This window comes from Nipponia nippon, unplaced genomic scaffold (genome assembly GCF_047370975.1).
Source record: "Nipponia nippon isolate SJK-2023a ecotype South Korea unplaced genomic scaffold, ASM4737097v1 scaffold_4, whole genome shotgun sequence".
Lineage (NCBI taxonomy): Eukaryota > Metazoa > Chordata > Aves > Pelecaniformes > Threskiornithidae > Nipponia > Nipponia nippon.
The window spans coordinates 2278617-2422795 of NW_028262358.1; the positions used below are offsets into that span (position 1 = coordinate 2278617).

At 40.7% G+C, this 144179-nt stretch overlaps 4 protein-coding genes across 13 annotated transcripts in view; 1 reads left to right on the top strand and 3 right to left on the bottom strand.

Moving 5' to 3' along the window:
* Positions 1-1661: 1661 nt before the first annotated feature.
* On the top strand, positions 1662-20634 carry CFAP36 (cilia and flagella associated protein 36). 2 transcript variants are annotated; one of them, XM_087773891.1, is made up of 10 exons: positions 1662-1885; positions 6856-6920; positions 7846-7947; positions 8852-8966; positions 9943-10030; positions 10992-11043; positions 12945-13065; positions 17636-17805; positions 18250-18405; positions 19686-20634. In XM_087773891.1, exons 1-10 carry the CDS (start codon positions 1771-1773, stop codon positions 19770-19772), a joined length of 1071 nt encoding a protein of 356 aa, XP_087630017.1. In that variant the 5' UTR covers positions 1662-1770; the 3' UTR covers positions 19773-20634. The 2 variants fall into 2 exon arrangements, with proteins under 2 accessions (XP_087630017.1, XP_087630018.1); XM_087773892.1 differs by lacking the exon at positions 1662-1885 and adding an exon at positions 3889-3916.
* A 1020-nt stretch (positions 20635-21654) lies between these two features.
* On the bottom strand, positions 21655-51788 carry PPP4R3B (protein phosphatase 4 regulatory subunit 3B). 3 transcript variants are annotated; one of them, XM_087773875.1, is made up of 16 exons: positions 46198-46474; positions 45013-45068; positions 38637-38735; positions 36410-37030; positions 32937-33014; positions 31954-32070; positions 30644-30760; positions 30104-30235; positions 29495-29597; positions 28605-28646; positions 27733-27891; positions 26875-27044; positions 25538-25677; positions 24882-25066; positions 24224-24348; positions 21655-23407 (listed from the first exon to the last, which is right to left on the bottom strand). In XM_087773875.1, the coding sequence occupies exons 1-16, from the start codon at positions 46337-46339 to the stop codon at positions 23312-23314; spliced, it is 2382 nt and encodes a 793-aa protein (XP_087630001.1). In that variant the 5' UTR covers positions 46340-46474; the 3' UTR covers positions 21655-23311. The 3 variants fall into 3 exon arrangements, with proteins under 3 accessions (XP_087630001.1, XP_087630000.1, XP_087630002.1); XM_087773874.1 differs by having other exon boundaries at positions 24224-24426; XM_087773876.1 differs by lacking the exons at positions 45013-45068; positions 46198-46474 and adding an exon at positions 51767-51788 and having other exon boundaries at positions 24224-24426.
* On the bottom strand, positions 38717-71063 carry PNPT1 (polyribonucleotide nucleotidyltransferase 1). Of its 5 annotated transcripts, XR_015708041.1 has the most exons (31): positions 70859-71063; positions 69641-69701; positions 69268-69342; positions 68317-68422; positions 67244-67293; positions 66688-66751; positions 66553-66600; positions 65710-65823; positions 65263-65449; positions 64690-64741; positions 64307-64364; positions 64055-64151; positions 63856-63958; positions 62697-62767; positions 61150-61186; positions 60335-60401; positions 60144-60233; positions 59223-59276; positions 59011-59117; positions 58254-58325; positions 58093-58156; positions 57169-57252; positions 56606-56689; positions 54450-54556; positions 54310-54365; positions 53663-53741; positions 53183-53230; positions 52647-52805; positions 51767-51850; positions 47023-47137; positions 46698-46877 (listed from the first exon to the last, which is right to left on the bottom strand). XR_015708041.1 is itself a non-coding variant. In XM_087773878.1 (29 exons), exons 1-28 carry the CDS (start codon positions 71041-71043, stop codon positions 52650-52652), a joined length of 2373 nt encoding a protein of 790 aa, XP_087630004.1. In that variant the 5' UTR covers positions 71044-71063; the 3' UTR covers positions 51647-51850; positions 52647-52649. The 5 variants fall into 5 exon arrangements, 3 of the variants coding, with proteins under 3 accessions (XP_087630004.1, XP_087630003.1, XP_087630005.1); XR_015708042.1 differs by lacking the exons at positions 46698-46877; positions 47023-47137 and adding an exon at positions 38717-38735; XM_087773878.1 differs by lacking the exons at positions 46698-46877; positions 47023-47137 and having other exon boundaries at positions 51647-51850; positions 54310-54362.
* A 25007-nt stretch (positions 71064-96070) lies between these two features.
* EFEMP1 (EGF-like fibulin extracellular matrix protein 1) overlaps positions 96071-144179 on the bottom strand; it is a 49587-nt gene continuing 1478 nt past the window's right edge. For all 3 annotated transcript variants that reach the window (XM_087773887.1, XM_087773888.1, XM_087773889.1), the window contains 9 exons: positions 141900-141948; positions 141461-141721; positions 109077-109199; positions 105299-105418; positions 102779-102898; positions 101232-101351; positions 99610-99733; positions 99289-99484; positions 96071-97292 (listed from right to left, as the gene is read on the bottom strand). In XM_087773887.1, the coding sequence (XP_087630013.1) occupies positions 97134-97292; positions 99289-99484; positions 99610-99733; positions 101232-101351; positions 102779-102898; positions 105299-105418; positions 109077-109199; positions 141461-141721; positions 141900-141948 (1272 nt within the window). In that variant the 3' untranslated portion in view covers positions 96071-97133. The remainder of the gene's footprint in view (positions 97293-99288; positions 99485-99609; positions 99734-101231; positions 101352-102778; positions 102899-105298; positions 105419-109076; positions 109200-141460; positions 141722-141899; positions 141949-144179) is intronic.

The window sequence follows — 144179 nt, forward strand, 5'->3', positions numbered from 1 at the left end:
GGGAAGGGATCCCTTGCTCACGGGCCGTGCGCAACGGGCACGATGCTTGGTGCGGGCGCTAAGAGAAGAAGAGATTACTGTGGTGCGGAGACTTGTGGTGCAAAACGCTGCTCACAAAGCAACTTATTTTCTAAAGCCATTCATGGTGCAACACAGAAGTGAGCTTTAGAGAAAGCAGAACAGATTTCGGAAAAATAACCAAGATGTAAGCATTGTTTTTTGCCAGTGCAAGCAGAGCTAGCGTAACCTGACATAACACAGAGTGGTGCTGGCAGCTACCGAGCAAGCTTAAAACGATGCTGCTCCTATATAATTCATAGCCAATTGAGTATGCAAGAGGTGACTATACTTTACAATCACGTAAGCCTGAATTAGTAATGAAATGTGAACAATCAAATCTGAGGTAGCTGTTCTACAGTAGGCAAGTAAAACCTTCATCCTCCTGATAGACCACAAAACTGCCTGGAGAAATGGAAGCACTGATGGTGTAAAGGGAGTTACAGTGATCTGCAAAAGGAAAAAATGAAGGCTTTCCAGTGCAGGGTCTTATTAAAATGATTAAATTAAGCACAGCTAATCAGGTGTTTCTCTGCAGCGAAGAAAGCATGGAATTATTACCTTTGAGATGAAAATAAATTAGTATGCAGTCAGCATTGAATCTTTATGGAGGTAATATCTCATTAATGTCTACAAGTTTTTCTTGAGCAACAAGAAGAATAGAGCCTGGGGTAACTAACGGAATGACCACTGTACCGCTTTTCCTCACTTGCATTAAAAAACCCCTCTAACAGGGCTAGAGTTAAAAGAGGATAAATGGATTTAAGAGGGTTTTGGTTGGGATTGTTTTTAACTTACCAGTTACACGCACAAGTACAGCAAGCAGTCACCCAACATTAGGAGGGAAAGAAATTTCAACATTAGGAAAAACTTCTCAGTCTTTCAGCAGTGTAACAGGGGAGGACAATGAGAGCATTACATTGATTTTAGTGGAGAAAAGGAATGTGTCCACAAATACCAGCCCTAAGGAAGAATAGCCAAGCAATTAAGTTTTAATGTAAATCTTCTTACGTAGTGCCTTGTAAATTATTTCCTAATTCTTACACCTTAGGGTGTTTACAGACTTACTAAGTTACAAAGTCTGCTGAGGTACCCGTGTTCCCATGAAGGCCTGATGAGCGGTTGAACATTTTAGGTGCGTGTACCTGGAACGAGAGCGCCAGGTCCAACAGCTAACGAGGAACATCGGCGCCACTGTTTGCTACGCAACGCCACAGCACTCTCTGCCTGATAAAATATGGGTTAATCAGATCTTTCCATCATCCAGGATCATCCTCGTCTTTGGTGGTACCTAAACCAAATATGTAAACCAAACCTTCAGCGTACTGTGAAGTTGTGACTGACGGAACGACGAGATAAGGGGGATCTCTGGAGGGCCCAGGGCCTCGTCCCGCCACACCCCCATCGTCTCTGAAGTCAGGGAGGCCGCGGCCTGGCCGGGCAGCCCGGGCTGCGCTCGGCCGTTCTCACCTCCAGGCTGCCCGGTAAGGAGCGCTGCGATTAGCTCCTAGTCCCTAAGGCTCTCCGCACCGCCGGGCACAGGCGCACCGGGCAGCCCCTAACCGCGGGCCGACCTCCGCCGCAACGGCCGTTAACGGCCGCCGGCACGGAGCGCGGGCGGGCGGCGCCGGGCCCACGTGACGCCGTGACGCCGATTGCTATAGCGACGGGCGGGCGCGCCAACCGCCGCGGCGCCGCTCGCCGTCCTCGGCCATGGCGGCGGAGGAGGAAGGCGACGTGGAGTGGGTGGTGGACACCATCGCCGGGTTCCTGCGGGGGCCCGCCTGGTCCATCCCCATCCTGGAGTTCATGGAGCAGAAGTGCGAGGGTGAGCGGCGCGGCGGGGCCGGGCCGGGCCGGGCCGGCCTCCCCTCCCCTCAGGGCGCCTTGGGGGCCGTCCCCCCCTCAGCTCACATCCGCCCGGCCGGCGGGACGGGGCGGGGCGGGACGGGGCTGGCGGCCTCAGCGCGGGCACAGGCGGGGTCCGAGAGGCTCCGGGGGCGGGGGGGACACGCCAGGCCCCGCCGCGGGCGCTGGCAGGTCGGGCCGGGGGTCCTGAGGGGCCCCGCAGGCGCCCTCCGGCAGCGCTCCCCGCCGGAGGCGCGTCAGGCTTGGCATCGCCGCCGTCTGCACCGGTTCTGCGGAGGGGGTGCTGCGCCCTGGGAAAGTCGGTCTGGGCAAGCCCTTTTTCAAGACGCGGCAATTTGCGTTCATTAGCTCATACAGGGGATTACGGCGTGAGCTTACAGCGTGACACCCAAGCGAGTTCTTCATTCTGCTGCGGTAATACCCTGACGTGGCAAGAAAGCAGTTGGAGGCCTTTAATACGTTTCCATAGCTAGATGTTTTCCCTTAGGAAACCGGACAGTGCAATTAAAATAGCTGTCTGGCCAGTGGGACAGACGAGTAGGAGGCCCGAAGTTAAATTCCTGCAATTTTATGAACATTGGCAGTTAAGAGATGAGAAACCATTAGTACCTCTCAAAAAATGATAGCCAGGACTAAAAAGTCAGCAGTTATCACTTATGTTTTGTAGGCAGTCCTGTGCATGAGTTTAGCTTGGCAGCAACTCTAGTTAAACTTCCTTTTCTTCCTCAAGAAACAGCTGCAGGAATCATGGAAAAATTCAGGGAACATCCTAGGTAAACTGGAAGTATGGGCAGTGAGAGGGAGAACTGGGACAGACCTGTAGCTCTGTGCACAGGTGCCTGAGGAGACCTGTATAGCTGTACCTATGTAGTGAGGAAAGGCGGCTTTCTGCAGTAGAGATTTGGCTAAATTAGTTCCACTACTTACAGAACAAATTTTCTGCTGCCAAGAACACCTGGATCTTTATGGTAGCAAAATAAGTACAATTTGGGCAAGTCTGAAAGCATTGCTTAAGTCCTTTAGAAAAAGGGATTTGTGATTATTGGAGGGGAAAAAAAAAAAGCGTGTCTGAGAACATGATGGCTCATGATCCTACCCAGCCTGCAGACATTCACACATGAGAAGTATTAAAGCATGGTGCCGAAGCCTAATTTAGGATCACTTTCTGTGGCTACTATGAATAAAATCTGTTCCTTTAGTATCACCCGACAGGACGTAGGATTCGTTAATCATTTTACCTGTAAAATACTGAAGTCATCTTCCAAATACATTTTATTTCTAGGGACATAGTAACGTCAAGCTCAAAGTAGAATGGTTCTTATTATTAAAGTATTCTACCCGCTTGCGCTTACTCCTTCCTCCCCTCCATCCTGCTGTGGGCTCCAGAACAGCTCTGGTAATGGCTGGCCTCAGCAGGGCCGGCCGTGTCTTTTGTTGTGCAGTCATTCTTGTTAGGGTCCGTTCAGAATTTTTATTTCATATTCAGTGAAACAGACGCACCTTTGATTCAATTCAGATCACAGCTTCTAAACAAGTTGCTTCTCAGTTATCCTGAACTGTTTCTACCCTTCCCAAGGTTTTCATGAGGCAAGATCACCGTAAGTACGTACGCCTTTCCCTAGTATACAGGGAAATGAGAAAGGTAAAGCTGCTGGACTCCTTACAGCTAGAAAGCAATAGAGAAATCTAGGCTGGAAATTTTCTCTTGGAAAGTCTGCCTAAACTTGAGGTCGGTCAAGCATTTTGATTATCATGCAAAGGGTCCAGGTTTAAGGATCGGGGGAAATTGATTATCCCTCTCGGGAGCAATGATCTCTCTTTAGAAGGTTGAGGGGAATTTACTGGCAGTAAGAAGATTTATGGAACCTCTGTACATTTCCATGCAGCGTGAGGCAGCCTTACATAATGGTCGCTTCCCGCCGGTGCGTTTCCACATAGGAAATCGGAGGAAGAAAGTAGAGAAACCACTTGCAGCAAATGATCTTCCAAGGTATCATTTGTGCTACAGAGTGCTGTTGGACAACTCTCAGAAGCTATTGAGAAACAAGAAAAGGCTAAAGAAGCGTTACTGCAATGCTCGGGTTGCTAAGAAGCGCAGTTAAAGAAATGCGAAGTTTTAGTTGCAGATATCTGGGCTATTTACTTTTCCTTTCTAGAAGTGTGCTGTGCTGATTCCATTGCTGTTCTTGTTACTGAGATAACTTGTCAGGACAGAATTCTTTTTGTTCCTAAAACATTTAGTCTTTGGGCTGAACAAGCAAATTAGCAACATTTTGATTAACTGACAATAATTTGTGATTCCTCAAAAACAGAATCTGAGTTTTGGTAATTGGTGCATAAGGAATTTATTTTGGAACTGGAGTCACTTAGGCCAAGTCCTTGCACTTCAATTTACAAACGATCCTAATGGTTTTCTATCTGTTTTTAATTGTTTGCTTTTTCTCTCTCCCTTTTTCTGGGGACTTGATTAATTTCTCATGGCTTGATTAATTTCCTTGTATGTGGCTGTGAAACTGAAGTTAAATGCATGGGTGTGTGTATAAGGCGAGAGGCTTCGGTTTTATTCAGATGTTCCAAGGTATTAATTGGAACATCACTTGGTATATCGATAAGCTTGATAATAGTTCTGAGCGCCGGGAGATAAAGGCAAGGTACAAAAGGAATAAACAGATATTGTTGCCTGTGACTCCCTTCCCTCCCAGCATGGAGCCGCCTCAGCACTCAATGAGGACTGGGGGAGAAAGAGAAGAGTTCCCTCAGGCTTGCTTACCGGCTCTTGTCCGCGAGGTGAAATGAGTCAGCGGCTCAGCCTGGCAGGGAGGACTCAAACTTGACTTAACTCTCATCCCGTTTGAGGGGTCCTAGTGAAGATTTTCAATTTTAACAGGAAAACGATGAGTTTGTCTCCCAGGATATCCTGGTTCCCTGGCTTATCTTGATACAATAGTTCTTCAGATTTTTGTTCCTCTCGGGCAACCAAAGACTGTGCCAAAATCTTAAGGAAAATGACTACATGATTTAGGAGCCCTGACTCAAGAAAATCCAAGGTCTCCATTCAAAGTACTCCTTAATGCCACTTAACTCGGAGGAGATGCTGACTGCAGCTTGCTTTACTTGGCACTTACCTTCATCCTCTTTTTGTTCAGAGCCTGAGAACAGAGAGCAGTTTGTGCAGGCTTTCCACTCTGCTTTCCGTGTTGTCCTGCAGCTGTGGGAGGAGGAGGAGGAGGACCTGGAAGCATCCCCTTGGCAGTGTGCGGCTAGCTGTTGGCATGGACACTGACGGAGGAGTGACATCCCTGTGTCACCCCTCCTTCGGGTGCCCAGGGCGGGAAGGAACAGTAGGAGGTAGAAGGGAACGGAGACATTAAGAGAAAGGTTGGGGTCTGCAAGAGTTATAAGGGAGATCCCCAGAGGGGAGGAGATGCAGAAGACAATAGAGGCAGTTAAGTGCTTCACCCGCTTGGGTTTGGTAATATGGTGGTTGCCGTAGGAGCTGAATTTTTTTAGAGTAGGCTTTATAATATTTTTTTTTTGACCATTTGAATTTATACCTAGATATTTTTAAAGCTTGTCTTCTTTCTTTTAAATCCCTTCATTAAAAAATTTCCCTTGTGCAAAAATGAAACAAAAGCAAATGTTGGTTTTCCAGATTATGTAATTTAAACAGCAAGTTTCCCTTGGTTATTTAGAGCACCTGAACTGGTTGATTAGATTTCTATCATTGCATTGCCCTAAGTTGTTAGAAAGTGATACAAGTACTTTCTGGTTTAGGTACAGCCATCTTGCGTCACACCTTATCAGGGTTCAGAGTGACATGGCCTCAGGGCTGTCACAGCTGGGAAATGATGCTTTCTAAAAGTAACTCTAAATTTGCGTGAAAGTTATACTAATTCTATGCGCATCGGTACCATCTTCCATCTGAGATGTCATATCTGTATACGAAGAATAAATCACACTCCTTCACCAATTTAAGGAGAATTCCCATTCTTCAAATGACTTCAAAGCATGCACATGGGAAGTGACTTGTCCAACATATAGTGGCTAATCTTGAAGGGGATTGAGGAAGGCTTATTTCTAAGCCTCTGCCTTAATTGCTAGGTTTTACATTACCTCTGTTCATTGTTGACATGATAAAAATGTAAATTAAAAAACCCCCAAACCCTAGTTTTCAGTTTCTCTTATTTTCTGCTTCTTCTATCTATTCTTGCAGTGTAGGGATCATTAGCTTGATATCTCCAGTCAAGAGTTCTTAATACGAACTTATATTAAGATGATTAATATGGCCCATACTATACAGATGCCCATTTTGTCTAAATCAGGATATATATAATTAAAAAATAACTTACCTGCAGCAGATTTCCTCTTTGGGGTTATCTGTTTTTATGCAGGCAGGGTCTCATTTTCCTGCATCACCTTGGCTTCTGGCTAAATGAATGGCATTTAAAAAAATTTGGTTTAAGTCATTAGTACTTTCTCCACGTAAATATGGGGGGGGGGGGGGGGGAGAGAGAGGGGGGAGAGAGAGAGAGAGAGAGAGAGAGAGAAATTTCCTGCTTTATGTATGTCATCTGCCATCTTAGAACAACCTTACACAAGTTCATATGGTAGTTCTTATATTAAATCTTACTTTTTAGTGTACGTATCTGCTGAATCCTCAACTTGCTTAGAAGTCTGTTTCTATTATGAAGATATGTTTTCCCGGTATTAAATGATGAAATTTAATTACATTAAGTTACCAAAAGTACATGCTTAGCCTGAATGCATGGAAAAATACATTATTACTATCAATCATGGCCTATATTTTCATATGATTAATATGTTACCTTGTAAAGCTTAATCTTTCTCTTTAAGGCCTAAGTTAATTTGTGGTATGTACACTAACTCCAAAATGTGTGTTGTGTTTGTTTTGTTTGTTTGTTTTCACAGTTTTTGATGATGAAGAAGAAAGCAAGTTGTCTTACACAGAAATTTATCAGGAGTACCAAGCTCTGGTAAGCATTATTCACCATTTGTGGTAGATTTCTAAGAAACAGAATTTAAAATGTTAAAGTAGTATTTAGATGAACTTCTAATTGTGTTATTTTTGTTATTTAGAATTTTCTACTATTGCCTAAGTGTTATTTAGAAATCCTTTAAGTCATAGTTCTCAAATGCATTTTTATGGTTGAACACCAGATACATAGAAAAGAAACTTTAACACACGGTCATATCTCTTATGCTGTTACATATTTTTCATTAAAATGAATATATCCACTAGCTAGAATACTGTTCTTAGCAGCTTTATAACGTTCATATTTTCTGTCAAGTTAAAAGGACAAACAGCATGATGTCTGAGAACACGTATAACTTGTATTTTGTTCACTAACGAGTCTGGTAAATCTTTTGAATTATTTTTCAATTATCAGAAAAAAATTACAGGAGATTTTTGGAGCATGTTTAAAATGCCTATAAACCAATGCACGCAGACTTCTAGCATATTATTTTGTAACAAGGCTTGGTAATACTTGATGTTAAAAAGCATCAATTGAATAAATACAGACCAACATCCATTTTTGCTCTGACCCTGAAGGGTTTCAGGCACACAGACTGGCAAAACGCCTTTTGCCTACAGGGCAAAAAATGATGAGGAATACTAGCCAGGAGTCTGGGGAAAAGGTAGAGAAGTGAGATTCTTGGGAACTGGAGAAGCTAAATTAAGTAGTAATCAAATTTAGCAATAAAAATGTTTATTTTGAACAGTTCATGAAAGTAAATAAAGCCTGACATATCAGAAAAATCAGTTTTACTATTGTAATGATTTTCCTTTGAGTTTAAAGAAATACAATGTCAGCAGAAAAGAATACACAATTATGAAAAAAATTCATATGATTCTTAGGGAAAAACCTCTTAGAAAGTAAGGCTTACACTTTTTTGCAGGTTGAAAAATTATTAGAAGACTATCTTAAAGAAGTTGGAATTAATGAAGAGAAATTTCAAGAAGCTTTTTCATCTCCTCTTGCAAAGACACACACTTCACAGGTAATTCTTGCTTTGTTTAGGAATATATAGATTTAATTTGTAGTGTTTTATTTTCACTAATATAGCAGGGTGGAGATGAAACTCTGAAAAGTTTTCTTGTTAAAACTGTGATTTTTCTAAGACGTAATGTGTTTGTTCATATTATGAACTTTGACCAGAAAAATGCGCATGACAGATATTTGTATGGTGTCAGACACCTTTTGAGATGCATCTTCTACGCTTTGTATTTTCTAAAACAAACCTCTAAGCTTACGGTGTTCCTGCCACCTTTATTTGCATATTTGTCAGCTCTGTGTTAGTCTTCTGTCCATTTACAGTAGCAGACAAACTTAAGATTAAAACAATAGACATATTCCATAAAATGAAAGACGTTTTCCTCTGATTTTATAATAAAAGGGTAAAATCTGTAAGACAAACATTGGCCTTGAGAAGACAAGGCATGGTTAGGCAGCCTTTCGCCTGCTCAAAGCTATCTCTCAGAATTGTCTCGGGTATATTGGGCAGAGGAGTGGGAGCTTCTGCTGCCAGTTTAAATTGGGCTGTGTTGACATATCTCCTCCTAGATGTGTAACCAGCTTCTTCAGAGCGCACGTTCCTCACTGACGCTTACGCGTTTGTTCAGGAAGTCGAATGAAGTGCAGCTCTAAACTTACAGTGGGAAACCCTCCAGGTTTTGTGATAATATTATTGTAGGCACGTTGATCTAAAGACATAAACCATCAAATTCTTTTCTTGACTACTAGCTCAACTTGTATGGCTGGAAAAACAGACAGATAGGAGAATTAAATATCATTATTAAAAACACGCTCCACATAATTTACATCTCAATATAATTTCAAGCAGACTGAGATGGTTACGATTTCTCTAGAGTTTTTAATTTTGTGCATATGTTCCCTCCCCACAGGCCATTTTGCAAACAGTGTTGGCAGCAGAAGATTTTAGACTATTTAAAAAAATGATGGTACAGAAAAATATTGAAATGCAATTGCAAGCTATTACAATCATTAAAGAAAGAAATGGTAAGAAGCGGTAAATGTGGGGTTTCACTTCTCATCATCTTTTTAGTGTTCTTTTGATGACTCTGTAATCCGTTCATAAATGAGTACTGAATACTGCTTCAATTCCAGTTCAAGTTAATGGAAAACATTCAGTTGATTTTACTGGGACAAGGATTTCAATACTTCGGCTTGTATTCTCAGCGACAGCTGTCTGTATTCCTTTTTAAATTAACAGATTTTTCAGTTCCATTTGTCTAAATTTTTCTCTGGAACCCGACTTAGTTTTTTGTTAAAGAATTTTGGTGACAATTTTGAGTGTTGAAGCAATTATATCAGTTCATCAACAATGACAATATTGATAGTTTGTATTATGCTACTTGCACAGCAGTGATGCTGTACTATCTGCCGTGCTTACTTTGCAATTCACACTGTACAGCTGCATATGAAAAATCCATATAGAAAGCAGAAGGTATGCTAATACAGGCATGCTTTTCAAGAAGAGAAAATCATTTACACCCAACTTTGCTGCTCTGTTGATGTTTCTGAAAGGATTTTCATCTACCCACTCCTTTCTTCCCTGTCTGTAGTTTTACTGTTTTGTTTTGTCGTCTTACTGCATGCATGTTTTTTTCAGAGACTAATTTTTCAATTTCAACTTTCATATAACAGCTAAATTTGAAAATGGTTCAGTTCGCCATGGCTGAACTGCAGTCTATAGGAAATGCCATATAATGGTCCATGCAGAGTATGGCTTCTGCTTTACCCTTAGATGTCAAAACTTCAGTAACTTGCCTTTTTGCTACTAGCAACTTGATGCCCAGGATAGAGAATCTTTCTGGAAACAGTTACAGAGAAGAAGAATTAGATGGGTTGTTTGTTTGTTTGGTTTGTTTTGTTTTGGTTTTCCTTTCTTCTCTCTACCTGAAGAATGATGCCAAATAGAGTACAAAATAATTTTCCTTAGAGTAATGCATGAATTGTGCCATGTTTTTTGTAGGTGTGTTGCCTGACTGTTTGACAGAGGGTTCCGATGTATTCAGTGAAATTGAACAAGAAGAAATGAAAATACTGAGGGAGGTTCTAAGGTAAAAAATGAATCAGTCCTACTTAGTACATTATTTTAAAATTAAAAAAAAAAAAAAAAGTATGTAGGACCTAGCTCTTCCAGCCCTTTCCAGGAAACTGCGTTCATCTTACAGATGACATGAATGTTCTTGTCAAAATCCTACCTAAGAGAAAATGAATGGTGCTAGACAGTGGGTGTGATCAGGAATATTTAAAGACTGAGAGATAACTGCACTGCCATGATGAGCTGTCTTGGTGATGCATCGAATGATGTGCAACTTTAAGAGCCCTGTCTTTTCCATTCTCCCCTGAATCTCCAAGTAGACCTAAAGTTAGACCTGGGTTAGATGTCTCTGGACAGCAGGAGGACACTAGCAGTAATCCATTCAGGGAACACCCTACACGTTAAAGCCTTGGAAAGGCAAATTCTGCTTTTGCAGTAGGCTTTATTCCTTTCTACAGCTTCCTTCTTAGTTGTGTCCAATGACTGTTGCTATGATCTAAGAAGATGTGTGAGGACTGATACAACTTCTATAGATTCTCCTGCACTCCCAATTCACATATATATAAACATAATCTTAGACAAATAATAGCCGATGAATCCATTCATGTTATATTAAATTATGCTGTTTTCCCTCTGTATTCTGGAAATACTTCCGTTCCTGTCTTTAAACAAGCAAATGAAACTAGGGATGTTTCATCCCTAGTTTCAACTAGGGAAGCCCTGGAAATTCTTACACAATTATTTTTGCACAAGGAAAGATAGACTGAGGACGGTGGGTTCTGTGTGTTTATTGTAATTATTTATTTCTATTAAGAGTGCATTTTCATTTAAGTCATGGAAGTATTTTGGATACTAACAAATTTGTATTATCTTGTAATTGTTTTGATAGTCCTCAAATATTTAAGCAGTACTAAATTTCCCTAAGAGTCACTAACACTAAAGAAACGTTGAGTATTTACTTGTATTTTGTGTTACAGAAAATCTAAGGAAGAATATGAAATAGAGCAAGAAAGAAAGAGGACTGAAGAAGTGAGTATCTTACCTTTCCAGATGAGTTATGTTGATGATTAAGAAATACTCTGATATTCCTGTCCTGGGTGTCAACCGTATCACTTTAAGGCAACGTGTACCGTCCTAAGCAAACAAAAGGTCTGTCAGGAAGGTCTTACTGACACTTCTTTTTGAAAACTCTCTTCTGTTGTTCACGTTTTTCCTGATGGTATCATTGACACTAGTGCTATACACGATACCGTTAACCACCAGCCATTTGGTGGAGCTCATATGATAAGTGTATTCCCTCTTCAGTATCTGAATTCTGAAATCCTGGTAACGGATGTCAACCTTTCAGATCCAGAGAACATCTGAATTACTAATATTGTCAAGATCAAAGACACTTCAAAGTATAAGCTTCTTAGAGATTACAGCATTCATAATCCTTCAGGAATTGTAAGCATCACTTCGTAGACAGTATAGTTATTCATTAAGTCTGCATGATACTGCCAGAACCTAATCACCAGGAACCAGAAATCCTCTCCAAGTTAGACCACCACTTGGTCTCCATCAGAGTAAACCATGTAGAAAGGTAACTGAATGTAAACGGGGACTGGCTAAATTGCCAATCATTCAGCAACTGAGAAACAAATTGAAATCGGCTACAGTGGAATCGTGGCAATAAACCTCCCCTTCACTGGGAAAACGTATAAAAATAGCTGGAATTGTAGGCGGTTTCAAAAGGGAGCAGAATCGCTCTTCTATTCTTTTCTGTCATTAGGAAATCAAGCATACTACATTTGAAAAGAGAAAGCACTCTCTCTTCAGCCTGAACTGACAAAGGAAACCGCCTGGAGACCAAATGCAGCTACTACAGAGGTCGACACTTCATTTCCAATCCCAGTCCCCAGTTCAAACCCATGATAGGTGCAGATGATAGCTGTGCTATTGAATGCAAGTCCAAAACAGTTGGGATATTTTACCAAATTAAACGTCTCCCCCAGTGTGACACTGTAGAAAAGTGATGACAAAACTCTTCTTTCCCACATTACAATGATAGATTCCAGGAAACACATCACCTGTTCTACTGGATTTCTTAGAAAACCTGGAAACTCAAGCTTTGGCTCATTTTAAGAATTCAAGTTATATTGAGATGCAGGCTTATCCAAATCTTTATAGACCAGCCAGGAATATCAATATTCTTGATAAACAAGCCACATTACAGAGGCCCCAGTCAAGTTCACCGGGACAGAGAAGGTGATAGTTATTGTTCAACAATATGTTTTTGTTAGAGAATGTTTTAATACAAAATAATTTAATATTTTGATGAATGCTGGGGGGTTCTGACATGAATTAGATGATTGATGAGCAGCGTAGACATTTTCTGGGCAAATCCCAGCTGGTTTTATTATTTTGAGAGGTGGGTTGCGTTGTCAAGATTTCCCAGACAAGCGTAGAAGTGAAACAATAATGTCAGAGATTATCCAGACCTGTTGTTTCCATTCAGCTGATTATTTCTCTGTTTCTGTGGTAACCTCGGTATATGTTCCTGGTTCTCGTATTGTATTTTTCTGGTGGACAGAGGTCTGCTTGAAAGTCACAGGCAAAGTGTGGCAAAAAAACTCTACATTATCTCTTTGTAGCTGGGAAACAAATCCCAATTTACCTAATATTCTAAATTCTGATTGTTGATTAGGGAACAGGTTTTGAACGAAAATAAAAAATGCTGACTTATGGCTATAAGCCAGTAAGAACCTTCCTGTTAGTCAAAGAAAATAAGTAGTTTGCTTTTGTTCACTTTGACAATGCAGTATGGAGTGTAGACAACACAATTTTAACAGAAAGTTCTTTTGAGAGCTTTCTTTGTGTTGACAGTTTAATGCCTGAAGTACAGTGCCAGGAAATGTAATGCTTTGTTTTGTTTGTTTGTTTAATTTAAGGCACGTGATAAACTTAAATCAGCAGATGTTACCTACAGTCTTCCAGGAGAGTCGAGAGAAGCTGTTAAGGAATCCACTGAGGGAGCTGATGATTCTGAAGAAACTCCAAAATTGCCATTAGGTAATTTTATAGGAAAGTGCAATGCTGAGCGTGCAATATGATACTGTTTTCAAATTATCAGAGTCCGCTTATATCAGGACTTTAAGAACTTGGCTGGATAAGGCTGTGAATAAACCACCGTAGCTTTGAAGTTAGCCCTCCTTTGAGCAGGGTATTTGCACTAGGTGGCCTGCAGAAATGCCGTCCAACCCGAGCTGCTTTATTATTCAGTGATGTTATAAGTCAGCTCCAATGGGAGGAGAAGTACGGGAGTCTAACAGCAGTTTTCATCTTTCAATTTACTGTGCTTCTGCTGCCGTTACTGTTAAGAACAATATGGTCCCTGTAAGCAACTATGAATCATTTACTTAAAAAGTTATGCTTTCTCTCCCTGTGTGTGACCATTATAGATTTAATTTATAATTGCATAACATTTCTCGATAGCAATCAAATATTTCTGAAGGAACCAACCTTAAACTTAGAATTCATTCAAGCCAAATTGTCAGACACCAAACAGAATCTTTTTGCCTTTGGTTCAGATTTTTCTTACTCATTTTAATCTTTTCAATTTTACATTTTTGTTTTTGAGTGGGATTGTGACCCTTACCAACTGATAATACCAAGGAGAGCTCTTTTAAGTAGTCTTGAATTTTACCCAAGTTATGTAGTGAAAATTGGCGGAATTGTTTTGTAGAGGATTATTTACTGGAGAGCATGACCACACCAGTGCTTTTACAGGGAGGAGAAAAAAAGGAATCACCAAGAGCACCTCCATCACAACCGGTATGTTTGTGTTGCAGCTAAAGCACAGGGTGCTGACCTGTTCAGGAAAGCAGGAAAATTCTTAGGTGATAAAAAGCATATCTATGTCTGTGTATATATATGCACACACACGTATAGGTACGTATGTATATATACACACACGTATCTATGTATATAGGTATACATAGGTGATCTTCGAAACCAGGTTGCGTTTCCATGGGATTTGCTTTCTTATGAGTTTGTGAAAAAAAATTTGTAACTTCCTATGCTAAGTCACTTCCAAGAATATAATTCCAACTTCGGGAAGTAACGGTTTGTGCTGTCTTTAGTTACATTTTTCCTGTGTCTGGTACTTGTCTTTGTATGCATTCACACTGCAAGTTCTCATATCACAGACACTTGAGCTGGATGCTTTTAGCCTTGGCGGCAGTACCTTTGGGGCACACTCGCTCCTTGCTTTTTCATTTGATGGCTGTTAACAGATGAAGCGGTTGTAGGACCCTCTCTTAAACTGAGTTAGTGTCTTTGACATCAGGAAACTTAAAAAAAATTGTGTCACTGACCTTTTAAATACTGCCCCCCCGCCCCGTTTTATCCCTTCTGTCCTTCTGCTGAGGTTTTGTTACATGTATTTGAACTCTTCTTTCTCCCTTCCGCCCTTGGAAGCACACAGGAGGCCTGCAGGTGTACTTGCACTCACTTCTTCTCCCAGCCTGCTTTTACTCTTATTTTTGCATAGCCGTGCCACCTTGTAATGGCACCACTAAATTATGTCTGCCCTGCAGTGGCTGTTTCCCTGTTTCAGGAGGAAGCAAATATTCTGTCTGCAGGACTAAATCCCGTGCTTGAGAGGGACACATTGTGGAGCTCAGGAGTCAAGACTTCTCAGCACTGTGTGCAGCCCTTCTGGGCTGTCCAAGTGCCTGCTCAGCTGGTGCTGAGCATTCCCGTGCTCTTCAGAAGCCAAAGAAGGGACACGTCTACAAAAAGTTTAGCGCCTTGGAAATCATCTTCATCCTTATAGAATTGGCATCTTGTGGCAGCATAGCTGTCCCAAGAGGCTACTGAGAAAGCTTGTCACAGTTTATCCTCTGGTATCAGCTTTCAGAAAAGTGGTTTTGGGTAGTGGTGGCAAAAATCAAGAAGAATCGGTACTGGGAATCATCTTCTTCCAGACCCCTTTCTCACACAGAACTGAGGACCGGCCTCCAGACCACTCTGTCATTGCCTGCTTCCAAAACACAGGCTCCCAACTAAAGGTTCATCTAGGATAACGGGATCATATCCTCTGCTTGACTTGCTTCCTCTTGGTGCCAGATACAACTCTGGACCTAGGGCGTATCGGCTGCCTCGGCAACACGGCCCTAGCATGAACCAGTTCTCGGAGGCAGGAAAAGGAAGAACTTGTTTTCCTTTGGTCTTCCTTTGGTTTTCCTTCCCTCCAGTCTGGCATACGTTTCTCTTCCTTCAGATACACAGCGGTTTCATTGTCTTTTGCTATTTCCCCTTCACCCTGAGACCCAAGATCTCAGTTTGTGGACCCCTTAAAGTTTTCCACTTTAACGGTAGCTGCCTTCATTTTCTTAATTTCACTTTGGTGAGCCTCTTACAAATAGTTTACAAATAGAGCTTGCAAACTCATTCCTCCTGTACTTTGACCACCCAAGTTGTTGCACTAGGGAGAGATCAGAAGGGGGAATTTCATTGTCAAGGTCATGCTCGGCACCTCGGAGCGCAAGCGGCCTTTCCAGCACTCTTGGAGAACGCCTCCCTTTCCCGATACCTGCAGGGCAGCTGCTTCAAAAGCCACACTCGTGTTCGCACCGAGCTGCGTGTATCATGCGGATAAGAAGCATGCAGCATCTCCTGGAGCGGTCCTGTGTGCTTGCATTTTGAGAAGATTCTGGAGTAATTGTCCACATGGAAAAGAGTGTTGCTTAGTCACCCGCAGCGTGAACGTACATATAGACAAGTCCTCAAAGGAGGAAAAGCGTTACGTACCAGTAACTGTAATTCTTTGAGGTGCGTTGTCTGTTTGTACGTTCGCTATCCGCCCTCCTTCCCTTCTCAGTATCTTTTCAGGTTCGTGGGTTAAGTGACACTGAGGGTCCTATGATCACATCTGCAGGTACTGCTAGGACACAAGCGCCTCCAGCTCGAGTGTCTGCGCTATGGACAGCCACAGCGTAAATGTACATACGCACACCCCATTGCAAAGAACTGCTTCCTGGTAAGTAGCTTTCCTAAGCGTCGCGTTGGCGAGGGGGCAGGTATTTGGCATGCAGTGTGTGCTTTTTGCCTTTTTTTCTCCACCGCCGGCTTTTTAATAGGACAGCTATAGCGTGAGGATTTTTTCTAGCGATTTTAACTCTGACCTCTCACAGTGCCTCTAAGACCTTTTATCCATCACAAAAAGACATTCTTTGGAGCATCGAGACTTCCAGCAGTCCTATTTCAGTGAAATGCAAATTCTTCAACTTGACCTTTGTTTTACATTTCTGTCCTGGTTTGTTTTCCACACGTTGAATAACATTTCCTCTCTTTTGCTCTTCTCCCTACCTTTTCACAATTATGTGTCTTGTCATTTTCTGTACTAAAGAAAGCAGCAGTGTTGAAGAGCTGAATGTATATTACTTGCTTTAACTTAAACGATTGAGTGGCGTTTACCCTGCACCAGCTTCAGTGGAGCCAGCTTTGCCATCTCTCCGGCAGAGACCAAGGAGAGGACTCCTACCTTAATGCTCGTGCAAATTATTTCCCGGCATTACAGCAAAAAGCCATAGTCCAGCACTGTAGAATTATAATCTGAATTACATTGTTACACATATCAACTCGGATATTACGGATAGACTCAAACTGGCTGAACACAGTAAAATTTGTATTTCACTACCTGTATTCTTGCATCTTTATGGATATTTTCAGGCATATTTTAAAACAGTCAAAAGCCTCTTCATTTTTAATGAAAGTACAGCAAGAGCAGCAACTTACCTTACTCGGGAGTAGCTGTAGGTCAAGTCAAGAGAATCTTAGTAAAGTTCTGAGCACATACCCTGCTCGCAGTCCGGTGCCCGGAGAGGCTTTGACTCCGACGTCAGTAACCGCGATGCCATCTCAGACACCGCGGAGCTGAGCGGGATGCAAGGCAAAACCAGCCTCGGTACCTGCAGAGATACGGAGGGCACAGCTGGGATCAGTACAGGCTTACTTCCCTGTGTCAGCACAGGCGGCATTTGCCCAAGACAGAAAGCGAGAGGCGAACAGGGGGTCGTGCCGAACTGGCATCTTGCATCCCGCAGGTGGATGCGAGCGACCGAGCTGCGTCGCTGTAACGCTTTGCACCTCTTGAGCTTCGCTTCCCCCCTCTCCCGTATGAGTTCACTTCAACGCAGTATTTTCCGATTCTTTTCTCCGAAGCCGCAAGCTGACCCTGTACGCTTGTGCTTAGGGCGGGCCGAAGCGCGCCTGACAGGCTGCTGGTTACTGGCTCGGCTCGCCAAGGCAGAAACAGAAAGTACGATCGCAATGGGAACTGACTGTCGGAACGCTGCATATGAAACGACATTCCAAGCATTTGACAATTTATAATTCATTGCAGTAGAGGTACTTACGATGTAAAGCATTATCTAACTGCTGTCATAATACAAATAGAATATCTATGCTTTTTAAAAGAAAGTTTTATTAAGAAAAAAGGGAAAAAAAAATCACATTTCTCCCCAAGTTTTCCATTTCATCAGAAGAGACATCTGGATATTGGAAGAACACCGATTTATTTTTTATTTGATATATTTCTATTCTTTCTAATTGTTTTCTATGTAAAATTGCTGCTTAGAGGAATCTCGGAAATCTGCGAGGAAAGACTTAAAACCGGTACGCCCATTACAAAAAGGAGCAGAAAGCTTCCCTCAGCCGTCTGGTACCCAAGGGAAAGACGACATGAAGAAGAAGTCAGCTGGAAAAGGTTCAGAAAGTGCAGCGCAAAAAGCTGGGATGAAAGGACCTGTAAGTGTAAAACAGACAAACGAGAAAAACCCCAAGCGTAGAACTAGAAGGCAAAGAGACAGGATTACATTTAGAATATATATTTAAGACAGTATTACGTTTAAATAGATATTTTCTGTTCTTGTAATCAGGTGGTTTTGATTTGGGTTTGTTTGTTTGTTTGTTTTAAAACCAGCATGCAAACACTGTGTTATGGTATTTACCAGTTTAATTTGCATGAAGCTCAGATCATCATTCTAGCTTGAGAACAGAACTCAGTATTCAGCCTTTGCCCCGTGATAATTTCTCAGTAGACAGCTCTGGCTTGAACATTCAACTTGGACTTTTTTTTTTTCAGCTAGTAATTTTGGAGGCAAACGTGATGTAAATGCTTTTATCTCACAAACACATAACGTGCATACCAAAAGGTAATCTCAAAATGTATTCTAAACAAAAAATTTCCAGAATTTATCAGAACTTGAAGAAGAGCAGCTGAAGCAACGAGAAGACTACCTAAAGAAAAAACGAGATATGCTGATGGCTCTAAAGAACGAGTCACGACATAACGCCCTGTTGCCGACGAACGCTGACCGGAAAGAAGAGGAATCGTCTCCTACAGAGGTGAAGGACTGAAACATTTTAATCACCCTGACCACTTTATAAAAACCACAGGTTATTTCAGTGAAGATGGAAGTGTTGCTGCTGAACATTGTAGCAGGGTAAAAGCAACAAGTGGGGGAAGTCAGGAGTGGGTATTTTCAAGGTACTGCTTTTACAGAAGCTTATAGGCTAGAAGTTTTAGTGATCGTTCGCGTTATTTTGCTTCACTATCATCACATCCTCAGGATTAATTAAGTTTATGAACGGCTAAAATGCCGGTTTTCTCCTCATCTGTGACCTACTCTTCAGGCTGCCTTAAATCCCTGGGATATTTTTTTCCCCCCAGCTGAAGTGGGAAAAACATTTTTCTTTTGCAAAGGCTTATTTTACAGAGGTAACAAATTTGCTCTGTTCTTGTGATCCCTTTTGAGAGTTTTGTGCCTATTTCAAATTAAGAAATCCTTGATTTCTATCCATCAGCCGCTGGAATAGAAGCGACATGATGAAAATACTTGGGAAAAAAGAAGTAAATCTTATCAGGGAAAGAAAGTACGGACAGAAAAAACCCAGCATCCTATGGGAGGATAAAGTCCTACCAATATAGAAAAGTCCTACCAATATAGAGGTCTTTATCAGGAAAAAAACAACTTTTTTTTTGTTAATCATTGTTCTGGTTAATATGACTTAATGCATTTACCACAAATAGGTTTGATCTGCATTTATATAAAAAGAAATGCTTGAAAACTCTCAACACAAGTGAGGAAACTAGTAACAGACCTTAAAACCCACACAAAACAATAGGGTAACAGTTCTGTTAAAAAAAAAAAAAATCACTACTCTTCATTACAGAGGAGCAGCTACTTAAGACCAGAGACCTTTATCGCCTCAGGTAGTTTTCAGAGTTGCCGAGCATTTTATTATGCTCAGAACAGGCCCAAAATACTGGGGAACTTCCAAAACAAGTAAGCAGCACCCGTCGAATTTGAGGTTAGGCCTCTCGGACAGGCTGGTGCAGTGCAGCGGGGAAAAGGCAGCTGGAGGTAAAGAGCCAGTCGGCCACATCCTGCCATCCGCTTCTCAAGAAATGGAATAATGGTATTTTTTTAAACCATTCTGGATAGCGAGTGAGTTTGAAGGACTGCTGCTGTAGCCTCGGGTTCGCAAGCGATGTTACTTGGCCGCTCCCGTTAGCGACCCCGCGTGTCAGCGACCTGCTCCGGCTCACGCGTTTGGGCGGGAGTCGGGGTGCTCACCAGGGAAGCCGGGCAGCTTACTGCAGCGTTCTTGTGCTTTGTTTTTAGGAAATTTCAGAAGAGAAGCAAAGGCTACTACAGAAGAGGAAAATGCTGGCAGAAAAACTAAAAGAAGAAGTTATTAATAAGCGGTAATTTTAAGGAGCTCATTGCAGAACCCAAGAGCATCAGTATGTTTTTAGAATAAATTCTATAAATAATAATTGAACGGATTTGTTTTCCAATATTACACTTAATTTTATAGCACTTTCAGACAAGCAACTCAGTACTTTATATGTATTTAAAATGACACTGATACACACTAAAAACACTGATTTCCCAGCACGCTGGCAACTCGCTTTCACTGGAACGCGTTCACAGCGAGGCCATTAAACATCGCAGCAGCACACGGATGGTTGCAGCTACTGGCCTCAGCCGCTTGGTATTATGTAGAACAAAAGCCGATACGGAGATCTGTTAAAATAATTCCTATGTGAACAGCTCTGAATGAGTTAGAAACTTCAACTTTTTTATTTTTAAAATTATAGAACTTTGTTCCTTTTATTAGAATATTATAAACAAGTTACTATTTTTCAGCTATGCAACAGAATAAAGTAATTTCACAAGGAAGGACAACTACGACCATCTTACTTTAGAGAAACATAATGCAGCTTGAAGTCGAGACATTCACGTTATTAACTCTGGCTGACATCGTTTTACATCCTTCTGGGGCAGCCGGCCAGTCCTTGGGTCCAATTTTGCTGTAAATGCAACTCTAAGTAAAAATAATTGCTTTAGTTGCAAAGCTAGGGGCGGCACGAGCAGTTCAGTTTGAAAACAGACATCTTTTAAAAATCTTATTTACTGGTTTGGCTTTGAGAGACAAAGCAGGGAAGAGAGGCTGTCGTTTGCACAATGTCATTGCGTAGCTGACCGCAACAGTAGCTCACATTAAAAGAAACAACCCAACCGCTTCAAGTTTCATGTAACTTTTTATTAAAATAGCATTTATAACTGATACACGTTGGCAGATGTTCTTTTCTTTTCCAAAAAGAGCGGTAGTGGAAAGACCCCAGGCAGGAGAACACGGCCGCCCACGGGCGGAACCCAGGCAGCGCCGACCAGGTCAGACTGGGAAACAGCATCGATGGGGCGACAGCCCCGACAAAAGCCCGTTAAAGAGTGCTGCGTGTCACCTTCTACAGGGATTTTGTTTTTGTTTTTTCCCCCAAACGGGACATGTAATGCCACTTTACACAGTCTTTTTCTAGTAACTATAAAAATTCATGACACTCCTGGTTTTGCTGTAAAAAAAACCAAAAAACCCAAAACAACCAAAAAAACACCCCTCCTCATGTTGGTCGGAATGTATTTTTAAAGCTCCTGACAGTACTTCAGGGAAGAGGTGGGGTGGTGGGGATCAGAGTAAGCACTAACAGGCTTCAGTCGGAGACCCTCGGAGCGCTCGCTTTGGGTGGCTGTTAAAGAAAATCAGGACAACTCGGGTCCACACACCAGGCGACGTAGGTTTTCAGCCTCAGGTTAGCAAAGGCACGTGCTGCTCAAGTGGAGTGTACGGCGTGTACAGCACTGGAGGAAGCGAATCATTACCGACGGAGAGAAGAGACTCATCGGGAAGAAAACCAGACAATCGTCAGCGGGAGAGCGAGCACACGGCGACGAGGCTGCAGCCACGCTTTACCAGCAACCGCTTCCTCGGATCCTCGGCGCTGGGAGCCGACGGGGCGTTTTCTCGCGCAGGTGAAGAACAAGGAGGCCCGTTTTCGGGTCCCTGCAGCCCGCAGAGGGCAACGCCATCGTCCCCAGGTCCACGCACGGGAACTGTCATCCATCGGAACACCTGCGTCTAGCTTACGCGTCGGGAAGAACTCGCGCCTTCCCTTTGGGATTTCATCTAGTGGTATCGAGTTACTCTTTGAACTGCACGGATAACTCATCTTAAAAAAGATTCTAAAATGGCCACATTTAAAATTCTGGGTTAACTTACCGTGTCCAACAAACCAAACAAAAGCAATAGTTATGGAATTACAGGGTCACATTTTAATTCCTGAATTGTACAGTTCAGCATTAATATCACCACATGTATACAAATGGTGTAAAACAAGTACAGTGGTATTTTTAATACAAAATAAACTTCTGTTTTATGGAAAAAACTATACTTCATATCTACACAGACAGCCCATCTTTTTCCAAACAATAGCTAAAATTAAAATTAACTACAAAAAAATCTCCAAAACAGAGAAACTGCTTCAGTTTAAACTATTCCAGGAGAAATGGACCCATAACACATATTACAAGAGTGATCTATGTGGTGGATTGCAGCTGCTTTCATCTTTTGACACTTCTGACACATTAATTGTCGTCGGGAAATTTCCTCTCGCTTCATCATGATCTCAGATCACATATGGGCAAACTAACATTAAAATATTTACAGTTCGCTTGCTGCTCTTGAAAATAAAACCGGGACTGTTTGCCTCTATCAACTCGCCCTCAACTCACCTATTTCTGTCGCAGTTTGCTTACCTACTACGTGGAATGTGCTTTTATTTTTTAAAAAAAGCAGCTTTCGTATTGCGCCCAGCTTCAGGTGCTGCTTGTTGATTCTGCCTCAAAGACCAGTGTTCTGTTAGTAATAATTCCGTCTTGGTCCAAAGTGACTTTGGTGTTAAAACGCCGCTAAATTCATCGCTACGAAAAACCTGTTAGTGTTTCTTACTACCACCTCAATTACGCAATTTAAACTTGCAAACAGGAAACCGGCTTGCTGCTCCGAGAGGAGACGGCTCGTTTAGCAACACGGACAGCGATTCAAACTCGCCGTCTTCCGCCACGCGAAGCCGACGGCCGTTGGGGCGCGCCGGCTCCAGCGCCGCTTTGACACCAGCGGCTCCCCGGAGACATTTTGGAAGCGACCGTTCCTTGGCATAGGAATTACTGGATGTCTCACCGAAAAAACAAGCAAAACCATCCATTTTGAATCCAGCTTCCATTTTCTCCTCTTGAAAAAATACAAATTAAAACTTATTTTTAACTGCTTTTAAACAACTCAACATGCACTATAACGGCAGCGTCCCTCCCGCCAACCATGAGAAATGCGACTTAACTGGTAAGAAATGGTCCCAAAATCTGGATTGTTCTTATGCAAACAGAGTTAGTTCTCCCGTCCATTTTTTTTTTAAAAGAGGCATTGCTAAAAGAACACAACTGACAGCACCATTACAAAATTAAGATTACTGGGTTCAAAATTTAAGCTTGCAATTTTTTTCCTAGTTCTGTTAAACACTGGGGAAACCCTGCAATATTTTTAAAAAAAGTGTTTACCATACCTTTCCCTCCCCCTGCCCTCCCGACACCTGAGACTTTCCTTGCTGAGAAGCCATCATCCAGGTTCTGTGAATACTAACCCACTTTTTTTTTTTTAAATTTTTCTTTTTTTTGACAGCCTGAATGGCAGACTCCTTACGTACTAGAAAGATATTCAGTTCCTTGGAAGCTTTGTGTTTACAGAACTAACCCTTTCTAGCTGATACACTGAGTTTCTTTTGCTACTCCTTGTATTGTCTTATATACCCATGGGAGAAAGCTTTCTGAATCAGATTCTTTTTAGCTCTTGAAACGGTTGCAGCATTTGAAACCCCATAATAAGAGTTTTTATTCCAAAGTTTTGGTTTCATTTATGAACCCAGACGAGGTCTTTTCCTTGGAGATGTCTCCTCCTCTTCATCATCATCTTCATCATCAGGATAATCCACTAGGCCAACTAGACTTCCCTGTCAATTTAAAAAACAAGAGAGGAAAAGAAAATCTCACATTGAAAAAAATGCCCAGGAACGTGCAATTTTAGTACATGACCCCCAGCCAACCTGTCGGGGACACACGAGCCCGCAGAAGGCTTCTTGGTAATAACGTCTTTTGCATTCAAAGGCCCACTGTCTTGAGAATGGTTTTGAGCCTCAAGGTTAAAAAGGTACTGGACCTTCCCTGCTCCTCTGGATCCGGCCTCAGAATTATTTAAAAGTCACTTTATAAGCTCCCAGCTGGACACTCACAAAACGTAACGGAAACACCGCACATCCATTTGGCTGGCAAGTCTTACGTGTGCGTAAGGCAATTTTTGCCACGCTTCTGTAGCCTCTCGGGAGCTTGCAGGCTAAAGATGAAACTAATGCACGACTGCGTAAGACCTAACGGAGGTATCACTTACTGTGTTTCGTCTGCTTAAAAACACTGATGGGGGGGCACTAACGTAATTCAGAAAAACCAATCTCGTATGTACATCGCACGCCCAGAGCAGCGACCGGACAGTTAGAACCGAGGAGCGGAAGCCGTTACATTAGGCAGAAGATGCGAGATTAAGCTGTGCCCACCAGCCTCCCGACAGACTCCAGTCCCACCTAATACTTCCTTAAACCTGCCCCCAAACTAGGAAGGGTTTAACTAGACAGGGCTTTGGATGAATTTGTACCTAAGTAAGACACCCTGCCTAGAGGCTACTGCTAACCTTACCACATTACAGCCGGTAAAGGCTCATGACACTGCTGCGCTGTCCTAAGCGAGGACAGCAGCTTTTGTACAAGTTCCCCCACCTTCGTGGCCGTCACCGCTGTGGTCAGGGTCACGTTCTTTGAAGAGGAGCCGTTGGAGCTTGCTGGTGACGTCTGAGCTGCCACGGATTTACTGTTTGCACCGTTTGCACCGTTGGCTGCGCTGGCTGAGTGGGAAAAAGTGAATTTGAATCCCCCAGCTGAAGTCCTTTTTGGAAGATTCTCTTTGTCTTCACTCTCCTTAGCTGAGGGACAAACATTTTCACGCTTAAGTATCAGCTGTACACCGTGGAGTACAACCCACATCACCGCATCGTCACAGGGCAAAAGCTGCCTTTTTTTTTTTTTTAAACTCAGTTTAAATCAGCAGCTCGGCTACTGACCTCATCCCAAGCACGCGGCACGCAACCTGAGAGCGGCACAGACGCCGGGGACATCGCTCACGCGGCGCACACAAGTACATGCACAGTTTTGCTTCTGAATGTCATTTAAACTAGATGCACGCCTGGAGCAATTGAACTCCTTATTTTAATCCTAAACTAGCTTGCAAAGACGTGTTAGGAATTCGTTACTTAATTACATGGAATACCCTTACTCCAGCTTAAGATACAGAGCAGAAGCGACTGGTTTGTGTACCCGCCGCGCCACACATCTGCCACAGAGCACTTCCAGTGCTGCCAAGCTGAAATTGGGTAAATACCTTTTTTAGTTTCCATAAATTTTTCATAGCTATCTGGAAAATCATCCTCCTGTTTTGACTTCTCAACTGGAGGCACAACAGCTTCGCCTTCTTCCTCTTCGTCTTCATTGAACCACATTTCTTCATCCTCCTCCAAGGCTCTTGCATCTCTGCGAAATCTGTTGCTACGCAATATAGATGGGACGCTGTAGGAGACACATGACAAGTGATTCACGTTCCGCCTGCTGCTTCAGGCTCAGCCAGCGATCAGAAACGGCTTCTGAGGCTTTAAAGCGAATTCAGTGCGTTTGAGAAGGCAGGCCAGCTCCCTCCCTGTTCCACCGCCGGCGTGAGCTTCCCCAAAACCCCAGCTGGCGTAAGGGAGACTGAATCCTGACTCTCGATGACAGAAGATTCTGCCCTTCAGAAGCTGAGAGTTTTCCGAACGCGACATTTAATATACCGACAAATCTGACTGTGCGACAGTAGGCCGCGAGGGAAGTCAGATGGGGGTTCACTCCGATTGAAGTTTTCACCAAGAATGAAAACCAAACCCAACCCCAGCCTTCTGCTTTTTCTGCCCTCCCTCCCGGAAAGGAGAAAACCCAGCCAGCAGTAAGAAGATACTCCGTAACAGCATTCAATGAAAGTCTCAGAACACGTAAACTGGGCCCTACCTGTTCAGTTTCTGGTTTTGTCGGTCTTTTTCTTGCTCGTATTTCGTCTTCAGTCCCTTGAATGTCTGAACATATTCGATAGATTCAAGTGCATTATAAAAGTTTTCAACTATATGTGCAATAAGGGACTTAATATCTTCCTGCGTAAGAAAAAAAACAGGGTTTCAGTCTCAAATATTAACATGCAGAAGTTCCGAAAGCTTCAAAGTTTAGTTTTAAAAGTGACTGATTCCTTGTCCAGAGTCAAAACATTATTGTAAAGAACAAACGTGAAGAAATCAGATTTTTCCTTAATAAAAAAGCTGAAATCTAGAAATAATTATTAGATTTCCCATATAAATGGGCAATATACTCCCTACTGTCCCAACTGCATTTGCGATAGCTTGATTAAACCACGATGCTTGCTACCTAGGGTTAAGCCTTCTTGAGAAAACGAGGAGCTGAGCTGCGCGCTGCTCTCCCCACGAGTTTCAGCTCCCTTTCCAGCCCTCAGTCGCTACAGCAGCGCACGTGGGATGAGGCACCCTCTGGTCAGCCTCCCTCTAGCAAGTCTCACCATATCGGGCAAATCTTAACCTTCCTACCACGCTGGCAAAAGTCACCTCTCCTTGCTGGAAAAAACAGCAGCTCTGATATCGTACAACTACAAACTGCCCTTCCTTTTCACAGGCCACAAAGATGCCCGGAGAAGACTCCCACACGTCAAAGCCTTCGCAGCGAGCTGCTCGGGAGCTGCTGCAAGTCCTTGTTTCCCGCCCCAGCAATACAACCACCTTGCTTGTCCTCTCTGTCCTGTCCACGTACGCCTTGCTTCCCCAAACGCTGCTGGTGGAAGAGCTACCGATTCAAAGCTGGCGCTGGCCAAGAAAGCACGCGCGTAGGATTTTAAAGGACAACGATCATTCGCATTTATAGTCAAATCAGTCTCGTTTCTACCCACTAATACCTAGATTTACACACATAAAACTTATTTCACTTAATTCCTCATTTCGAAGTTTAGTCCAGAAACACTGTCAACCACTTAGAAGAACTTCATCTACAGGACGCTATCTTTTAAACACAGACTTACACGTAAACAGGGCCTACGCATACTCTCTGAAGGGACGATCGAGTAAAACGGCACGAAGCAGCTTACAGGCTCCCTTCTCTTGGGACATTTATCTATGGGATTTTTAGTTTGTGATTTTAGGTAGTAATTTAAGTATTTATTGATAAAATAAATCTTTTATTTATAAGTGAAGTGATTTTCAGTAGTATTTCAAGGGAAAGATTTGCATTTTGTATTTCTACCCGAGATGCCACATACGGGCAAGAGGTGAAGCGGCTGCTTAGCTTACCACTCTGATGAATTCAAACAGCTCAATCACAGCGGAGTTGAGCAGATTGTACCTAGTTCCGTTATCCAACAGAGCATTTATAACTGGTTCAAACAGATTCCCCTTGGTGATATAACGGTTATAAAATTCATCTTTTAGGCCAATTATCCTCCTCATAAAGCGAAGAGCACCTATGCGAAGAAAGAAATTCAGGAATTTAGGAACGACACGCCAGGGCTCCAATCTGCTTCTCTTGGAAAGAGCTGAAAAAACCCGACGTTACCGAGAGGAAGATGCACCCCCAAACCGAGAGCATTAAAAAGCACTTTCTGAAAGTTCAGAAGAAACGTTTGCCGACAGGTAACCTTTCTTTCATTCTTTGACTTGCCTGGGTATTTGAATGCGATCAGGGTCCATTAATTTCTTTTAGAAATACAGCAGCAATAAACTTTAGCACATGTGAAGTTAAATTATTAGCTCATTCCTGTGCTTCTCTGCATTCGCTTCCCAGAACCAGCCCCTATTCTTTAAATACCACGGGTCACAAAATTTCATTCACGCTCCACAGGGAGCACTAGATTTACGACATTATTAAGAAATGACAGTATTTCCATTTAAATAAGACAGCTGATCACAAACGATCCTTACGGTCGTAAAGGATCATTGCGGACTTCAAAAGAAGTAACAATTCTCCCACCGTAAACTGCATCGGTCTACATTAACAGACGTGCTACCTTTTTGTCATGATTACTTAACAGCTAGTCAGTAATAAATAGGAAATTAACAGGAATTTTGAATTTAAGTACACACTGTTACTCCTACGCATCCCACACAGTACGTACAAAGCCTTGAAGAAGGAAATAACAGCTCCATACTCACACAAGGCCAGAAACGTGTGTTTTGAATTCATCAAGACCAGTACTCTTCTTAGCAAATCTTTGTTCATAATGTAATTCTTGATGTGATACGTGTGGTGTTCCACACAAAAAGTAAGCAGCTCCAAAATTAAGGCAAGTAGTTGTGCCGTTTGATAATTATCTACAAGAAAAATTAATGCCTTAAGTTATACTGAAAAATTAAAAAAAAAAAAAAGTACTGTCATGCACCAAATCATCAGCAAACTCAGTTACCGTGACAGCTCCTGACACGTTTCCAGCAGCACACTAGATTGCTTTAGGAAGCAGGACTTTGGTCAGAACAAAACACCGCACACAAATTTGGCTTCCCCCCTCCGAGTCACAAGAATCCCCCTGAATTGGCAGGGGGACTTCTGCCAGGATCAGCAAGTTACTGGTTACGGCAATCCAGATTAACGGCATGTTGTTAAGAGAAGAAAGCCAGTCAACCTAATTAGCAATGTCTTTTCATAATGCTCAAAAAAGAAGCCTGCACAGATAAAAATCCAAGCTGTAAAAGCTCAGCTATGTCTCTTTAGTACATATTCTACTAACATTAATTTAAACTTCCAGTAGCAAGGTAGACTAGGGGAAAAAAGTAAAACCCAGTAACTCAAAAGCAGATGAAAATGTTCCTTCAGCTTCCTGTCATGTCAAATAAAGCAAAGCACCTACATGTACTTCAACAAAAAGTATTTTAAAAAAATATGGACATATCTAATTGGGGGTTTTTTGTTTGGTTGGTTTTGGGTTTTTTGGTTTGTTTTTTGTGGGTTTGTTTTTTTTTTTTTAAATAAAAATGCCACACACAGCATAAAAGACAAGTTTCAAAACTCAAGGTCAATTAAAACTTACCAGGACAAATTGTATTACTCTTAGTGGACCCAACTACTGCATCTGAGAAACAGAAAATAAAAACAGAAATCAGGAAAAGGTTTTCAAAGCACTGTAAATATTTAAAAGACTGGAACAAACAATCAATTCTACCAGCTGTTCAAACTTTTCATCAAATCAAAAGTTTCTGTAAGCTATAGGGAAATAAACATACAGCAAGAATGCATGCCAGATGCTATTTCACATTCAATTTACATTGCAAAGTTTCAAACTCAGCTACGTCCAAATACATAATCTAATACTTCTATTATTCCTACCTAGACTAAAAGAAAGCGCCCATTCTAAATTTTTCAAATAGTATTATAAAACGAGTACTACTGATACCCTACAAGTTTCATTTTCATATAAAAGGCATAAAACATTTATTTTGTGACTTAACGCTCAATATGAGAAGATGGGCAAGATGAAAGAAATGTTTTTATCAAATATGTAGTGCTTTGATTTAATCTTTTGAAAGAGTACTCAGCAAAAAGCCTGACTCAAGAGGCTGTAATGATGTTAAATTTCTGTTTGTAAAGCCCTGGAGACAAAGCAGTGAGCGTTATTTGTGTGCGCCAAACGGAGATTTCCAATTCATTTACTGCTACCAGGAAAAGTACAAAGCATTTCTACACTACAGCCAAGTGCAAACTAGTCTTTGGAGTTCATCACCTGAGCAGATACGTACTTTACGAAGCAGAGCATACAGACACGTTATTGTTCCAAGCTGCAATAAAGGGCTATTAAAACTTCTGCCCACAGAACCCCTGTTGCTGAGGGAACACCACCCCAGGCTTATCGCTGCTACCAGGATCACAGTCCCCTGAAAACACTGCAAGATGTAAAGCAAGGGGCGGGGAGAGTAACATTACCTTTTTCACATTTATCTTCTGATGTATTCGCCAGAAGTGGTGCAGTAAGAACATGCATACAATGGTTGTAGAAGAAATTGAGAAATTCACTTTTTTCTGTTTTCTAAAACAAATACAACTGTATTAAATACTCGCATTTGTATACTTCCTTTTAAATAAGAGAGTAGCAACATACAAGACAGCCTACAACTAATTCTATCAACTCCCTCAGGTCTGCCTGTATCTTTTTGGTTGGTCCTTTAACGTTATCTTCACTCAAATAAGATCTATTTCTTTATTTTGGGAAAAGATCTGGGACACATCAAACCAACCCAGCTATCACCAAAAAACCCCCACCAGGGATGCAAATACGCTATTTCACTGAAGCACAGGACTGCTTAGTTTAATACACACTTGCACAATACCACGTACACATACCCTTGATTATCAGAAGTTAATGGAAATTTTAGCTTATTTTTTAGCTTAAAATCAGTATCAACCATACACAACACTGTCAAAAAAGACTAAAAATACCTTTTGTCATCCTCAGAACACAATAACAGCAATAAATACCAGGCTTTTAATTTTGCTGAGACAGTAAAGCGTCTTTACCCCTTTGTATTTTCTTACATTAGCTGTGGCCAACATATTCTCTGGATCGATCAGAGTACGCAAGAGCCCCATTAACTGAACAGCTCCCCCGAGTTCAGGATCAGTATCGCAGATCATCTGCTCAATGACCACATTGATGAGGAGGATATCCTGCAAAAAACCCAAACAAACCAACCAAAAAATCATGAGAGACAGTTTCAGTAGTGGAACGATTTCCCTAGTTTCTGTATGAGGTTTCCTTTTTCTTTTTTTTTTTTTGTGTAAATTTAAGTGAAACAGAAAAACCGAGAGCTGCGTTTAGACACTGGAGTTCTGTCAAGCACAACCCTCCTCGCCTAAAATCATGGTTCGGCAGACCTACAATCTTGTTACCGTCAACACATGGAACACAAAAATTTCTGGGCAGGTTTGTATCTTAAATCTACTTTTTCCTACGTATCCAGTATCTTCACTTTTGGGCTAACTGTATCCCAAATTCTGGAGAGGTTTGTTTTGCTGGTTTTTTTTCCTGTTTGCTCTAAAACTAGTACATTCAAACTCCAAAACACTTTTACTTACATCATCACTCTGCTGGGCCTCTTGCATTACAAATTCTCGGACCATGGATGGACTAAATTCTACTAGATAAGAAAATATATCTGTAGCAGCAGATCTAACTTGCAGATCATCCATTCCCTAATTAAAAAAAAAAAAAAAATCAATTTATTAGAGTAAATCAAGTTTGGTATTTATTAAATCAAGTTTGGTATTTATTATCAAGTAAAGCTGCAAAGAACAGGGAGTTACAAGTTTTGAGAACATTTTATTACACAGGTTTTTATGGGAGACAGTAGTGCAGTTACAGAAAAAAAAAATGAAACAGCAAAATCTTTTCCCCACTATTTCCCTCCTTTAGAAAGAATGCAAGGATTTCTGTGAATCTGACAGCCCTAATTTAGGCAGGAAACATTTATATCGTGCTACTTGCTAGAATATCGAAGACACTAATATTCTGTACCTGTTATCCACAGTTTATTGATTTCGTACAAAAGGACCAACCGTAAAAGTTAATTTGTACGTAAGTTTCTGTACTCACTTATAGGCAACAAGAATTAGTAATTTTCCTTAAGGTATGTGATTTTCTCTCATAACTGTACAATTTCTAAGCCTAAAATATTAACGTAACAGGAAATATCTGGACTGGTCTAGCCCTGGAAAAAGAGTGTTAAGATTAGGATTCATCTAATCACTGAACACCTATATGACCTTTATGTTTTCATAACAGTCAATGCCCTTTGGCGAGTTCACAGGTTGTTACTCTAAAATATGAAACCCCTTAAATTTATAGTTTCTGAGTAACAACAGCACCGACCTATGAATTGCAATGGTCAGGCAGCAACAGCTGCTTCAACCAAAGGAGTGAAAAAAATTATGTTTTCACATTGCTGATTAAAATAGATTAATCTGCTTTATACCTCTGAAAAGACAGGATTACGCGATCTTTCGGATAGCAACAAGCTAACGGTTCAAGATTATCTAAAAATACTTCTTTGGCGCTGTTCCAACAGCGGCAACAACAGAAACAAAAAAAATCAAGCTGCCACATGAAAACATCTCTTTCAGTTTTTACACTACATTGTCAAAAGGACTGCAGTCACCACAGACTTCTCCATCGCGCAAAGTAAGAATAGTAGCGGCAATAAAGTTAGGCTGCTTCAGAAAACCGTGGACATCCTTTGGATTCTGAACGTTACGATAAACTTCCACTTCCAGCAGAGCAAAGCTGCCCAATCAAACTTACACAAGGGTGCTTAGCAGAGCTGAAAAACTGGTTAAATGGCTGTGGTTTTTTTTTTCTTCTATTAAAATCAGCTTTAGTTTTCACTTACCATCACGATTTCGAGAGCTGGAAGAATTCCCAACTTTGCCAAAGTTTTGAAAAATGCATCTCTGTTCTGAGGTTGTAACGTCTGAGAAAACGCGCAGAATTCCTTGAAAAAGTTAACCTATTGCATAGGAAAAAATAAGTTAAGGTGTATTTGATTTGGAAAACTCTCTGAAAGTAGGAAACTGTTACAATTTGTATCAGAGTTTGTGTACTGACTGGTGTGTGCCTTCCTAGAAAATGGTATTATTGTATTCCTTTCTCCTCCGACCTTCAAAAACATCAACAAAGGAAAGGAAAAGAAAGTAAAAACAAACAAACAAATTTAAGAGGTTGAAATTTACTTCAGAGAGAGATACAGTCACCTTGCAGCTATTTTATCGCATCGAGCCTATGAAGGATTTATACTCCTGTCTGGCCTGCCTTTGCTTTGAAAGAACAAAGATGCTTCCCTTGCTGAAAGCAAGATTTTAACAAGGCAATTTAAGCTGATAAACATATTCAAGGATAAATAATGTTTGCTATATAATGTTTAATATATAACATAAATAACGTTTGAGAGAGACATATACAGATATAGGTATATAAAAAGGGACTACTGGTAATCCTCAGTCATAGGACTTAAAAGATCTTTTCGAATGAGTAAAGTACAGTGAAAAAAGCAGTGTTTATATGACAAACGTAAGTGACGCGGTATGGTGAAGAGTACCTAGAAGAAAGTAAACCTTTGCGTCTAGGATGTCAGCTTAGTGCTAGTACTTTCTCAGCAATAAAATAATTATTTAGAACAAATAAATCAGAGCTTACCTTGCAAGAAACATTCTTCTAGTGAGTACATAAATGAAGACTGAGCTACACTAGAAATGATTCTAGGGTTACAGAAATACCTCACTGCAAAACTAGCAGAACTAGCAGAACAGTTTCAATATTTCTACTTAATCTCTGTAGTTTAAAGCATTCAAAGAACTACCAAGGCCACTGACTTACCAATTCACATCGTTTGTCATCATCTGTAGCTTCATCTGTTAATTGTGCAAAAACTTCAGACAAAAATTTCTCGTCTTCCTGCGTAACACATGAGAGTATGATTTACACAATGCATCTTACAAGTTAAAACATCGATCTTTATTGGATCCCACACTGTCCCGCTAGACACTTTCTAGTCAAACTTAATTTAAGCTTAACTATAATGCTTAATTACAAACAAAAAACCATGCATTAGTAGATTTGGTAGATAAGTTTTGGGTTTGTTTTTCTTCTCCACACCTACGTTACTTTATCACAAAGAAGGGCAATGCAAGAGTACACATTCGGGAGGATCATTTCCAGGGTATTGTTTCAGTACTCATTCTGTGCAGCAGAAGCAGGTCCAGGAGACCAGAACCATACGTTAAGCTGAGCACAGCTGAGGACTACTAAAACTGCCTTCTGAACAGTCTCTAAAGAACATGTCGTGTCCTTTCCTTCTCTGCCACGCCACCCCCTGTGGCTCACAGCTCTGCCCTACCCCGCATACTCACTGTGGCATTTGCCACACACTCCCATGCATCACGATTACAGAGAATGACAGCCTTTGTTCCAGGCCCCCTCCCCGCACCGTGCGCGTAACCTTCCAGGGAGGCAGCCTATACACTCCTACACTGGAAATGGCCAAGTTTTACCATGCTGCATCTATGCAGTGAATGGCCGTTAACATCACGCGTGTATCGGTTACCCGATTTCGGACCTGCAGCATTGCAGACAGGTTTTCAGTCCGCCTATGCAAGGGTAACGTGTTAATCTAGCCACGAGTTTGCTGCAGCCACGTCCCCGTTAACCTTACTCTCAATAAAACAAGCTCCCCAACTGCAGTTCAGCTCTTCCGCTCTGGGAAACTTTGAGTATTATTTGCTTTTCATAGTCAGATCCTCTACTACCAAAAGACATTTAAGTATATATAGGACAACATTTCACTTCTTGTTAAGTGTTTCAGTTATACCACTGCTTAATACTCAAGAGGCACAAGAAAACCAGGGTGAGCATCATCATCCCTCAACTGCTGGGGCACTTTCTGCCCTCTCCATGCATTGATTTCTCTGCACTCCTTCACGTGGAACATAGTCTCGGCATTCTCAAATCAAATGTGTCCGTTACCTTTTAAATACAATATAAATCTCAAAGGAAATAGTAACATTATGCCACAGCATTACAGAATTATGCATCACTGTACTGATTCAACTCTATAAAAACTTTTACTTACGCATTGAACAAACACGAACAGAATAGCAGCATTCCAATAAATATATATATATAAACACTACATTGCTTAATGTAGAGGGTGCTTGCTTCTCTATTTCTCTGTCTGCTGTTGCTAAAATGTATGTTCTTTATTAGACTAACATAATACAGAATTTTTGCAGTTACAGGAATGCCAGCCAAAGGCTCAAATAAATTTTTTCCTGAAAATTTTAAGACATGGGGAAAGAAGTGCTGTACAAACAAACGATACCTGGAATCAGCATCAGAGAGCGCGCAACATACACAGACGTAGTAGTTTATTCTAAGCTTTGCTGGCTTTAACAGCTTAATTAAGCCTGTTTAAAAAAAAAAACCAACCCAACCACGTACCACAATCAACAACAGACAGGCCAGAAAATCCCCACTAGAGAACACTTGGCAACAGAAAGCTCCCTTGCTTGCATAAGGCTGCCGCCCAGAGTAGTCCTGACGTCCGAAAGCACAGGGTGGATCTAGGTTTGTTTTCCACGCTCGCTCCGTTTCCCACGTGGCTGCCCTTCATCTACAGCAGCGCTGCGATCTACTGCTTGGCGGCATGCAGAAAGGAGCTTTACTGCCGTCGCAAACACAATCTGTTACTCCTGGGAACTGCATTCTCCTAGGGAGCTTTGCCAGTGTATTTAGGGTAACAAGGCTTCGAATTTGCTCGCCAAACCCAAAGGAGCTTTAGAGTTCTTGTGCCACAAGAAAAAGCTGATTTACACCAGGGGACTGCAAAAACAGTCCTGAACCTGAGGCCCATCCTACCATGTCATTTTCCTCAAGCACGCTATCAATAACATCACTTCCATGTGTGCTTTCTTCTTAGTCTGTAATTCTCAAGGCAGGTCAAATGATGTAGGCGTCAACATTGTTTGTAACTCAACAGGCATGTCTCAGTTACAGTCTTTAAAACAGACGGGCAAACCTGCGCGCCACGTACTCTCTACTACGGCAAAGACGGCAGTGACTGCGAGTAGCAAAGAACTGCCAGAGGATTTCAGAACCTTCTTCAAAGAGTACCAGAGGTAACAGGAAATAATTGTTTTCTGTTAAGGCACAATAAATTATTCAGTACAGTAAAGCTTAAATGAAAAAACCCAAACTTTACAGAGTGAAAAATCTCTAAATGGAAACAGGACTGTGGCCTCAGGAGAGTAATACTGAATTTATTTTTAGTTTTTGAAAACTAATATATGCAATAGAATAAAAAGGGAAACCTTTATTTAACACAAAGTCATTAATTTTGCAAATGGGATTTACTTTTTAGTTTCTTTCTACTATTCAAACAGCCCAAAAGCTTATTCGTGCAAGTCTCGGCAATCTTTAGTTTTGATTTTTTTTTCCAGTCCTCTATTGCACTCTTGCGAAACCTGCCTTATCGCAATGTTATTTCTCCAGTGCCCCTCTCTTTCCACGATTTTAACTACCCTCCTCTTCTCCACACATCTTCCTACTTCACAGAGACCATCCACGCTCAACCCCAACAGGTTGGTCACCTTCTATTCTACACCAGTGTACCGTTTTTATAAGGACACGGGTCAGAAACAGGATAAAACCACTTTGGTACCCACTACTTTGCACAACGAAGTATGAACTGAGAATACCCAAAACGTCACAGCTCTTGACCAAGGCTCCTTCCACGGTCCAGCCTGGCTGTCACACCCAACTACTTTTAAGCCTGCTTCTGCCTACGAAGCATGCAGTAAGTTTTTTGATATAGTAACCTGTTGGTTATTTATTATTACTTTTGGATATCAGTATGAAGGAAAAAACCCAAACTACTTACTTTATACTACAACATGAACATTTGAAATTAGTACCACAAAGTAACAGTAGTATAACAGGAATAGTTCTGAACATGCTCTTTAGAATCACAGATTCAGAATTTGTTGTAAACACATCACATGTCCCTGATATGTAACACAAAAAGTTGCTCGTTCCCTAAATACCTATACAAAAACAGCTCAAAACATATATGTTGCTTGTGAATCAAGGAGAAGAACCTTTAGCTGTTTACAACCCATTAAAAAATATTAATATACTCACCTGAAATTTACTATAAGGGGAAGCATTCAAAACATTATGCAAATGAAAGCGTGTATGATTAACTTACACAGCATTAAAGAGTTGTAATCAATTTTGAAACTACAGCTAAAGACATCTATACGTAATCCATCTATACCATATTGAAAACCACTTACCTGCAACATACTGACAATCTCAACTTTGTTGAAGAAAATAAAGGAAGTGAGAGTAGAAAGAAAATTCTCTTCAAAAACAGATGGTGTCGGCAAGATGATGTCCTGAATATACTGTACCCTGTAAGTCTGGTGGATTTTTTGCCTGAGTTCAGAGTCTGTTATAGGAATAACCTCCTTAAATTTTGCTGTTTTGGTCAAGAACTCCCTGTGCCGTTTTGGCTGAGCCAAAGAAGGATCATACTCAAGGCATCCAACAACATCCATAATACACTCATCCGAAAACATCACCTCAAACAGAGTTGCTTTGTTGAGGAACAAAATTCCTCTAATAATTTCATACAAATGATGTAAGCCTTCGGTGTTCTCTAAATTCTCGCAGACTTGGAAAAGCTGTAGTAGTTTTTTAATATAGCCTTCATTCTCCAAGGCCAGCGCTAGCTTTTCTCTACGGATGGGCGAGGAGAGAACCGAGGTAACTAGGTCAGCAATCTCTTCAAGTTTGTTGAGTTCACAAGTAGGAAGGTCGATCAGGGGACTCGTTTCAGGCATTTCTTCTATGTGTTCCTCTTCTGACTCAATAAGGTCCTGCGTGACTTCCACTGAAGGATCCTTACCTTGAACCTAAGAAGAGAGCACGCACAATTACTGTCTCATCCCAAAACATACACACCAATAATCGAGTCAATAAGGAAACAACATGTGCGTAAGCACTTTTGTACCTTCAGTTGCCTGGAAAACATCTAGCTGTGCAGAGGAGTAGTTTCTGCTGCCTTTAAGTTCTACAAAGTCACTACCGTTATCCTCAATAGTACATTTGTCAAAAAATCCACATCAAACAAAACCAAACCCTAACAGCGTCTGTGCAATCAAGAAGTCTGAAGCACCCTGGGGACAAGCACAAAATCTAAAAAGAGGAGAAAGGCATAACACCACCTTCTTTCAGTGCCTCAAACAGAAGGGTATGAAGCCTTCAACTCATAGTAAGAGCCCACAGCTATAGCAACATTAAGTGAAACATAACAAAGAGACCAAGAACAAAGGCAGGAAAATGTCACGAATACCAAAACTGAACAAGAAAAGAGGGAAGCCATTGTGTCCCACTCTGCGCTTTCCTTCTGCTTTGTCCGTCCCTCTAACTCCCTTCCCCAGTCTTCTCATACATCCTATGCTTTTCGTTCCCCCCACTGACCCCGTTCTAGAATTCATAACCTCCTGTTAACTCCCTCACGAAGGATCACACATTACACAGGAGTCTCAAAGGACAAAGTGGGAAGAGTTTTGGAGTCTGATTAAAGAGCCTAAGGCCAATGGTTTACATCGTCTGATCACGTGAAGACCTCTCTCAGACTGGTCATCAGCTCAGCCCCAACGTAAAACCCGGACTATTGATCAGACGCATATACTCGCAGTTCCTCGGATCGGTTCCTTTCAACAACAGTACTTCAGAACTGGCTGAGCAGACATCATACCCCAAAACATGCTAAGGTTAAGGATGCATCTATATCGCCTAGCTTGTTCAAAGGAAACTGCTGGGAAATCAGAGTTCTCCGTTTCTTTAGTTAACAGCTTTACATTGCATCATCTCAAAATCCGAGAAGGTTATGATAAATTCCAACATGAAAGCCCAGGTTTCTTCTTTTAAATACACATAGGTGCAACTCCATTGACTTGTCACTTCCAGAGTTGAAAGTATAAGATCTAAACTGTTTCATAATAAAACAATGAAGATCGAAACATCCGTAAGACACAGACAGTCAATGAGACTTAGGTCTTGAAAAGATCACTGACATTTTTGAGCTCATACAGCAATGCCACCTCTTTGTCTCTCACAGTGAAATATCTAGCTCCTTACGCATTAAAACACGTTTTCAGTTCCACCCCAACAAGCCACCTTCCTAAGGCTGCCTGGGAGAAGGACAATTAAAACACAGCACTCTGCCATTCCCCTTTTTAATAAAAAAACAAACAAATAAAAAACCCCTAAAATGCCTAGCACCCGAGTTCCATCATTACACTGATTTTTCAAAAGAGTAAAATCCAATTATGAAAACAACAACTAGCATTCTAAATAGTGGCAACTTAAGATCTTACACAGAAAAGCCACAGAAAATAATGACGAGTATGTGCTTATTTTACAAGTAGGTTTAAAAATTACAGCACAAATACATGAAGTCGCAGAAGACACTAAAACATCTGGAAGAAACAGAATATTTAAAGTTAACTGTACCTGGCAGATTTTTTCCCAAATTTCATCACAGCCAGCTTTTTCTTGAAAACTCAGTGCTAAATCATAGTTTTCTGCTTCTGACCAAACAATCAGGGTGTCCTGTTTAAGACAAAAACAAAAAAATAATTGTTTCTGAAACAGGTCTATGCTGTGTATTAATCTGTATTCCATTAAGTCATATGTCTAAAGAAGAAATAATTTTGAAGTTACACTTGTCAAAAAAGAACATAAAGACACTAAAGTATTAAATTACCTGTTCTGCCAGAAGGCACATCACCTTGCTTTTTTGCTATCTTATGACCATTACCTTACATGTTACCTATTTAAATATAGAAACACTTATAATGGCATTTTTCTGCACCATACTTCTGAGCCAACAGCCTTGAAAAGGGAATGCACACATTGTAGGAGATTAAGGAAACCTGCAGTATAGCAATTTAAGTCTTTTCGTATTTAACAAAGTAGAAACACAAAACCAAGGTTACAGTGCCTCCTCCGCAGAAAGGGTTTAATACAGCCTTAGCAATGTGAGAAGTAATGCCTAACCAATGTTAAATATTCTTTTCTGAAGTAAAAGACATACAGCCTGAATAAGAGAAAACTCCTAAGATCTTACTAACGTTACAAACATCTTGCCAACAGGTATTTTCATTTGAGCAAGTTTTTTTTCCCTCTATTACTATTGCCTCTATCAATTCAATTTGTGCACTTGCACAGTGTACCTGGAAGATTCGCTGGAATTTCTGAGTAGACTAAAAAGGGGTTTTTATGAGGTTTTATTAGGACACTGGCTGCTGTACCGTAAGGAATGTAAGCCTCTGCTTCAACACTCAAATATATAGTTCAGCATCCTACAGTAAACTCATCTTCACGTTAAAATCTTCAAACTGAATGGCTCTCTGCCAACTCTGCAGTACATTTGATGAGCTCCAGCAAAATGGTTCAACATTCTGCCAAGTTTGTTGACTTCCCGAACTGCTACCACACCTTTTTTTTTTTTTTTTTTTTAACACCAGCAAGCCCTTGCTTAATAGTCCAATACAGTAATTTACTTCCCACATTTACAAAGGTCAACATTCATCACACAACTTATCAAGGCTTGGAATCTTTACCTTATGCATCACTTTTATTGTAAACAAAACATTCCAAGTGATATCTGTAAGCTTAGCAACCAAACTCGAACAAATACCTGACCGGCATACAGACACCTGATGTACCGTAGGAAACTTCAGGGGCAACGGGAAACAGACACTGGCACTGTCCCCTCACATCTTTACCCCAAGAGTAGTTCTCAGTTCCCTTTGTGCGCCAAATGACAGGAAACAACGACGGAGCTGATTAATTACTACCTGTAAGGTGCTCGCTATGCTAAAAGGCTGATCCATGACATGGTATCGTACAACTATCCGGTCACCATCCTTCATGTATCCGCCAAAGACAGAGGGACAAAAACAATTAATACCAAGTGATCATCACCACTCCTGAACCTAATGTCAGACAGCACTCCTGAATCGTTTTCCATCAAAACCATGTCAGTTTAGATGGCTTAAACAGACCTTTGTTAAGGCAGTTATCTGGGCTTACACAGGTCACGGAGCGCTCCTAAGTATTTCCACGGGCAGATGTGAGGGGACTAACGTTTGGGACAGGACTGCTGACAAGCAGCTGGCGTGGGACAGTAGGTAAACTCTTCCATCAGCACAGCTATCTGAAAAACACACGTCTGTTTCAACAAACAACTTACCAGCTGCTACAATTACCGCTCTGCAACATGAATGAAAATCAGCGTCGCTGATATGGCATTAATTCTTCAGTTCATTTCTACAGTAATCTTAATCTCTCGATATCCATATGTAGTTGCGTGTTTTGAGGGTTTTGTCTTTGCTTTATTTCCTTTTCAAGAAAAACCTTTAGCATAACACCTTTGTCTTACAGCAACACTGTTGACAAACGCCTACCAACAGATCAGCTTCCTTCTCCCAGAACATAATCACAGGCCACACTAAGAACAGCAGCATTCGCGCAAGCTCAATTTTTTTTTCCCCCTTTCTCATTTTTACATATTCCTTTAAAGAAACAAAGTTTTCCCGTTCTGGGAAGAACTGAGTTCATTGCACTATAGTTTTAGTGTTGTTTGTGAGAGTTGTTTGTTTATGCTACAGTGCCCTACATTACACTTGCACTTTTGTCCTGCAGTCACAAATATTACTAGGTAGTCTCCCCGCTTTCCAGCTCTGATTCACGTGCGCAAATGGTGCAGCTTCATACAGCGGAGCCAGTTTTTGCGTACAGCTGTCCACCCTCATCTCCGGCTCCCGGACAGCTGAATCTCTATGTTTACAGCGTGCCATTTTAGAGGGAGCAGTTGAACTGGCCTTCGAGGGAAAAATAATAATTGTCAACTGTAGGCACTGAAAAGTCTGATCAGCTCCCTGATCCAGTTCTCTTTTAGAGATTAATAAAAAAAAAAAAATAAGAGTTCTTAAGTATTATTTTATGGCTGTTACAGAACTCAAAACCTATGTTCTGCAACCTTACTGACGCCCTGACGCTCAGACTCAATGCACTTCGAGGTGAGCTGAGACTCAGAGGTGCCTCAATGAACAAAGAGGGACACGTACATGAAGAGGCCCTATTCATAGCTGAGAATGCTTCCAACAAGAGATATAGTGCAGCAACTTAAATGACTGCATGCATCCATAGAGACTGCACTCAAAAATTCGGTGAGAACTCTCGAGTTACTGAATGGTACTCATTTCAATCTGTACTGCCCACACAAAGCACAAGTTATGTAAGTTTCTCCAAAAATATTTCTGAAAGACTAAAAGATAGTTTCATCAGAAAATAATTGTCCGATACCAACATAAAATCTACTCATCTGGCATACGCTCCCTACACGACCTAGGACAACCCAGAAGACCACAGACCGACATCTTCCAGGCCTAGCTGCTGCGAGGGACTACCCGTCCCACCCGCAACGCTGCTCCGTCGACGAGCAACAGCAACGTTCCTTAATTCACTCGAACACAATATAAAGACAAACAAAAGAAGAGATCAATTCAGAACAACAATTTAAACTAAGAGAGTAGTCGAAACCCCTCTTCAGCGCTGGTACTGGTTTGCACCACGTCTGCTGCTCCGCCTCTCCATGCTCCTGCACTGGCCCCTCAACACAAGCGTGCTGTACAGTGAACCAGGTGGGGGAACGCATCTCGATAAAAATTAATCCAGCAAAAAGAGGTATTTCAACTGAATCAGTTCCTACACCTAACCTGTCACGCAGTAACATGAATACTCGTACTGGCATGAAAGAGGACCGAAGCAGCCCCCTGGCAACTCTCAGGCTGGCTTTAACAGCACCCCTGCAAACGTGTTCAATCCTGGCCTCGAGTAACTCTGATTTTGCCTCAAGCAAATTGCTCTGTTGTCACATGAGCAATGGCAACTCTGTGCAAAAGACAGTATTTGCGCACATTCTTCATCCCAGATCTGAAAATGGATAAAGTGCACCTAAAGGGGAGTTAACATCAGAAGGCAGCGTTCGCAGTAAGGGTTCCTGTAGCAGTTTAAAGTCTTACAGCCGTGCAACTGGAAATTACCACCCTCGTAAGTGAGCTGGAGGAACAAAGCACATGAAGGGATCCATCTGATTTCTCATTGAAGACACGCTCTCCTGCCAGTTTTGCCAGGGAACAGTAACCTCCAGCAGAGGGTGGAACAACAAACGGGTGTGGTAACAACTTTTTAAACCGCTCCTGCTGGAGCCTCCACAGAGCAGATCTGACCCTGCCCCTTGGCCAATATGGGGCGTCCACGGGAGGTAAGTAACTCTCAAAGCCTATGCCCCAAAATCCAGGGGGATCTAGAGCTCTTCAGGCTCTCATGTTCTTTGCACACGTGGAATCGGAAATTCTTTTATGTGCATGCTTAGCAGCCTGGCACCTATGTCCAATCCAAGTCCCATTTCTCTTGAGAAGATGATCGTGATTACAGCATGCCTAACGCCTCGACCGAATTGAATTCTGCACGAAAGCTAGTGACCACAAACACGATTCACGAAGGCAGATAACAGGCCTGCCCTGTTTACGGTTAGTCAATAGTTATAGTACTATTTAGCACAAACAGCGTAACATTGGGAATTACAGATGGATGCAAAGCAACTAAAAATCAGGGTGGGTTTGTTTTCTGCAGAACGATGGTATGCAAGTCACAATTTAAGTGACCGCTATCCTGTAAGTCCATTCAAGTAATTTCTATGAAGACAGATGTGTAGGCAGGGCCTGCATCCTTGCCATCAAGCTGCACCATCTTGCGGCTTTCCCCAAACCCAAGACGATCAACACCTTAATGAAAATCTGCAGTTCAACTCTGGCAAGTGGAAAAGAGCGCTCTCTTCCACACTGCCATCCACCTGCAACCATCTGCACCCGGCAGAGCAGTACAGCCTCCGAGTCTTCAGGCTACCGAGGTACCAGACTTCCACGTTCAAGTAAGGACACCGAGGGAAGACCACCTCTCTCCATCTTGGGTTAACCGAAACATTTTGCCTAAATCTTTCCACAATTTTAAAAAGGATCTGTTCCTGAGACACCCAGGTTTGAATACTACGGTCTTTTAGAGGTGTGACTGAAACCTCACAAACTGAGGAGCATGGGAATGGTCTGCTTTAAGCATTAAGGTCTGCTTTTTGCTACTCAGAAGGAAGCACGTAGAACTTGAGGCCAAAGCTCTGTCAACTAAAAGCTGTATGATTTCAGAGGTTAGACAAACCTAGAACCTGTCTCTGGAAATCATCAATCGTTATTCCTCTTCACAAAAACAAAAAACAACCCCAAAACAAAACTTCTTCAAAAGAGTGAACAGCGAAGCAGACGCTTTCAGCCACGAGGACACAAAAGCATCAGAATCAGTAATAAAAGCCAACCAAAATAAACCTCAGCCCGAGTTTTTCAAAACTACAACCTACAAAGACTTCCAGAGAAAAATGACAACAAAAGCTACTTAAGTCACTGGAAATTTTGCTACCGATTAAGTAAAGAAGGCTTTCAAATAATCAGTTGCATGAAGTTTCAGAAAACAGGCTGCAAAAGGAAGCAATTTAGAACTTCACAGCAACATAATCTGCATTCGTATTTCATTACGTCTTAGTTTCCTCTACTAAACAGGAAGCAGTTCAAGGCTCTTGACTCTCCGAACCCTGCAGAGCTCCAAACAGACAGTTCTCCTCCCTCAGCATGGCCCGCCCAAGGAAAGCCTGCGACTGTCATCCACCTGACTAAAACCACCAATATCGAACGAGTGAAAAGTGGAAACCACAGAAAACAGAGCCTTCTGAAAAGCTAGGCCCGAGCTCTGACTCGCTCCTAAGCTAACGTCAGCCAACCCGTACTCAAGAGCTAACAAAGTCTCTTTCCTCAAATCCTCATAACATAACTTGTCGCCTTTCCACTGGGGGGGGGGGGGGGGGGGGCGCGGTCAAAACAAACAAAATCCTTAAAGATTTGTCTCTTCATGATTTAGTAAGAATAAAATTACTGTTTTCTAGTGCTGAAACACTTCTAGATATCATAAAGGTGAAGAGCAGTATAAAACACTGAACAAAAGGAACTTGTTCTACCTACTGTAGAACAAAGGAACTGGCAGAAGAAAGCCCAGAAATAACCATGAGAACAACGCAGGCAGACACCAAAAATTAATGCAGAAAAAGGAAAATGAAACAAAAACGATAAAAGCAATGGAGATTTAGGAAGCTAATTTTTTTAGTGGATTAAACAAAACTGACCTATTGACATAGCTCCCAACTGTTTTACTTCTTTGTTTTGCAGAAGGCTTACCCCCAGGAAAGGCAACCGTGCCAGTAAGTCTCACGTCACTTAGGTGAGCAGAAGTTTCCAAGGCTTAAAACAAAAACTAAACAGCAACAATAAAAGAAGCCCCACAAAGACAAATTCCTCCGTCTTATTTCCAGAAAAAGATCTCAAAAAGTAAATACACTGTAACAGAGCTGGCCAATGTTTTGCCTTCCTAATTTGGCAATTATTTCATACAGCCTAAGACAGGAGATAGAAGTTACACATATATGTTTCTCACTATTTTTCCTGTAATGAGTTCAATATTTATTCAAATTGCATGTATTCTCTTCAAAGTCTGAAGTCCAAAAGGGTTTTTTAGGAGACCAACATTTTAATTTCTAGAATGCGAAGTATTATAGCACCTACAGGCTTCTAAGTCAGTTTTTCACCTCTATGAAAAACACCATCAACAAGCGCATATCATGCCGCTTTGCCTTTTTTCTGAAAAACGCAATTAGTTTCAGCACAAAACAATTCCTCAGCATCAGTCATCACAAAAAATAAAGCCTAGCAGTAATACTTGCCTGCTGTTTTTGATATGCAGTATTTGGATTTATCTTCGATTCTAACAGCAGCGAACCTGAAAAAGGTATGAAGAGATAGTTACTGAGTTTAACAAAATAAACACCTCCGCGCATCTGACAACCACTGCCCATGTGCCAGCCAACATCTGCTCAACTTAATCCGTATCTTCCAGAAAGTCCAGGAGAACCATCCCCTTTAAACATAATTCCTTAAAATAAACCAGGTAAGACAAAATTCAACACAAATATTTATAAAGTGTATTTTTCTCTTCTAATTTAGACCGAAATTCTCTGTAGCACTGTTTTTTCTCCTGAAACCTGGTGTGACAGCTAGCTTGTTTAAAGGCCGTTTAGCAAACCTATACAGATGTGCACCAGGTAACGTGCTGCCCGGCATAAAAATGTTTTTGCCCACAGAAGCCACGTGGGCCATTTGCTTTTATTTCCTTCAACTGTCCTTCAGAAGTGAATCATCTAGATACTATAAACCCAGGGACTTTATCTTGTGTATGTAAGTAGTGTATGTATCCTGGCAACAGCTCCAGGGTAATTTATACCAGTCTTAGGTGGTTTATTTAGCACATTAGCACCTGTCGGCTGACAAAGTGGCAAGCGTGTACCCTCCCCCCTCCAAAGGAGACCCTTAGGTGAGTTTAAAGCACAATAAAACATGAGGAACACCAGACAACTCGCATACAATCAGTGAATTTTAGGGGAAAACAAACAAGCAAACAAGCAACTTTTTATAGCAGCAAGAAGAGGAGGAGAAGAGCACTTCCAAAGCGAGCAAAATTATTCTGAAAGCGAACAAGATGTCGTCACTCGTAACAACTTCATCTCTATTCAGCCAAAGGAGATGCAACCGGCTAGGGTAGCTGGCAGGGGGAAACTCCAGGGCCACGGCGGTGAACGCTGCTGCGGCTCAGCGGGGGCAGGAAACTTTGAGCGGAGCCGCAAGCCAAAGGAAAGAAAGGGGAAAAAAAAAATAACACTCCTCCGGGTCTGCCCTGGCAAACGCGGGGAGCGAGGCCACCGGCAGCCAGCCCGGCGGCGGCGGGTGTCAGCGCCGGCGAGCGAGGCAGCCGGGGGCGCCGGAGCCGGGCGGCGGGGAGAGAGGGGAGGAGGCCCGGGCCCGGGCGGCGGCGGGCGGCCTAGGCCTCCGCGCAGCCCCGGCCACGCTCTCACCGTCCGACTCGGCGCGCACCAGCAGCGACATCCCCTTGAGCCGCTCCACGTAGGTGGAGGAGACGTGCCCGGTGCCCCTGTCGTCCCATTGCCGATCCTCGTTGAGGGTGTAGACCTTCACCCGCCGACGGGTGTCCGACATGGTGCAGGCCCGGCCTCGGGCCTCCGCGCCGGCCCCTGGCCCAGGCCCGGGCCCGCTCCGCCTCCGGGGGGGCGATGGACCGAGGGCGGGTGGAGGGAGGAAGCGGGGCCGCCGGGCCGCTCAGGGGCACCGCGGGGCCTTTAACGCGCCGCTTTTCATGGCTCCCCGACGGCGAGAGAGCGACGCCGCGCCCCGGCTCGGGCCCTCGCTGGCGCCGCTCCGCCGCCTCAGCAGCTACCGCAGCGCCGCCGCCATCTTGTAACCCGACTCTCGCCGCCTTTCTCTTCCTCCCAGCCCGGCCACGGGCTCCCCTCGCAGGGGCTACGGCGGCCGGCAGCTGCCGCCGCGCCGCCGAGGGGACGGCGGCCGCGGGCGGGACGGGACGGGGCGGGGCGGGACGGGGAAGGGCAGGGCCCGCCCGCGGCCCCTGACGCTCCCGGGCGGTTCTCTGACAGGAACGGGGAAGGCGGGAGCCGGGTAGTCACATGCGTGTTTGTCCGCGGGTTTGCATTTCTCAGCCCCATCATGCCTACAGCTTCTGGTCGACATGCGAACAATTTCACCCATTAAAAAAAAAAAAAAACCAAAAACCCCACACCCCAAACACCTTAAAACCCCTATTTTCTTCTTACTATTCTATCCTAAAAGCATCTCCCTTCACACAGGTGGAAAGGACTACGTACCTGCCTATGGCCACCGCCATGACACAAAAATGATGGACAAGATCCACATCCACACCAGGGTAAGCTTTAGGACCAGCCCGCGTCCTAATAACACAGCCTGCAGCACACACAGGGCCTAGAGTTGAAGTTTTGGAAGAGAAGGTTTCTCTCACATCACAAAATAGCAGCAAGGTTATTCTGTGGCATCACCTTTCGCCACTCTAACCCTTTACCGCAGCAGGGCACGCAGGAACGCCTACACCATAATACGCATTTTGTTGCACGTTCCCGTGCTTTGTATGGCTGTACGGAAGGCTCAAACGCTAAACTAAAGTTGAAGCTGTTCCGTGAAGCGTCTCAATGAGAGAAACATGCTTAATTCGTCCTTACAAACACTGTGCAATGTAAGACAGGCCACTTACCAGGCACTGTAGAGCCTGTAAATCTTTATTTTCCATACCGAAAACCAGCTACACATTTCCTCTGTACTAAGAATAATAGTAAAAAAATAATTACATTTCAGCTTTTGCTTGGGCATAGGGGAAAAGGACACAAAAGCGTGCAAGAAGTCAAGCTGTGTGAAACAGCGGGGACTTTGGGGAGGAGGGGAAGCTTGAAAGTGTCTCAGAACAAAATCTTTCAGGCTAGGAGGGGCAAGGGAGATGGGAGGGCAGGTGCTCCCCAGGCCAGGGTGTGTCTCATTCCCAGACAAAGCAAGGCTTTTCTAGCTCTTGCCTAATGGCAAAAGAAGTTACACCGGTACAGCTCTTACTTACAAGACTGGCATTTCCATCGTCTTAAGTTCAATCTTGTTCCAGATGAAGGGAAAGAAAAAGTTTACTACAGAATACACCACTATAAGTAACTATGTGCAACTTTTCCATATGTTAGAAAAACATTCTCTAGGCAGATTCAGAAAATTTACATCTACGTAACATTTAAGTCTCAGGTTTTGCTCTGACCACCTTTGTAACAGACCTCCTTAAGATTCAGCACACTATGTGACAGCCACTGATCATTGCTTGGTGCAGTTTTCAATCAATCAGCTGCATTGGTGTAGCTGAAAAGTCTTTTTTATGTTCCTTAAGAGGCAGCCTCATGCTGCTCATTGAACATCTGCAAAACAACCCACCTCTAAAAAACGTTAAGAGAAGCACCCTTAATGGGGTTCTGTGGAACTAGGGTTCAAGCCCAGTCAAGCCCTTATTTTCATCTTTAACAGGGGACACTGAAGACACACAATCATCAGTTTTCTTTCCAGAAGATGGCAACTGTAAGGTACACCTCTGAGAACTATCATACACACTTATCTTTAGCTGTATACAGTATAGGAACACACTTTAGGATACGTGCATCATATCCTTATGGATAAGTCAGTCAGTAACTGTACAAAGGCCCACGTTACGTTAGTGGTTTCACCAACCATGGTTTGAGAGGCACAGTTTACAGTTGGGTTCCACACAAGCCTTCCCTGCTACATGTCGGTGGCCTGTTCCACGTTACATGGCCTGATTCCCTCAAGATTTTACACATCGGGCACACTTCTGCCTCAGTGAAAGCTCAGTAAAAAGAAAACACAGAAAAAGAAACACAAAACCCAATGGCCACAGCATACTGCTGCTTCGAGACATCTGCCACTCACAAACCCTCTCCCCTCTGCAAGACTTCTACACATGCTCTTTCGGTCTTCACATCAAGTGCGTAAAACTAAGTATGACCTCTCCTACTCAAGATTAAATGCAGCATTTCTCCAGATATGCAGAATAGCACAAAACCACAGCAGAATACTCTGGAGCAAATTCTTACCTATCATGGTGAACAGCTACAGAAGGAGTAGGAGATACACGAGCCAAAATTGGCATGAAAAACTATTTCTCTGCTTAAGCTGTGAAATAAATCAGTGACCTCTCCAGGCATGAAATCAACGACCTCTGTGGAAAAACGCCACTCCAGAACACACCCGGACTGCATTCCCTCAGACACGGGGCTCCTTTTCACACAGAATGGCATCCAGGACTCCGCAGCCTGGGGTATTAGAAACTGCAGCGTGATCTTGTCATTGCTACCAATAAAAAGGAAGTCAATTCTGGGGGGCTTTGCCTGAAGACGATACACGAGACTTGCCCCAACAGTTCTTGCATATCTGATTTAAAACCAAGGTAAACACAAGACCAGGAAAGCAACACATCTGAATCTCTACATCGTAAGATTCACAGAAAGCAAAGCAGTGCTTTTTCATCGTGGCATTGCACCTGCCAGTAGCTCATCCCTCCCCATTATCACAAAGCAGCAAGCTATAGCTGTTAGATACAGTTCTCTGTTCTTCATCAAAGAATTTTGTTAGGGTAGGCTGCAGACAGAGCAAGTCATCAAGTGTCACACCATGGAACAGCAGGGAGCTCTAATTTTTTTGTTATTTTCAGAAGCAAGACACACAACTCCTTCCTAAATCGCTTAAAATTTCTTGGAGTGAAATTAAGAGACTGTGTCATTCCCTCTAGCATGTAATCCCACAAGTACAATTAGGCCAGCTCTTATGCTTTTATTCTAGTACTTGTAATATTTATTGCTGGCGTTTAAAGATACCCCAGCTCCTGACGCTGTGCGGCTGTGTGAAAATTTCAGCCTTGTCAAATAAACACATTTCTGGCCCTCTTGACCCGGTGTAATGCTGCAACCACCCAGCTTCACTTTCCAAAGCAATTCCTTTCAATGGCTCCATTTACGATGGGTCGTTACAGAAGCTAATTATCCAGGGCAGTAAAGACAAAAATCACTATTTCAAACAAAACTGCTGCTGCAACAGGGCTGAGCTCGCTCTCCCAAGCGGTATTAACCTACCTGCTCTCTGATCATAGCTGATACCACCCGAGAGTCAAGTATCTCCCGCCACAGTCGAACCTGCCGCTACTGAGGGCTCTCGGGTGAACCCGGGATGTCTGAAGCCAGCCTGCCTTCCCCTCCAGGAAGGTTCAGACTAGCACACGCTTACTCAATTCTTGGCTCCCATCGAGCTTCTCTCCTCAGGTAAGAGCGGCTGGTTTGTGCTCCTCCCAGACAGTTCCCAAGCGTATTTTTTTCCCGCCCCTTCCCATAGGGCCTAAAACTTGTTACAAGTGCAGAAAGCCAGGCTGACCGTACAGGTTCTGCCACGGGAACATAAAAGTCTTTTCCCTATTCTATCACCTAACAAACAGAAAATCCCCCAGCACTCCAACAGTTGATTTACTGAGACCACCACCTATCACACAAATCATTAATACTCCTGTTACTGCAGGCAAGAAAATACCTTTACAGGAAAGAATGGTATTCTTTTGGCTCCTAAATCATCGATTCTCATAGATTCAAATGCAAGCATCCTACTGGTAACGTGCTAACTAAAAAAAAAAACCACCCCAAAACCCCCCACAACAACTTCTAAAGTTAGTATTTTACATAGTATTTTAGTAACTAGAGCATCCATCTGTTCTACTTCAAAAAGTAGCCTTACAGAAATTATTCTACAGTAAGAGAAGCTCAACCTTGGAAAACCACTTAGATTGAGGAGGTCAATTTCTGACAACAGTTATGAGAAATGTAGACATTTGCGCTTCTGTTTGGGGACTTTAACATTTGCCTACCTTATTTCATTAACACTATCCAGGATATGTAACAAACCAGATATCAGTCAATCAAGTTAAATCATAGTAAGCAAGGACATTAGAATTCTTACTAAGAAATAACAGAATACAGTCCTCAAAGAAGAGGAAAAGCTTGCTAAGGAAACCTTTTTCAATCTTACGTGATGAAAGACAGACAGACAACTACAAGGAAGTGGGCCAGTCATTTCTTTCTTTCTTTAATATTTTAACTTAGAATAGAAAAAAAAAAAGCAATTTTTACTGTACATTCAAATTCCTCCTCTCCCCAGTGCTTTTTCTTTCAGGAAGTTCAGAGCCCCCTTGCCATCAGGTGGGAAGCTCTTTTTAGGTCTACACACAAATTGGTGAACATCAGAAGGGACACCTCTGATTTTCCAAGTCTGTACCTCACAGCAGAAAAACCAGTAGTTCTTGTGAGCCCCTGGGAAACGTTTTGAAGTCGAAAAGAGACCAGTGAACCCCCTGATGGAACAATCAGTAGAGGAATTCTGACACTCTTAATGAGGATGTTTTAGGGGGAAGATTAATCGCATCGATTGTTTACTCCAAAAGAATTATTTTAATCTTAATGTTTTAATTATGTATTTTAAAATTCAGTGTTAACAAACCCAGATAACAAACAATGATGTTTCAGCCAGGTTCCTTGTTTTGTGCCCCTTCTGCTCAGGTATTTTAGCCAGTCTGAACCCTATGAGAGTTATTGATGTATTTATGTGAAACAGTGTCAATCATGTTAAAGGTGATACTTCTAAGTCTATGTTTTGCTCAACATTTCCATCTTGTACACTGAAAAGCCAGTAAAACTTTGGCCAAGTGTGCCTCTCAACCAAGCATACAGGATAATTCCTTCTCCCAGGAAATAACTGTTAAATACCTGCTCCTCATCTTTACATTTTTATTTTGAGATGATAGCGAGAAGAATCTTAAGCACTGAAATGTAATCTGCTCTTCAGTCTATACAACTCCATGTTCTTAGATTCTCATCTCACCCTTGCTACATGAGATAAGAGCATTGGTTGTTTCCGTTTTTATTTTTAAAGAGTTTTTAACCAATTTGAAGACTTTGAAGTTCTACATCACCTTTAAACATAAATAGTGTCTATTTTAAAAATATGATTCTCTACCATCCACCTGCAGATTCTTGCGAAGACATCTACAGACTCTAGCAAAGGTCGCTTGTATTTCCACAAGCTATCACGCCTTTTCTCCTGAAAGAGATAGAAAATACTCTATAACCAACTAATTGTATCAAGGCACGAAACATTCAAAAACATTTCTTAAAAAATTTCTTCAGTGAATATTAATTCACTTCTAGTGTTGTGAATCATTCCTAGAAGATTGCCACAGATTGCCGTAAGTTATCTTTGGTGCACTGCATTTCCATTTGCCAATCTCATTGTGTAACTGCTCTTGATTTTACAATCAGACATCTTCCTGGTCTAGCAGCTTCCCAAGGAAAAAAAAAAAACGTGCACAACAGTTTTGGGAAAAGTTCAGGCATAAGTCTATTGACAGTCAAATACATGCTGGGAAAGTAGTTCTAGGGAAGAGCTTTGGGCATTCCATTCATTGACTGAGATTGACTGAGAAGTCTCCACTAATTGACACAAAACTTTCAAGAAAGCAGCTTATTTTTTCTTCTCTTCCCCTATCCTGCTTTTTTTTTTCCTTTAAAAAAAACGGTGGCAAGGTAGGGAAGAGGGAATGCTTACAGAGATGATGTAGATTAACAAATAAAGTTTGTTTTGGAGAAAGTGGGCTGTCTAGGATGCCCGAAACTGTCAGGGCATTTGAACCAATTTGACAATATCAAGCTCTTTACAAGTGCAGCACGTGAAAGGGTAGTTGCTAACTTACGACACGTGGCAACATAACTGGCAAGCAGTATTTGCACACCACTGAAGGCTAACTGTACGATATAAAAACCAGACTGATAAAATTCTTTACAATAGTTGTAAAGAAAGCGCAGTACTGAGTCATCTTAAGTTGCTCCTGTGGCCTTACCTGTCACTGGGATGAAGTAGATGACTGTGAAATGGTACCTCCCAGGACAATACTGTTTTTGTCGGTTAGGGTTTTAAGCACAGTTGTGGCTGGTGACTGTAGAATTTTACGTGAAAGCCTCATTCTACCATCAGTTGGATCACGTCCAAAGTATTTAACCTGTTAAGAAAACAAACCACTTTAAACACTGACCAACTTAAAGAGCTGGAAATAGCATTTTCCTTAAAAGGTGGAGGGGTTTGGGGTTTTTTTTGTTTGGTTGGTTGGTTTTCCCCCCTCCTATTTGATGCTAGAAAAGCCATAAACAATAGGCACTGTTTAGCCTATATTACTCTGTCAAATTAACATGGTGCCTAGACAGCAAGAGTATGACACTAAATAGATCTAATTTGAAATGACCAGGCCTTTATCCAGTACAGAAAAGGAATCTGATATGGCAAAATATTTTCTTCATAAACACAAAATAAAAAATTCACTCAAATTCTAAAATATGAACAGCAGTTTATTAGCATTTTAAACTAAAAAAAAAAAATTACCTGAATTTCTTGTCCAACTTCTAATCCCAGGGCACTAGGATGTTTAATCTAGAACACAGCGTTTTTCAGAAAAAAATATTTCAGTGTGATTAATTTTTAAGGTTCTTTACAAAAGTTCCTTCTTTTAGGGATTCTTTATGCTACACTTCAGACAATCATAGTGGCTCAACACTACCTTACGAACAACAGGTTTCTAAATGTTACATAGAAAAGGTTATTGCAGATCTAAAGAACTTGGTGATGTGCATAAAAGCATAAACAGTAGGATTGTAGCAGGCATACAGTTAGATCGTTTGCAGCTTTAATTACAGGGGAAGCAGAGGTTAAACAAAAAGGTGCTGCTAATCTAACACAGCTTTTAATGTGAAAACGGACTCTAGCTGTAACACACTGTTGTTCTAATGCAGACTATGTTTAGTGAGAATCAATTAAAAACAAACATAAGCTTCTATAGTTTATACTTGTTGAAGCATGTATTACCTTTCTTTGATCAAGTTGTGAATTATGAAGTAACACTGGTGTCATGTTTGGATACAATTTTATCATCACTCCAGAATCTCTGCCCCAGAAAACAGCATGGTTATTTCAAGATACATTGACAGAAATCTGTTTGCATTTTACTCTGCATATTGACCTCAGAGCAAGCATTAGTAAACTTTTCATAAACAAGATTTTACTCCTCCCTTTTTAAAAATCTTATACCAACCATAACACGTCCAGTCATTTTTCCTTATTTGAAAGTGGATGGAAATTACTTATTTCAGGACAGTATATTTCAGTAATAAGTACATTCAAAAAGTGCATGTAATTTCAATCCAATATTTGTCTTGCAGAAAAGTAAAAAGCAAATTCCTACCATCTGTCTCAGATAGAAAGATGAAAAAAGGCCTTAAGTTTTACAGTTTATAAAGACATTCTAGTAACTAATCAAGCAGCAAAAATTAACAGCCTTATTAAGAAACAGAATAGTATTTTCAACATAAAATATCAGGAACAATGCAGGTGCCAATGTCGCCAGCGTAAGTTTGGCATCCTTTAAAAATCAATTATTTTACATCATATTTAGGTATCAGGAATATAGCTACCTAAAACTAATTTCTACTTCAACTCCAGAGCACTTTTCATACCTTATTTCAGTTATCGTGGCTGTATAAACTGCACCAAATTCTAAATTAACTTCCTGCTGTGGGGGGGGGAAAAGAAAACAGTAAGACACACGTTCACAAAACGCAAACTGAAAAAGCTAACAACGGAAGTTTGTCCTTACATCATCTTTGCAGATTTCACGGATAAATTCTCTTGCTTCATGCATAGCACTAGGTGTGGGGGCAAACACAGAATACGTCTCTTCATCCAGCTGACTTACAGTTACACCTTGGAAATAAATTTCATGGGAGGATTTAAGTGAACATTGCTACTGTTTCAGCAAGCAGAAAACCTACATTCAGTAAAGACTTGCATAGGGCAAAATTATTTTGCACAGACTCATTAAGATCCGAGAGACCTAATCATTTCAAATATTTTTCTTCAGATTAGGCACTGGACAGCTTTACATGCAACTGAATGGAAACCACGTTACAGGCATGCTTGCCAAATACCTGGACAAACTTGTGCTCCATATCGGACCGCTCACATTTGCAAAATTATTATTATAAACCTTTTATGACAGGAAAAACACTCTTGAAGTAATTTTGTTTTTATGAATAAATCTCAGTTTCTATGAATGAATTTTGTAAGAGATTTTTAATAAAACTATAGCCTTGATTACTAGCTGATGGAAATTAAAGCCTTTCAGAGCCAGAACACAGTAAGATTTCATGATAAAATTCTTTGCACCTCTAGACTAGTTTTCTAGCCAACAGGCTGCATAGGCTTACAACCAATGGGAAGTATGATTTTTTTTTTCCTCCTTTTCTCCACCCCAATCCCCTTTGAAGCGCTAATCAAGCTAGCTAGAGCATTAAGAGAGTTCCAAGTCCAAAGCAGCTGAGGCAGAACATCTACTTGATACACTATAGACATCAGCCTTTTTTAAATGTTAGCTTTCTAATAGTGAGCAAGTTTTACTATATTAAGCAATAAAGGAAAGAATTCGTGTTTACGAAGTGCTCATAAAATAAATCTGACGTATTTAATAATATCACAGCAGAAACTCACCTTTGCTACCATGGCTGGCTATTGGTTGACTATTACCTTCATCACGCTGGAGAGATGGCAAGGGTGCGCTATGTCTAGTTTCACTCCTTTGAGTCATTTGAAGAGAGGTTTTTAATAGTGTAGCCTCTCAGAGATACTTAACACTTCGCAAATTCCATTCATTCACTTCTGAGGGCAACCGCAACGTCAAGCTATAGGCCTAATTCTAAGTGACCTGTCCGTCTGCATTTATCTCAACCAAAGCATCAATTGCCCTCTTTAGGAAACGGTAGTGAAAAAGGCATCAACTTTGAATTTGGCACTTAAGGCCAGGCAGGACAAACCACCGTGTAAACAAATAAAATGAATTTATTCCAAGAAACATAACAAGGTCAGGAAACTTTTGTCACACTACTTGCTACCAGTTTAAGCCCCAGCACAGGTCACTCCTACAATGGGATAGCGAGTTGGATTTCTAACACGTGCCAGCACGTTAACGGTGTATACAGCTCTTCACAGAATCCTAGGAAAACGGTTGACGAGCACTGTAGCAAAGAGCCCAATCTCCCCTCTTAACCACAGCAAAAAAGCTTTAGTTTTTAGGAAGAGAAGCTACATAGATTTGATCTACACTTCAGCATATTCACGATCAAACTTGCTTGACTTCACATCTTTCATTCAACACTATCTGCAATACTGTCCCTATATGAACACTTAATTGCCTCTTCTATAAGCCCTGAAAAACACCATCACACATGCACCAAACTTCGGGGAATTCCTGCTGCAAGACAAACCGCAAGCACTTTCACAGAGAGAACCTACACAACTAAGTGTAGCTGAGGAGCTTCACCTAGCTCTTCAACACGCGTGTATCTCTTATCAAGATATAGTACAGACCGAGTTTGTACTCAGCATTGGAGCAGCTAAACATACAAGCCTGAAAACAAAGGCAAACACCGTTCTGCAGTCTGCAGCATAAATCACAAATTTAGAAGTACCCTTTTCTCTTAACAGTTCTTCCTGTCTACTTATTCGGCTGTTGCTGCTGAAGCACAAATGCCAGTTTTATGGAGGTGATCTACAGAACAATTTGGGAAGTTTAAGTTTAGCTACTTATAGTTTCTGAAAGGGCATAAAGATAGCATTAAGATTCAGGAATAGCTGTGCTAGTAATACCTGTGCTACCAAGATCTGCTAATTAAAACTCCACACTGGTAATTTTCATATAGAGAAGAGATGCTAATAACACATTAGGATAAATTATCACAGGAAGCAAGAACGTCTTACCGGTCTGTGCTTGAAGTTTTTTCAAATTATAGGCCCCAGGACCAACGAATCTTAACCTTTTTGATAATGGAACGTGGATAGTTTCTGAAAGGACATTTAAAACACTTTGAAATGCTAAATACGATAATCTTGAAAGCTATCACAAAGACATTCATTTAGGTTTTAATCTTCCATAGCTACTCGTATTGTTTGCTGAACATTGAGGTAATTACATTTAAGAATTGAAATAAATGAAAACATAGAATACAAATACTTCGATGAGTGTAAATTACCTTAAGCCATACCAATACTGACATCTATATCCATTCTGATTTTGTGACAGTTTCACATAACCCCAGTTTAATTCTGCTTTCTGGTCTACAGTGAAATAGTACGGTGCTGCCTCACAGGGCAATAAAACCCAAAAATTCACCTCAAAAAACCCAAAGAAAAAATAACCCCAAGAGGCAGGGGCAGAAACGTATAACAAACATTCATTAAAACAGCCGTTTTGAGCAGCAGCTTATTGTTAAAAAGATAATTACAAGAGACATGCATTCTTATCAACATATAACTAACATTACCTACAACTGGTCCACTTTCTTTTCTGTTAGGTCTGGGTTTCGCCAGCGTTTGGTTCATAATTTGTAAAATCTCCCTCTTTGCAGCTGTGGGGATTAGCAGGGGGGAAAGCAGGAGGAAGGAAAAAAATAGAGAGTTTTGTATAAGACTAAAATAAGTTTATGCTGTTTTTGTTATAAAGTAGATAAACACCTGTTCATAAAATCTGCCTCCTGCCTAGCTTGAGAATTTATCATGGTAACTTAACACATTTCAGGGAGTGCATGTTTGTTGCAGCACAACATCCTGCTCTGTGCATACAAGACCTATGCCTTCAGCACATTTATTGATTTTACGCGGCCTAGAACATTACATACAGGTTTTAATACAGCATGACAAGAATTCTATAAACTGATACGGCTTAGTAATATTGTACTTGCATCAGTCAAATCCAAAATACCGCATGTAAATATTTTATAATATATTCCTCCGCCCTGATGTTGCTCTTCTGTATACGTTCCCTCCCTCCTCGCTTTGCTATGCCACTGATTTTATTGCAATTTTTCAAAACAAGTTACCCATTGCACTAAAGTTAGTATCACACCATTTTTGTTCTGTTGTAATAAAAAGTAACCTCCAGGAGCAGCAGACACTTTCACTGACACTATGTACAATAATAGGAAACTTAAGTCTGGTGGGAAGGGCCTGGCTTTTTGGAGACTGAATGCTCCCCTCTGATATTAAAAGCTACTTATTTTGTATGAAGTGCCTATATTGAAATATAACAGACAACAGCCAAACCAGACCAGTTTTTTGAAGACAGCAGCTTTTTTCCACAATGAGAAAAAAAATTAATAAATTTATTATTTAGTTCCATAAAACTTAGAATTTAATACAATTTATCATTTAATAGCATAAAATGAGTGCAAATACAAATATGGACCTACCTGTAGCTTGCTGAATAGCTTCCATTACAATTTTTATTGGTATTCCTGGCAGTTTTAGATCAACCTAATATGAAAAGAGTTAAGTTGCACCAATATGTAAAGAAGGCTTTTTTAGATACATTCTGAGAGTTCCATTTTAGGGAGATTTAACGTTACAATACCTGCAAGGCAGTTATTCCTTTATTAGTACCTGCCATCTTGAAATCCATATCACCGTAGTAATCTTCAATTCCCTACCAGCATAGACAGAAAGAAAGCAAATTGGAGTAACTTTATCCCAGCATCAAGTCTTGTTGTACACAAAAAGTACATTCTATGTTTCAATAAGCCGCAAAGTAGTTCTGCAGACTTGGAATTACTTCTGACTCACGTGTTTTACTTCAGCCGTATTTTGCTGTTCAGGATTAACACTGTTCCTTTCTCTCGTTATAAATTAAAGAGCTGTTGTGGACTAGTTTCCGAACAACAGATCCATGGTTGATTTTGCACTATCAGTGGCTGCCACAGGAAGAAGTAGCAGCTGCACGATAATGTGCATTTCCCCCCCCCCCCCAGCAACTTTGCCAAGCACTCATTCTCCATCCAATATATTGTGCTTTTCAGTAAATTAAAGTATTCAAGAATTAATAATCTCTTTCTCCCAAGAGAAAAGACAAAATTCATTGGAAAGAGAGAGCTTATGAGAGCCTAAAAGAAAAAACTGACTAATTACAAAAAAATAAGAAGTATGACTGGATATTTCAAAGTCATTTTTTTTGTTTCTTTTGTTTTTAAATAAGGGAGGAGTTTGGGAGAAAACTATTCAATATTTCCAGTAGCATATGTTCCAGAATTAACTGGGCAAAACATCACAAAAGAAGGCATAGAGGATATTTTACAGAATTAAGCGGCAATAAAAACAACGCTAGAAACACTCACCAGGATGTCTGTCAGCAGACGATAGTCCTCAATATCTCCTTTTTCCTGACTGCATTTGGTAATGAGACCTATTGCTACACCTGCCACTGCACTTGATACTGGAACTCCTAATCATGGTAAATAAAAATACATTTTTATAACCTTTGGTCATTTCCAAATCTTATAACACATTATCATATGTCGTTTATCCTTATAAGGGCCATATTTTGTACCTGCATCCATTAACGCCAAACTTCCACCACATGCAGAAGCCATTGAAGAGGACCCTGCAGAGTTAGAATACAGGGGAAAAAAAAGTATTAAACACTGGTCAGAAGTACCTGAAACAAAACTTGCAAGTGATATGCTTCAATGACAGTCTGAAACTTAACTCGCTGCTAGCTAGAAAACACCGTGCAGCAACGCACATACTACACTAAATAATTGCAATTAGAAATCTTCTGTAGCAGAATATTTTTAACAAGCAATGGGTAATATAGTTTGAATCTTTCATGATACCGATACCAAAAAAGCTCAACAAGCATCATGATTAATATTAAATATTCTAGACAAGGAATCTGTGGGTTTCGCAGGAAGCTGCAAATGGGACTCCTTCCCTTTCTCCACCAACTCCTTCTCCCAGCCAGCTCAAACTGCAGTACTAGGAAATACGAGGCGGCCTCAGGGAGCTTCTGGCCACACAGGGGAATCTGCAGAAAGGTGAAACAGATAGCCCTCTCCCAAACTGGGGAGATGGGAAAGAACAAATACAGACAGCCAGAAGTTACCTCTAAGTCAATGATGGTACCAGCTGTGATTAAACACCAAAGAATCACATTTAATGCATGCTGATTTATTTTCCTCACTCTGTAGCATAAAAATGCCCCCAAATACCGTTTTATTAAACTCAGAACTTATGTTTACATGTCATACTAATACTGTGCTGTTATAAAAATTGAAACAAAAGTCCATTGTTTGTGACCATATGCATCCTTTTTACTTGAAGTACTTCAGGTAATAGAGCTATCAAGATTAAGAAGGTTAAAAATGAAATCTACTACCTAAAATGCCTACAACTCAAGTTTGTCAAACGTGGGCTTTAAGGACCAAATTTAGTCTCTAGCACTAGGTTAAAAATAAGAAAGTCATAATACCATTTGACTCTAAGACTTCAGAAGTAATTCGTATTGTGAATGGGAAATCCTGGGGAATAATTGGTTTCAAAGCTCTTTCTGCAAGTGCACCTGTTTGGAAAAAAAAAAACAAACACCAAGTGATCCATAAATAAAAACAATTAGACAAAATATTAAAACTTACAGCAGGGACTTCTCTAGTCAGAACTTACCATGTCCAAGTTCTCTTCTGTTCATACCAGTAACTTTGCCAATCTCATTAGTTGCATAAGGAGGAAACTATGAAGTAAAAGAACGTGTATATAGAAATTAACTAATATTTTTTCTCCATGTTAAAACATACACTTAGAAAAAAATTCTTTGAAGAATTTTTCATGCACCTCAAGGTAAAACAATTAAAAAAATAATCTAACTACCACATGACTTCTATTAGTCACTTAGTTTGCAAACCAGGACCAGTTTAGATAGTATTTAGTAAGTGTTTTACTTCCACAGAACAAGAGAGAATAAAGCAGTTGCAAGGTAGTTAAAAAACAACACAAGCTTAGTCCAATTGAACTTGTCAAACAACATATCAGAGATCTTGTTTCTGTCATACAGATAATGGAACAAGATACACCTGTTGCCAGTATGAAATACTTTGGGCAAGTTCCAAAGGCTGAGAGATCCAAGATGTAAAAGCACCTATTTACTATTAGTGTAGTATGTCAACTGAACATATTAATAAGAGTTTACTAAAAATAATAGAGCAGGTTAATCCTGCTTTCAGCAATAGCCCATTCTTAAGGAAGTAACCTAATGTTAAGATATTAAAAAGGCAATTTACAAATTATCTAGTGCTTTTTTAGGAAACCAGCACTTGTTTCATAAATCGCAGTATACATTCACATACGAATTAGAATTAATAAATTCTAGCAAAGCTAGAGATAATTTATATCCTTGGAAGTGATCAATTTCACCTTTAAAAACAAGACATGAAGCCCTTCTGTGAATCATGCAGAAAGGTGTGACACAGTAAGACTCTCACCTCATAATGCAGCATGAAGTTTTTATCTTTTATTCCACTATTAATTAAAAAAGACCATGTCAAAACAGAGCAACCAAACATGTCTTACATACAACAGGTAACACATAAGATTATATTCAGTCATGCTTACAAATAGACTCAGCAAAAACAATCAATAGGTTTGCTGATCACCCATATTTTTCCTAAAGTTTTCTATGTCGTCAACAAATTAAAAAGCATAGCCTACAAAGAAAAAAACCTCATGTGTTATTCATCATCATTAAAATGGTTTCCCTAGCTGTTTAGAATAGAATAGGCCCTATCAGTTCCTTACGCTGGTTTCGGTGTGTTTGAAGGAAGAAAAAAATAAAATTCAAACTTCAAGAACATCAGCATTTTACTGTACACGTTGCAGTGAGGACTGGAAAACTTAAGCGCTCAGAAGGAAAACTGAAAATCTCTGTAACCACAAAATAGCTCTTGATTAAATTAAAAAAAAAAAAAACACAACATAAATCTGTGCTCAAAAAAGTTACCAAAGCACCACAAGACTTGACCCTTAGCAATAAATACAAAAAAGCTAATCTATAAAGAAAGTTGCTTCAAGTCAAGACTTGCCTGTAGTTTCATATAGAGGCAATCTCTCATTCGTGAAGCCACCTAATGACAGCTAATTAAAACCATTATTCAACACAAACTAATTCCAAGAATACCAAAGTTACAGAACATAGACAAACACCTCTAGATCAAAAAATTTAACTAAAGCAAAGCTGACACTAAAATGTAAAAGCTCCCACATTGGTGGGATGAGATCACTGAACTGCAGCTTTAACGGGAAGGAGTTTCCCCTTCCCAACAAGAGAGCCCTCAGCAATAAAATGTTAACGGCACAAGGGCTTGCATGCTACATCGTAAGTTAAATTTTCCTTACTCCACTAAAAAAAGAACACAAATGTTTTCACCCTCTGAACATTTTTATTTTGAGACAAAACAAGAACATTTAGATAGGCTGATTCAGTTGAGGGAATCCCCCCCCCTCAATGATCTGCTTTTTAATTTTTTTTTCTATTTGAACCGAACTTGACAAACAGAACAGCACTTCATGGGCTCCATGCATCCAACTCATCAAGCAAAACTTCAAAAACTGTGAGAAATGCATTAAATGAGTAGAATACATATCAAGTTCCAAGTGTGACGATGAATATTTGGAACAGAGGGAATCAACTTTCATCAATCGTTTTATTTAAAGAGACTTGATAAATGGACGCAGTTTTACAGACTCAAGAGTAATTAGCTATTTTCTTTCTCTCAAAACCAGACTGGACATTACTTGTAATACTCCCCAATTTCAAATGTGGGCCTATGGAATTAACGTCATCTTAACAAAAAACAACTGCCGAGATCTCTTGAAAATAGGCCGCTTCAAAGTCTGATGTTACACATTTTCCAGTCCTAATGAATACATATATATATATATATATGTCAAAGTTCAAGGAACTTTTATCAAATGTGCTTAAATGTTCGCTTTCTTCTATTACCACTGACAAAACACCAGAAGATATACCTACCTCACTGCTGTTGAGATAAGATCTGATTTTACGCTTGATTCTATAGAGTCAAATGTAACTGTACAGAGAACCTAGAATAAAACAGAGGGTAAATAAACTGCTCTTAAACACTTCCATGTTTCACAACTTCTACTGGTTATGAGGAATCAAAAAGAATGATTTCAGCAACAGATATGATGCCATCCCCTACCACTTCTGCAAACTTTTTTTTCCCTTCATCGCACGAACTTATTATCTGTAAAGATTATACAATCTTACAAGCAATCACATTTAAAAATACTAATTTAACACTGAGGAGTAAACCACTGTTTGCAACTACCCATGTACCCTGTAATACGTCAGATCAATGGCTGACAGTCTTCTAGGAAAATGAGCTATAAAAATATAGGAGATGAAATCTTGAGTACAATCTTAATTCAATCCAGCCAACATCTGACACTTCTGGCAAAGAAGAGGAAAAAAAAAAATCTCACTAATGTTATTTTTTTGTACAATTTCCCTATTTAGTCCAGGCTACATATGAAGTTCCTTTTAAAAGATTTCTCACGAGATGCACAATTTAGCACTGCCCTACATACCAATGACCCATTAACCGAGTCACCCGTTTTTCTAAATATGAACAGGATTACATTTTACATGAAAAGCTCTTGTTTCAACAAATATCTTTAACATAAAAGTCTACATAGAGGGATGAAAAAGATATGATTTTGGACTTATCTTATTAACAAGCAATTTTACTTCAAGCCATCCTGAACTGGAAAGCTTTCTTCTCAAACCACCTCCCTCCAAGACAAAACCCACCCAACCAAAAATGCCCCAAATCTGCCAACCTTAACTGAACAAGGAGAATCCTTACAGCTTCTAACTTTGGTTACTGGACATTCTTCAGAAAGTCTGAAGACACAATAATGCTTCCCAGACTCTTTCTGAGCACATATCCTTAGAACGTTATCCTAATGTCTGTACTGTTCATGCAGCAAGGAGCCAAGCTTTGTCTACTGTCTTAATGGACTCACACATTTTAATTAAATCTAAACTCTTTTCTAGTTATTACTATTTGAATGTGACGAAAAAGGAAACTTCGCATTTAAATGAAAGATACAAATCTTTCAGCTTTTGATAAATTAAATTTACGATTTCTGATGTTTAAAGATACTACCTGTGTTTGACCTCTCTGAAATAAGGCTGATCCATGAAGCATTTTAAACATGTTCACTTCACATTTAATATCTCTGAGGGCAGTCAAATCTCTCCCGTCACACCTAAAGTTGCAAGCAGAAATTATGAGATCAATGGAACTATAGTCTTGGATACAAAGTTGACAGAAATATTATTCACTAGGAGTTTGATATACTTACCTTCTATATTCATTCAGAACAAGATTTCTAAAAATATCCTTTGAAACCACATTGAAAGATTCCATGATTTCATAAGGCTCAGCCTCTGGAAATTTTTCTGGGTATAACAAAACAAATTGCATCCAAAGTTGGAAAATGAATTTTAGAGAACTTTTAGTAAAATAGCTTGGCCAAAAAGAGCACACTGTAACTCTAAGTAGTGCTAGCTCCATTTAAGCATTCTCTAAATATTAAGCAAGCAGAAGATAATACCTTTCAGCTGTTCTTCTGTTTCAAGCCTTATTTTGTTAATTGCTTCATCTCTAGAAATCTAGAACACAGGATTTGCAACCAGTTAACTCTACGGGGCAGAATAACAAAGAGAGGTTTGGGTTGTTGGGTTTTTGTTTGGTTTAAAATTCTGTAAAACTGAAGGAATAAGGACTAGGATTGTCACACCAATTCAAAAATCAATAATGTACTGCAAACAAATATTCTGGTAGGTAAGAATTTACAGAACAATTTATTATTACTACTGCAAATATATGCAGAGGAGGAGAAGAGTTTTTATTAACATTAAAGAAACTAAATCTTACTACAGTTCCATTATGATATTAATTAAAAATAATTATAGCATGTTTGAGTTGATTACTTACTTTATCATGGCTAGAATCTGTGAACACCGCATAGATCTTGTTAAAAGCAAGTCTTTCGGAAGAAAAGAAAGAATTTTTGAAAACACAGCTTAAAAAACACTTACATAATTACTTTCTTTGGAGGACTAAACGTTTGTTTTCTTTAGCAGTATGAAAGCCCCGGACTGACATTTATAAACATTACTAGCTCCAGCTGTCCTTCCTGCCTGCTCTCCTGCCACCTCTCGGAAATTAGTTATCACTTCCACAGCAAAGCTCATACAAGCCAACATATCCTGACACCTTTTGTCACCATTCCACACGACTGGCATATTAACTTACAACACTTTCACTGGGTTTTCAGGATATTTGCTTTGCCCTGTCCTTCTCACTAAGTACAAAACAAGAAAGCTGAAGGCCTTGTTTGTAAGTTTCTATGGAAAACGCAGCAGGTAATTCTGAACCTTCAAAACATGCTATTTTGTTAAACAAAATCCCCAATCTGATCGGAGCTCATCAAATTAAATCATTGTCAAATAAGCATTTTGAGTCACTGTGATATCTAGATATCAAAATTATTTGCTCTGAACTTACTTCTTTACACATTCCACAATCTCCTCAGGAGCAACAAATAACTTCTGAACAGTTCTCTTGACAACACCTCGTTCTTTCACTAGTTGTTGAATTCCCTGAATTATTTGCTGGGTATGCTTCACCCCGACTTTGATGGCGTGACAGAAGTCTTGTTGCAATATATTCTCGGCAGTTGCTTCCAACATAACTATCAATGGAAAGTTAAAAATTTAGTAAATTACTATTTTATTGTTCAATAGCAATCTAACTCAACTGAGGAAATACAGAGTAACATTAAACCGCCTAAATACAATCGAACTTATTTTACCTAACCAGAAGTTACCTATCACTGTTGTTTATTCCTACTATTGTGTAAAAATACAAATTTCAAAGATTAGGAAATACCTGCAAAGAGGCACCTACTTGATTTTCAAACACACATCAGATATTAATAATTAACCTACTTACCAACTTGATTTTGAGGAGCTCCAGCAACAACTAAATTTAAAGCACTAGAAGACATCTGTTTTCGAGTTGGATTGATAATAGTTTCTCCATCAACAAGTCCTACCCTCACTGCACCTACAAAGAAACTCCAGAAATTATTATAAGAAAGAAAGTTCTTTAAGGCATCATTTTACCTGGAAAATTATACATCTAGAAACAATAATTAAAGCTATGGATTCATTTTAAAATATTAGCATGTTAGCTATATATTAAGAACAAATCTGTAAGGCAAAATTCTCTATTCTTGAATTTCTTTTGGGTAGTATTACTGGGTAGGGCATACAATGCCAAGTAGCATTATACACAAGGCTGTAAGTCTATTGTGGTTTTTTTTTTGTTGTTGTTGGTTTTTTTTTTTTTAGTCATTTGAGCACATTTTCCAGAAAAAAGGCAGGTGAAAGGAAAATACAGCTAAATATTTGTTCTTGGCTAGATCATTTCTCTTCCCAAAAAATATTCACAAGGAAATAAAGCTCTTCTTGAGTTCCTGGAGAAAAAGTGTTCTTATCCAGCTATTTTCTAAATGATGCTTTTCAAGACTAAGTTTCTCTGAAGAAAAAACCAAGTTATTTGTCTCTATATTATACTATTTCTGGATTATAAGTCCTTCAGAAATTATACTTAGTCCAGGAAAAATAATGCTTTGAAGTGCAGTAAGCCTGTCCATTGTAGAATTATTTTCAATACTTGAAACAAAAGATAACGGACTTTAGAGTCAGATTCTTGTTAAAAAAGAAAGCATGAACTCTGGTCTAAGTCTTCCATTATGTTCAAATCATTCGTCATTTCAAAATATTTACTTACCAATAGGACCATTCCATGGGATATCAGATAATGCAAGTGCTGCAGAAGCTAGAATGAAGACAGAAAAATCTGTATTAGAAAAAAATGGATCACATTAAATCACCCTCAAGCAGTAATTTTTAACAGTCCTCTTACCTCCATTAATTGCCAGAACATCAGGATCATTCACACCATCTACTGCTAAAAGATTACAAAGGATCTGGCATAAGATAAAAGACAATAAATAATTTTGACCTATACATTTTTATTAGCTGTCAATACAAAGCTAAGGACAATGAAACAAAACATTCCACATATTTATACAAGCCTATACTGCAAATTAAAATTGTTCAGCTATTTAAACTACAAAGCTCACAAAAAATTCCACTAATGTATAATATTGTATCATATAACATATACTGTTAGCCTTTCTTTCCTCTGTTGTACAGAGGATATTTGAACTTTGTTCCTGTATCTCTACAACAAAATTTGGAAACTAGCATGTAATACAAATAATTTAAGACAAGGAGATGACAAACTAAAAAGCAGCATTACACTATTAGACTGTTTTTCAAAGTGTAAACCTCTCCTGGATGCTAATGAAAACTGCTTTTCTTAAAACAGTGCCTATATCATGTGAAATTTTAATGGGACATACCCAAGTTTTCCATTCTGAAGGCAGCTATAGTTAAGGACAGTGAGCGTGACCTACCTGTGTATCATAAAAGTAGCCTACTGGAAAGAGTGGTCTGATTGACCTATCTGCAAAAGAAATATTCAAAGTCTAAGTAGTATTTGGGTTTCAGTAGTTAGTATTTGGTTTGTCATGTAATAACCCCACAAGAAACTGACAGAACAGTTCAAGTGAAAGACCCAAACAAACAAAAAACCAGGAGAAAAGGCAGAGAACCCAGAAGGAAATTTAGCATGACATACAATCAACTCTAAAATTTCAATAGCACTCAGAGTAAAACAAGAGGTATTTGGGTGAGCATACCCACTGTCAGGTAACACGAGGTAAAAACATTGAAAAAAAAGTCTTCTACGCTTTAGGATGCAAATCATCTATTAAATAGCATTTCACCAGAAGTACCTTCAATGAAGGGACATAGTCCTCAAACAAAGAAAAGCAACAAAAGCATGCATGTTCAAAATGCTGCGTTATTTCCGTGATGCGTAGATTTCCTATTAATTTTGTTTCGGTCTGAAGTGTATAGGACTGTGTAACAGCCCAGGCCTTATAGGCTGTTCCCTCTCCTCATTCTTTTCATTGCTGTCTTAAGATATAAAACTGATGTCAAATACATCAGCGTAAGTGTTGAATTTCAAGGTGTTATCTTATTCACGAATGGGGATAACCATGATGGAGATGACTTCTCAAGCAGGATCAAGAGGGAAACAACGAGTATACACCAATCAGTAAGTCTGCCTCTTTGTATTTCAGAGTTTAGCTTGGTTGCCTCTTCCACCTCTCCAGAGAGATGTGTGACTGCAGAGGTAACATCTCTGCAATTAGGACGAGATCTTGGATACAATAATAAAGGTGACAACAAGATTTCTCAAGATCCAGGCTATGTATAAAAGGAATATGCACACAGCCCCACTTGTATACTGTTTTAAAAATCAGTACTGATAAACAAGAAACTACAAGTTTGTTTTCTTCTGACATTACTGCAGAAACAATCGACTCTGCAAACAGCAGTTATAAATTACTATCTTTTCAAACATTCATGAGAATATTACAAAATATTTAAAATACATTGTAAATAAAATGTTTCAGCCTACCTATTACTCTACTTGTAAGAATTTCTTTATCAGTGGAACCAAGTTCTCTTCTTAGATAGTTTGTAGGAATTCTTCCTGCTGCAGCAGCTTTCTGACGATAGTCGACCTTTTAAAAACAAAACGGAGATTCCTAAAGACAACAGATTACTGGTTTCAGAGCCACAGAATCAGTCAGGTTGGAAAGGGACCCCTCAGAAGGTCCGTAGCCCAATTTCCTGCTCAGAGCAAGGTCAACTCTGACTTCAGATCACATTACTCAAGGCTCTGTCCTGACACCCAAATGGACCCTCCCATTCCAGTTCATACATGGACTACCCAGCCAGTCAGCCCCCAGCCTGAGCTGCTGCAGGGCACCAGCGCACCTCAAGTTCAGGACTTTGTGTTTGCTCTTGTAGAATTTCATAGGGTTCCTGTTGGCCCCTTCCTCCAGCCCCTGGTCCCTCCCCTCCGGATGGCAGCCCTGCTTCTGAGTGTATCATCTGCACGCCCCTAGTCTGGCATCATCTGCGAACATGATGAGCAGGAATTCCAGGTCACCCATACAAGTATGAGACAGGCTGCGACCCAGGACAGACCCCCTGAAGAACTCACTATTATTCAGCCTCAAGGTAGAACATGAATCATTAACCCTTAATAACCACAATGCTTCGAGCCTCATAATCCAAACAGTTTTCCACAGATCTAAAATATAATGTCTGAACATGGATGTTGTGGCAGACAAAGTTCACAAGGCTTCTGTGGAAAGCCTTGCTAAAGGCAAGGTAGACAACATCCACTGCTCGTCCCTCATCCATAGGTCTAGTCTTTTTATCAGACTGCTATTCTGAAGTCCAAGGTCTGTAGCCTGCTACTTGCATTCCTCCTTCCCCCCAGCACCCTGAACTCCACTAATTATCGATTACTACTGCTAAGGCTGATTATCACAAAACTAATTTTGTCGTTAGTACTTACCACTAATGGCATAAACTGAGATGCAGAAGGCTTAGTTTTACTGACTGCTGTGACCATTACTGCTGTGTCACCTAGCTGGATTAAGAAAAGAAAAAAAATTGAAATTACCTGCAACCAAAATACCGTCTGAAGTCCTAAACTTATTCTCAAACTAAAACTCCAGAATATTCTTTGCAGAAAACAACCACATAAATCCATGCTTCACACCATTATTTTTGCTTTTCAAACAATTTTTTTCCCCCCTACAAAACACAGCTGTACATTCATTAGGGATTACATTGCCAGTTGAGGCTCTATATCCTTTTAATACGCTCTGATGTCCTAACAATGACAGAAATTTTGAAGTTGAACAAATTTTAACTTTTTTTTTTACCTGGACAACAGCAGATCCATCAGCAAACCTAGCAAGTTTTCCAGAAGACAGTTCCATCTTTCTATTAGAAAGAAATAATGTTATCACAGTGAATTCAAATAAATTTTCCAGTAATGTCTGCATTCATCTACAGCATCTACTGTACACAATGTTGGCTACACTTCATATTAGACATAAAAATCCTCACTAGATATGGAAATTTAAACTCTCTGACAAAAAGTGACCAAATCCCTTTACTTTAATGTGCTTTTATTAGAATCATAGAATAGTTTAGGTTGGAAAAGACCTTTAAGATCATCAAGTCCAACCGTTAACCTAGCACTGCCAAGGCCACCACTAAACCATGTCCCTAAGCACCACATCTCCCCAGCTTTTAAATACCTCCAGGGATGGGGACTCAACCACTTCCCTGGGCAGCCTGTTCCAATGCCTGACTACCCTTTCGGTGAAGAAGTTTTTCCCAATATCCAATCTAAACCTGCCCTGGCGCAGCTTGAGGCCGTTCCCTCTTGTCCTATTGCTTGTTACTGGGGAGAAGAGACCGACCCCGCCTGGCTCCAGCCTCCTTTCAGGCAGTTGTAGAGAGTGATAAGGTCTCCCCGCAGCCTCCTTTTCTCCAGGCTGAGCACCCCCAGCTCCCTCAGCTGCTCCTCATAAGACCTGTGCTCCAGCCCCTGCCCCAGCTTCTTTGCCCCTTTTGCCTCAGATATCCTGCTTCTTTCACCTAGAAGCAAAGCCTCACAGTCACATCAGATGTCACCTAAAGGCACATCTACGGCTTTGCTGGCACTGGAAGATGAACCACCCACCTGTTCAAGCTGGGTTTTAGAGCCTTGCCACTAGAAAACACAAGCACAGCCCTGCTGTACCCCGACAAGAAAAGGGGAGCTGCCTGCACACCCACGAAACACCGTTTCCCCCCACAGCTGCAGGATATGCCCTTTTCCGTGCGGGAAAGAGAAGTAAATACACCTGCCCTTCACCCCCTGTGAAGAAGGAACGGCACGCAGGGATGTCAGCGGCAATTTCTCCTCACGGTTGCTTAACCCACCGCCCCGGACAGCGCTCTCCGCTGACTCCGGGGCCGTGGGGTCTGCCGGCCCCCTGCCCAGCGCCAGTACCGAAAGCCACTCCTCAGCCCCGGCTCAGGGAGCGGGGAACACCCGGAACGCCTCCCCGCCGCTCCCCCGCTCCCTCAGGGCGCGGAGAGCCCCTCACCTGCCCCCCACCTCCACCGTCACCGTCCGGCAGGGCCCGGGCTCCGCTGCGGCGCCGCGGGTGGGCGCCAGCCGCAGCACGCAGCCGTCCGGTAGCAGCAGCCGCCGCCGCCATCGCGCCGCGGCCCCGCCGCCAACGGCCAAACCGCCGAGCGCGACGCGGCGACAGCTCGTGGTGGCGGCCATCGCGCCGGTGGGCAGGAAGAGGCAACCCCCAACGGCAGCCGCCACCCGATTGGCTGCCGGAGGCGGTGCGGGGGCGGGCTGCCGCGCAGTAAGCTCGAAGCGGATTGGCTCTCGTACCGGCGGTTTGGTTTCGATTCGGCAGCGCGAGCGCGTGCCTGCGCCCCCTGGCGGAGCCCCGCCGGCCACGGCAGCCGAGGAGGGTCAGGCGGCGGAGAGCGCGCGAACGCGGCGGCTCCGGGGCCCCCGGCGGAGCTCTGCGGAGAATCCCGAGGTAAACAGTGGCAGAAAAAGCTCCGTGGCGGCCCCTGGGTACGAGACGGCTTCAGAGCCGGCTCAGACTAAAATTTGGGGGCCATCAGCCCAAACAGGAGCCCAGAGCGAGGGAGAGGACTGCTGCACTAGGGCTGCTGCCTCCTTCCCGCCGTTGGTGCCTCAGGAGAGTTTGTGGCAGCTTCGCGCCCGGGAAGCCTCGTCTGGCTGCCCCCGGCTCAGCAGCCACCCCCTTCGGCCCGGTATCGCTGCTGAGCGACAGCAGCTGCAAGGCCTGGTGTGGAAAAGTTATTACGTGTTACGCAGTCAGTCAAAAATTCAGGGCCCTTCCTTTAGAAGCATGGCTGAATGAGTCAGTCCTGGCTTAAACTCACACTTGAAAGGAAAAATACATACATTTGGAATTCTTTTGCCCAAAAGACCTTGTTCTGTGCCTCTTGTTTTCAAAACTATAATACACCCACAACACCCACCCACCCCCATTTCAAAATGAAGAATTGTAATTAAGCCCCCTGAATCATTTTAGTAATTAGTCTTACATCTGTATTAACCATAGATCCCGTAGCAGGGTCTGGCAGCTGGAGCATGGCAACAGTGCTGAGAGACTCGCACCAAGCCTCAAGGTCACGCTCATCTCAAGTAACTGAAGGGATCGCTCCACCACACCGTTCCACGCTTCTCTCCTCAGTTAAGGCAAGAACAGTGATCCTTAGCACTCTTAAGCTAGCAATGTCAAAATACTTTTCAAAGTGCAAGAGGAGGGTTACAACAGTTGTTATTGCTTATTACAAAGGCTTGCCAGTTAAAATATTTGTTGTGCTGTTACATGGTCAGAGTGCAACAGAAAATTATGTTTACAGGACAGTGGTTTTGTTCATACATTAATTATTCCTCAGATTATTGCTCGGTTGTATAATGCAAAAGTGATTAGTAATTATTATTTATGTCTGTGAGCATGAATGAACAGTAACATGGAGATCTGATCACCCCAACACTGAGATCCATGCAGGATTAAATTAATACAAACTGTCACAATTCATCTTAAACTCATCTGTCATCTGGAGTTAACAATTTAAATTTAGGGCTTATTTAATAAAAAAAATTAATGCCATTTATTACTAGTTCGATTCCAATGCTATTTTGATATTGCTTGTTGTTTACTAATCTTTTCTGTTTACTTAACTGGATTTTTCTGTTAAAGCTGCATTTATAGAAAACAGATTCATTGGCTGCAAGAACAGTCCAAGTAATAATTTTTCTTCTGTGCCAACACGTTTCTTATCTTTTTGGCAAGACACAGAAGACAGAAATAAGACGAATGATCCAGAAACTTAGGATTTGGCCTGGGCAAAAGGACCGTTAGCTTTACCCAGATTCAGAATTCATCGGTGCAGTTTTATTTGGTACAAAAATATATTAGGTGGCAAAGGAAGAGTGTTCACCATGTTTGCCTGAATTCACATTTACTTTGCTGCTGACAAACAGAGGATTGTTTGGAAAGATTTTTATGTCATTATTACTCATTACTGTTCTCTAGCTCATGGCAAATAACTGTTCACAGCTCTATACTGTTATGAAAGTGATTTCTTAAAGGAGTGGTTGGAAGCATTCATGTAATACAAGAGACAAGAGCAACACAAATCTTGTCTTCTGTTAAGCACAGAAGGTGGTTACTTAGGGCTTTTAAAGCTTAAATTCAATTGGGGAAGCCAACCAACGTACTTAAAGCAGAGAATTACATGATAGAAGCGACAAGCAGAGAAGAGACAGCAGGGCAGCATTTCATTGAGAACGAACACAAGTGATACATGTATGTTGAGGTTGAACAGACTGATGTTGCAGCATAATAAAGGTATAGAGGAATATGTAAGGACAACTTAAAAGTGATCTAGAAGTAAAGATCGTTCTAACAGGCACTGTCCATTCACCACAAAGGACAACATGACACATAATTAGTGTGAAAAGTGTTTTCCTTGAACACTTTTGCTGTCAGCAGTAACCAGCACACAATAAACACTTTTGCATTAGCTCCAAGTATCTGACAATTTGTCTCAATAATTTTGATATAAAAGAAACCGTGACATTCTGTCCTCCTGACTTCTGTCTTCAGCAATAGCACACAGTCATAACTTCTATTCTGACATTGTTCTGACACCTTAGAGAAATGCCGTAACTTTTAAACTCTTGAGAAGCAGCCATGCAAAATATATGCTTCAACTTTAAAAAAGCCATTCATCCACATAACTTGTACCAAAGAATGAATTCTATAGCTGAGATTATGTATGGTTGTAAAAAAAGTCCAGAATAAACATAAAAAAATGTTTTTCAGATGATTCTTTTAAAAATAATGAATAACCTTGTTACTTTTTCCATTTGAACATGCATTGGAAGAGTTAAACAGTTCACAAACAGCAGAGAGCATTGGAAATAGATCTTTTGACTTAAACCAAAATTATTAGATAGCTTTTTCCACACTCACCAAAATGAGAAGCCTTAAGCGTATGCGCTTCATAACTGTCACAGGCTAACATGTTATGGCCATACCCCTGTAACAGAAAAAGGATACAAGAACTCAGATTTAGTTCAAGACACTAGGCAGCAGACCAAATTCATGTTTAACCTCATGAAAAAGCAAAAATATTATTCATTTGTTCAGCAAGATTTGCACTTTATCTCTGTCTTTGCTAAATTTTTTCTCTGGTATTTTTTTCCACCCAGACCCATATTCAGTTTAATGATATATAATAATAATAATAGTAGTAACCACCACCCAAGAACACACGTCACTGATTTCTCCATTCACATTTCCCCCTTCTAGTTTGGAATTAGGATAAGAGACATGTTTTCCTTCCAAACTTCTGCTTATGCGCAGCTGATGCCAGTAAACCGGGAATAAACCTGTTTTGCAGTGGAACTTCAAAGCTATGGCTCATGAACCACCCACCAACATTTCAGGAGGCAAAAGATACTGAAAAGGTGTTTTTACAGTCCTGTTTAGCACAGATGCTTGATCTTTTCATACTATACAACACCACACTCCGCACATGCTGACGAGATTGCTTTCTACAATTAACCTCCACAAATACTTTTATTCAGGTCTCACCTGGGGAGGTCACACTTTACTGACTATATTTCCCATTATTGTCTTCTAAAAGAAGACCAAGCATGGCAAATTGATGGTCTATGCACCATGCTCTGAAGACCAGCACATTCGGGCTCCTCATCAAGAGGAAAAACAAGCTCAGAGCCAAGGGACCTCTGCTGTGAACGCCCTACCCACAGATGTTCAGCAATCATAAATAAGGGCTAATCTCAGCTCTGGTGACAGCACACGTGGAGATAGATTTCTCTTTGCTATTTTATTGAAAATGTATCCATCCAAAGTCCTAAGGGCATGGTGAAAATACTAATTAAGATTTGTGTACATTCTCCTTGGAACAATGTCTAGGACTAAAGCCCCTCCCAAAATCTTTCTCCACCCAGAAATCAGAGATTACCCAAGCAGCCTGTTCTCTCCCAGTAGCCTTGAGGGTGGGTTAGCCAGGCTACCCTCCTAGCGAACCCCACAGAGAGGGAGCCTGGAGGTCAAAATCTCTTTCTATGGTGGAGGTTGTTCCTATCATGCTGCAATATGAGGCATGTCCCCCCCAGAACAGCTCCCCTGACCACCACCAGACTCTTTTCCTACATTTCAGTCTCAGTAGCTGCGACTGCCACCATTTACCCCATTTCTTGCCCCGTTCAGAAGGGCACCCACAGTACACGTTCTGCTTCTGCAGGCTATGGCTTTGTGCTTACCTGGCAAAGTTATTCCAGTTGAAAGCAAGATGAATCAATTGGAAATGAAAAAAACAAAACCAAAACAACCCCAAAGCAAACAATAACAACAAAAAAATCAAGACCAGTGTGGATATCTGCAGCTTATTTAGCATAAAAAGCTTGAGCCTGCCAAGAATTTCTAGAGTCCATCCTTAGTACCCCTTTTTTGTAAAGTAGGATTTCAGAGTAGAGATTTCTTTGTTGTATTTGAAAGTTTAACCTCCATAATAATGTACAAAGGCAAATTTCTTAAAGAATATTACATTACTTCTTCAGAAAGCTCTCCTATAACCATTTCAAAGTCTCCCAAGTCATACAAAGCCTGCGAGTTTCTCCTGGGAGACATTTACTCAGAGGAGCTCCATTAAGAAAAATGCTGAATTCGCCAGAGCTTTCTGCTCTTTGAAACACCCAAACAGCTTGGATGTGTACGTGTAAGTGTCTGTGGAAATCACGGAGTAAACGTATCGACTTGACTTCAATAGTTTTAATATGCTTTGGATCATTAGTCAAACTTACAGGAGACTGGCAGTAGTTTTTGAGCCTTTTCTAGCAGCCTCTGCCACACCAAAATAAAGATGTTTAATATCTGTAATGACATTATTCCATCTTCTTATGCTACATGAGTCTTACCGATATTTATCCCATGGTTGTTATTAAAAGTAAGCATTTCTTTCAGCAGCAGCTTAAGCAGCTCCCTTTTGGCCTGTACATCTATGCCCCATCCTCTCCAGCTCACTAGGTTTGCTGGTACAACTTGTGGGCTAGCAGCAGAAAACTCATCTACATTAAAGTTTCCCAAGTTCCATGGGGGAATTAGTTACAATCCATTTAGACTTAAGCCACTTATTTATTTTGGCCAGGATACATTTGTAGTTGATCTCCTAATTCTATCCATAGCCTGCCCCTCATCCTGCAGCTAAATAAGTATCTCATTTAAAGTGCTGCCTCCCTAGTAGAGAGAAAAGCATTTAAACAAAACAAAAGTCACAGACACTTGTAAAAAAGTGATGCGTGCATATTTTAAGCGAATGGTAAGCATACAACCAAATTCCATGGCAAGAGGCAGCTACCATCTTGCATACACTCTTCCACTAGATAGCTTCTTATAGCTCTGCTTTCTCCTGAGCTTAAGTTTATACACTACTTTGTATTATAAGATTAAATTGAGCTCCTTACATAGTTTTAGCGTGAAGTTATATGCACTTATTATTTTATTTAATTTTTTAAGTGGAACCCATTGTGCAAACCTGGCTATATGAAAGCAACTCATAGGGAATGACAAAATTGTACTTACCTTAAAATAAAAAAAATACCCCAACGGTAATTTATTTTCCCCCTTTTTTGCCCTTATTACAGATGAGGACAACGCTGGTAAAGAAATTGTGCCTGTTACTGTTCCAGTAAAGCTTCCCAGTAGTACTCCAGCCATACCACCATGCCCAGGTACGACACCTCAACCTGCTGATTTCATTACAAGCTACAAAGACCAATTATTGAACTTGACTGGGACCAGCATTAAATAGCCCTAGGAGCCTGTTCATATGCTACACCTGAGCAAGTAACTTTTTTTAAACTAGTAAACTTGTTTTAGCAAGATAAATAGCTCTCATCCTAACTTTCTAAAGAAGCCTTAGGAGTATACATTGAAATAGAGATTTTAAAGCAACTTCTTTTCTCTTTTACCTGATCTTCTCCCCCTATTCTTGTCATGTTTAGCTCTATGTTAATTTCCTGTTGTATCTCTTGTAATAGCTTTCAGATGCTGCTAGATTTCCTTAGCTTGCATTAGCTATAGTGATTACTTGAGTAAATTTCCCTGTTTTCTCCAGAAAACTCATTTAGATGAACTTAGTAATCAAACCTCCTGTGGCAGGTGGGTGTAATCTTTTATTTGAATGAGGGATTTTGGAGCAGAAATAGGAAGGTGGGCTGATTGCATTAAACAAACTACCCAGCCACACCCATCTGACTCCTGGCTTGCATTACCCTGGTGGGGCACCTGTGTCTCATCCTATTTCAGGGCAGCACCAGTAGTCTTTCCTTCTTTCCTCTCCTGGTTACCAGTAGGCTGTGTGCTGCTCTGCTCCCTGAGCAGGAAGGAGGTGTGATGCAGTAGCACTGTGTGTGCCTTGTTTATGGGAACAGAGGATGGATTCAAACAGAGGATGCAGGTAGCTAAATTCAAGCCTGTCATCCTCCCAAGTGTTGCTGGCCTGCTGAGTAAGTTGGAGATGTCTGCCACCAAGTATCTCTGTTAGGTGAGTGTTTGAACCTGTAAGAAATGGTTGCACTTGCAAATCCTCTTTTTGTGAACCAGTGCTGTGATTTCTGAAGAAGCAGGGCATATTTTTTTTTTTTATTGAGTCCTGAGGACCCTATAAAGTGTAAGCAAGGCAGAGGATTGAACAATTACCAGGGAAAGTATATTTTTTCTTTTTTTCTCTAGGAAAGCTATTTGTGTGTGGGAGTAATCAAACTCTGTGTGTGTGTATATAGCCTGTATCTTTGCATATAGTCTTATCATACCCACAGTGTAATAGACACGTATAGCCTGTCATACTTTTTTATCCTTTTGGTAATAAACTTCCAAGACATTTGAGTTATGATTTTTATTACTGTGAAATGTAAAATTAGTGAGAGACTTCAGCAAAACAGTTGCTATTGTTTCCCAGTTGTGGTAGAAAACAAAACACACAAAACAACAAAGAGAAGGACAGGCTCCTCGCTTGAACAAGTGGAGTGCAACTCCTTCGTGTTTACCTGGGCTTTCCTTTGTCCTGTCTATTGTATTAAGTTGAGAATAAAATGGTCTTATGTTCAGCAACCTGTTTTCAACCAAGGTATACTGCTGGTGTATGGGATGGGATGTGTCTCCGATGAGACAGCTTTAAGTTATGCTTTATGTGAAAAAACTTGGACAACTGCGTCTCTTGCAGTTTTCTGGCAGATTAAAAATGGGCCGGGCAGGTGCATAGGGTGGGAGCAGTCTTTAAAACTGAGGGTCTCTAGTGAAAACTCGTGTATTTAGGTGCAGGGACTTTGTAGCTGTGCATAGGCTTTGACTGGAACATGTTAATGTGACCTTACAGGAGCAGTTGTGTAGGATGATGGGGAGTACCTGTGTGCTGCTAATAGAAATTGTTATCTATGCTGATAGAAAAGCCTCTGTATTACTTGAATTACAAACCAAGTAATTTCCTTCTTCCCGGGAACTTTAATGGCCTAGGCCAATTACTGAAGCAGTGCTGTAACTGTTTCTGGGAGTTGTGGATTTGGGTCCTTTGGCAGCTGAAGCCACCTCAATTCATTTAATCTGATGCTTAGATTTAGAAGTCCAGGTTCTTCTAAAATCACATGCTGCAAGATTGCGTTAATGCATATTTCCATCCCCTGCTTAAAGGAAAATTATTCCCTGTAACAAAGTCTGTTCTCTCAAAGGAGTAACCGTCATGTTTTATGCCACTTTCTGTTGAGCTCCTTTCTCTTTCCCCAGCTCCCCTGGAAACAGAAGCATTTCCCATCAGTGTTTGGGGCAGGTGGTAGTACTGTATAGGGGTCCTGTTTTCTTTCTACAATCCTCCAATGCTTAGTACTGCACGGGGTACCACTCCTGTGTTCTGCTGGTCACCTGCAGGTGTGGCTTGGTGTGGAGGAAGGTGGGTCACCTCTGCATGAGCAGGATGAGTCTGGAGATGGCTATTTTGAGTACGGTTGAGGAGGGATTAATAAGAATTGAACAGAGTTTGCTGTAGTTGAATAGCAAAACCTAGATGTACATAAGAGATGTAGAAACTATTTGTGCTTAACCTTAAAGTGGTGGGTAAAATGTAATCACTGCATGTGTATTTACTTACTGAGTACATACATAGGCCCATTTGGTGTAGCGTTTGAGATCCTGCAAATATTTCTTTTATGTATTCATATAGTATCTTTGAAGTAAATGCCCTTTTTGAAATGGTAAATAAGCTTTGGAGGTGGGTATTGAGCTGGGGCTGAGGCTTGTGCTGGGGAGCTGGGGGATGCTCGTGGGGTTTCACAGAGGAAAGGAATGAGTAGATGGACCCGAAATGCTTGTTCCTTGTTTGTTGTATTGTCATAAATGAGGGCACTTGGGTTAGAAAAAGGAGGAATGTCATAAAGTGCTACATTATAATACTTGTAAATGTAGCAATTTGTAAAAGCAGGGTGAGTACCACTAGGAGTGAGTGTGGGAGAGTGGTCCCCTTAACTGAGGCCGTGGCTGGTGAGGTTGGAGAAACAATACTGAGGGAGAGTCTCTTATTAACGAGCTCCCTGCAAGCAAGAATAGAGAGCATCTCCCAAAGCAGTGCAGCCATGGCCTTGTAGATCTCTGGCAGTGCCATTGTTCATGTTTGGAAGTCATCTCCTCTTGTTATCCCAAATCCTGGCTGAGAGGATGCCTTGCAGAGCTTAGTAAAAGGCTTTAAAAGTTACCTCTTCTGGCAATGAAGTTTCTTTTTCCTTAAGATGCATCACTTAATCGTCTTTGGCCTCTCTAGAAAACCAGAGGGATTTCTACATCTGTACAGTGAGAGTTACTGTTTTTGAGCCTTTTACTGGATAACGTTTCCCGCAGAGCAGCGTGAAACATCACATTTTCACCTTGGAGACGATGCTTTGTGCTGCGTGTCTTTGGTGGAGTCTTTTTGGAAGACCCTTGGGGGGTCTCATCATGCCCTGACCTTTCCGTAGTGAAGAAATTGAGGCTACTCTGCCCACGTTTGCAGCGAGCTCCCTGGACAGAGGGAGACCCTAAAACGAGTTGTTTCGTGCATCTTTATTTAATCTCCTGCCTTACGATGGCGCTGGTTAGCTGGCCAAGGGAGATGCTTCTCCTGTTGCAGTCCAAGCTGGGTTCCAGCTGTTTTACGGCGATGCCCGCAGAGCGCAGCTTCTGCCCACACAACTCCTCCACGGCTTGCTTGGAAACTTCAGAATGTTTTTCATTACATATTACTTTCATTACATATTACATTGTTTTTCATTACATATTACTTCATAGCTTTGAATCCTTGAGATAAATCCCCAGCTTACCTCTTCAGTGTGATCAAACAAAATATGGGCAATATAAAACTTGCAAGGATGAATGAGTGGCACAGAAAATATTTTTTTTATTTGAAGTGAGGCGGTAAATCGACACAAATGGTAAATTTTACAAGAGACGGTGCTCTCCCCTTTGTGTGTGTGCAACAAGAGTGAAGAGTGGTTAAAGAGCCACTAAGTCCATGGTTTAAAAAGGAGGACCTAGAGCTGTGATTTTAAGCCTTTTCAGGCATTTACATGAACTCTGAGCATTCCATGCTGTATTCTTAACAAAACAGCTAGAGTTTAACAAAAATAAATGCAAAAGCACTCTGCCTGCATGGGATAATTTTTAGATACCTGTGTTCAAAACTGAATTAGCACCACTTCTAACACTACGAATGACTCTTGTGACCTGTATCTTCAGTTAGTTTAAGTTTCTTGAGGACATGGTATAGTGATGGACTTCGCAGTGATAGGTAACGGTTGGACTCGATGATCTTAAGGGTCTTTTCCAACCTCAACGATTCTATGAAAAAGAAGTGTAAGTGAACATCATGTGTAATGCACAAAGCTTCCAGATGTGTGTGCTCACTTACTGTCAATTCAGTTTTTGGGTGCCCAGGCTAAAATGGTTTGTAGTCTGGCAACCTCTCCCCAAAAACCCCATCTGAGGGCTGAGCGCTGCTCAGGGCTCCTCTCTGTACCAACCTATGAGGCCATGCAGACCTTTGGCTGTCTAATTTTATCATCATTCCTATCGTAATCATTTAAATACCAAGGAATACAAATAGGTCTGAAATGACCCGAGGGCCTGAATTACTTACCCAGGGATGAAAACTGAGAAAATGGCAGTTGCAGATGGAGAGTGGGTGTCCTTTTGGGAAGGTGGTTCCCAAAACAAGGCAAAGACCCTTGTTTGGGTAAGTAGCTGTCTGATCCAGCATGTAAAGCAAAGAAAATGCATGTAAAATAAGATAAATGTATTTTTTATGCAGTTTAAAAAACAAAACCAGTTATTGTCTGGGATTTTCCTGTGTGGTAACCCATAAGCTAGTGGGACTGCACTCACTATTGCCTTAAATCTTTGACAAATTTTAAAGGAATTATAACTCTAAGGCCTGATGTATTTTCTGTTAGGGAGAAACATGAGCTGTCTCTTGCTGTTGTGTGAGGATGCATTTGCCTGATTAAAATCTCTTTGGCCACTGCTCCACTTGAGAGTGTGGCTGCAGGTTCGGGGTCTGCCCCTGTCCTGTGGCACCTTGCAGGACTGTTGCCTGTTTTGGGGCGAGACAATGGTGAAAGGCTTAGTGTTGGGGATTAGCGCACCAAATGGATGAGTAAGAGGTGGTAAATAAACAAGATGATGAGATGGTGGAAGGCAGCAATAAGGATTGATGATATAGCTCAAGTTGGCAATGGAGCAGGGGGTGAAGATGAGTGATTTGAAGGTGAAGTGTGATTGATCTCTGTTGCAGCCGGTGATGGCACAAAAACAATCAAAAAGGTAAATTTGGAACTCTTCAAATCCTTTGTTGAAAAGCCAGTCATGATTTTTTTTAGCTGTGGATGTGACATTTTGAAATAGCTATTTAATGATTACTTTGGCTTTCATGTTAGACATGATTTCTTTTAACTGGGTGTTTTAATTTTAAAAAGCACTTTCAAGTAAGAGGATAAAAAGACAAGACAGTGATTAATGGGGCCTCTCTAACCAAGAGCAAAGCTCTGGAAGCCTTGAAGTTGCTGGTGGTGCCATGCAGCAAAGCCCCGGTAGTCTCTGAGAAGGGCAATGTAAAAATGGGGGGGGGGGGGGAAAGGAGATGATTGCTTGCCTACAATTTGCCAATAATTAAATCGTCTTAGCCACTGAATCCTTCTAGTTTTTGCTGTCTTATGAAATTCAAGGAAAAAGTCTTCAAAACTTCATCAAAAGTTGGATATTGACAAAATCTGAACTTGCAGCAGTGCTGTGAGTGAGGTGGACAGCACACTTGAAATAAAGCAGCAGCCTTAAAGCTCACAGTCCTATGGATTGTATCCCTTCCCTCTCTTTCCCCCTTGGCACAGTGATTTGCATTTTTCTCTTCAATTTCAAAGTAAAACTATAAATAAGAGTTGGGAACAGTGTGGATGTGGTGATTGATATGGGTTTGTTGGCTGTTCTTGCCCACTCACCTTATAAAGGAGGTCGAAGCTTAAATTAAGAGCTAATGATCAAGCAGTTTCTCAACCTGTGCAGTGTCCTTCATCTGTTTCCAGTGTGTTGGCTCCATCCTCTCGCTGTGATAGATGTCACCCAGCAGGGCTGGGTCAAGGCCTTTGTATGGAGCTTTCCAATTTTACCATGAACACAAATATGATAGACTCAAAATAAACTTATTTCTTCAAAATGACTCCTTGGAATCCATAAATGTTTACATTAAATATTTGGGTTTTTTTTTTTGCTTAGGAGAAAAGAACAAAACCTGTTTTCTTTTGGGGGACATAAGAGCTACACCTTGATATAGGTCCTCCTGATCAGAGGAGATAGCACGTATTCCTATAAAATGAAGGATGACAAAAAAGCAATAAAAAATCATATTTTTATCAGCCTTAAACTTATAGTCAGGACCCAGTTATAAATCCCATCAGCACTTACTATAGTTATACTAGCATGTTGCTGCATTGTTGAAAGAAAGGTTAGCAAAGGAATTAAGTATGTGGCGTTTAATTCATAGGGTTACTTACACAAGTTGCAACTAGCTTGAAAAATGCCAGCATTGTTAGTAAAAGTAGTAAGAGAATAGTGATATATGTTAATAGTCATAAGGGTATCTGCCATCTAAAACTAAGTATAGTCAACAGTGTTTTGGGACCTGAAATGTGTAGAAGAACATATACAATTTTTAATAGGTTAACAGCAGCTGCAAAAGTCAAAGTAGTAGAAAGTAGAGGAAGGGGGAATACTTCAGCTCAGGGTGGCAGGCATTTGCTCCGTAGCTGATAACAGTTCAGTGATTCAACTTCAATCTCTGATTTATCTCATTAACTTTGTACTGCGTGTTTGGCCTTGAGTTTTTTTCAGGTGTTGCCCTGTCCTAAGAACATCCCAACCCCCCAGATTTTACCTTTATAAGTTATTCAAGAGTGGCTGTAAAGAGCATCTAAAGGAAAACCAGGAGTTTCTCCATGGTACACTCTTGAGTTTTTTGACTCTACATCACTGGCCTGATCTTTATCAACAGCTCTTGGCATATTATTCCCAGGACAGGTGATGCTCTATCCCTCTGCCTTTGGCTTTGGAGGTTACACCCCAGTTCTGGAAAAAAACCCCTATTATTAAATGATTTTTAGTTGTTACTGCTGTTTGCAAGATACTAAAATGATTGTGGGTGTACAGGCATGTATAAACACACCAACTCAGGGTAGCAATATCCAGTGATTCATGTTAGCTATGTACTCTTGTTTACTTAATCTTTTCTCAGTGATTTTTTTTTTTTTCTTTAGGATTGCACCTATTTTTTCCAATTTCGATCAGTTGTCGGGTATTTCTACTTGCAAAATCCTCAAACAGATGTAATTCTGCCCCTGTCATGATCGACAAACAAGCTGTCATCTGGAAATCTCTCATATTTTCTTCCTGAACCTGCTTTTGTCTGATACTTTCACTTTTGAGAGAAGTAGTTGTAGAAGTATGCTAATAAAAACTTTATCCTTCTTTATCAAAAGCTCATGCCATGTAGACCCATCTCCTGGTTGTGTAGTTTATAGCCTGGCTGTTACCGTAACCCGCTTGCATCACGCATGCGAGCTTCTCTGCAGGAGTAATGATGGGAGCTTCAGGTTTTGTGGCCAAGTGTGCAAAAGGAAATGTAAAAAATCCAGGTTACCCCTGCAATCTTGCCTTTGTGGGTAGCTGTTGTGTTATAGGCTTTAATTGCATGGCTTCAAAATGTTTCTCAAATGTGCTATAATCGGCACTTTCTAAAACCTTGGTTGTATGTTTCTCTTTTTTGAGCTGTTTTACTTTCTGCAGACTGCTGAGGCTATGACGCCTGCCTGGCAGTAGTGCATGGTCAGCTGTACTTGCACAGCAATTTCTATGTATAACAGTGATACAGTGCAAGGCGCGGATGGGCACCAGCAAACGCAGCCTCTGAGGAGGCTGTGCAGATAAAATGATGCAAAGACAATCTTCTCCTCCCTCTGCTTTGTGCTCTGAATAGGAGTTTGACTCGCCATGCCACAAAATTTTGAGGCTAGGGCTGATTTTTTGACCTTGGGGAGGATTTAAAGCCTCCATGAGGTTGTGAGCCTCTCACCCTGAGCGGCTGAGCTGGAATAAAACCGAAATTCTTGGCTGATTCTGCGAGGTTTGGGGATTGTTGGCCTCTGCAGCGGGATCCCTGGCCAGGGCTGGCCCCGAACGCCAGTGGCTCCTGTGCCTTGCTTACATACAGGAGGGAATATTCTTTTGAGGATTGCAGTAGAATGCTGCTAAGGGTGCATTTGTGACAATTTGGGGTCTCTGTTCAGCACCTGCCTTTACTGGGTGGGTGTTAGGTAATGCTTCCCGGAGGGGATTTCTCTTCTGTGACCAGGCAGCTGGCGATGGCACCTCCTAGCCTGACCCTTGTAGCTTGGCAGGACATGTGCTGCCATCCTGAAGTGCCTGAGGGGGGCCGGGGGCTGGTGGGGAGCCCGCCTGTGTGTCCCCGACTTGTGTTGCTGATGGAGGAAGGATGGGACGGGGCACCCTGTGTGCCTGGTTGTGCTGGTTTTGGCTGGGATAGAGTGTGGTCTCGATGCTGAGCAAATGTCAGAGCAAAGGCTTGCACAGATTTATTCTTGTTCAGGGAAATGTGCAAATCTTGGTTAGAAAATTAGGAGCACAAATGTTTGTGAGAGGGGGAAATGAAGTATTAGTGCTCACACTTGCCCCATAACTGTGCCTCCAAATTGAGTTAATTATGGATACGCTTCCTCAGCCCTCCTGTTGCCCACAGATTTTCCTGTACGAAATGAAAACATGCATTTTGTTCCTATCGTGCTGAGATAGGTGGAGTGAAACCTGCCCTAAGTAATACTGTGGAGGAAAGTTTCAGTTGTGGTTTGTTGTGATGAGCTTCACCATATAACATTAAACTCGGTTGTCACAATTAAGTTTGTTTTAGATTTTTGTGCTTTCATTGGATATTTTATTCAGTTGATTTACTTAAGGGGAGTTCGTGAATATGGAATTTTAATGTTCCTGGTTTTTGCTAACCTTCTAAAAGAACTTCAGCAGGTGTCTTGATTTCTGAGAGCTTCGCAAATGCAAGGAACAGCACTTTATTTCATGATAAAGACACTGGAGATGTTAGCGAGTAAACTAATGATCTGTGTAATTATAGTACAGGTTGACAGGCAAATGTTTTGCAAACTATTCCTCACCAGTTGCTGTAAAGCCAGTGCTTTCTGCCTTCCTGGTCCAGAGACCTGAGCATAGACTCTTTTCATGGAGGAATTGATTACAGTTGCAAAATTTTCTTGTAAAATTTTTTTCCTTGTAAATATATTCTTTCCACCAATCCAGTGCTGATTCAGTTATAAACGTTTTTGCATTTAGAGGAAACTTTTTCCATGTTACGGGTAGACAACAGCCTTTCTCGCAGATCCCAGACCTGGTCTGATACAAACTGATTGTATAGGCAAAATCTGTGCATAACTGTTGGCATCTTCATGATTTCTGGTCTCCAAACTTTGTTGTCTCTGGATTGTGGCAAACAGATGGTATTCAAGTTTTATTTAAATATCTGACTACATTGGAAACGAGGCAAAATGAATTCAGCCATCACTAATAAGAATAATGCCAAACCCTCAGGAAGTTTCTTTCCTCCCCTGCTTTTCCATAGTCTTGTTTATAACTTTGTTACACAGTTGTTTCATCTGAATGGTTTAACCAATGGCTTTGAAGATTCACCTGCGAAATTTTTTTGGTGGTTTGAGCTGAATCACAATGATTATGGTTACTGTGCACATGTGTCCCTTTAGATCTGTCCATCTTGTTAGTGCATACGGAAATGTACAGCAATTGGATTTAATGCAGGAAAACACATCTCCATAAAATAGAGTTACTATTCTGGCTATGTAAATGCAGCATTTTAATTGCATTTATAACTTGAGCCCAACCAGTTGTGTATTAGTAACTGTTTTCCTCGCAGCAGTAACCAGCAACAACCGCAGGCATCGAGCTTTATATTTAATCTAATTTTTGGAAAAATTGTTTAGCAATTAACGCTAATAGCTGGCTGATACTTGCATAGCATCCAAGTTCAACTGTACATTTGCCTTTCACAGAGCAGACTTGCAAACAAGATCTGGCACCCAAACAGGCCTGTGCTAGACTGAAATTATTCATGTGTAGTTGGATAAGTAAACAAATAAGGAATTTGGAGACTTTTTAGATTATTGAATTTTTTTTCATTTGGTATCTGCCTTTTTAAGTTGAAGCTGCCCAGGGTGGTCTTGAAACTAAGCTTTTAGGCTTAAAAGCTCATTTATTTGTTTCTAACATACGTTATTGGTACTCGTAATAAACTAATGGGATTTAATAAACCCAGAACAGTCTCAAAAGGGGGAAGCTATTCTTCAGTATGATGGACATACCTAAGCAAACAGGTTCTATACACTTTGCTATCAGGTTGGTGCCCCTGCAGAGTCGGGCTATATGGCACTGATGGCTCAGTTCTGCTTTTCAGTGAAATATTATTTCCTTGAATTATGCCTTTGACGCTTCAAAGTCCCAGAAAAGGTGTATGGGCACTTAAATGGGAATGAATGCCTTTGCAAGGGTGACATGAGGTGAAAAGGGGAAGTGGCAGTACATGGGCTGTGCCGGCTCCTGAGCTGCAGAGCATAGCAAATGCTCAAAATATCAGATGTGTAAGTTCAAATTGCCTCAAGGCAGCTTAATCTTATACGGGAAGAATTGGCATAGTGCATAAACCAAGCAGAAATGGGCCTTGGCAGCAGTGGAGGAGCAGCAGCGTCTCCGGGACAAGTTGTTCTGAACAGTTTATCGCTCGTGTGAGCTCACACTTGCTGCGTTGCTGACCTGGGGAACATGTCTCCTGGTTTGATCTCAGCCTGATATCGCCCTCGGCAGAGCAAACCTGTGCTTTATTCAAAACTGAACTGGCCTTTCAGGGAAATCCTCGATGGCTGCTTTCTGCTTGGGCTTTGCGGTGGTAGGGAGGGCTGTGGCACCACCCCTGGGGTGGTGGAGGCAGGTGGCAGAAGCAGTCTTAGAGCTGGAAGGGGGAAGAAAACAGTTTAATGAAAATAATGCTTTCTCAAATATAGGTCATTCTCTGCTTTTTGTCTATTCTCCCCCCTCCCGATCGGGATGGGGCGGGCTGGTTTCGCAGTGGTCTGTGCATCCCAGCGTTCAAATCAACTTGGGCGGTTTGGTGCCTCAGGACTCATTTCTGCTTCGTGATTGCTTCATGCTGGGACATTGCGGTGGGGTTATTTGGGGGAGAATTAAAAGCTGCTTTGTTGTTCTTCTGGATGGTTTTTGGCGCTGAGAAAACCTGTAGCTCTTGCAAAACGTTCAGCATCCCCGAACTTAAACACTATCGTAACATCAGACCTCACTGGATTTTGGCTTGAGGCTTGCATCCGGAAGTATTAAAACACTTGTGTTAGACAGGAATGTTATCCTCGATATAAATTTCCATATAAAAACCTCTACTTGTTGTTTCTCCATATATTCCCCCTGTTTGTCTCACCCTTATTTCTTTTTATTGCTGTTTCTGCTTGGCAAACACCACTGCGGTCCTAGCTGCGTGTCAGCCTTTGAGGGAACTTCTGCAGGGCAATGCAGGTTTTAAAAAAGTAATTTTTCAGGCTTCCTATGGGCTCTCTAGGGCTTTTTGCCTCCTTGTCTATGCCTGGTGAAGGAAATGTGTGAGCAGCGGGATGGGGCTTTGGGTTGGGGGTGATATGGGGGGGAACCCCACAGACTTCTCCCAGTGCCTGGGTGGCCACAGCTATGGCTTTTCCCTCTGCGATGGGGCACCCTGTCCCTGCCTGGTCTCCCCTGCACTCTCCCAGTCCCGCTGCAGCAGGCGGGATGGCATTTACACCTTTAAAACCTCCTCAGCTCTGTACTGGCGAAGGGCTGTGTGGTTGTTGGCTCCAGCCTCGGCGCTTCAGGGCATGATTTCAACCATGTCTATGGAGACCAATTTTCAACATCAAAACAAACCAGTGTAAGTGGAATTTATATTACCTTTTAAAAATGCAAGTCAACAGAGCTGAGGACTCTGCTTCGAGGAAGCCTCTTGGGTTTGTTCAGGGAATTACTACAAATATTTTACATCCTTTTTGAGACTTCAGGCAACCTCAGGAAGTGTCTGCTGAGGACAGCTGTTGAAATACCCCATGTTGCATAGCTGATTGGGGGATTTTTGGGCCTGTGGTGTGAGAAAGCACCCCCCTGTCACCAAATATCCTACAGTTCTTGCAAGCACTGTCTAATTTTCAGAGCCAGGCTGATCTTTCTAAACATCTAGACAGTATTTTTTTCCCCCCTGAAGCACAAAATTTTCAGCTTGGGTGATAGTGGTCAAGAGCAATCAGAGCAAAAGCCTTGATCCCAAGTGCCTGAGTGTGTGCAAATTTGGGTAAGCCTGAAGGCAAAGAAATAGTCTACTATCCAGAGATGGAAAATTTCCCTGCAGCAATGTCACAGCAGTGGAAGGGTTGAATTCAGATAACAAAAGGCTGCCCAAAGCCCATTGAAGAGGCAGGTTAATGATGGGTGAGAGTGGGCTGGGGGTGCTTCACCCTCTTCCAAAATTTGCCTTCAGCACTCAGTGCTCAGACTGAATATCTTGGAAACTCGGTAATAGATGCTTAAAGCTAGAATCTGGAAGTTCTACAAATGGGTTTTGTTTTTTTTTCCAAGCTGGTTAGAGCTGATGCCGTCTCCCACAGTACAGGGAAGAGAAAGACATACCGAGCTACTGGACTTAACATTTGAAAATAGCCTGGCTTAGGGATTTTGTCCTAGGTACAAGCATCAAATTATGTCAAGATGAATAGTGACTTAACTGCTAACTTTATGATAGGAGAAGGCTGTGCCAACAAGCTGCCAGCTTAGAGATGTTTTAATTATCTTGGTACCTTGCAGGCAGTCTGATTTAGTGGGATGTTGGTACTGGCTGGATCCTTGTTTCTTCACGTATTGGCGCTGCACATATGTATCGTGCATCGGTAATGTGTATGTGTGCATAACCTTTCAGGAGAGCTTTACTTTCATCTTTGATTACTGGGATGTGAATGTGGTGCCTCTCTAGCTTTCCTTTACACTTGTATGCATGCAGCCTTTGTGCAAAGTGCAAGTTGAAGCTTCACAAGAATGTCACCATGGCCTCTTAATTTCTGCCAACTCCAGAAATGGGGGGGGGGGAATTCCTGAACTGAGCAAGGAAACATTCCTGAAAAATGTTTACTTGTGATGGAACTGGGCAGCTTTCAACTTGGTATGATGGAAACTGTAACAGCCAGCAATGCCTCTACTGTATAGCAGGGGGAACAAAGGGTTGTTGAAGGGGCAGCTTCCTTATAGAATTGGGAAGCCAAACCCTAGCCAGTTTGCTTAGAGATGGAGCGGGCTCTCAAAATGTGATGCCCTTGCAAAGGTTTCACTGTGGTTTCAGTCAGATGTTTCCCAGCACTAGTGGGGAAAATGATGCACGAGTCTGGCTTGCAGTGAGACATAAGCATATGTCAGCTTGATCTGCTCTGTGTTTGCAGAAAACAGAAGAAACTGCGGCCTTTTGTGATCTATTAGAAGAAACTACTGCTTGATCGTCCATGAAATTTTAGTGCTTTATTGGAGATGTTCACTGTATAATTTAGGTCTTCCCTCTTCAGCATACCAGAGCAAAGGCAGAAATCTTCTGACCCCATTAAAGTTTCATGTTACTATTTTGATCCTCGTGATTTGGGTTTTAGTACAAAATCACCAGCCTCGCAGTGAGTGCTTGGCGTGTTGCTTCATGTTTTCCACTGCCTACCTACCTTTGCCAGTTCTTAAAGCTCTCATGAAACAAAACAGCCCTACGAAATATTGGGGGGTAGTCTTTAGACCGACCCTGGGTTGCAAAATTGTCTGGAACCTGGTTCGTTATGGGAAGAGAAAGCAGGAAACGCAAACTCAGGCTTTGAATCACTTCAAGGGGTCAATTCATGTCCAGTAAGTGTGTCCAGAAATGGCTTTCCTAGAAACACCATTATTTCCAGTGATCTGGCTCCTGCTGCCTTCCCCCAGGCAGTGCCTTTATACTGGGCAGAAGTTAAATTTTTCTCCCTTGAGGCTGATTTTTTTTTTTTGCAAGCATTTGCTGCTCATGGAGTTTGCTTTAATGCTTTTGTGGCTACCGCTGAGCTGGGTGTGACGGCTGATCACCAAACCTGGCATGGCAGTTCACCATGAACTGACTACAGCAACCACACAAAAAAACCTTACTAATGCAAACGATGGATGTAGCATCAAAATACTTTGTACAGGCTACCTCCCTTTTTTTCTTTTTGGTGTGACTTTCAGTTTTTAGGCATTTGGCATCGTAACAGATTGTGCTGATGATGGAGCTTCTGGCAAGGGTGTGTAACAGCTTCGGAGCTGCTAATAACAAGCTGCAAATGCTTCGCCTGTGCCCGCAGGTGCCAGGGGAAGAGCTCCTGTCCAGGACAGCCACATATTTAATGGGTCTTGGGAGGCTTTTCTGTAACCTTGTGCAGTTATTTTTCAGACTGATCTGAGCTTTAACATTCCCAACATCCTGCCATAAGAAGGGGTTGGGGGGACGGGACCCAAACTGCATGCTGTGTTCAAGATGTAGTGGATTTACACAACCGTGTAAATGTTCAGCTTTGTTCTCTGCCTCTGTCCCCAATTATTCCTGATGCCGGATTTGCTTTCTGAAGCTGTGGTTTCCTCCAAATGGTCTATCATAACCGTGACACTGTCCTCCTGAGAGGCGGTGGTCAGTTCAGAGGCCTTTGCTGTTCAAATAAAGCTGGGATAACTTTCCCCCATGTGCATCACTTTATATTTATCCCCTTTGGTTTTATTTAGCATTTTTTGCTCAATATTTGGAGCACTGTAAAGGCTGTTCTCCAGAGGATGCTCATCTTTACCTGAACAACTGGATATCGTTAGCCAAATTTGCTCTTCCCCCTCTTCTATCCCCTTCTTACTTCAAGACGAGTCCTTTGATACGTTGCCTATAAGAACACTCTGGCACGGTGGTACTGCCAAATTCCTCCTCCAGGAACATGACAGAGTTTAGCTTCATTTTTCTGCTGTGGCATTATCTTTTTTTGCTCGTTCCCCTAATGTGTGGGTCATGCCTTGGCCCCAGCAGCCTCCTGGGAGGTTGCTTCTGCTGTAACTGGAAGAGGCTTGATTTGCTAGTCCGGGCGTTTGCAAGTTGCTCCTTTGGCCTGCCTTGTTTTTATGTGTGACCTTCCAGATCTCGGGAATATTTCTGTTTTCCTTGTTCGTATACAACCTCAGCTTCTCAGAGGATGACTTATTGATTTTAATAATGCCTTTTACCCTGCTGTTTTGGTATGTTGGCTTCCCCTCTGCAGCCCTTACTCTGAGCTTCCAAAATCTGTTTGTTTTCCTAGTTTCCATGCCGCCTGCAAGAATTTTGCTCTTTTGACTTCCCACTTGGGTGTTTGTTGTATATATTCTGTATAGGAAACATTCCTATATGTTGCACACAGATACTCCAGAAACACTCAAAGTGCAAGAAGAAAATGTGACCCTCAAGAGGAGGTGGTCACAGGTTCAGATGTTTCTGGAGTGGCATCGGCAGGATTTAGACCTTGAGGTGTCTGTGTAACTGTCATGATTGTGGTTTCAGAGTTTAACAGCATAAATATGTTACTTTTGTCAACCCAGCTGGCAGGCTGCTAAATTTGAAAGCCTTTCTGTATGCTTGTTCGGGTGTACGGATGGGGATGATGCATGCCTTTGCATAGGGAGTTTTTGTAGACCAGAACTGCAGAGGCTTTAGGGGGTATCCTCCAGGGGAGGAGGGGGAGAAAAAAAAGTTTTGCTAAAGCTGTGCAATAAAGTGCACCAGAATGGGTGTTTGCAGAGCAGGAGCTGCTGAAGTGCTTAGCTGAGGGCTGCACCTTTCACTTTCAAAGGTCTGATCCGAAGCATGTTAGTGGGAATGTTTCCCCTATTTGAATATATATGTACTGTGTGGCTATGTAGAAATTACAAAAATATTAACATTTAAAAATATTAATTATCCAGATGTATTTCTGGAGGGAGCAGAGATGCAGAGCGCTGACATCCCTTCTGGGACTGTTCGTATTCTGGATCAGAAAGTGAAATAATTTCTCTCTCAAGTGAGAGCAAAAGCAGCGTGTGACTGACAGTGTGACTGTGTTTACAAACAAAGCCTGGAGCTCACCTTTGCCCAGTGTTTTGATCTGCAGGAAGCATTGCTGGGTGTCTTGGCCGCACAGCCCCTAATCCAGGATCAAGGTGTCTTCTGAGATACCGGAGAATAAATAAGGGGAAGCCTTTAATATGACTTTGTTATGTTGTTGTGACACAATGTTTGCAGCTTTTTCTGCTGAGCGAATATACACGAGAAATGGGAGGCTTTAAAGAGAGTTAACTTTGGGATTGCTTACTTTAAAAAAAAAATTACTTGTTCAATGTACATAATCTATATCAATATAAAATCAGACTGTATTTTTTCCCTTGCAAAAATGACAAAAGCTGTTGTACTGTCCTTCAAATTTGCTTTGGCAACTATAAGCCAACTCCGTTTTATTAAACAGCTCTCTTTCCTCCTAATATATACAGAAATGTTTGCAGTATAAACATCTTAACTAGACATCTGCTTTTCCCCAGATATAAAACACAGTTAACTTTTTGCCCTGTTTCTGTTCACTGGGGCTGATAACTTTTTCTGCTGGCCAGATGAAATAAATTGGGTTTTGTACCAGATGCAGCACAGTTCAGTTTTGCATTACGCAGGTGTTCCCCCAGCTGGGAAGTGTGGAAACGTGCCATTTTGCTGAGATGATGGTGAGGTTTAGAAATGTGAGGGCGTTAAAAATAATTCTCTGTGTTAACAGTGGGCTTTGTCCCTGGTGGGCTCCATATGCCGAACAGCTGACTGGGGCAGCAGCTGTTCTATATTTTAATAGGAGAGTTATAAAGTTAGAAACATGGATGATCATTCAAAACATAAGCAACTCTTTGCAGTCATGGAAACGGGATTCAACAATAAACTTGCATTTGTGAGCCTTCCAAACAAAATAATCCCACTGCACTGTGTTCAGGTGGTCTTGGGGAAGTGAATGAACTTGCATTTCTATTTCCTTAAGTTCTGTTTACTCAAAGTCTTTTTTTTTTTTTTACTTTTTTTCTCCCCGTTTTCTGTTTCTGAGAAGATATTAAACTTTGCATGTGATCCTGATTTAGATTCTTCTCCAGCAGTGAGATTTACATGAGAATCTTTCCTGGAGCATGTTATTGATAATGGTCATGCCGGTAGGATATAGCAAAGGCTGAGCAAACACTTTGCTCTCATAATTTCTTGAGATTTCAGTGTCCCTTTTAACACAAGTAGCTATTCAAACTCTTGTTGTATGTTTGGTGCAGCTCCGTATCCTTTGCAAGGAACACATGAAATCCTGCTTTCCTGGAGAATCGGGTGAACCTGTGGGTTTCCCTCCTAACAAGACGCAGGTTTTCTGGTGCAGCACGAGGTACAAAAGCTCTCCTTGCTCAGGCTCTGAACCATCTTTTCATTTTGATTACGGGCTTCTTTCGGACTCTCACGCTCGATCATGTACCGCACCCCTATCCAAAACAATACCAACCACCCCCTTCCAATTTCTGCGCAGCCCTGCTGTAGTCCCTGGCTTGCTCTGCCTGCCTGCTTGTGTTTTGGTTTGGAGGGGCTGCTGTTATTTCAGCTCCCCGTTTCCATAAAAGCTCTGTGATTAATGTTGTGCGTGGAGAGCGGTGCCCACACCCAGCAACTGCGTTTAGGTCTCAACCAACCTGTAGCAATGTCATGGCAAGCAGCTGGATCTGCGCTCCTGAGCTGTGGGATAACCTCTGACTTGGCCAGTTTGGGCCGTAAGTGGTCTTATATAGACCTGGATATTGCAAACAGACGGGGAGCGGGGTGGTTGGCAGGACAGTTTGTGCGAAAATGAAATGGTTTAAGCCAAGTCTATGAGCACGATGAGATGTGGAGGAACAAGCGGGCTGAATATTGCTTGGGCACGTGTACAAGCTACAGCTGCCTCTGCTGTTCATGTCATTTGCTAAGTATACACATGTTATTTTTCTCTATATGTAATGATCAATTTTGGGTCATTGTCAGATAAGCAGGTTTAAAAGGAAGATGTAAAAGTGCTGGTGATGAAACTGGTGTAAATATTGGCAGAGCATGAAGGTGGAGTAAATCTTTGGGGCAGAGCCTGGCAGCTTGGGGATGTTGGGGATGATTTGTGGCTGCTTAATTTACTGCAGGGACCAGCCTGATGCCCTGCAAGTCCCAGGACTGAAGGAGGCAAAGCCACTGCAGCCTCCTCTGGGCACCTATCAAGAGAAAAATGTTCACGTTAAGCCTAGAAACAACAACAAAATCGATTGTTTCTTGGAATGGGCAATGCTGAATTACACAGTTTGGGAAGTTAAAAGTTGGTGAAAAGAACAGTGCTGATGCTGGGGGTAGAGGAGGATGCTTGAGGGCCAGCGCAGCTCGTTTGTGAGGACAGACTAGATAGTGTGTCAACTCACGGTTTCTCTCTAAAGTATGGAGGTGAGTATGTGCTGCTTGCCACAAGAACTGCAGGGAGGAGGAGGTCAGAGGCATTTTGCTCAGTACGTGTGCAGTATGAGGAGCCGCTTTTCAAACCAAGCGGATTTGTAGTGATGATGAATGGGGAGGAATCCCTCTGGGGAGAGGAAGGAGGGTGCATCCTACAAGCCAAACTCTGTATATCAAAGTTTTCACCATGGAAAACACCAGTTAAATCCCTCTACAAAGCAACTGGGTTTGCAGTGGTGAGCTCGTCTCTGCAGAGAGGGCTGAAGGCTACCTGGGGTCTTGCCCCACAGCTCTGGGGCCCCAGGCAAAGAAAATGCGACCCAGTGCGAGAACTGTTTTTTTGGCCTATGCCACAACCATGTGCTCTGACCCTTTTGGCAGATGAAGTATTTGTTTAAAGCCACAAATGACTGCCTGAAGGAATGATCATTGGATAATGAGGTCCTGCTCTGCAATTTGTCTGAGTGTGGGGGATGTGTCACCCTAAACCAGAGTGGTTGTGGCCTGTTCTAAGTTACATTCTGGAGCCAATTTTTGCTGTCTTGCTGTGCAGGACCTCTGGATGCCAAGTTCTGCAGCCATGCTCATTGCTTCTTTGGGCACATCCCCTGAAAGCAATCACTGAGGGTGACTGACATGTTCAATAATTATGAATCTGTGGGTCTGGACCACAAGAGGGTTGTTTTTTGTGTATAATGTATGCACTAATTGCAAATATTTTCTATGGAAAATGAATTTTAAGTAGAAAAGAGGCTCCATGCTGTAAATCAGCAACTAACTAGCAAGGTGTATATGTTGGTATATTTTTCCTTTTTTTTTTTTAACATCAGTAAAACTAAAACTCAGTAGGTAATGTTTGTCCTTCTACAAAGGAATTGTGGTTTTAGTCTTCCATGAACTAATACTGTATGGACTGAGATCTGGGTCATTCCGACTCTGTAGAACTCGATGGGGCTTTGCTGACTCCCACAGTAGCTGACAATTCAGCCCTCTAACGTGGCTAATAAACTACCTCAAAAAAAGACTAAATCCAATACGGTAAGAGATCTTTATTAAAAATTTTGTACATCAAAGGATTAGCTACTACATCTTAAGAAACAAGATTTTACATATTACAAAAGATGTTATTAGTTCTTGAATTAGAAATAAATTTTATGAACACTGTACATGATACATCTGAGTTGTAAGAGGAGGAATAGGACCGAGTGCCTGAAAATGATATAACTTAATAAGCAAATGCACTCAATTCTTAGTATACAACATAATATTTCTGGAATAATAGCATGTTAACTTCTGTCTGAAAATGCTGTATCCCTCTAACCAGTAACTACCAACAGTGTTCTCGGGAGAAAGCACGGACGCATGTGCCCTGCATGGTGATTTTTCCATTTGGAGTTTCTTTCATTGTTGGAGAAATTTTCTTCCTATGGTCTATTTTTCTTGCAGAGAGCAGAATGTTATTCTGTGGTACGGTTAAAACAATCTGCATATAAAAACCCAATGCAAAACATTTCTCACAATGTAGCTTTACCTCCAACCCAGATTAGAAAAACGAACTGATGGCACATAAATGTCTACAGAAATAGATTTTTATTGACTGTTATCTTTTGTTACAAAGTAGTTAAAAAGAAGAAATATATTTTAGCTTATCAGATAACCGTTACTTTGTGTATCATTCATACTACATAATTTTTTTCTTTGAGATTGTCAGTGTAGCTGCATTAGAGTTTAAAATAAAAACAACACAGAAGATCACCTTTTAGTTGCATGACCTATTTGGCTAGGAAGGGTGTGTGAAGTTTTACAGGATAGTATGAACGTACAGTTCTCATACAAAAGCGTAGTATGTATCTAGTCCAAGAAAGGTAATAAAAAAGATTTAAATCTTTATACAGAAAGTGACAATGCCCATGTTATACTATGGAACACATCTACTAATTTTGAATTACAGGTGTAATGTGTGGATTAAAGATATCAATTTACTAAACAAATCTTAAAAAAAAAGAGAGCAAAATCTATAAATAAAATAGTAAGTGCTTTCTTTAAGATAATATTCTTTGGCTGCTTTAAGTGCCAGTGAAAGGTTATTGAAAACCACTAAAATGCGTAAGGTCCCACTATTATTGTTAATCTTAACACCGAGCTTGTACGATAATTCAAACTGTTGACTGTTAGCATCTCCAGATCCACAATGTGTTCTCTTGGTCCTGATAGTGATTTCACCAGAACGAGCATTGCGCTTACGGCGCTTGTTTGCTGAAAGAAAAACAACAAAGTTTAACTCAGTCAAATCTAAAACGATTCCCTAGTTGTGTCAAGAAAGTGCGTGTGTGTTACTACACCGTAAAAATGCTCTGTCTCAGCACAGAGATACACAATGCAAGTATTCTTGTAACATTTTTAAATGGCCATGACTAATCTCACACCTGGCTTTGCTGCAGGGAAAACTTTACCTGACTAGGGCTCAGAGGAATAAACTGCACTGCAAAATCTGTTCCTGGTTATGCTGACTCTTCTGAAGGATGTGAAAAGTGGTAATCTATCCCAGGATGGTCTTTGTTTTTATCCCCATCTATCAGCTTTTAAAATATATGGAGAATAAGTCAAACAAGAGAGACCTAATGTCTTTAACAGTGATACAGCTTGTTCAGTGGAGGGAAACTCTACGTCTAATTCATGGCTCATGCTCTGGAAGAAGTCGTGCTCCCCTTGTAAACACTGGGAATTTTTGCAACTGGTGTGCCTATTGCCATCCCCATCTTGTACTGCTCCCAAGCTCTTTTCCCAGTCTGGGATCATGCTGCCGGGGAACATTGATGGCCCTTGTCTGTGGCACACTGCTAGTTTGTTAAACAGCTTTGTAATTGACAGATGATGATAAAAGGGTAAACTCCATCTCTCCCTTCATCTACTACAAATATTTTCTCACCATGTCAAATGAGTAGGGTATACAGATGAATCCAATCCATCTGCTGTATCCGAGACCTGGCTTAGACTTTTACTAAAACAATAGGAATAACTTCTAAGTAAGCCTTTGTTTACTGCGCTCCCTTGGCAGGAATAAACACGTGCTTCCTTGTTTAAGGCCTGCGATTCCTTGTCGGGTGGCAACAGAAGACTGAATTGTTAGCCTAAAGAAAGTCCGAAGGCTAGATTGGGGTCTAACCCAAACTACAGTTGGAGTGATCTTGTTCTTTTTTTAAGCAAATAACTGTTTGTTTGTATTTTGGGGGTAGATATGGGGTTTCAGTGTGTAATAAATCCAGGGAAAAGCACTGGCTTATAGGTTATACCAGAACAAGTGAGGTACAGATGAGTAGTTCCTTGTTCCCATCTTCGGGAAACGTGGTGTAAATAGGCAATGCCATATCTTGGTACGCTTTTTGGATGTATTATCAACTCCCCCTAATCTTCAGATGCCAAGAAAAATAAACAAAAATGAAAACCTTCCAATTAATATATTTTGGATTTAAATTTTTTTGGTGCTGATTCTGTTTTACTGAGCGTAAAGCCACATATGAAGCAAAAAGGATTTCCCAGGAATTTGTAAATATTACAAGTGTCCAAGAAAATCAGATTTCTTCCAAAAAAATCTTAAAAAGCAGATGTTATAGACACTTTCATTCATGTGTATCTACTTGAATGCTTTATGCCACAGGAAATACTGCTATTGTAAGTCATTTGAACTTCCATGGTTTTCTGAAATAGTTGCAGCACTTCAGGGAAAATAAAGGTTTAAGTATGTCTCAACACAAAACCTTTGCAAGTTGGCCTGAACTTCGCACTCTAGAAATCAGTGTCCCATCCCAAGCTAATATTGGTTACTTTTTCACAAAAATGAGAAATCTAATAAAAGCAATAGTACAAGGAATCCTTCTATAATCCTCTCCTAAATACACATATATGGGGTGTTGGTACAGACTGTGAAAAGCATGGAGGTATCTCATTTGTATCTGACATGGGTGTCAGGATTGCTAAATATTCATGATCGCTACTAGCTTTGTATTCATTTGAAAGAAACAGTTTGAGTCTCAGTTTAGAGTTTTCTGGTAGAGAAGTAAAAGGCGCTTTAAAACTTGGAAGCCAAGCACATTTAAGAAGGAAGTATTAAAAAGTTCATAAACTTTAGGATGCTGTGATACTCTTACAGGAAGAGCTGATGGATTTGTCAAAACGGCAAGGCACTATAACACCTGGATAGCACCAGTGGTCTTTATAGCCCGCTCAGGCTCCAGCTCCCACCAATACTCACTCTCAGGTAAAATTCTCCATTTTCATTTCCAGACTTGATCCGGAATGTGTTAATAGTATTAGGGTAAATAGTGGTTGCCTGAATCTGGAAGATATCGGAGGGCACTGTTCTGTCTGAACGGATGCTCATGTATTTGTACACAACAGAGTAAGGCAGCTCTCGGCAAATGGCATTTGAAACAGGGCAGACACAGCGGCTGAAAAACAGAAACGGATGAAACTGTGACAGTTGCAAACAAATGGTACTTGCTTTCTGTTGTATTTGATCATGTTGCCTGTTGAGGATGATCCTAAAAAAAAAAAAGACTGATTTTTCTCTTACTTCTCAGATGTAAGGACGTAAGGCTCTTGACAAGGATTTCTTGGGTAACAGCGAAATCCTCCGTGGTAATTCCAGCAAATTTCATCCTCTCTGCATTCATTAGTAGTCTCGCACTCATTTATATCTAGGAGGAAGGAAAAGGGACTGTGTCAAAGCAGATGGAAATGAGTTTTGAGGACATTGTGTTTGGTTTTGTAGAAAACAACAACCCAAAAAAAGCCACCTGCTTGTCTGTTGAAACCCAACAGGTGTTCTTTACCTGATTTTCTGGGGCCTGGCTATAAAGGATTTCTCTATGCAGAAATGGAATAAATTTGTTTATTGAGTGTTAATTATGTCTGAAGATTTTTTTGGCTGACTGAAGAAATATACTAATCACATGTAATGCAACTGTAGAAATACTGTGATGTTTCTAATTAGCAAAGAATGATTTTATACCAGAGGGTGTCTTGTAGACAGAAGGAAAAGGTTTTGAGGAAGAATTGTGATTTCCTGCCTTTTGCCGGTTCTCATTTTTAATTGCCCGAGTTTCACAGTCTAACTAAAATGCTTAGTGAAAGGCTACATTTTAACTAAAATAGCTTTGAAAGGAATAATGGGAACTTGCTTATTGTGCAAAGTAGAGCTTCCTTTTTCGCCTGGAAATATAACCCTGGATGGAGGTAGGGGCTGTCAGACTTGTGCTGTATTAATGCTCTATTATCCTGTCAGTGCCAGAACCCCACTGCTGTCTACTTATATGGTCTCCTGAAATTAATACAGTCACAGAAAGGGTTTATTCAAATCTAATCTCTTGGAATGCACAAACAGATTTTTAGATGGTCAAGCTAACTGCTCCGCAATGTTCAGTATCAGCTGCTGTTCTTAAGAAGGGAAAGAAACTAATCTGAATTTTATAAAAACCATTAATTAAAAATTTGAGTTATTTCCTCATACCTTTTGCCAATAATTAGCACGCCTATTTATTTCTAAAAATAATGACTGTTAAATTGGTTTCTGGATTACATAAGCAATGGTTCTTGCACTTAATATGATGGTTCTGCACTATTCTCTAATAAGATGCAGAGACACTTAGCACTGCTGAGGAAAAAACACAAACTTTAAAACTCTGGCATTCGGTGGCACCTGACCAGAACATTTGTTTTCTAAATCCAAATTATCTAAGCTGCTCAAGTCTTGCATTTTTTTTTTCTCCTGTTATCAGAAGAAACATGTATTTCATTTCTACTGTGGCTGGATTTAGGAACCTCTCTAAAATGAAACATGATATAAAGCCATGTCTAGTGTCTGCAAAAAACGGCCTGATGTTTTTTTGGAGATATTTATCTCTGAAACTTAGACTCACTACCTAGACATCTAAGACACGTTTTACCTGAGGGCTGCAAAAACTACAATTTTGTCCTAGGAATCTGAAGAACTTAGAGTTTGAGCTGAAGGATTCAAATATGAATTACTACAAGAGATGACAAAGCATTTGATGATTAATTGCAACGTATCTTTTGCTAACATAACAGTAATCCTGTCATGAAATATAAACACTTCGATAGCAAGCATTCTTAGTCTTGCCCGAAATGCTGGTGTTACTAATGCAGTATTGAGACTGCTAAGCTGAGGGCACTTACCTTGACATGTTCTGCCTCCTACTACCTGGTATCCTTCAGGGCAGACGCACGAGAATTTTCCTGGTTCGTTGACACACTGGTACTGACATATATAACTTGAGGTTCTGCATTCATCAGTGTCTGCAGACAGCAAAAGAGCTTAGTTATTTTTTTAACATATACTTCGTTACAGAAGTAAATATAATAGCTAAATGCTGGTTCTAACACGAAAAAAATGAATTCTGTCTAAACAATAAGTTGTCTAAAAACTGAAATGTACTGCTTAATGCCTCAAAGTTGCAAACAGAAGAGCTAGTTCTACTTCTGTTTTATCAGTGATCATCCAAAATGAGAATTTTGGATTTGAGGAAGCAAAAGCTAAATTAGACTTCAGAACAGGTTTGGGAAAATAACTCTTGAAAGAACTTATACTTTTAGTATTCCAAAATGTGATTACTTTCACAAAAACCACAGATGTGAGATTAGTTAGTGAGGCAAAAATACTCCCTTTGTATTTGTGCCCTACCCTAATGGAGTAGCTCTTTGGGAAAAAGGGTAAGGCCTATTTTTTGTCTTCCAATAACATGCAGTGTATACCATTCTCTTGCTTTTTTGTTCTTGTGTAACCATCAGTCCCTTGCTAGAGAAGTGTAGTGTGAAACAGAATGTAACAGTATATGCCATTAACTGGAAATTAAGTGAAACCGATCAAAACTAGGGAATGGCTTGGAAAACAGCATAACTCCCGCCTACTACCTCTGAGGCTTGAGCCCAGTTCTTGGTTTTTGTCAGGGATGTCCTTAGAGGCTGCATACTTGCTGCTCCCTGTTCTGTCCACTTGCAAGTGGGATTAGCTTAAGAAGCTTGGAGAGGGAGTATCTGTAATAGCTCTGCTGGCTTGTTTAGGAGGGCAGTGGTAAACCAAAAAGACCTCTTTGGCTCAAAGACTGGTAGAAAGGATATGGGCTCTAAGGGTGAGATCATCATGTGTCCAAAAGGAGATTAGAGGACCCCTGTGGAGACTCTGGCAGAGGAAATAAAGTGTTGATTGTATAATCATCAGGAGGCATGCTGTTTGTATACGCAGGCTTGAAAGCACCTCAAAAGCACAATTGTCGCTGCCTTAAAATCAAAAATTTGAGGTTTTATTTTCAGAGGAGCCTAACAACACACAAAATTGCACTTGTTTTTGGTTTGCATTCCTTTCTGATTCATTTAATAGTCATCAGCATTAGACCACACACAACTCAAGTGAGTTTGTGAAACAAGTATTTAGAAGCCTTATTCTTCCCAGCTGTGATCTGACATGTAGTAATATCTGTCCTGTTTTGCACTTACTATTAAAGAGATACCCATATCTACATGTACCTGAATGTAGCTGCAGCTACTAAGGTATGTATTAGCAACCACGTTTGCAACATAAAAAAATAAATCTTAAGGGTTTTTGGCTACAAACTGTACCCACAGTGTGGCTCCACTTGAATTATATCCCTTAGTTCACAGAAAGACTCCTGGGAAAATAATTTAAAAAAAAAATCGCTCTTCCAAGACAAAAAAAAATTGCTTACCTTCACAGTTGATTCTGTCACTGCTTAACTCAAATCCTGGATTACACTGACAGATGAAAGAACCCAGTATATTGTAACACTGTTGTGCACATGGGTTATTGGCATCGCATTCATTTATGTCTGAAAGGAAAAATTACAGATCTTTATCTTGTGTAGCTGGTAATTAGGCTGATTAAGTGGATTAGTCCTTAGTCTGGGTCTATTGCTTAGCAGAAGCTCAGTTGCCTGTATCAATATAGATCTGCAGTCACTGGAACAATGTTAGATCTATGCTTTACATTCCATGTAGAAAAAGAGTATTTTTCCAGGAATGAGAGTTATTCTAATGTGTGATGAATTCTTCCAAAAATGTTTAGTGTGGCTATTAAACTCCACATTCCAGCGTCTTTTTTCAGGTATGAAATGCCAAGTCTCTATAAATAATTGATATAAGGAACACATACTGATAAGACCTCTCAGCATGCAGTGGTTAAGATTTGAGCTATTTATTACTCTTAAAATTTGTTCTTTTAAATTCCATTACAATTATAACATGAGCCTTTGAGGCCAGTAGAGTTTTGCAATGCTCTAAGGCCTAGACCATATTGGGCGAAGGTATGTTTCTGTGCTAGATGTTTTTCCATGATGTGTCCATCCCAAGAACATATGTGAGAACGCTGTGGTATGAGAAGAGAAGCAATTTTTAATGGGAAGTTTATGTAACTGTAACCACCTCTGGAATCTGCCACTTGTTTTTCATAGGCTGTTGACTAACTGCTGCTCTTCTGTCATTCACTCTGTAGATTTTAGTGTATTTTCCCTTGTATTCCTCCCCTGCATGTTTTTCATTCGTATTTGTGTTTATCAGATATAACCATTGGTAGAGAGCTGCATTTGGGGAAAAAACAATATCTTGAGCTCATGGCTTTTGCAAATGCTTACAAACGTCAGCAACACTCAGTCACTTTCAGATACACCTAAAAACTGACAAGATGACTAAGATTAGGCATTCACAAAAACTAAACCAATGAAGAGGATATTAATCCTCTATATGATGAACCTCCTAGTCCTGAAAATTAATGGTAATAGGGGAAAACTGATTATGAAGTTATTTCTTCCTCCTTTTAGTTAATTTCTGGCAACAGTGCAAAGAATGTACATCATGACAATGCTACCAGAAAAAATAAGCAAGCTAGCCAGAGCCACAATTCTGTTTGTTCTCCTTCCAAGAAATATTGACCCACTTTCAATATATGCAAAAGTTGTAACACAAATGTAATCGGTACAGCTGTCAAGTATCACTTCTGCCAGATGACTGTTGCAGATGTGAAAGTCTGTCCTGATGCAGCAACCATTCATTTACAAATTTTCTCCTTAAGATTTACTTCACCTTTCCTGGTGGGAGTACGCCTTATTAGGCTGGGTGGCCAGCAAGTCGGAAAAGGGGCGTTTTGGTGAAGCACCTAGCAAACTTGGAGCTGTTGCGGGTTTGTGAGTGTCACTGAAAGAATACACCTTGCATTTGAGCCATGGAAAGGGCCAAATAAGTAACAACTTGTCAGATGGTTTTGTTGTGTCCATGTGCAATTTTTTATCCTATCATTTGGTGAAAAACACGAAAATTCTTCTTACTTCAGTGCTATGAAGTGTGCCAGGGTACTTGATAAGATATGGCAACGCTTGGAAGTAACGGCAGAAGCTGGAAAAGCCAGACTGATTTTTGTCTCTCCATAAATATGTATGTAATATAGATTTTATATATATGTATATAAACTATAGCCATAGAGAACTTCTGATCATCTCCATGACAAGTCTTGATTTTTTTTTTATGGCCGTTCTCTCTGCACTTCAGCAGACCTTTTTATTATCACTGTATCTAATTCTTCTAGAAAACAGAACTTATGATTTCAAACTTAATAGCAGTCTTACAGTTCTACTGCAAGGCTTCCCTTAGTGTTGTACTTCTAAAGGGAGGATCATTTCTAAAGGGTCACTCTTCCTTAGTGCCCCTCATTTTAATTTTTAGTGTTATTTTCTAGATAGTCAAATGTGATACTTACAGATGTTTTCTTTCCTTACTATGTTTAGGATGGGCTGAGGATAATTACACTTAACTGCAGAGGTATAGTATTGCTTCCCCTGGTTTCCAGTTTCAGGCTTTGTGTTGCATGAACTGGGAATAATAACATGAAAGCCAATGATAATGCGAAGCGACCCACCAGAACTGAAAGAATAATTAAATCTCGGATTAAATAATGAGTGTAAACCTCCAGGGTTCCAGTTGCCAAACTAGATGCTACTCAGAAACCTGCTATGCCAACAAAATAACAGGTTTTCAGTAAGGCTTCAATTTTCTCTCTCACCTTCCTGTACTTCTTGGATCACTTGCAGGAGAGCCTCTCAATACAGCACCTGGTGTCTCTTACTGGTTGGTATTTATTTTCTTGAAGTTGGGATGAAGATACTTAAATTTCAGTGGTGGCAAGTCTTGTGTCAGCATTTGTATCTATACTAAGTGAGCTCAGGCAGAGAAGTTCTTACCTACACAGGTGTGGTTGTTAGATGCTAACTGGAAACCAGCATTGCACTGGCAATAATAGGAACCAGGAGTGTTCACGCATCGATGGTGGCAATATGGAGGCAGAGTGCATTCGTCGATATCTGAGTTATCAAAAAAGAGAAATTAGTTCAAATGGAATCATGGCAGTTCACTGTTGCTGTCTTGTGTCCAAAGAAACTGTAAAGTTAATTGCACTTGATTAAAAGCTGGAAAAAAAAGCTTATGTGAGCTAGGTACTGCTTCTATGGATATTAACGGGAATACTATTATACTTCTAAGTAACTCTTGTAAAAATCTGTTCCATGCTGATTGTCTTTGCAGCCACTGAGATCCATATGCGTTCCAACTTTATTTTTTATTCAGTTCCACAGTACTGCTTAGTCTTGTTTATTTTGTACAGGTAAAACCCAGAATGTTTTGTTCTGCTTTTCAACCAAGATTTCTCATGATTGGACATAATGCCGACCAACACAGTGAATGCGGCCTGTAGCTCTTGTTTTTCCAAAAATTCACACCCAGCACTCTTAACATGTACTAAATCTTTTCAGCTCCATTAGGGAGAGTCCAAATTTTCTGTGCAAGTACAGGGGAATGGTGAGGACAGAAGATTAATGGGCCTGAAAAGGAGACAGGTGGTTGTGCTTCCGCAGGGATCCCCCAGAAACAGGCTTGCTCCCCCAAGGGGCTCCCATTGCTCCCATTCCTCTCCCTGCCTCTCCTGCCTACCTTTCCATACAGCAGCACCAGCACCTTCTGGCTGTGCTCGCTGGTGCCAGGGAAGGTGATCAGACTGGCTGAAGCTGGTGCTCTCAGGCAGTATTAACTTCCCACAGGCTCTCCTTGCAGGTTAACCCTGGTTTTGAGGTGGAGCAGGCTGCCTTTCCAAGTTTCAGCATTCCTAATGTGCATTGAAGCAGGCTTTTCACCTGCAAACCATACAAAATGTGCAACAGCCCATTCTTTTACCTCTCTGCATTTTAAAAGGTTTCCTTGCATTTTCTGGCGGAGATACTGCCTCTTTTTGTCTGGAAAAACTTTTTTTTTTATTATGCCACAACGCTGATCGTGCATGTATGTGCAGCAGCCGTCTTTAGTGGCGGCCTGCTTGAGCTTGGTGAAGAAATCCATGTCGTGTTCTGTACATGTACACAATGCGAGATTTCAAAGGCTCAACGCTCGGACAAATAAGACCAGTTTTCACTGGAACAAAGGCAGGCACTTCCCATATCCATGCCAGATCTTGAGTTTCCTACCTCCAGCTGTTTCCACCATAGATGTGTTTAAAAAGAGGCCAAGACTTTTTTTTATAATGAGGAAAGTGTTTGTTTTAATATCAAGTGAAAAAATAATCTTTAGAAGTTAACCCTTTCTTTGTCAAATTTGCAGTTGCTGTTTGGGGCTAAACTTAGCAGTGGAGTGTTTTGGATGGTTCTGAATGAAAAGGCTTATGCTGGAAAATTCCTGGCTATCCGTACAGTAGCGATTGTCGCTGTAACTCTCTTGTTGCAGAGAGAAATTTGGAAGTAGAAATGGAATAAATTAGGAAGCACAGTAGATCTCTTCCATCCTTGACTTTTACAGGACTAAGCTCTTACAAATTGCCGTTTAAAGACCTGATTATACAATATAGACATGTGAGCAATGCTCTGCTGCTTAGGCGCTGCATTTATGCACAGAAATGCTTCCAGGATCTGACTCTAATTCAGTGGGAGTTTTCCTTGCGGGATTAGGCTCCATGCAGATCTAAGGACTAAGCATTATCTAGTCAATTCGGCCAAATCTTCTGTTTGAAGTAATGCTGGAAAACAATTCATTCTATCTGCAGTCCTGTGTTTCAGAAAAGACTAATTTTGCAGTATGTGAAAAAGCAAATTAAAAACAAAAATCTCCAAAAGAGACAGAAATGATTAGTGAATTTAGATTAAAATCAATCAATTGTTAGAAATGAGTCCTCTTCTGACTCTACCTTGAAGCCAAAATAGTCTGGAAAAATTTCTTTCAAATTTGAGAAACAGTTCCTCCCATATGGAGAACCTCTATCAAGATCTGGCCCCAAGAACATTTTCTGGCTAAGTTGTTATAAAATCCCCAAAGACAGGCTTTAGTCTGAAATGCTGACAGTACTAAGTGTAGGGATGTACTTATAATTTAGGTCAGTGTGTAATATGTAACACAGGTGTTATTCTTGGGTTTGACCTAAATAGGAGAAGGGAATTTTCACTTTCCAGACATCTTCATGTACAGATTTAGATGCATAAATATATTCACATGTAGATATAAGGGTGTATCATTCTGCTGCTTTTCTTTTGAGTGCTGTAATGTGTCCCGTGAGACTTTTGGGTAGTACCATAGGTCTTGACATTAAAAGTGCTATTGCAAAGCGGTAATGTACTTTACCTGCTCTGAAAAATCTAGATAAAACCCAGATATTAAAAAAAATTGACCTGTCAAAACTATTCCTCTACCTACATTCCAAACTACTCATCCTAGTCTTGCACAGAGAACTGAGAAAAGTCAGATACATCTATGTTTATATCAACTTGTCAGTTCAGGACCTGATCCACATCTTTTGGGAAAGAGAGAAGAATTTTTGGGTTGATTTCTACAGCTCTACGGCCCTTGGCTCAGAACCCTGAAGAGCAAGCCATGCCCAGCCATTTAAGTTAGTCTAGATGGGTCTCAACATCTCCCTGGCTTCCTTCCTGCAGCTCTTGTAAGGCAGTGACTACCTAGAGCCTTTGCAAGGCTTTTTGAAAGAGATTAAAAACTAAAATAAAGAAATCCTTAAGTGCTTTCAAATGCAGGATTCCTAACACAAAGCAAAAAAGGAAAACCTGAAGTTCTGTTGTTCCTGTTCTGCTGAAGACAAAAAAAACCCCAACCATCTAAAACTCTCGCTTTTCTCCTAGGCTGCATAAAACCAGTCTTGTGTCTTATTCAAGACCACCTCTTGTATCACCTCGTGATGTATATGTTTGATTCTCTTACTTCATAGTTGTTTTTATTATCTCTGACAAACCTAAGGCTTAAGGCTGGAGTGCCTATAAAAGCAATTAATCCATTGAAATCACGATTAAAGAGGTGTTAAGGCTGAAGGAGGACTGCAGGAATGGAGTAATGGCACTTTTGCATGATGTCCCCAAATGAGGATGGAATAGGAAAGATGCAGTGTTTATGCTGCACTTGGATTTAATTTAATGCTATACTTGTATAGGTCCCAAGGGTGCTGATAATTTTATTTTGGCACAAAGAATAAAGCGTAGTGGTTTATAAGTTGCAAATATCATATACCTGCATTCAGAGTTTCCATCTCTTTCATTTATACTCATAAAACTGAGTACTGAAACAGACGGTGCAAGGGGGCTCTGCAGAGCAGGGATTAGGGCTGTGTGAAGGTAGTGCTTTGTCCTACAGAGCTGGAGTCAAGTCTCGCCAAGGTCAGTGGAGGGACAGGCTTTAGTTTGCTGCTCTAGTAGACTTATGACTGTATCTGGGACATTAGGCAATACCCCAATACAAACCAATAAACACAATGGTAACTATTAGGAAAATTAATCTTGTGAAGTTCAACTCTAACTGATTATACTTAAAACAGTTTCTAGTTCCATGTTTTAGTGATTAATTGTTGTGATAGTGATTATTCTATTGCATTTCAAAGTTATACAGCTATTTTACAGTACACATACCTATATGCTTTATAATCAATATAAAGTTTGCAACTGTTGATAATGAAAGAAAATAGTTTCAAGCAACACTTACCAACGCATTGGTCCCCTCGTTTCTGATAGCCTGGAGGACACTGGCAGCTGAAGGACCCTCTTAAATTGACACATACTTGGTCAGCTCTACAATTATGGGTTCCAGTTGCACATTCATCTATATCTTTATACAAAAATCAAATGCAACATTAATTACAAAGTTTACTCAAAATATTTAGCCTGTTGAAATGCTTTACCTATCTTCAAGCTACCTATAAGCGAAGGCAGCAAAGTTCAAATATACCCCAAACGTGTCATCTCACTGCTTATTCCATTTGCAGGACATAATACGTTACCAGTTTTCTAATAGCTTGTAATTCTGATATAGTCTATTTGGAAATATTTTCAGATACGGTTATCTTAAACAATCAGATACTTTTATTTGTCAATACCATTAATATTTTGTATTTATAACTATAAAACTTCCTGTAAACTTCTTGCAACTTTATCATAATTTTATCATCTTTCAATCATTTGACTTTTTTGTTTTTGTTTTTTTTTCCGATGCTGGTTGTTTGTTGCACGCTCAATTACTCTGGGAAATGTCAGCAAATGTAGTTCAGCCCTTTCTCAAGAATGAGATGAGTTAGAAATATGTTCTTTTGCTAATACTAAAAAGACTCTGGTGATCTCTTTTGCACGGTTCCCGTGCTCCATACTTTGGACAGGGACTTGGTACGTGGTGGCCTTCTCATCAGGAAGAGATCTGCCTCTTGTCATTCCCATGAAAATTCCCTTAATTCAGTCAATATGTTAAAGTCTTTGGAAACAGTTTATGCATGTTTGTATTTGAACAGTACGGCTACAAATGCAAATACTAGACCGACACTTTTCCGTGTAATTCAGGCAGCTTTTAGTTTGTGCTAAATGCAGGTTTATACAAGTATAAAAACATCATTTTGATTTTGCCTATTCGTTATAACTCCTGGAGGTACTTAATTATAATTAAACTGCATGTGCTGACAAATAGGTTGCTTAAAATGGAATTACAATTTGCTTTCTCATCTGAACGTCCCAAATGTTTGGAGAGCTTTTTATTGTAACCTGACACAGTACAGTGAAAGGACTTTTAAATTTTGGCATTGTACGCAATCTGGAGACTCTAGGCTGAATAAACAAATTCCTTAAAACTTATGATCTCTAGTTTACAAATCTCAGCTGACCTCTCTATTTGTATAGGCACTGGGGACGTTAGAACATCACCAGTGGCAGATTCTGGGTGGTGCTTTGGAAAAAATGATGGATTCTTTCTCATAGCAAATGAAAACAATTTTGACCACAAGATTCAATAAAAAATAAACCATCAACAGTTTGAATTAATTCTCCATGTTTGCCCTTTCCCCGAACGTCCAAATATTTTACATATGTTGTCTCTTTATCTGACAGGAAAAATAAAGTCCTTTTATGTTAGCCCGCTCTTTGCATTTCTGCATAATATCAGTCCTAACGCTGCTGTGTTGATGCAGGACTTGCTGACTGCATTGTTCTGTACTGACAGCTGAAAAGCACATTCTCAGGTGTGAAGACTTTCAGGGACTATAGCTGGCTGCCTCATACCAACCCGACACATCATTAAATGCTTGAGCCAAAGCACGGTGGAGTTCAGTGCAAGCCTTTGCAGAGATTTCGCTGGGCTTTGCCTGTGCTCCTAGTTTCTACAAAAGTTGAAAATAAAATGGCTATAGTACTCACACAGTTCCAGTCCTTTTTGTTGCAGAGTGTACTGGAACAAAGAAAGTTTATTTGATCTTTAGGAACTTCATATATCACTAAACTTAACACGAGCTACCTTTTTAAGATGGATTAGCTAAAGTGCATTATGTCCTTATGCTGCCATTTGCATCCATGGCTTGATTTCTGTGTAGCTTAATTTCTACTGAATAATAAGCTACACCAGCTAAAATGAAGCAAACTAGATTGACTTATGCACTCAGGGTCTCTGATTTTCCCAATGGTAAGTTCAGTTTGAAAGAAAAACAATTATTCGAAAGTACTGGTTGACTGCTAGCTGCCTCCTCACTTGGAAACTCTTGGAGGATTCCATGTTATGGCCACAAAGATCTGAGTTTATAAGAACAACCTTTTCTTGAGACTTGTTTCAAGAAATCCTTTAGAGCTTTCCTAAGGTTCTTACTCAAGTTAGGATCCTGAACTGGATTGCATGTTAGCTGTGACCGTACGTCTGCTCTGTCTTCTACATGCCATGAAAATGCATATTGGTATGTCGCATATTCTTGGTGGACTTCCGAAGAGCTTTATCAGTGTTGTTACTCTGCACCGTCATGGTACTTTTTGCTGTTTTGGCTGTTCTTGCTGGATGGCTTTTGTTGAGATGTGAGTCCCTAGGTAAGCTAGGGAAATGGATACATGGAATGGAGTATTGGTGGGAGTTCTCTGAAAGCTCTAATCCTCTTTTTTTGTGGACTTCACTGAACTGTCTAAGGTGGACAGGAGAGCAGCCTGTAGCCCTCACTGGGGAAGGGCAGTAGGTTGCCATGCTTGGAGCAGTTCTCACATCTGTGTAAAGAAATCTGTAATGTTAGAGGAAGGCTCATGGCCTGAAGATCATGTTTCTTAAGTGCTTCAAGGAAAATGTTGTGGGAGGAGAACAACAGGCAGCTAGAAAGGTTTCAGTGCTGGAACATTCAGTTCTGAAATCTCTAGTACTGCAATAATTAGAGATACGTCTACTGTTGTGACTGATACAAGGGTGAGGAAGTGAGTGGAAGTTTTCGGTGCTGAAAGCGATGCTAAATGTGAATTGCATTGGTGTGATACCAGAAGCAGCCCAGCCCTTGTGGAGTATGGAAAGAAGCACTGGTGGATTTTGTAATGTGACGTTGCTGCACAGATCTCTGCATCTCTGCCTTTGGTGAGTGAGGCCTAAAGACAAGTCTTCAGCTTCTTGGCACTTGATGTGACCTGAATCATCCTCCATTACAGTCTTCTTTCTGACTGTCCTGAGAGTTATTGGAACAATAGAGGAGTGAAAGTCACAGGAAGGAAGCAACAGCGATGCTGGAGGTCTCCTTGGGATGCGGCAGATCAGCTCCATTTTTCTCTGAGGTGGCACAGGTAGTTATCTACCAATGCACACGCTTCTCTCCCCATATGAAACAGCATAATCTTACACTGGTGGTGCCAAGATTGATCTGGGATTCCCGCGTATGTGTTCATGGCTCTTGAATGGGTAGACTGTCTATCTGCAATTGTTTAGGGTCTGACTGATCCGAAGCTTCCAGATTGTTTTCCCAGTTATGTCCCCTCTGTAAGGAAATTGGTAACTCCCAGGTGTTCATTCCATTATTCTAAGAACTTCTTTTCCACTTTAAATCAGGCTTTTCCAATCCATTAGATTCCTAGCTCTTTTATCGTAACTTGCACAGAGTCCTCTGATTCTGTGACAGTGACCTGGAAGCTGCATCAATTCCTGCTTTTAGTCTGTATCAATTGCAGTAATACTGGGATGAGATCGCAGTTATACAAAGCATGTGTTTTTCCTTAAATCCTACTATCTCATTCCATTTGATCTTTCTTGACAAACTCCCTGGACTTAAGTGTGAACAGTAAATGAGGGTATTGGGAATCCATACTTTTGGTTTCTGCCTACTGCAGACACCCATGACCAGGCTGATTTGGTGTCTGTGAAGACAGCAATCTGGGGCAAGGGTGTGATAGAAACTCCTACAGGAACATCACAGAGCTCACCAGCTTTAATCCAAAGAGCAAGATAAATTTGTCTGACCCTTCCTCTCTAGCACAAAGGTTTAATAATGTGTTATGTGCATGTGTATTTATAATAATTAAAAAAATTAAAACAAGACAGTCCACTGCACACACTTGTATCTCTGGGGAGAGGGTGAAACAACAAACATGTGACAGATGTTTGTCATGTTGCTTAATGCACTACTGGAAAGTGCTCAAGATACCACAGTGATGAGTGCAGTATAAGAAACAGATCTAGAAAGAAAATAATGGGCTTTTACAAGCTCATTCTTGAGCATCTTTCCTCTGCATCCTCTTTACTAAAGTTAGTGTCATCATGATAAACTTGGTTTCTGTGTTTCAACAACTGATGCCACAGCTGAAGCTTCTGCCTTAAGCAAGTACCTTGTAAGCTGTACCTGAAAACACCCTCAACTCATTCCTCACCAACTTTGTTGTTTAAATTTAATTTCTGTGTTACACATACATTTGCTCACCCAGGTGGGGAATTTAAATTACATTGGCAACCCGTAATGAAAATATCTTCTCCTTTAACACTACGCTTTCTTTATTTCTTTCTATTTTCTAATCTCAGCTAACGTTTTAAAAGGTTGTGCTGTTCACTACAGATAAACAAGAGCTGGAAGTTTGTATTAAATTGCTAAGCAACCTGAATGGTATTTGATTATTGATGCATCCAACCTGCGAAATATAGATTAATTCTTAGTCATTGTATCTCTGAGTCTGATCTAAGCTGCTGCTCAGATTTTTATTCCCAGACAGTTATTCTCTGGACAGTTACGGCTTGTGTAGTTGGAAAATTTCCTTTGAAATAGCCTGGGTGTCTCTAACCATCCTTTTGCAGATCTATCTTACTTGAAAGTGGAGCTGGGTTACCTTAAGTGACTTGATCATTGTAGTAATTGAACTCGGATAATTATGTAGTCTTTCAGTAGGCCACGCAGAAGCAAATTTATTATGCGATTTGTTTGTACTTTAGTTACAAAAATTTAACAAAATTTGTAAAATGTGTTTGGGTTGAGTACTTTAATTCCCGTATGTTGTTTATGGGTGTTGCATCCAGAATACTACACTGAAAGAATGAGACAGTTTCAAAGTCAAGTACCTGGGGGATTGCAAAACACAGAATTTGGGTGCTCTGAACAGTCTGAATTCAGATCCATTTAAGCATCAGGACATGGTCTTTAATTATATCAATCTCATTCTGGTTTTTGCGCAGCCTTGGACTTGGTCAAATCTTACCATTCCCAAAATGGGTTAGGTGGTGTGGTCATCTATCAAGTTGCAATGATTACTGCTATATAAAAATTTTAAATTGATGTAAAGAGTCAGAGTCAATAGAGAAGTGGGGGGAGGAAAAACTAGGGACGCTGGTCTCTCAATTAAATGACATGTAAACCACACTGCTCTTCCAGAAATGTTTATGGAAGTCTTCAACTGTACTATGGTAAATATGGCCATCAGACCCCAATGACTCGTCCTAATATAAATACCGCCTTTTGCAGTGATCTCCAGGGCTGTTCTAGAAAGTTCATTTTAGAAGACTTCCATATTGATAACTCTCTGCAGGTTAAGATAATGCTCTGATTTGCATGGGCTACTGTCTGAAGTTTGCAGGGTGCTACAGAAATAACGTGAGAACCATGGAGGGCAGCAGAGCTTGCTCCTGTATTCCTTCAAAATAGAAATCAACTTGCATTTCATAGTTTTAATTCCACAAGCCTCACTAATAGCTATACCCAGTGATTCCCTCATTTTCCAAAAATGTACCCGCGCTCCCTCTTGAAGTGATTTACACAATTATGTCCTTCCATTGCTGACTTTGGCAGCCTGCTCTATATTTCAACCACCAGTTGTGTACAAAAATTTTGCCTGACCTGCTTTTTTAGCTATAGCTTTCTCTAAATCTAGTGTATGGTTCCCTCTTTTAGAGCTAGTTAGTTTTTCTGCCTTTCTGCTGCAATCCATTCTGTCAGGCTCTTATCTACATCCATAAAATTCTTTCCTAGTCTCTTTCTGAGCTACAAACCTGGCTCTGTTCCCTTCATGCTGTGACTCATTTTTCCCAAACCCCCTGACTCATGCTGCTTGCTCACTTATGCAACATCTTAATCTCTGTAATTTTCTTTGTATCGTTATGAGAAGTACACAAATTTGAGATGCATTTCACCAGTCGTTCAAACTTTTGTAGCAAAAAATGCAATCTGCGTCTATCCTTCATCTTATTTCAGCCACTTAAATCTCCCTCCTCTCTCTCATACCTGTATGTTGTGCTCAGAGCTGGAGAACTGTATTCTTAACTAACTCAAATTATGTCTTACTCCTGGGATTGAAGTGCTGAGCTTCTTGCTGCTCACTGGCTTGCAACATATTGCAATTTACTACAGCGTGGTCATGCTCTCCTTGTTTGTGTGTATGTTCATCTGTTCAAGCAAGTCACAAAATACTTGTTAGGTTGCTTTCTGTATTCTGGTCTGTAGCAAACTTGTAAGCAGAATATTCCACCAGCTCAAAAAGAGGGCCCTTAGAATGGCCTTCTGGGATTCAAACTCTTATTTCTGCCCCCACTGAGCAGTGCCAATGGACCAGCTTCTGAACGGTTTCTACAAATCTAAACCCAGAATGATTCCACCGATGTCAGTGTTGCACTTGTCATTGACTCCGGTGAAGCTGTTCTCAATTTGTTTTGAATGCAAACAGTAAATATTTTAGTTAATCAGTTTAAATTTTTGGAGTTCTCAGTGTGAGTGAGACCAGAAAATGACTTGGTCTATTTTTCTAATAGATTCATCTGAACTGAAAACACTGCCTCCCACATAAGCAATGGCACCAGTGAGTCTGATATCAGGCATACGATGATCTGCACGGGGTGCTGCAGGTATCGTGCACAATTTACTTCAGGATTCTGTAAAACCTTTCACCTTCTGTCCCCTTCATTAGCTTTCCTTCTGCCTGTAAGACATTTTATACTAGTATTTTTCAGAAATAACCAGCTGAAGGTAAAATACTTGAAGAAATTAGACCTCTATAGTTCTTCCATGAGTATGGGCTTACTTGATTTTACCAAATTCAGTATTCTGTCTCTTATTTATGTTTCTTATATTGTTCTTGCAACTGAAGCCAAGCTCACTGCTATGTCGTTTCCTGGATCCTCCCTGATCCTTTCTCACACATAGGAACAACATTAGCAACCTCCAAATTCCCTGGTTCCCTCCCCAGCCTTAGCAAGCTATCAACAATTTCTGTCAAAGGCTTTTCTATTTCCCTTGCTACTTCCTTCAACGTTTGGGATGTTATTCATCTGGGCTGGATGCCCAGACAACTTTTAACTCATTGGTGTTGGAAGGCTGCGATTTGTGGTGGTAAATAACCAGTAGAAAAATCTGTTACATAACATCAGGTCAGTAGGTACCAAAAGACAAAATATTCGGAGAAATTTCTCACTTCTGGAGTGGCAAAACCTGCTAATAGGGAGACCTGCACTCTAACAGTGCAGTCACTATCCAGTAGTGTCATGAGGTAGCGTCTATAATTCTGTACAACTCTGTAGCAGCCCATAAACTCCCTCTTTATTGCTGGTTTTGCTCTTTCCCTTTTAAATTTTCCTTTGGCCTTTTCATGTTAAGTATATTGGACTGATTGCCCTGGTAACAAGTTTTCACAGTTGAGTGAAGGTAACCTGCACAAATACTTGTTTGCACAGGAAAAATATATGTAAGAGCAGAGACCTACGTTTAAGCAAATATGTGAGGTAGAACGTTTATATTAATGAGATTTTCATGAAATAACAGCATGACTTCTTCTGGTGTGCCGAAACATTTCCCCTCTCAAACTTGAGAGTGCAGCAAAGCAAGCTCCTGGGAGATTTGTCTTTTAGTATTACTGGACATCACAGCAAAACAAAATAGAAGTAATGCAAAGTATTAATGTAGAAAATGTTTAAAAAAAAAAAAAAAAAAAATCGAATGCAGTGCAACTTCTAGTTCCTTGCGTGATTTCTGTATTTGGACCGCAAAAGTATTAGCAACTACCATGAATTTGGCAAAGTTACCCAACCACAGTGACTTCATGAATATGAAGGTACAGGAAAAGCGTCCTCCTTCTATTTACTCAACAGAGTTAACAAGGGATCAAGCTGTAATAATCAAGTCTGGACTGCAGTACTTTGTCACAATTATGTATTGTCTTTGGTATGTCCAAACTGAATTGACTTATCACTAGAATAGCTAAATAAAGGAGTGAGCCATAGCTTTCAGCACTAGAACATCTCCCACATGTCTGTTTGGGAGTGGCAGGCAGCTGAAAAGGGGAAAAAAAAATGAATGAAGCTTTGAATTGATGCATTACTTCCTTTCTCCTCCACTTTGCCTCCATCTGTGATGCTACCTTCCTCCTCTAGCGTATGCTGCGCAGTCTGTAAATTACACTGCAAAAGGTAAATGGCTTTTCATTCTGAGATCTTTTTGACTTTGAAGACTGAGATGCCATATGCAACTGAACATGCTTTTTCTACCCTGTATCTTAACATAAGACAATATTTATAATCGTTGTATTCAGGACAGCATTTCAGTGGTGACAAGGTAAGGATGCTTAAACCTGAATCGGTGCCCAAGCAGGTATTCCGCTCCTATGCCTTCTGCACAGTAGCTGTCCATGCCTGGAAATGGTAGGGCAAGTTAAAAAGCCTAATGCTGTGTTACAACGTTTTCTATGCTGTGCTCTGGACTTTTCCAGGCCCCCACCAGTGTGAGCCATGGTTTGTGCTCTGATCAAAAGATATACTTATTATCGAATCACAGCCATAGTGAATTAAATGAATGTGACACATGTTCAAGTAATACAGTAATTAAAATGATTATTACAAATAAAAGTGGTACGGCTAATATAACAACGTTAGTCTGATACAAGGCCACAAAAACTATTCCCAAAAGACATTTAACAATAGTATTTTCTATCCAATGTTACTTCAACATGTGTTCTTAAAACAAGAACACGGATATCAATGTCTTTGTGCTTAAAGCTTCTCAAAGGGAAGAGTACTTTTTTCCCCAACTGAAGACCACAATGTTAACTATTAGTCTTCCTGCTCATCAAAAAGAAAAAGTATTCCATGTTTTTGATATATATTAATTTAAAATTTGTATTTTTGGCTTTATTTCTGCTGGGGCCATAAATGGACCCATACTTGCTTTCAAGTTACGTTGCACTGAATTAATGGATTGTATCTGCAAGTCTCTGAGTGCTTCAAAATGTGAGTTGTCCTAACGGTAAACTTCTTGATTTACATTGCAATAGCTTATTTTTACTTTCAGTAGAGTATTTCCTGCTGTTGCTTTCTTGTGACTTTATGCAAGAGGTCTAACAACTTGTGCTTTTTGGTTCATGCCTGCCTAAGTGAGGATCACCCACCCATGATGACCAATACACTTGGACTATACTCAAAAACAACAAGGGTGGATTAAACTATTCCATTATTGCAGATGAAAGAGTTCTCCCCGACATCTGGCATATCATCTTCAAAACTGATATGGAACATTTCCATAAATTCAGCTTAACATTGTTTTTGTGAGTGTTCCAAAGTATTTTTAACATGAAGAAATAGCATGCAAACTAATTTCCTATTTGTAAGTAAATGTCTTGTTCTGATTTCTAATTCACCCAGTTATTAAAAAAGAAGAGGAAAAAAAAAGATGTTCGCTTAACTTGAAGCATACTGGTTTGTTTATTTAAGTTAATGGAAAAGCTAGTCAGTGTTTGATGTTAAGCTGCCCCCTTGCTTGAAAGAAAACCAAACAACTGGTTATGAATTATGAATATCTCCTAATAGTTTCCAGAATTATCTGAAGGATGTATTTTTTCTTAATTATGTACACTTAAAAGTTCCAAGTTCCCTATTCATTTCCATTTTGTTTATTTCTCTCCTTGGAAACCTCATAAGCATTTTCCTTTAGCTAGGCTTGACTGAACAAAATATTACTGCTGCAACCTGTAATATTAGGGAAATAAAGGCCTGAAAGCTCATTGTGGTTTTTAATTAGGAAGTTGAAGAGTCACTCATTAAATCTTTGCAAGCCTTTTCACAGCACTTACACTGGCAGCTGCTGGGTCCCTGCAAAGGAAAACACAAACTTCTACCTAAAAAGTATGCTTCAGAGCACGCTTTCAAAATCAAGTTTTATTCTGAGACAACGCAGAAAACAGTTCCTACCAAAAAAATCTTGCTTTTCTTGCATGTTGGCATGTCTTCAACTGTTTTAGTCCTAATTGGACCGTTCCTCTTGTGAGGAACCACGGCGTCTCCTTACGGTGAGGGAGGCGTCTCCACATGGGAGTTGCTGGCAAAGGTACTGCAATGGGGGATGCAGTCTGTTGGAAACCTGGTCTGTCTGTGTGGTGCTGCCATGGTTTGTGTGTCCTTCTGACAGCAAAGGCACTAGTTATCTACTGAACAAAATTAACACAGCAAGCAAACCGATGCACTGAGCATAAACTATGTGACATCCAACCCTAGCCTGAAATACAACTGCCTGGTTTTTTTTTGGTAGTGAATGCATAGCTCATCAGTGCACACTTTGCGAACTTAAGAAACAAGGGACCTTAAGGTATAAGGGACTTGAGATATAAGACAAGGGACTTAAAGTATTTGATATAAGGGACCAATTTTATCAATAAAACCTTATTCTCCTTCAGCCTTTGCAGGCTGAATGAGCTGTTTTAGGAATTAAGTGTAGTTCCCAAGCTGAGAACATTTAAGTTCAAGTCAAGTTCAATAGCAACTATCAAAAGGAGAAGGCTTATCTAAATGATGATATTGTTTTTAGCACTAATCATCCTATCTGTTGGCAGTACCAACATGCTGCAATCTCCACAGCTCCCTACGTAAATAAGCAGATTCCTGATGCCGTTCCAGCTGCAGAAATGCCTTTGAAGGCATTATTTAGTTATGAATTTTTCCTACGTGGTTATGTGATACTTTTAGCGTGTTGCTGTATGTACCCATAGATGCCTTGTTTTGAAGAAATGTGCCTAAAACTTATTTACTTTCAAAGTGTAATTGGTGGGCATTGGTCTGTATTTTACCTTCTTGTGAAGGAAAAAAAAAACAAAAACAAAACAAATCACCCTGAAATGGTTAAAAGAAATTAACTTTCACGCCTTCTACAACTTTTGAATGATAGAACAATAAAAGCAAATTATGGAAATAAGTACTTAAAAAAGGCACATCAGTTGATTTGGTCCAAAATATACTCTAGGGATGGGAGGGGATTGGAAGAACTGGGATAGAAAAACACAATGTTCAGGTTCCACAGTTCAAGTAAAGCGAAGTGAAATGGATGTGCAAAAGTTAAGATTCCTGTGGCAATATCAGCTTGACCGTGCTACAAACAAGCAGTGTTAGATGGTACCGATCTAACAGACCTGTCAGGAACAGTATCTTGTAAATTTTTGCTCGTCTGTCTTAAGAGTTCACATTAGCTGGCTCTCCATTTGAACTTCAGTGGAAAATGCAATTTTCCATGTAATTGTTAACATGAAGAGGGCTTAAAATGAAGTTTCAAAAATTCTTTGTTTGAAAGAGAATAGATACAAGAGGCAAAGCCAGGCAGGATCAAAAGAGAGGCAGAGGCACCAGGGAAAAGGAAATCTATTCTTTGAAGGTAAAAGAAAAAAAAGGCAGTATGAATATTTATGAAGGAAGAAAAATGAACATCAAAGTTAAAAAGATCTATCGTGATAGAGGTGACTAAGTGGAGGCTAAAGAAAAGAATGGGGGGGGAAAAAGCAAGGTACATATGTAAGAACTCTACTAATGTAGCTGCTTTGCACTTACAGAAATAGTGTTGATTAAACACTTTGTTATAATTCAAGACTAGCAGCGTGATCTGCTTAGATCACCAAGGTGTTTTCCATGCTCTCTTTTTGACTGGAGAGCTGGTAAGTACCTGCCGATGTCTGTATTTTGCTGCCGTTTTTCGGATTCAAAGTATAATCGGAGCTGTTGGAAGAATGCCTCAATAGCAAGTGCCGAGGTGGTACAGCGCACCCTGGGCAGCGCGGGAGAACGAGTCCTGCTGTGGCTGCCCGTGCCTGGGCCACGGTGACAGCATGACACGAGCCCGGGGCAGGCTGTGGGGGGCTGTGGGCAAGGGGGGGTGGACAAGAAGAGTCACCGAAGTTGAGGGTGTGCAGTCTACTGAAGATTGTAAGTTGGAGCGGTGCTTGGGAAGCATTTGTTGTTCTTTCAAAAACCTGACAAAAAAAATCTGAAAACTGAAAATTATTATTATTTTTGGCCCCAAACTAAGATTTTTCTGGGGTTTAGCCACATTTTTTTTCTGTGTTTGGGAACAAAAAAGAAAAAAGACACCAAAAAATACTTTGTTCTTTCAATGAGCCAGTAATAAATAAAAACTAACATTTTAAAAACCAGAAGTTTCCTTGGGAAGAGAGAGCTATTTTTTCTTCCAAAATTACTTTGCCTTAAAATTGTGATCTACTCTGCGCTCAGGCGAAGGATCTGACTTCCCAGCTGCCTTTAAGCAATCAAGCAGAAGTAGCAATTGGGACAGCTTTTCTCTCCCCCCCCCCCCCCCCCTCAGTCTTTGGCTGGGAAGTTACATGGGTTTGCCTCAGAATAGATGCTGTGCTACCATAATCCTGGCACTTTTCACTGAAAATGAGATTTCGGTAGTGTTTCCTAGAGTAAGTGGAGTACTCCTGCAGTCTGCTTGCAGGGGTTGTTGGGATGGTGAAATGGAGCAACCTGCTTTTGTTTGCCTGAGCATGTGATTTTTTTTTTTTTATTATACCTTGTGATCTTCCCAGAATTCTGGCGAAGCTTAAAAGGTTAGAGAAGGGAGTGGCTATCATTTGTTTAGAAAATAAATAGAAAAAAGTAGGCCAAATACCAGTAAAGTTCCAGTTTTAAAATATTAAACTAACACACAACATTGCTGGCCTGAAAAGGTCACATGAAGTGGGAGAAAGGATGTATTTAGACTGATTGCCAGGCAGGACGTGGGATCTCTCACTGACTTGGCAGTAGATACTTCGGCTCTATTTGCTATTAGTGCTGTTTCTAATGCTCCTTATTTGCTAAGTTCTTAAGTTTGACAAGATCCATGCTTTATTTTCCAGTATTTACGTGGTATTAAGCAAGTGTGTAAATCCATTCAGAGAGTAACCAAGGCCTCCACCGCCCCCTTTTTTCTGCTTCGTCTTTGGTTAGTAGACTGGATGCTCAGAAACCTGGGAAAATGGAAGCTTTGCGGGGTTTTCCTTTGGGGTGTGCTATCAGATAACAAGGTTATTTGTAACATGTTTAAACTTGCTAAATATGGTGGAATAGGGCCCTTTGCTTCCAAATTTGTCAGTGAGAGCGAAGAAAGAAATGACTACTTGAACTACAACAGAGCTGTTACAGTTTCTTCAGAAGAAATCATAAGATTTCATGAAATGTAAGCATCCCTTTCTATGGTCTGACTTTAGGGTACTTGGCTAGCATAAAGTAGAAAACCTAACGCAGCAGCTAAATAATTGCTGCCACATCATCTAAGCACATCATTATCACTGCTGGATGAGATGAAAGGTATTTACAAATGACAGTCTGCCAGGAGAACACAGCACAAGCTTGATCCAGCTCCAGCTGTAATCAATAGGAGCCTTCAACTAAACTAGAGCTTTAAAGAAGAAACTAACTTCCTTTTGAAATGTATTACACTTCAAATTTTGCAAAATTAAACCTGGAGCTCATCAGAAGTGAGATGCAGAGGGATTCAGTGCCTAACAAAGCCCCTTGTTTTACTCCATGCATTGTTTGATGGTCATCAAAATTATACTTTCCACTCTGACAACTCAAGTCCACGCTTTTTTTTTTTCCCTCCCCCTTAAATCTCCCACTTTTATTTTCCTCCTGTTTTTCTTTCCTTGTTCCTCTGGGTTCTGCCCTTCTAATTTTTCAAGGCAGAGAATGTGCCTTTGTTCGTGAAGAGCAAAGCGAGTTTATGGCACCCTATTCATTATATTTATGAATCATATCTAACTGAATTTTTCCCATAGCCCAAAGGTGGCTGTTTGCCCAAAGGCACTGCTCTCAGTGCCTGCGTCTTCTATTTATAAGGTGTATTTTAGTTTACATCAGAAGCTGAGGGAAAGACTTCTGCTTGATATCACTTCTGCCAAATGAAACCCACAGAGAAGCTGTGGCCAAAGGAACGCTGTACAAAAGTTGTCTGGGCTCTGTAATTCTGTTCACGTGGGTGCATGGTAGTTCCCGTGAGTTGCCAATAAAAACAATGTAAAATAGATACAGCACTGTGCAAGTCTCGAGATGATCTTAAAACGTACAGAAGACAGGTACGTGAGCACTGGGAGAGAAACCACACTTTGTCAAAACAGTTTCATGAGAAAATCGGCTTTTTCAAGATGGTCATGAAAGGACAAGAAGCTCCTCTGACAATCCCTTCTACTCCATGCAAGCTGATGAAATTCCTGAAAGAGTAGTTTACAACTGAACTAAAGAAAATTGTTGGTTTTGAAACTATTTGTGGTTGTGACAAAGTGTGGGCGCTCCCCAGAACATGTTGAGGTTAAGTAGGCAGCATAGCCAAGGACCTTGAGGAATTAACCATTTCCGTCCTCAAAGGGGGACACCAGTGTTAGCAAGTCTCTTGGCTCTGGGTCACTGGCAGGCACTGGAAAGCACCAGCAGCACGGAGCCTAGTATGCGTGTCGAAGGAGATCTACTGTGGAACAACTGCTAGTACAGATGCCTATCCAAGCCAGGCTTTCTGCTTCCGGAGACCTGCAGGAATAAATAGGAATTGGCTTTGTAGCTAACAGGGGGAAGGGAAGGAACAGGCCCTGACGGATGCACTGGACAAGTTTTTTAATACTTTGAGGCATGAGATGTTTATCTCGCTCCTGGCTCCAGGAAGAAAGATGAGTGGGAAGCTTTAGCCATCCTTCCTGAAAAGGTACCATTGAGGCCCTTCCTTCTCTTCATCTTTTTTGCAGAAAGTGTTTTGCTTGGTTTTCAGTCTATTCCATTCTCTTTTTAAAAGGCACGAGGTCCCAGATTTTGATTGCTTTGTAAATTGAGTGTATGAGCTAATTGCCAAGGATATGTAACCTGTCTGCATCTCGGCATTTCTGAGGGATGCCCAGAACGTTATCAGTACATTGCTCAGCATAACTGTTTCATTGCCCAGTTGTCTCTAGCTCTAAGTAGACAGTCATAAATGCTTGATTAAAATCTAATCTATCCTTCCCATGACCACTGCAGAGGTTAACTAATGAGCACAAGCCTACGGGGGAACATAAGGGCCTCATATGCTGTTGAATACAGGCCAATATTGGTTGGTCAAAATAAATTTTGCTCATAAATTCTTGCAGGATGGGAGAAGAGATTTCTCAATTTAGACTTCCATCAAAGCTATTGGAAAAAGCTGTCAATCATACTCAAGGTTTTCACAGATGTCTTGCTGCCTCAAATGCCTTCCAGATGGATTTAATTCCAGTATGATTGATTGTCCACTCAGCTTTGCAGCTGTGCACTTCAAGGGGAAAGTCCATGCCATGCTCATTCATCTGCTGGATGGCAAAAAAAAAAGGACTAGTGGCTCTTTCTTCATGAAGTGCTATCTTCCAGTAGCTGATGAGACAAGAGATGAACTGACAGAAGATGAATCTAGGGGAGACTAATTACATCAAAGTAATTAATGCCAAGAGCAAAGAATAGAACTAAAAGGTAAAGCAAGGAGGATACGGACTTAAGTATTAGTGAGATGGTCTATTTATAGTGGAGGAAAAGTAAACATCTACAAGCACATTACATTCTTACCAATAGACTAAGGGGGAGAATTGCTTAAAATTCTGAAGTGTTTTAAAATAAGGTTTTTTTGATAATTTTACCAATCCTATTATTATTTATGCTGCTATGATTTTTGTTAGCTTGAATAACCCAAACCGCTGTTTGCAACATTAAGCCTTAACCCAGGCTAATCAACTGCAAATTTATTGTGTAAGCTTAAGAGGTCTAACATGGTACTTGTATTTCTCTGTGCTGTTAGCTTACAGAAGCCCTTGTCGTGGATAAGAATTCCACCGTTCTGCTGATACGCAAACTCTGAACCAAAAGACAGTGCCACTTTCAAACAACCTACAGTCTAAGAGAGGAGAGAGTAGAGGATTTCAAAGGATAGCGAGAACCAGTCTAGTAGGTAATGATATTTGTGGCCTGTAAAGATTTTTAAAAGCTTTTGCAGAACACAAGATTTCCGCATAGGGACTACTGAAGAGGAGGGGAAGTTTGTTAACAGACTGTAAACATGTAGGCTTAAGTAGCTGGAGAACTCGTGTATATAGCCCCTAACCATCTCCATTGATTTAGAGGCTGGTTTTAATTAATCAGATGCTACCAATACATATGCAAAACACTAGTGGAAGACCATTGACAAGATTGGTTTCCAGCAGTTAGCTGAACATGCTCTGTAGCTAGATCTGTATCTAAACTTATTTAGGATCTAACAGACTATTAGTATGCTTTGGAGATTTCATGGACAGGCAAAAAGATCAATACGAAAGAAAAGAAATACAATGTCTCAGATAATAACAGGATAGGATCTTCTGAACGGATTTTTCAAAGTTTCAAAAACGCCTCAGAGAAATGAAATCTAAGGCATAAAAGTCCTTGTATCTTACTATTTTTCAAAAGGCCTGGGAAGTGTTCAATGTGTTTTAGGATCAAGTCCAAATGATTTTTAAGGAGTTGGGTCTCATTTTCAATGAAAGGAAAATAAAAAGGAAGCAAAGCATAATAGATAAGTAACGGCTGAATACATATTAAAAGCAGAAATCTTTTCAAAGCAAAGAACAATGATCTCTTATCTACAGAACATTTCAGTAAATAAGTGAATTCTGCATATTGACCCAGAACTCTTGGGCTTGATTTATTATGACTCTTATTTGTGCAGTAATTTTTATTTACCCCATAAGGGCTCACACTTATTACATGTACGTGTGCTTGCCTGAAATGTCCAGTTGTGGAGAGCAAAACCTCTCAAGCCAGAAACTGAATGTGAGTTCACGGAAAGAACTCTCTGACCATACAGCTACGTGTCATTCTGTCCCAAACCAGTCGTGTCCGCTGCATCACTCTGCTCCTCATAATGAAGAAAATGTATCTGATTTTCGGATCATAACAATTTTGCAATTCAATTTCTAGATAAGATTTTACAGAAAGGATACCGAGATGATGATTATTTTAGGTCAAGCCAGGCATCGCTGCCTACAGAAGTGGCATGAAGTATCTAGTTAGTAAAAGTGACAATATTTTTTCATCTGGCACTGTATACTGTTCACAATCCTATTTAGAGTCACCATAAATCATAAACTGCAAAGTATCTAGTTTCCTAAAGGAGCAGCTTTATTTCATTAACATTTTGAAACTCACGTTGCGATGTTGCTAATTGTATAGTAATTTATCCAGGATCACAGTGTGAATTGCTGTTTCCAGTCAGTTTTTGGCACTTGTTGCCAGTTTGAGTAAAGAAAAGAGGAAGAGAGAATAAAGAGTTAGACACAAAAATGACGTGGAGAGTATCTAAAAGGGACAGCACCGCTAGATGCGAGACAAGCTGGGATACTCAGCAGAATTATCTGAAAACTATGTCCCAGCGATGTAACTGCAAGCTGAGTAAACAGCACCATTCCTCCAGATCCAAGGTTACTCCCTCCTATACTTTCAAGCATTTCCTACCCACCCATGAATAGGATCGGTCTGTGCTTGGTGTCGCAGGCTTGCTCTGGCAAGTTTTTTAGGTAGGGTTTTTAAAATAAAAGATCCTAGCAACAAGGTGAAGGACTCATTCAGGACAGCATTAAGTAATTGTGTAAATTTAGGCATGTGCAAAGATGTCACTGAAATTGCTGGGATCCAAGCATGTGTTTCAAATGCTGCAACACAACTAAATGTGTCTTAATGTGACACCTCCAAGTATAAGTAGTGGTTTTGTTTATTAAAGTCAGTCTTTATATACTTTCAATACTTTAAGAAGTTTGGTGGGCACTAGCTATGAATAAATTTTTGCATTCATTGAGCTTTGCATGCTAATAGCATGGACACTGATCAGTGAAACTGTACATTTTTTCCTGCTTTGTGGGTACACATTGATATTCCTTTTTTCTTTTTTTTTTTTTTCAATCTGAAACTGAAAAAGCTGCAGAGATTCACTTGTAGCAAGAGCTGGGCCATGGGAAGCTGGGAACAACATTCAGCTTCTCAGTAGCTAGTCTGCTTTCTGTGAAAATGTGCTACTCGGGGCTGTCCCAGGATTGTGTTACTTTCCCTTACGGAAAGCACTTCCTCACCTTCACCCTTTGTAAGAAAACAAACCAGTCTTTCCCATAACTATAGCACAGTTTTATAAAACTTTCAGTTCTGAAAGTACAGTAGGAAATAGTCTTACTGGTAGGTAAAACCCAAGAAGGTAGATCTTTTAGTTTTGTTGGAGAAAATGGAGTAAAGGAGGAATGCAAGCCAATGTTTAAAAGTATGAAGATGGAAGGCTTTCTCAGGCAAGCGCTTTTGCTGCATCTGGGCACACAGTGCCTTCCAGAAGGAAACTGCCACTGGTGACTGGTACCCTCTCTGTGCTACAGCCAAATGAAATAATAAATAATTCAAAATAGTTTGATAAGTAGAACTGAGGGACCAATGCAAATGAGCTTGAAAAATGAAAGGGGGGGGGGGCGGCAGAGAAAAAGCCTGCATCTTTAGCACATCTCTCTTGTCTGTCTCTATCAATCTTGGGTGAATTGAAAGGAGGGGTTCTGATGGGATGTAAGGACAAACCTCTTTCACCATTAGGGCAGTCAAGAAGTGGAACAGGTTGCCCAGAAAGGCTGTGCGCTCTCCATCCACAGGGGTTTTCAAGACCTGACTGGATAAACCTCCCTGGTCTAAAGGTCTGATGAACCTGGTCTGATCTCGGAGCTGACCCTGCTTTGAGCAGGACACTGGACTAGAGACCTCCTGAGGTCCCTTCTCACCTAAATCATTCTATGACGCTGTACATATATTCTAAGCTATTAACCAGAATGGAGAACTGTACTACCTTTCTTTCCTCTGACTTTTTACAGATCATGTTCTTCAGGCAGGAGTTGAGTCAAGTGAGGTTTCTGATGAAAACATTTATGGAGGCTGAGTCACAAAACTTTTTTTTATGCAACCTAAGCACTGAACTAAATAAATTCAGGACAGCTGTGAACCGAGAGGAGGAAAAAAAAAAACTGTAAGGAAGCCGTTTGGTCATCACTGGGCTAAATTGTGAAATTAGTGCTAAGAATAGTTAACAATGGGACATAAGCATTTAATTTTTCAAATTAAGGACAAATGATAGGAATGGAAAAACCTGCATATTATCATTCCAGTTTTTAAGGGCTGTTGTCTACCCAGCCCATCCCAATTGCATCCCAATGGGACAGTAATGCTGTCTTGAATCTGAATTTGTGTGACAGAGACGGTTCTGTAAGTTTATGCCGTAAAGCTGGAGTGCGTGTCAGCGGGTGCATTGCGTGAGCTTCTGCGGTGTTCTGCAAAGACGGTCTTGTGCTGATCCAGGCAGATCCCATGGCTGTCCCGCTTGGAATGCTACAGCCAAATTAACAAACATTTTTGTGTCGCCTTTTTGCTATTTTTCATATTTTTAGACACTTAGGATCGTTCTTTCTGGCTGAACCCCCTGAGTGGTCATTCAGTCTGTGAAAATCCCAATTGGTCCCTTTGGTCTCTTTAATATTTTGCTTTCAGCCTAATGATCATAGCTGTCGTAGGAGTGTGACTCCACCCTGAGGACAAGGCACTGTGAAATGGCTCCTTAGCCCCTGTTTGGTCACAGATGAGGCATGTGTATGGAGCCCCCGGGGCTCCCACAGCATCTACGAGCCAGAACTTGCTGAGGCCAGTTTTTGGCTAGGTTGGACATGACAGATGCAAAGAATGATATAAACCGCTGCTGCTTTTGTCCCAAATACAACACTAAACACAGCAATAGTGTTGTGTAGTGTGTGCTTGTTAAGGTATGCAAGCGCATGCACCGCGAAGCTGTTCAGAGCAGGACAGACTTCCTTCTACATGCATATGGTGTCCAGAAGAATGGAGCCCAAGTAAGGCCCCTGCACGCTGTGGCAGTACAAAATGATGTCATTGAATTTCAGTATTGCATGCTTTTCCCCACAATAACAAACCGAGATTCCTATGATGAAAATGTTCTGATATTAATACCTGATTTCGATTTAGAAATGTTCTAAATTGCATATGACAGCTAACACTCAGATTATTTATACATCACAATTCTGTCAGAATTACAGAAATTTTTGTCTGAGTTTCCGAATGGTTTTAATTTTCAACAGAATTACACTGGTTTGCTCTCTTAAAAAAAAAAAAAAAGTCTCAACCTTCTGCAGCTTGTAGGGCAGGGAGTGGTTCCATTACGATATTGAACACCTGATGTCCACCAGACCGATTAATCAAAGCTCTGGGGAATGGGCTTTATGCTCAAGCCACAGGTAGCAGCCACCAAATGCAGAAAGACGGAAAACTTAACACACTATGTTTTCTCAAATTGGGCATGAGGTACCTCAGAAGGGTATAGGTATTGCCAATCTACTGTCCAACAATTAACCTCATCCTGACATTCTTTAGTAATTAAAAATTGCCTTAAACATAGAAATCAGGTTTGTTATCCCTTTCACAAGTTGTTCTTTTTTAAATTCTGGACTCGCTGTATAAAATGTCCGGACCTTTGTTTAATTAAGTTCTTAAATTGTTGGCCTCGCTCATCTCCTATGAGCAGGGAGTTCAGGAAGCGTTTCCTTTTCTGGGGTCCTCTGACCATACCACCTTTCAGCATCATAAATGAAGTTTCAAATTGCTGTGTTTCAAAGTGCAAAACAGCAGTTGCAAGTCTGCTTTCTCCAACCCCTTCATTTTTTCTGTATGGTTTTGCCACGCTTATCTCTTTTTCAGTTGTTAAAATCTCTCCTCATCCCCTAACTGTTGCTTTCTCCTGCTGTGAGCTGCTCTTATTTTGCAATACTCCCCTTGAAATGGGCTGAGCAGTATTGCAAACAGCCGCGCTCCTTATGAGCTGTTTGATAGGTAAGAAAATCAAGCAAGTGAACTGTTTCTGCATCACGGACAGCCGCTCGCCTAGCTCCGGCTTCTCTGCTCGCCGGGGAATCCCCCAGGAAGCTTTCACGAGGGTGGAGAAAGCAGAGACAAGATCAGGACTAGCGCTCTAAAGCTGTGCTTAGGGGAAGAGGCTGAGGGTGTTCGAGGGTGTTGCTGGGTGGATCTCCTTGGCTAGTTTCTGGTTTTGGCTTTATTACATGGCTGTGCTTTCAATTTATTTCAAAGGTGCCTGGAGCCTTATAAATCTGCATACATAGTAAGGAAGAGATTCTCTGAACGGTGAATACTGAAATTTGAGTGTAATCATAATGGAGAGAGCGTTTTGATTTGAATACATAACGAAGCAACCTTTTAATAAAGATGATATTTTAATAAAGAAATGGAGAATTTTCCCTTTTATAGGCATATAGAGCCTTCTGATAGAGGAATACTTTATCTTGGAACACAAAAAAATAGCAGCCCCCTCCCCAAAATAATCATTTGCCACATGCTGAATAACAGGTGAGAATTTATAAATACATTTTCTGGATTGTTTAAATAATGGTCAAACAGTGTTTATGACGGGGAAAAACTGGTGGCTTTCTCCTGCGCCCAACTTTTGCAGTGCACAAGCCGTATCAGGAGGATGGTTATAACTCTCTTCCAGCTCAGGCTCATTTGAGCTGTAATGCTCTCCTGCTTCTGCAAGCCCAGCAGCCCAAGAGGTGCTCAACCAGTACAACGCTGCTGACTTAGGACTGTCGTTTTTATCTGCTTGCGCAGTGTCCTCTGCACTGGGTAAAAAATACTGGGCGATATCTTTACTTAGGGTCTTGCAACCATCCTGAACTACTTTTCTACTTAAGTAATATACAAAGAGCAAGCTGGAAAGAAAATCTGTCTTAAGACAGATAAGACTGAGGAAGATCTAGATGCAGAGTAAATGCAAGCAGAATGACTTCAGATAAGAATGTGTTTTTTCTTTACCCCTGGGAAATGGGAATGACTTTTGGATTCTGCACGCTTTCCTGATTTAGTCTCCAACAACTGCTGGGAGGAATGAAGTCAGGTATCTTCCACAGCCGACGGGGGCAGATGTGTGGGTGCTCCAAAGCATTGCTTATTTCTGATGTGACTATGCACTAACTACAACGCTGCCTATTGAAATATTACTGCTTTTAACTAGCCCTAGGTGTGACAGGCAATCCATTATCTGGTTCACTGTTATCATCTAAAAGCTATGTGGAGAACTTGTTCCTGATAAGACCCTTGAAAAGAAATTCATCTACTGAGAAAGTGTAAAAAATACTATGAGATACAAAAGTACAAGTAAGACCTGGTAACACAGGTGCAAAACAAAATGGTTTCGAAATTGATGTGGAACTTGTTAACTATTTTTTTAAGGCACTTGGCAAAGATATCTATTCCTTGAAATGACACTATGTTTATCAACTTGGATGAACCTTCTCCAAATACTGAACTATATTTGTTGCTTCTAGATGTGTATTTAATTCCAGCTCTTTTCTAATGCAGCCCAGATATCCAAAATTCTCCACTGAGTACGTCTAGACAGAGATTGCTTTTCCGCTTTTCTGATAAGCTAGGTCAAGTCAGCTGAAATCACACTTAAATTTCTGCCCACTTTGCCATGTTTTATTCCTTTCCTCTCTCCAAGTCTGTTATTAAACGTTAGCTTATTGGCAATATCTTTAAAACCATACAGAAAATTGTTACCTGTCAAAAGTCCTTGCGTTTTTCAATTCTAACTACTTCTGTTAGAACAGGCACCTGTTACAGTATTGATAAGGATTTCTTTTTAAATTGTTAATGCTAAGAAATATGCAGTAATCCTTATTGATAAGGATTTCTTTTTAAATTGTTAATGCTAAGAAATATGCAGTAATTGATTGTCTATATTACTGTTTTTCTGGCATCGTGGTATTTTGTCATCCCATAAGATGTCTTGTCTTTTTGCCCTGGATTTCTTAAACTCTTGTGAATTTTAATTATTGAAAAACAAACTTCTGAATCTTCATATAAACACCAGTTTTACACAGTAATCTGACTTACCAAAGTTTTGCTTGTGGTGCAAGTTACAGCTGTTAGTGGAATTTAGGTGTCGATAGTATCAAAATAGATGAGATGATTATTTACTCAGAGGCCAGCAGAAGGCCAGCTCTCCTTTATAAAGACCATCTTTTTGAAAGTAAAGATTAATGGGTAGACAGTGACCAATTACTCTGAAAACTCAGGCTGAATATTTTACTGGTGTTGATGGATGAAATACAGTCCTGAAGCCATTCGGGCTTGAAACTTTAAAATCGCCATACTCCCTGTTGCTTTCGCTATCTATTGAGGTTTGATTGCACACATTATGACCAGTTACCTGTTAACAGAAATCCCACCCATGCAGGCATATGCGTATCAAAATCCTTGAACAAGTTCTCTTTGTACTCAGGAAACTACATAGATGAACATCTGTTCAGGCACGGACTAAACATGCTCAAGTGCAATGTCAGATTTGCTTATATCATATCATACCGGGTCATGCATTAGAATAGAAGCTTACTCCAGATTAAATTCAGCTTGTAAAAGAAAGCTCAGCCATGTCTTCTTTTCAGATCTGTTTTAAATAGGCTTAAATGATGCCTGGCTATGTCCACTCAAAGGCATGAATTTTTGTAATCAGGAGTTAATAAAGACAGATTTAGAGCTTCCCAAAGTAAACATCTCTTCCCAGGAGATACACCTTCATACACTGAATCCTTTATCATCCTATTTAAGAATTGTACTTATTTCTGTGGTTAGCCGTCTAACGGTCAGCACCGCTATCCCTGACCAAACAAGTACTATTTTTCCCACCTCCTGAAAGCTAGTGTTTTGATAGTAAGAAATGAAAATAACAAAGCTGTGTGTAAAAAAAAAAAACAAAAAACAAAAACAAACAAAAAAAAAACCCCAAACAACCAAAACCAAAAAAAACCCAAAAAACAACCAACCAAAAAAAAGAAACCCCAAACCAAAAAACCAAACCCTACCTTCTAACTGCACAATAGTTACGGGGCATTTTTCAGTTAGGTGAAGTGACTGACTTAAGGTATTCAGTAACAGCAACAGATAAGGGTCTACTGAATATCTAGTTCTAAAAATGCCTAATTAAGAGACTGGGAGACATTATGCCAGAAAAGGTATCATTAATTTCTAGGCCTCAAGAACTTTATCTTAGCACTGTAGCTTACAAAAGTGTGTGTAACATATGTTGTTCTTAGTAACTTTTTCCAGCTTCAGAGCTACAGGTTTTACCATGTAATTATACATAACAAAAATTAATCATTTCTCCAGTATACTTACAATAGAACCAACTTTTAACATGATTTCAGATCAACAAATAAAACACAATGTGAGTGAGCATAAAAGGTATTTTATAATAACTACATATATATATAGAGAGAGAGTATACTAAATTACTTCATAGCTTTGTAATTTGTAAATCCCTTCTGTATTTTTAGTAAAGTTAAAATGTAAATGAAGAAAGGTACAAGCAGGATTCTTGTGCATTTAATATGTTCTTTCAGGTTAAATTTTGCTGTATATTGCAAATAGCTTTTTCTCCAAAACTATTGCTTTCTGGCTGCTATGAAAACAAAACATAGCAAATTAAAGATGAAAAAAGATATAATCTTTGTGAAATATCATGCTTTTTATCCATGAACCTTACATGGCTGATTACCTGTTCTATATATTCTTGTCACATGCAGAGAGAAGAGATCCTACTAGCCAAGTTCAGATCTTTCCATCTTGTGGACAGAAGCAACCGAACTCTACGACAGGTACATGGCAAATTTCCCTTTTATAAGAACCCTTCAGTCGAAAGGATGCTTAAATCTTGTATGAAGTATTATAGAACATGCATAAATGATGATAGTCCAGAAAAAATAGCTCAAAAGGCATCACAGAAGGGAAATGAGAATAAATATTCTTGAAGTATAATGAAAGGAGATGGCCAAACTCATCTTATATGAAACCCATGAACAAAAAGTAGAAGCTCTTACTCAGTTAACACACGCACACAGGACAAAGGGGACGCCGTGACAGAGTGCTGTACAAGAATAGCTGACTATACCACAAAATACCCAGAATGTTTAAGAAGCAACCTGGTAAGGTGAAACTCAAAAATTACTCTCTCATTGTGATTTCCACCAGACCAAAAATATCTCGCTAGCATGGTCCTATAACACTATGTCCTCATTGTCCTCGACGATAGGAAAATGGCAAAATAGCAAGCCTAAACAACACACTGAATTAATTCAAGTAAGAGTGGACACTGGTTTGCTTGGCTATAGTGCAGTAGATATTTTCCTTTAGTAAAGGGTATGCAAAGGAACGTAGGCATCACTAGGTGGTACGGTGAAGAATCAAACAGACCACTTCTGTATCTGCGGGAAGCTTTGTTCTTCCTTTAGGACTGTTTTGGTGCACACAGAAAGGCAAATACAAACAGCAGCTATCATCTTCCTTTGCCAGCAGGAAAAAGAAATGAAGAAAATCACTTGGAAAGAGAATAAAATAAGGAAAATAACAGTTCTGCACTTCAGCTCTTGAACTAGTTTTCCAGCTTGCTAAATTAGCATCCCATCACTAGAGATGCTCAAGAAATGTCTTGGACCTTTAAAAGGTCCTGTGTGTCTGTAATGCTGAGATCCTTTAGATACGTTGTAGGGTTAGAAAAGGGGACTCGGTAACCCAAACTTCAAAAATGAAAACAGAACACAGGCAAGAGCATTTCCATTATATACTAAGTAATCTGAAACAGGAATCAGGTTGGAAAACAGAGGAAAAAAAAAAGTGGTGGTTGAGAGAAAATTACCTTGAACAAACAATTGGAGGAACACACAACCTTTCTCAGCAGGCTAAAAAACTAAAGGCTAAAGAATGCAGTAGTCCGAGATGAAATAACCACAGACCTGCTCAAAGCACGCACATTCTTTTATGGAAGTATGGGAGGAAGAATCTAGCCACAAAGTGGCAATGGTATCACTATAAAATTATCCAAGAAGGGTGCCGAAAGTAGCTGCCAGGATGCCCTCACACTGCTGATACTGCTAGTGAAACTTTCTGTATCACTGGAGCTCTGTAGACTGCAATTCACTGACAGCAGGTATTGACACAGGGAACACAAGCCAGCCCGCGCTCCCACAAATGATGTTTTATGCTATCTGAACGCAACAGATGATAGCTGTCATTCCTTGTGGGGTTTACTGACTTTTAGCGTGCTTGTGTCCGAGTGTCTGCAACAGATACAGGGAATTCCTTGAAGAGATAAATACTCTGTGCCTCTTAATGGGGTGCCAAGTATACTGGGATGCCCAGTCAGGATCAGACATAAGCGCATTCTTCCCCTTTGCTATCTGGTGTTATTCCCTATGGCATTGCGAAAAAGACCTCCAGCTTGGAGAGTGAAATTCTGAAGGAAGACAGATGGCTGGAGGTTTGGACTTTCTTCAGGCCATGTGCCTTCTGAATACATTTGCTATGTTTTGTCTGTCAAAACATTAGCCTCCTCAGAGCTACTAAGCAAACAGGCTTTACAATCAACAAATCAAACCCGAAAGTATGTCAGTCAATGTGACTACTGTATGATCCCATTTTTCTTGAATAAGAAACCATGAGAACTGCTAATGAGTTTACTTAAACTTGAAGTTTAGTGCTTGCCTGCGTAATCGCAATTTAGGAATCTAAGGTAAATACAACTTTCAGAAGCTTGCCTGCATCTAGGGCACTTAGTGTGATTAGCATATGGTACGAATCTTTAGCTGCAACGTACTGAGCATATTCCTGCAGGGGTCAGAATAATGGAAAAGCGGTAACTAACTAAAGGAAGTAAAGCAGCTGCTAGTATTTATGCTTGTGATGGATGTTCACAGTAAAATGGTCAGACAGAACAGAGAATATCTATCCAAGGTCTTGACATGACACTCACAGCTGTGCAAATAGCACAGATGGGAAGATGATTCAGAGTGGCCAAATTTTGAAAATGCCCAAAACCAGGCCATCAGGCCCTCAAAACAAGATGTTTTTTTGTGACCTCCCCTCTGGTCCCTCCAAGCTATTAAAGAGATGCTCCAGAAAGGGCTCTTTGCAGCAAAAGGCAGTGGTTTCACAGATTAACAGCTTGAACAATTGGTTCAGGATGGGCTGATGAAAGATGATCTCTGCATGACGTACCCAAATGTACAAGAAATTAATTGGCGTCTATGAACACTCGGTACAAAGAGCTGCGAAAATGTCAGCTTGTATCCTTCTGCGGATTCTCTTAGACCTGCAAAATTCCTACAGCTTTTCCAAGTAATTAGTATTTAAATGGCATGTGTAACCAGGTCAGTCTCTTAGGGTGGCTACTGCTGGCAACAAGTATTCCCTGCTTGCTGAAGCACTGCAGCAAACATATGTGCATATGAACTGTGCCTGAGTAAGCACTTCGAACTAATGGTATCCTAAAACAGATAACCAGACATTATTTTTCCTACCACAGCCTCTTTCTTCATCCTTTCCTCAAACTAAACAGGTCTTGTGTTGTTGAGAGGAACAACTCTGAAACTAAACTTGTCACAACTCAGGCTCTCTTAAAAGTAGTCCTGAAAGTGTTACTCCTTAAATGCAAGAAGTGGGAAAACTTGGAATGCTGCACTCTTCTAACTTCAGGCAACATTTTACAAAAGGCTTCCCAAAATTTGTTGGGAGCCAGCCTAAGAAACTAGTATAGGTGTATTTTAGGTTATGTCTATATTGGCAAATAGCGCGGACCCATAGGAGCAGATCAGAAGTTGGTGCAGAGGCGCTGATGTCCCAGTACACGCATTTCTGAGGGTCTCTGGGCTTGTTCTAGTCTGGCCCTGGAGCCTGAACGCTTGTTAGTGGCTGTGGTGTATTAGTGGCACTCCTGCAGTGCACTTCAGGTTTAGTTTCATCTGAACGGGATCTGGTTTGCATGTTCCAAGACCGCTCGGTGAGGCAAATTGAGGCTCATTAGGAGGGGCATTTCAGAAGTGCAGTCTGTACCCCAGCCAAAATGTCAACGGAGAGCACCCTGCCAGAGGCACGCCCACACTCTCCAACTTGAACCAGTTCTGCAAAGGGCCAGGCTCAGTGCACCTGCACTTATACAGTCTCTGATTTATGTCCTTCATATGCTAGTTCCACATCCCTGATGTATATACATATGTATATAATGTAAAGTGATTTCTGTATGGAAAACAAAACGCCATGAACTGCTCCCCCTTGTCCTTCTCTCCTTAAAAAAAAAAAAAAAAAAAAAGAGAGGAATTTAGACTTATTTAACTTATTTACACTTAGTTAACTTCTTGAGGTAGAAGCCTAGATTGAGTATGGTAAGTTACTTTGAAAAGTACTGGAAAATTAAATAAAACAACCAAACAAAAACCTAACTCCTGCCAATGCAGAGATCCTAAAATGATTTTGCAGGGGAAAAATAACCACAGCACAGAAAACAAGTTAATTCCTTTCCTCCCCCCACAGAGAAGGAAAAAGCAACCAACATCCACCAAGTCTAGGCAGAACTATTGGGAAAATGTCTCTTCCGTGTAAGAAAGCATTGATATCTTTCATTACAACCTCTCTCCTCCCTGTATTTTACAGTCACAAGAGTACAAAGGGGTTATAAGGAGGCTAGAGAAATATAGGAAGCTAATCTAGCTGAAGAGCAAAAAAGTTTTTGCTTACTTTATTGTTTGTATTGCCAATGTGATTGGAAGGCAATAAAGAAATTCTTTTCCCTTCTCAAGTTTATAGGTTATTTGGTACCTTTTGGTCTTTTTTTCATCCAAGTGTCATTAACGTTCTAGGAAAAGCTAGTAGTTTCCTGCAGACTAGATTTGACAAAATTGAATTAATTGGGTGATTTTCTTTTGACTTCAATAGGAGCAGACGCAAATCACGGAGAGCCTAACACCACAGTAGAAATACAATTCAGTCTTGTATGCAGGCAACAGAGCACAGCTATTTATGTTTTCTTCAATCAGGCAAAAAGTGTCTATGAGTATTAGCTAACTCAGTAATTTGCTTAAAAATATTTCTTACTCTGTTTTTTGCTTTTCCCGATTTGCGTGATGCTCCCACAATGACAGGTCAACATCTGAGCGGCTTCCTGAAAGTGCTGGCAGGTGCCACATGTGGGACTCTACCTTCGGGACCAATTCAGCAGCCCTTTGAGTTAAAGGCAAATTTAGAAGGGACAGTGAAGTGGGAACTGACTCCACAGAGATGGGGAGGGGGGATTAGTTAAGGTCATAAACTCAGAATCTAAGGTACAGTTAAACTGTTTTAAGTTGAAGCACCAAATGCAGTGCTCTGTACATTTGCTACAGAAGAGATCTTCCTCCAGAATAACTTCCCCTCATCTTTTCATCAGTTTTGGGGATTCCTGGCACTTAGTGCTTGTGTACAGTATCTTAAGAATTTCCTAGGTAATTTTTGCTACCCACACTTCTAACATCAACACAGTTATACAAGAACATGTTTCTGATCACTAGTAGTTATAAAAATTATGTATATCATGGGAAACTGCAGTCATTTCTGACTGGCAGTGTGGCTTGCTATCAACCTGCCACCTGTGCTATTCATGTGCTACATGGTCTCTAATAAATAACAGCATGCATTGCAGACAAAACTCTTAACGCTGATAAACATGGTAGTTGTCACTTGGTTTCTTCAGGTCAGAAGTTAAGAAGGTATTAAGTATCTTTTGTAACTCAGGCACATGGCCATGTTTTGGTAGATTAAGAAGTGCAGAGAATCATGTGCCTCTCAATGTTTCTCATTCCTGTCAACAGAAATAGGATCTGGCCACGCTGCATCATGCTTTACCTAACGATGAGGCTCAGCACATCACTGAAGCCTCTTAACGTCCAACAGGACTAGTGTCATTTGTGCATGTTTATTCCAAACACAGAAACCGACACGAGTGTGTTTGGCCTATTGTACCTTCGCTATTCAATGTTTAAAAAGGGAGTGGACGTTTGTATTAAAACAGAAGGCCCCTCATACTCCAGTATGATGTCAGTAATACAGCTCCTCAGAGCATGTTATTGTTTTAAACAGAGGTCTCCACACTTTCACATTGGTTATAAAATACTTAGTGCTGCTGGACTGGAAGGAAAATGTCATGCATCTGCAAACAATTAGAAGGAGCTGGACTTCATATTTGATTTACTAAACAATAAAACAAGCTTAAGTGTGACTATATGTGTAAGTTACACTCCCTAGGAGCCTCAAGCAGTTATCATAGCAAAGTCTTTTAACCATAATTAAATAAATCCACAGTGGGACCATTGCTGATCAAGATTATCTTTTATAAGATATTTTCAGCAGTGAAAAGCATGAAGATCATGAAGTTGAATGCATGCTTTAAGTGCTCCAAAAGTCTTTTATCCTTTCTTTCAAGCACACTGTCCATTACCCTTTTTCCAGCTGGAATTCATTCAGTACAATACATTTCAACTTTTAAACAGTAATATTTCCATGCTTTCTGCATTTAGATTGAAGTTTTGGCATGAGGAAATTGGTAGCAAAACTCTGATTCAGTCAAGCCCAAGATTTCACCATAGTTTGTGTGTCTGCTAGTTAAAAAGTTCTGGTACTATAACAACAGTTAGTTGTTGTTATAAATTAACCAAAGATTTGTGAATTGAATATAAAAGTTTAGTTGCAAGTTTCAGGAAGCCAGAGCATGGAGTGAAATAATAGTAATGTATCACCACCAATCTTCTCCTCAACAAAACAAAAACCTCACCCAGTTGTCGGTCTCTCAGTTAACCCTAACTCTCAACCTTTATTTGGAATACAAGGGATTGGTACTACACGCTGTTAAACTTTCCTATGCTATCCCCAATTTATACATCTAAAGCCGTTATAGCAAAAGTGATGTTCATGTTTGGAAATTTTATAGCATCACTTGCCTTTTTTAATCGAACAAAAATGTTGTTACACCCTAAAAGTTGAAGCATTTTATTGCAATTCACCAGCAAAGATGAGTGCCAGCCACAGTAACGCAGCATCACCTGAAGGAGGGAGTGCCAGATCAAACACAGGAGTCCGGTATTCTGTTCCTGGTTCTGCTGCTAATTTGCTGAGTTAAGCTAAGGAGAAAATCATTTGCCATCCACGGCATTGATTTTTCTTTGCTAACCCTAAGGGGATCATGGTACTGACCTCCTGCTGTAGGTTCTTTACTTGATGTTCTTGACTTAGAGTGACACAAATGTTGAACATTAGCAGATAAGCCAGAAATGCAACTTGGGCTTTGCCTACAAAAATAACTTATCCAGCCTCCATGATGATTACTATGCTTCAGAATGACAGGGAATTTACTTACTAGTGATAAATAACGTTCTGTATACATGAATACCAGAGAGAAAGGAACTACCGCTGTATATTACAGCTTGCCCTGATTATAGCCACTCAAGTACTATTTTATATGATTATACTGTTACAGGCCACAGAGTGGAAAAGATGAACCGTGGGGTCAAGTTTTGCCCTCTGTTTGCATGGGTATCCCAAAACGTGCTTGAAAACCAAGTTTATGAACAAGGAGTAGAATATATTTTTATGAAAGAAAACAAAACAGTGGATGAAACATTTGTTACTTCAGCAAGTATAAGAGTAAACTATTTATATAAAATAATAAATGAAACAGCCTTAGTTTACAGTAGTGCTTGTGAGTCTGGTTCCTGAATGCATACAATTAACATTGCTAATACCCTGAGAATTTTGGCACTGTGTGTGGTGTATGTACACTCAGATGAAAGCTCTTCATTGCCATAGTTTCAGAGACTGGCTAGGCTATGACTGGAAGTAAGCTGGCAGGGTCTGCGTAGAGCTACTTCCATAGAGATCAGAAGAGCACAAGCTGTTCAGATGTTTGGTTCCTACCGCTTCATCATACGTACTAAAACCACTGTATTCTTCCGCGTTACAATCCGGTCTAAGCAAAAGTTCATAGGGTGGTTAATTTTTGTTCCATTCATCATTCACTTACTGAAAAATACGTAGTTTTACAAATCTTTAGAAATCACCTATAATATGACTTGCTATGTTGCCTGCTTTTTCCAAAGCACTACCTCTCCTGGATATACTTAATACAATACAAAACGTTTGACTAAAGTTGCTTACTTGCATTGAGGGTTTTTTGAGGATCTACAGACAACAGAATTAATTCTACCTGTTAGCCTGAAATAGGTGGAACAGACTGTAAGGCTGCAACAAACTGCAAGTTCTGTTACCTTGAACAATAACAACATACATGTATTTTATTTACGTATCTTAAGGAAGCGTGTATGTGTCCAGTTTAATGGTGCAACAATATATGCTGTTAAATGCAAGAATTCTAGGCTGTCATTTTCCAGGCATTACATTTGTTGTCACATGCACTCCAATTATACGGAAAGTAAAACGTACGGCAGCTTGCTTACCTTGGCACACATTGTGATCACTTTGCTCATACCCAGCTGCACACTGAATTTGATGAGTTGGGTTTGGAGGGGCACGGTGAGGATCCGCTGGAGTCCGTCGAATGACGTTGTTTCGACCACTAGTGGATTCAGCTGCTGCTTCCTCTCGCTCATTTACAATAATTTGTGCTGTTCTAGGTAGACAGAGGTATCCTCCATAGTGGTTAACACATTTCATCCCACCTTTACATGCATCTGGGACTATTTCACATTCATCAATATCTGTGGTTAGCAACAACACAAGTCATGCTTTTAACAGTCGAACCTTCTGCAACAGCCATTAACACAAATAACACAATGAGACATGCAAGCACACCTCCCTGGCCAAAACAGGGGTGTGTAACGATAATATTTAAAGAATACCAGTGGCAAGTCTGTCTTTGAAAATTATTTACTGTACCTTTGCACCGTTGCCTAACAGGATCCCATTCATAGCCATCTGTGCATTGCTATAGAGAAAAAAAAAAAATAGGCTACTCAGGATTCTTTATTTTGGAAAAATACTCGAGCATATTTCAATGAACTCCAAGTTTGACACTAAGGGAAATGCAATGTTTGTATACCTTGGTAAGCCAGAAAAATGGCTATTGGTACAGCATTGCTGTGCAGGAGCAACAAGAAGTATATACAGAGAGAGCCTCTATCTCAGGAAGTTCCTAAGATATCGTTTGTTGTGAGTGCGTACGTTTTATTGGGGCTGAGGAACAAAGTGTGAAAAGCATCGCTTTCTCTTTGCCTTGTTCCTATATGCTGTTTTAAAGCATCTGTCATTGGCTGAATCCTGGAATAAATGAACCTCTGGACTGACCCAGCTGACCAGTACGAAAATCTTCTTATGGAAAAGAAGGAAGTTTTTCTGAATTCTGATCTTGTTTGCCACCTTCCACCAGGTGAACATCCTTCAATCCTGGGGCCTGTTTCCCAGGAGGGCTGGTGGGCCTCTATCCCCTGTACTTCATCCTCCCTCCCATTAGCACTCTAGCAATGGGAAAGGATCCCATGACAGCTGGAAATTCATTCACATGCTTTTTAATCACATGACTCCAGGAACTGCAGTCTAGGAAGAACAATTTATATTGGGGGACATACAATGAGTGGTTAGCGTTTATAACGGAGGGACTACTTATATAAATAAGACTTTGCCAAATTCAAACAAGACTATACTCAGCAACTACTCATATCAACGCAGACTAGTAACTTCAGGAAGCATTTTAAATATTCTGCCCTGCAGCTAGGTAGGCATCTTCATCATTCCTCTCCCCAAAAGCATTAAATTGTCTACAGTGCAGTACCTTTAATCGCAGGTGACAATTACAGAAACTGATTAGCAAAGTATCACAATGCTAGCAACTGCAGCAGACATTTAAAATATCAATGAATCAACGGAGCTGTACTGTGTGGGTGCATGTGGATGCTATGCTGCTTAGGATATTACTTTAATGGCCCTATAGAAAAAAAGAATCGAGTCGGCTAATATAATTAGTCACAGTCAAGCAAGCTAAATCTTGTTGCAACTCCTCTGCTGCAGAGGAACTATACAAGTGGCAAATTTGACCTTCCGATGCCGAGATCCACTTGTTCCATGTACTATCCTCGAGTTATTTTGAGGAACGCGTTACTAACGGACACTGACTCAGCATTAGGATTGAAAATATTTTCTTTATTCGCAGGTGACACCAGCGACCTGCCAAATGTAGCAGCGAGTTGTAACTGTGGAGGCTTTTTCTTCCAAAGGGGTAAGTGGACAGCAAATTGTATTACAATTCCCAGTCTCTAAAGGAATGACTATATGCTGAGTTGACACCACCAAAGTTACTGTAGCTATGAAAACGCAAACCCAAAGGAAAACAGCTAATTCATGCATTTACTAAATCACCCGATTCCTGTTAATGCACAACAGAAGTACTGTCTGTTTAACTGTAAGGAGCCAAGTCCATCTAGTACTGCAGCTGAAGGGACTTTTACAATAGAAAGAGATTTAGCCCTAAACAAATACAACGTACACCTGAGAAACAGTAGCATCCTAGGAGTAAAATTTCCAAAAAGCCAAGTTTTTTTGTTTAGTAGTTTTACATGATTAGAGTCTAATGATTATTGAAGCATATAAATGCTAAGACCTCTTTGCAAATGGAGTATAGGAACCCAAGTCATATAGGGATGCTAGAAATTTTCCATTGGTATGAACAGAACTATGTCAGCTTATCAGAAAATGCTACTTAATTTTTTAAAAAGAACATGTAATAAATGCGGAAAAGGTGGGGGGTGGGATCCCTATGTTAGTCTGGATTTTCAAAAGGTACTCAGATCCTCAGTTTCCACTTACGTATAGGGACTTAAAAATCATAGAAGCCTCTAAACAGAAGTACTCCAAATCTTCAAAAATCCATTGCTTCTAAAGCCCAGTGTTAAAGTATTTTATGATGCTTCCTGATACTCACTTGAGGCTTCTTTGAGCCCCGTCTTCCGTGATAAGGTCTCTGCTATATTTACTTGCTTGAGCCATCCCACTGACTTCAGTGGGATTACTTGTATAAGACACAATCTCAGTCTTTGGCTGTGGTTCTCTAACTTTTTGCATGTGTGCAGAATTTTCTGCTTGTGTGGCACTGCGCTAATGTCTGTACGCATATTCAGAGGTCCACCCATATGAAGCAAGTTGCAGGGATTACAACTGTAATCA

Excerpts from the sequence above, each read along its gene's own strand:
- CFAP36 (XM_087773891.1), top strand. The coding sequence starts at position 1,771 with ATGGCGGCGGAGGAGGAAGGCGACGTGGAGTGGGTGGTGGACACCATC. Across the intron at positions 17,806-18,249 it reads AAGCTGGGATGAAAGGACCT|AATTTATCAGAACTTGAAGA; the intron begins GTAAGTGTAAAA and ends AAAAATTTCCAG. Across the intron at positions 18,406-19,685 it reads AGGAATCGTCTCCTACAGAG|GAAATTTCAGAAGAGAAGCA; the intron begins GTGAAGGACTGA and ends CTTTGTTTTTAG.
- PPP4R3B (XM_087773874.1), bottom strand. The coding sequence starts at position 46,339 with ATGTCGGACACCCGTCGGCGGGTGAAGGTCTACACCCTCAACGAGGAT. Across the intron at positions 38,736-45,012 it reads CTGCATATCAAAAACAGCAG|GACACCCTGATTGTTTGGTC; the intron begins GCAAGTATTACT and ends TGTCTTAAACAG. Across the intron at positions 30,236-30,643 it reads AGGCCCAGCAGAGTGATGAT|GATATCCTCCTCATCAATGT; the intron begins GTAAGTAAAAGT and ends GGTTTTTTGCAG.
- PNPT1 (XM_087773877.1), bottom strand. The coding sequence starts at position 71,043 with ATGGCCGCCACCACGAGCTGTCGCCGCGTCGCGCTCGGCGGTTTGGCC. Across the intron at positions 63,959-64,054 it reads GTTCTGAATGAATATAGAAG|GTGTGACGGGAGAGATTTGA; the intron begins GTAAGTATATCA and ends TTGCAACTTTAG. Across the intron at positions 59,118-59,222 it reads TTTGGCGTTAATGGATGCAG|GAGTTCCAGTATCAAGTGCA; the intron begins GTACAAAATATG and ends TACCATGATTAG.